Source organism: Chiloscyllium plagiosum, unplaced genomic scaffold, assembly GCF_037043375.1.
Source record: "Chiloscyllium plagiosum isolate Xiang-an unplaced genomic scaffold, Cpla_swu_hap1 HiC_scaffold_28, whole genome shotgun sequence".
NCBI classification, from domain to species: domain Eukaryota; kingdom Metazoa; phylum Chordata; class Chondrichthyes; order Orectolobiformes; family Hemiscylliidae; genus Chiloscyllium; species Chiloscyllium plagiosum.
This window is the reverse complement of record NW_028270166.1, coordinates 7562574-7684469: the sequence shown is the minus strand read 5'-3', so window position 1 is coordinate 7684469 and position 121896 is coordinate 7562574. Positions and strand designations below refer to the sequence as shown.

The 121896-nt window shown below is 48.1% G+C and overlaps 1 protein-coding gene across 4 annotated transcripts; it reads left to right on the top strand.

The window, feature by feature from the left end:
• Positions 1 to 5606: 5606 nt before the first annotated feature.
• slc5a5 (solute carrier family 5 member 5) lies at positions 5607 to 103070 on the top strand. 4 transcript variants are annotated; one of them, XM_043721428.2, is made up of 15 exons: positions 5607 to 6272; positions 19160 to 19225; positions 25458 to 25509; positions 27405 to 27472; positions 28524 to 28678; positions 33966 to 34106; positions 36246 to 36375; positions 82720 to 82808; positions 84222 to 84334; positions 89908 to 89978; positions 90772 to 90858; positions 97413 to 97618; positions 98209 to 98312; positions 98910 to 99010; positions 100688 to 103070. In XM_043721428.2, exons 1-15 carry the CDS (start codon positions 5910 to 5912, stop codon positions 100889 to 100891), a joined length of 1950 nt encoding a protein of 649 aa, XP_043577363.2. In that variant the 5' UTR covers positions 5607 to 5909; the 3' UTR covers positions 100892 to 103070. The 4 variants fall into 4 exon arrangements, with proteins under 4 accessions (XP_043577363.2, XP_087832084.1, XP_087832085.1 ...); XM_087975958.1 differs by lacking the exon at positions 5607 to 6272 and adding an exon at positions 9848 to 10260; XM_087975959.1 differs by lacking the exon at positions 5607 to 6272 and adding an exon at positions 13556 to 14247.
• Positions 103071 to 121896: the final 18826 nt, after the last annotated feature.

The window sequence follows — 121896 nt, the reverse complement described above, 5'->3', positions numbered from 1 at the left end:
GTTTCATGTCCATTTTTAGCTGTTACTTGCTTCTAGTCCAATGCCAGCACATGCCGGTTTTGGCTGGGTAATTTGGGAGCAGCCTTTGGCCATGTTGTGGTCAATAGGAATTCATATGACTCCTTGTCTCAATGGATCAAATCCATCCTGCTTTTGGCTACACAGTTTATTTTGAATTTGTGACGCACATTTCTTCGTGCAAAACATTGTTGGATTGTGTTTCTATCATACTCTTCATTACTACAAACATTTGTGCCATAACATTTCTGCTCTTCAAATAGTGTTTTTGACTAAATGCAAAATGTTCTTGTCACTAATTTCACCGACCTGTCATCCAGATTGGTGACTTTGTTTAGCCTCGCTTGGCACCAGTCTGAACGAGGGGTCAGTGAAATTAATGACAAGCATATTTTGCATTTAGTCAAAAACTGGATCCTCTGTCCAGGATACATCCACACTGAGGCTATGTAATTGCCTTCACTCAAGAGTAGTGTTACCCAAGCTTGGTTAGCCTGGCGAGGATATCCACTTTAATCAGAATAGCCTGCAACTCATAAACCCCACTTGTTGCATTTTGTAATGACAAGATAGACAGGCAGGAGGCTGGAAGAACACAGCAGGCCAGGCAGCATCAGGAGGTGGAGAAGTCCACGTTTCAGGTGTAACCCTTCTTCAGGGCTCCTCCACCTCCTGATGCTGCCTGGCTTGCTGGGTTCTTCTAGCATCCTGCCTGTCTACCTTGGATTCCAGCACCTGAAGTTTTTTTGGCTCTTTTCTAATGACAGCTGTAGCACCTGTCCCAGGTCCTGTTGGGCTTCCGCTAGTAGGCACTTTTGCATGGTCACATCATTAGTTCCACATACCAAATGGTCTCTCAGCATCTCAGTTACATTCCTCTACCAGTCATCTTAACGTTGTCAAAAATCCTAATAGGCATTCCCCTGGTTCTTGAATTACCAAGTAAAACTAACAGTGTCTCAAAATCAGAGGAGGCTTTGGGTCATAATATTCCTTAGCTAAATCTGTCAACATTTGAAAGGTTTTAGTATCTGGTGCCTCCGGGAATGTTAGGCTCCTAATAACTGAAAAAGCTGCAGGCCCACAAACTGTCAGGGGAATTACTCGTTTTTTTTTGTCTCCCCCCAGTGTCATGTGTCCAGTAAAAGTAATGCATTCTTTCCACATACTGGACCCAGTCTTTGGGATTGAATGGATCAAACCTCTTAAATAACACCGTGATGCCAGAAATGCTTACCCCAACTCAAAGATGGCTTCTGCAAGCAAATTTCTTCAGGGAAATGTTTTTCCCTCCACCACTGAAAAGACTCCATGAAAGCCACTTCACCTTTTATTTACACATGCTAAGTACATGACACTGACCCAGTTCCCTCAGAGCTGACTCTTAGAGTGAGTAGAATACCTGATACTCCTATTAAATCTATCAGTCAGGGCTCCCTGATTGGACCAGATTAACAGCCCCAATCAGGGAACTGAGATTCTATGAGGTCCACCTGGCAGACCATATTACAGTCACTATAGTGATGTTATTGGGTCAGGTGATGTCATGAGGGAGGTGATGTCATGGGGCTTCATGTGAACTTTCCAATGACTACTCTCCTCCGGCCCAAAGCAAAAATATGAACAAAAAGAACAGCAGGAAGTACATAAATCAGGGAGAGCACTCAAGCTTAGCAACAGTAACGATTGCAGGCAAACAGAAACATCACCTACATTATACAAAGCATCGGGAAACATTGCTGATTGTGAAGGAGAATAAAGGGAAGCAGATTGTCTGATTGAGGGATGGTGAAAGGACAGTGACACTCTGATACTTTTGGTTTGGAGCGAAATCCTGAAACTTTATGCTGAGTGTATTTCTAAACAACAATGAAAGAAAGATTGTTCTTCTTTTGAATTAAGAGAATAATTACTCATCAATCTGAGCTGAAAAATATTCGCTTCTTCATTTAAAATAGTGCACTGGGCCAAAATACTCCCAGATCTAACCCAAAAGATCAACATGATGTTCTTACTTTTAATCAAAGAAGAAATATTCCGGCAGCTTGAACTCATCCAAGAAATCCCTTTCATCAAAATTCCAATAACCCTTCCTTTATCTCAGTTTCTTATAACAACAGTCCTTTTTAGACTTGTTCAACATGATTGCCAACTTCATGGTATTCCGTGCCAAGTGTCTAATCAGGTTGGTGTTGGCACAGAGTTGTTTGCAGCTGCCTTAAACCCAATTTACTTCAGATCCTGATGTCGAGAGAGGAGAATCAGATTGTAAGTTCTAACAAAAAAAACCTAAAATTCTTTAAAGTGCAATTTTCCATCAATTGTCATGTTTGGGGGAAACATGATAAAAGTGGAAGGTTGGAGTGAGACCATTATTGGAGGGTGTGCAAAAAAACTATTTTTGATGGGGCTATGGAAAATGTTGGTCTTTCCTGAAATTCAAAGTGTTTTTGTGATTAAACATTTGAAATGTCATGTTTTATTGAATATTAAAAACAGAGCACTAAAAGGGACGTCATCAAGGAGCTGTGTTGTCATTAATGGTGGTGGTGGTGGCGGTAATATCATTGGAGTCATAATCCAAGAATTGAGGTTAATGCTCTAGCATTGGAATTAGAATTAGAATTGGGTTTTATTATCACATGCACTCAAATACAGGGAACACAGTGAAAAGTGTGAAATGTTGACATTCACAGTGCTACCTCAGGTACAAAGTACTTGTGTACAAAGTCTGAGGTAAAGAGTACAAAGATAAAGAAATAAAATGTCAACATTACAGTTCCTCTCAGTACAAAGTAGTAAATAAGAAAGAACATTAAAAATTCCAAATTGCAGGCCTTCTTTAGCCATGGACCTGCAGTGGATCCACGCTGGGCTTTTCCCACGAGGGCTCGATCTCTTCCTCGCACTGGGCTGTTAAATCTCACAGCAGGAGATGGTGACGTTTGAGTTCAACAGGGGAAAAGAAACCTGGCCATTTAAAAACAAAATGGCGATTACTGTCAATTTTTGTATCTGCATTCGGCCACCTTTGTAATATTGTGTGCAGTTCTTGTTGCCACACTGCAGAGGGGCTGGGGAGGCTTTGGAGAGCGTGCAAAAGAGGTATACCAGCATGTTGTTTGATTTGGAGTGTCTTAGCTACAAAGAGATGTTGAATAAACCAGGGTTATTTTTGCAAGAGCACTGGAGGCTGAGGGGTGAATTGAAAGATGTAGATAAAATTATGAGAGCAATGGATATTTGGAGTCTTTTTCTAAAGGCGTAAATGTCAAATACTAGGGGACACAGGTTTCAAGTGAGAGAGGGAAAATTGATTCGACTTGATTTATTATTATCACATGTGTTTAAGTACAGTGAAAAGTATTGTTTTGTGTGCAGTACGGGTAGATCATACCATTCAAAGATCATAGGGTGATAGAACAGAGCGAGGAATACAATGTTACAGCAACAGAGAAGGTGAGCAAAGAGCAAAATTAACATTAAATTAAAGATTTCAGAGATCCATTCAGATATGGAGGGCGGCACAGTGGCTCAGTGGTTAGCACTGCTGCCTCACAGCACCAGAAACCCGGGTTCAACCCCTGCCTTGGGTGACTGTGTGGAGTTTGCACATTCTCCCAGTGTCTGCGTGGGTTTCCTCCGGGTGCTCCGGTTTCCCCCCACAGTCCAAAGATGTGCAGGTCAGGTGAATTGGCCATGCTAAATTGCCTGCAGTGTGAGGTGGATTAGTCAGGGGTAAATATAGGGGGATGGGTTTTTCTTTGGAGGGTCGCTGTGGACTTGTTGGGCTGAAGGGCCTGTTTCTACACAGTCGGTAATCTATTCTAATCTAAATATAATAACAGTGGGGAAGAAACTGTTCTTGAATCTGTTGGTCCGTGTTTTTAAGCTTTTGTATCTTCTGCCTGATGGAAAAGGTTAGAAGAGATTATAACCGGGGTGGGAAGCGTCTTTGATGACATTGGGGCTGCCTTCCCGAGGTAGCGAGGAGTGTAGACAGAGTCAACGGATGGAAGGTTGGTTTGTGTGATGGACGGGACTTGTGTTCAAAACTCTCTGTAGTTTCTTACGGGCCTGGGCAGAGCAGTTGCTGTACTAAGCTGTGATACATCCGGATGGGATACTTTCAGTGGTGCACCTGCAAAGATTGGTAAGAGTCATTGCAGACATACTGAATTTCCTTAGGCTCCTAAGGAAGTGGAGGTGTTGTTGTGCTTTCTTGATCATAGCATCAGTGTCGGTGGATCGGAACAGATTGTTGGTGATCAACACTCATGGGGACTTGATGCTCTTGACCATCTCCACGCCTGCCCCAGTCTATCTTCACTGATTGCGGTCTGTTGGTCAGGAGGTTGGGGATCAAGTTGCAGAGAGTGGAGCAGAGAACTAGGTCACAGAGTTTGGAGATTATAGTGTTGAAGGTGGAGCTGTAGTCAATCGGCAGGAGCCTGGCGTAGGTATCCTTGTTATGCAGGTGTTGTAGGGATGAGTGTAGGGCCAGGGAGATGGCATCTGCCGTGGACATGTTGCGATTGTGGGTGAGTTCCAAGGGATTGAGGCAGGATGGGAGGCTGGAGTTGATGTGAGCCATGACCAACCACTCGAAGCACTTCATATTGACGGAGATCAGAGACACTGGGCGGTGGTCATTGAGGCACACTGCCTGGGTTTTCTTTGGTACCGGGGTAATGGTGGTCTTCTTGAAAGGAGATGTGTGAGGCAGGCTTTTTACACAGAGGCTGGTTGTAGCCTGGAACCTGCCCTGCCAAGGGAGGTGGTAGAAGCAATAGCAAAGTTTAGGAGGCATTTAGAGAGATACACAGACAGGCCAGGAATGGAGGGATACAGAGCATGTGCGAGCAGATGGGATCAGTTCAAAATGGTTATGGTCAGCACGCACATGGTGGACCGAAGGGCCTGTTCCAGTGCTGTCCTGTCCGATATCCTATGTCATTGGCATAGAGACTACAACAGTCAGCATTTCAACTGGATGCTGAAAAATGGATCCTGAGCCAGCATCTGTGGAATGAGAATCAAAGTCAGTGTTTCACATCAATGACCTCGCGTCAGAACCATGAAGGTGAACGATCAGAGGCTTATCAATGAGGAGCACCAACGTCTATTTCTCAAGACAGGTTCCTGCTGGAATTTACTCAGAATCAGCTCCAGGAAAAATCCAGCTGCAAACCTCTGAGGGAAAAGTGGCGTAAATGTTAAGCGCTCTGTGAGCCAGCACCCACTCCGGGAAATTCCCAGCTTCCTTTTCAAACAAACTCATCAGAAACGTCCAGGTGAAGTTTTTACTGTGGAGCAAAAGTAGGGGTTAAGGGTTTGATTAAGAAGCAATGCTGTTGCTGTATTTCTGTACCATGACAAGGGAAAGCATCTCCTTGTTGCTTTCAACAGGTTAAAAGTCCAACAAGGTGAGTCCTACTTAAGATACGCCCACTGACAGCCCAACAAGCTTAGTTTCATAAACACGCCTACTTCTTAATGCTACTTTGCATTCACTGCGTTCCCTCCAACGCTTCCAAATTAAAGGAAGCAAAAACTGAAATATATTTATCCGCGATAGCACTGTGACAGGTTGGAGTGAAGCACTGTTTCATCTTACAACAAGAAGCACTTTCATAGGAAGCTTGATGAAGGCTGTTGCTTTCCCTCAAGGTTTTGTGTTTCATTAACATTGTATTTGTCTCTGATTTGGACACGCAATTTCTTGGTTACTTCCAAAGAGGAAAGAAATGACCAGCTCGTGTCAGGCTGAACTGGCCTCAATGTCTTTGGACCCTTTGGACGTTTCACTCCTGAATCGCCGCCATCGTTATTAACTTGCATTTGACATTTCATTCTCCTGAAATCCACATGCCCTCGTTGGAGAGTGGATCATGGATGCAGCAGCAATGAAGCCAACAAGGATTACCTTTTCAGCCTGGGACTATGTCCTCTTCGCTGGGATGCTCCTGATTTCCACAGGGATTGGGATATTTTGTGTCACTCGGCGTAGTGGCCAGCAGAAGAAAGCAGATGACTTTTTCACTGGAGGGCGACAGATGTCGGCACTGCCTGTGGGTCTGTCCCTGTCAGCCAGCTTCATGTCCGCTGTGCAGGTACTGGGAGTCCCAGTTGAAGCATATAGCTACGGGGCTAAATTTATTCAGATGTGCCTGGGCCAGACCCTGAACGCTGTCCTGACTGCCTACCTCTTCCTTCCTGTTTTCTATCGGTTGAGACTGACCAGCACCTACGAGGTAAGCCTGTTTGAAACTGCCTGGTGGATGGAGGAATGGTTTGTGTCCTGTCCCTGAGGAGAGGTTGAGTAGGTTGGGCCTGTAACCCTTGGAGCTGGGAAGAATAAGAGGAGAGCTTATTGAAACTTTTAAGATTATTCCAGAACTTGACAGGGTGAGAGGGGAAAGTCTTAAAAGGGACTTAAGGGGCAACCTTTTTACACAAAGGGTGATGTGTGTATGGACTGAGCTGCCAGAGGATGTGGTGGAGGCTGGTACAGTTATAACATTTAAAAGGCACCGAGATGGGTATATGAATAGGAAGGATTTACAGGTTAGGGGACAAGTGCTGGCAAATGGGACTAGATTATCTAATCTGGTCGGCATGGACAAGTTGGTCCGAAAAATCTGTTTCCGTGCTGTATGTGTCTATGACTCTATGACTATGGTGCAGAGAGTTTGTTTCCCATTCCCTCCAACCCGATGGCATCAACGTGGATTTCACCAGTTCCCTCATTTCTCCTCTCTCACCTTACCCCAGTTCCAACCTTACAGCTCAGCACTGCCCTCATGACCTGTCCTACCTGTCCATCTTCCTTCCAACCTATCCACTCCACCCACCTCTCCGACCTATCACCTTTACCCCCACCTCCATCCACCTATTGCACTTCTCCCCAACCCCAAACCCCTCCTTCTTAGCTCCCCACCCCTGAGGCTCCCAGCCTCATTCCTGATGAAGGGCTTATGTCCAAAATTTCGAATCTCCTGCACCTCAGATTTTGCCTGACCTACTGTGCTTTTCCAGCAACACAATGTGGACTCTGATCTCCAACATCTGCACTCCTCACGGTCTCCTGCTCCATCGAACAGCAGCACCAATGGGAGGGCGATGGCTGCTGCTGGTACTGCACCCACCCAAGCTCAATTTGTCCCTCACTGAACCCGCAAGCACCAGATACTTGATCACACTCAGAGACGGCTTCCTGTGTTTGTGGTCTGGTGTGGGTCGGTGTGGACATGGACAATGTTAAAAAGCACACAACGCCAGGTTATAGTCCATCAGGTTTATTCGGAAACACAAGCTTTCGGAGTGCTGCTCCTTCATCAGGTGGTTGTGGAATAACCTGTTGGACTAAAACCTGGTGGTGTATGATTTTCAACTTTGCACACCCTAGTCCATCACCGGCATGGACCGTGTTGGGATTTTCAGGAAGGGAAGTCTGCAGAGAAGGTGAAGAGCAACACTAAGTGTCGTTGAATATGTTGGTGTCCACCCCGATTATCTTACCCATCTCTCTCAACTCCATTTACCACCCACACCTTCCCACACACAGACCTATCACACCCCCATATCACCTATCCCATCCTACTGGTTCACAACCCACACCGTCCCACCCATCGCCACCTCCCCCCACACACAAACCCCCCCAACACCTCCTCATCCCTAACCCCTACTCAGACCCCTCTCATCCCCATGCCCTCCACCTACTCACCCTTCCTCCCCACTTCCCACTGTGTGTAGCTTCTTACGGGCCTGGGCAGAGCAGTTGCCGTCCTCAGCTGAGTTACATCCAGATAGAATACTTTTAATGGTGCATCTGTAAAGATTGGTAAGAGTCATTACAGATATACTGAATTTCCGTTGCCTCCTGAGGAAGTAGAGGTGTTGTTGAGCTTCCTTGAACACAGCGTCAGGGTGGGTAGACAAGGACAGATTGTTGGTGACCATCTCTCTTGTGGACTTCATGCACTTGACCATCTCCACCTCAGTCCCATTGAAACAGACGGGGTGTACCCTCCACTCCACCTCCTGAAGTCAATGACCAGCTCTTTTGTTTTGCTGGCATTGAGGAAGAGATTGTTATCTTTACACAGCACCACCAAGCATTCTATCGCTCTCCTGTACTCAGTGTTGAGATTGTTTGATCTCCAGTCTACAATGCTGGTCTCATCAGCCAACTGTAGTTGGAGTTAGGATGAAATATGGCCACATGGTCATGTGTATAGTAAGGGGTGAGATTGCAGCCTTGTTGGGCCCCGAGTTGGGGATTGTCGTGGAGGAGGTGCTGTTGTCTATCCTCACTGATTGTGGTCTGTTGGTCAGGAAGCTGAGGATCCAGTTGCAGAGGGCGGAGCAGACACCGAGGCCACGGAGTTTGGAGATTATAGTGTTGAAGGTGGAGCTGTAGTCAATAGGCAGGAGCCTGGCGTAGGTATCCTTGTTATTGCAGGTGTTCCAGGGCTGGGTGTAGGGCCAGGGAGATGGCATCTGCCGTGGACATGCTGCAATTGTGGGTGAATTCCAAGGGATTGAGGCAGGATGGGAGGCTGGAGTTGATGTGAGCCATGACCAACCACTCGAAGCACTTCATATTGACGGAGATCAGAGACACTGGGCGGCGGTCATTGAGGCACACTGCCTGGGTTTTCTTTGGTACCGGGGTAATGGTGGTCTTCTTGAAAGGAGATGTGTGAGGCAGGTTTTTTACACAGAGGCTGGTTGTAGCCTGGAACCTGCCCTGCCAAGGGAGGTGGTAGAAGCAATAGCAAAGTTTAGGAGGCATTTAGAGAGATACACAGACAGGCCAGGAATGGAGGGATACAGAGCATGTGCGAGCAGATGGGATCAGTTCAAAATGGTTATGGTCAGCACGCACATGGTGGACCGAAGGGCCTGTTCCAGTGCTGTCCTGTCCGATATCCTATGTCATTGGCATAGAGACTACAACAGTCAGCATTTCAACTGGATGCTGAAAAATGGATCCTGAGCCAGCATCTGTGGAATGAGAATCAAAGTCAGTGTTTCACATCAATGACCTCGCGTCAGAACCATGAAGGTGAACGATCAGAGGCTTATCAATGAGGAGCACCAACGTCTATTTCTCAAGACAGGTTCCTGCTGGAATTTACTCAGAATCAGCTCCAGGAAAAATCCAGCTGCAAACCTCTGAGGGAAAAGTGGCGTAAATGTTAAGCGCTCTGTGAGCCAGCACCCACTCCGGGAAATTCCCAGCTTCCTTTTCAAACAAACTCATCAGAAACGTCCAGGTGAAGTTTTTACTGTGGAGCTAAAGTAGGGGTTAAGGGTTTGATTAAGAAGCAATGCTGTTGCTGTATTTCTGTACCATGACAAGGGAAAGCATCTCCTTGTTGCTTTCAACAGGTTAAAAGTCCAACAAGGTGAGTCCTACTTAAGATACACACCACTGACAGCCCAACAAGCTTAGTTTCATAAACACGCCTACTTCTTAATGCTACTTTGCATTCACTGCGTTCCCTCCAACGCTTCCAAATTAAAGGAAGCAAAAACTGAAATATATTTATCCGCGATAGCACTGTGACAGGTTGGAGTGAAGCACTGTTTCATCTTACAACAAGAAGCACTTTCATAGGAAGCTTGATGAAGGCTGTTGCTTTCCCTCAAGGTTTTGTGTTTCATTAACATTGAATTTATCTCTGATTTGGACACGCAATTTCTTGGTTACTTCCAAAGAGGAAAGAAATGACCAGCTCGTGTCAGGCTGAACTGGCCTCAATGTCTTTGGACCCTTTGGACGTTTCACTCCTGAATCGCCGCCATCGTTATTAACTTGCATTTGACATTTCATTCTCCTGAAATCCACATGCCCTCGTTGGAGAGTGGATCATGGATGCAGCTGCAATGAAGCCAACAAGGATTACCTTTTCAGCCTGGGACTATGTCCTCTTCGCTGGGATGCTCCTGATTTCCACAGGGATTGGGATATTTTGTGTCACTCGGCGTAGCGGCCAGCAGAAGAAAGCAGATGACTTTTTCACGGGAGGGCGACAGATGTCGGCACTGCCTGTGGGTCTGTCCCTGTCAGCCAGCTTCATGTCCGCTGTGCAGGTACTGGGAGTCCCAGTTGAAGCATATAGCTACGGGGCTAAATTTATTCAGATGTGCCTGGGCCAGACCCTGAACGCTGTCCTGACTGCCTACCTCTTCCTTCCTGTTTTCTATCGGTTGAGACTGACCAGCACCTATGAGGTAAGCCTGTTTGAAACCGCCTGATGGATGGAGGAATGGTTTGAGTCCTGTCCCTGAGGAGAGGTTGAGTAGGTTGGGCCTGTAACCCTTGGAGCTGGGAAGAATAAGAGGAGAGCTTATTGAAACATGTAAGATTATTCCAGAACTTGACAGGGTGAGAGGGGAAAGTCTTAAAAGGGACTTACGGGGCAACCTTTTTGCACAAAGGGTGATGTGTGTATGGACTGAGCTGCCAGAGGATGTGGTGGAGGCTGGTACAGTTATAACATTTAAAAGGCACCGAGATGGGTATATGAATAGGAAGGATTTACAGGTTAGGGGACAAGTGCTGGCAAATGGGACTAGATTATCTAATCTGGTCGGCATGGACAAGTTGGTCCGAAAAATCTGTTTCCGTGCTGTATGTGTCTATGACTCTATGACTATGGTGCAGAGAGGTTGTTTCCCATTCCCTCCAACCCGATGGCATCAACGTGGATTTCACCAGTTCCCTCATTTCTCCTCTCTCACCTTACCCCAGTTCCAACCTTACAGCTCAGCACTGCCCTCATGTCCTGTCCTACCTGTCCATCTTCCTTCCAACCTATCCACTCCACCCACCTCTCCGACCTATCACCTTTACCCCCACCTCCATCCACCTATTGCACTTCTCCCCAACCCCAAACCCCTCCTTCTTAGCTCCCCACCCCTGAGGCTCCCAGCCTCATTCCTGATGAAGGGCTTATGTCCAAAATTTCGAATCTCCTGCACCTCAGATTTTGCCTGACCTACTGTGCTTTTCCAGCAATACAATGTGGACTCTGATCTCCAACATCTGCACTCCTCACGGTCTCCTGCTCCATCGAACAGCAGCACCAATGGGAGGGCAATGGCTGCTGCTGGTACTGCACCCACCCAAGCTCGATTTGTCCCTCACTGAACCCGCAAGCACCAGATACTTGATCACACTCAGAGACGGCTTCCTGTGTTTGTGGTCTGGTGTGGGTCGGTGTGGACATGGACAATGTTAAAAAGCACACAACGCCAGGTTATAGTCCATCAGGTTTATTCGGAAACACAAGCTTTCGGAGTGCTGCTCCTTCATCAGGTGGTTGTGGAATAACCTGTTGGACTAAAACCTGGTGGTGTATGATTTTCAACTTTGCACACCCTAGTCCATCACCGGCATGGACCGTGTTGGGATTTTCAGGAAGGGAAGTCTGCAGAGAAGGTGAAGAGCAACACTAAGTGTCTTTGAATATGTTGGTGTCCACCCCGATTATCTTACCCATCTCTCTCAACTCCATTTACCACCCACACCTCCCCACACACAGACCTACCGCACCCCCATATCACCTATCCCATCCTACTGGTTCACAACCCACACCGTCCCACCCCTCGCCACCTCCCTCACACACACAAACCCCCCCAACACCTCCTCATCCCTAACCCCTACTCAGACCCCTCTCCTCCCCATGCCCTCCACCTACTCACCCTTCCTCCCCACTTCCCACTGTGTGTAGCTTCTTACGGGCCTGGGCAGAGCAGTTGCCGTCCTCAGCTGAGTTACATCCAGATAGAATACTTTTAATGGTACATCTGTAAAGATTGGTAAGAGTCATTACAGACATACTGAATTTCCGTTGCCTCCTGAGGAAGTAGAGGTGTTGTTGAGCTTCCTTGAACACAGCGTCAGGGTGGGTGGACAAGGACAGATTGTTGGTGACCATCTCTCTTGGAGACTTCATGCACTTGACCATCTCCACCTCAGCCCCATTGATACAGACGGGGTGTACCCTCCACTCCACCTCCTGAAGTCAATGACCAGCTCTTTTGTTTTGCTGGCATTGAGGAAGAGATTGTTATCTTTACACAGCACCACTAAGCATTCTATCGCTCTCCTGTACTCAGTGTTGAGATTGTTTGATCTCCAGTCTACAATGCTGGTCTCATCAGCCAACTGTAGTTGGAGTTAGGATGAAATTTGGCCACATGGTCATGTGTATAGTAAGGGGTGAGAACGCAGCCTTGTTGGGCCCCGAGTTGGGGATTGTCGTGGAGGAGGTGCTGTTGTCTATCCTCACTGATTGTGGTCTGTGGGTCAGGAAGCTGAGGATCCAGTTGCAGAGGGCGGAGCAGACACCGAGGCCACGGAGTTTGGAGATTATAGTGTTGAAGGTGGAGCTGTAGTCAATAGGCAGGAGCCTGGCGTAGGTATCCTTGTTATTGCAGGTGTTCCAGGGTAGGTGTAGGGCCAGGGAGATGGCATCTGCCGTGGACATGTTGCGATTGTGGGTGAGTTCCAAGGGATTGAGGCAGGATGGGAGGCTGGAGTTGATGTGAGCCATGACCAACCACTCGAAGCACTTCATATTGACGGAGATCAGAGACACTGGGCGGTGGTCATTGAGGCACACTGCCTGGGTTTTCTTTGGTACCGGGATAATGGTGGTCTTCTTGAAAGGAGATGTGTGAGGCAGGTTTTTTACACAGAGGCTGGTTGTAGCCTGGAACCTGCCCTGCCAAGGGAGGTAGTAGAAGCAATAGCAAATTTTAGGAGGCATTTAGAGAGATACACAGACAGGCCAGGAATGGAGGGATACAGAGCATGTGCGAGCAGATGGGATCAGTTCAAAATGGTTATGGTCAGCACGCACATGGTGGACCGAAGGGCCTGTTCCAGTGCTGTCCTGTCCGATATCCTATGTCATTGGCATAGAGACTACAACAGTCAGCATTTCAACTGGATGCTGAAAAATGTATCCTGAGCCAGCATCTGTGGAATGAGAATCAAAGTCAGTGTTTCACATCAATGACCTCGCGTCAGAACCATGATGGTGAACGATCAGAGGCTTATCAATGAGGAGCACCAACGTCTATTTCTCAAGACAGGTTCCTGCTGGAATTTACTCAGAATCAGCTCCAGGAAAAATCCAGCTGCAAACCTCTGAGGGAAAAGTGGCTTAAATGTTAAGCGCTCTGTGAGCCAGCACCCACTCCGGGAAATTCCCAGCTTCCTTTTCAAACAAACTCATCAGAAACGTCCAGGTGAAGTTTTTACTGTGGAGCAAAAGTAGGAGTTAAGGGTTTGATTAAGAAGCAATGCTGTTGCTGTATTTCTGTACCATGACAAGGGAAAGCATCTCCTTGTTGCTTTCAAAGGGTTAAAAGTCCAACAAGGTGAGTCCTACTTAAGATACACACCACTGACAGCCCAACAAGCTTAGTTTCATAAACACGCCTACTTCTTAATCTACTTTGCATTCACTGCGTTCCCTCCAACGCTTCCAAATTAAAGGAAGCAAAAACTGAAATATATTTATCCGCGATAGCACTGTGACAGGTTGGAGTGAAGCACTGTTTCATCTTACAACAAGAAGCACTTTCATAGGAAGCTTGATGAAGGCTGTTGCTTTCCCTCAAGGTTTTGTGTTTCATTAACATTGTATTTGTCTCTGATTTGGACACGCAATTTCTTGGTTACTTCCAAAGAGGAAAGAAATGACCAGCTCGTGTCAGGCTGAACTGGCCTCAATGTCTTTGGACCCTTTGGACGTTTCACTCCTGAATCGCCGCCATCGTTATTAACTTGGATTTGACATTTCATTCTCCTGAAATCCACATGCCCTCGTTGGAGAGTGGATCATGGATGCAGCAGCAATGAAGCCAACAAGGATTACCTTTTCAGCCTGGGACTATGTCCTCTTCGCTGGGATGCTCCTGATTTCCACAGGGATTGGGATATTTTGTGTCACACGGCGTAGTGGCCAGCAGAAGAAAGCAGATGACTTTTTCACTGGAGGGCGACAGATGTCGGCACTGCCTGTGGGTCTGTCCCTGTCAGCCAGCTTCATGTCCGCTGTGCAGGTACTGGGAGTCCCAGTTGAAGCATATAGCTACGGGGCTAAATTTATTCAGATGTGCCTGGGTCAGACCCTGAACGCTGTCCTGACTGCCTACCTCTTCCTTCCTGTTTTCTATCGGCTGAGACTGACCAGCACCTACGAGGTAAGCCTGTTTGAAACTGCCTGGTGGATGGAGGAATGGTTTGTGTCCTGTCCCTGAGGAGAGGTTGAGTAGGTTGGGCCTGTAACCCTTGGAGCTGGGAAGAATAAGAGGAGAGCTTATTGAAACTTTTAAGATTATTCCAGAACTTGACAGGGTGAGAGGGGAAAATCTTAAAAGGGACTTAAGGGGCAACCTTTTTACACAAAGGGTGATGTGTGTATGGACTGAGCTGCCAGAGGATGTGGTGGAGGCTGGTACAGTTATAACATTTAAAAGGCACCGAGATGGGTATATGAATAGGAAGGATTTACAGGTTAGGGGACAAGTGCTGGCAAATGGGACTAGATTATCTAATCTGGTCGGCATGGACAAGTTGGTCCGAAAAATCTGTTTCCGTGCTGTATGTGTCTATGACTCTATGACTATGGTGCAGAGAGGTTGTTTCCCATTCCCTCCAACCCGATGGCATCAACGTGGATTTCACCAGTTCCCTCATTTCTCCTCTCTCACGTTACCCCAGTTCCAACCTTACAGCTCAGCACTGCCCTCATGACCTGTCCTACCTGTCCATCTTCCTTCCAACCTATCCACTCCACCACCTCTCCGACCTATCACCTTTACCCCCACCTCCATCCACCTACTGCACTTCTCCCCAACCCCAAACCCCTCCTTCTTAGCTCCCCACCCCTGAGGCTCCCAGCCTCATTCCTGATGAAGGGCTTATGTCCAAAATTTCGAATCTCCTGCACCTCGGATTTTGCCTGACCTACTGTGCTTTTCCAGCAATACAATGTGGACTCTGATCTCCAACATCTGCACTCCTCACGGTCTCCTGCTCCATCGAACAGCAGCACCAATGGGAGGGCGATGGCTGCTGCTGGTACTGCACCCACCCAAGCTCAATTTGTCCCTCACTGAACCCCCAAGCACCAGATACTTGATCACACTCAGAGACGGCTTCCTGTGTTTGTGGTCTGGTGTGGGTCGGTGTGGACATGGACAATGTTAAAAAGCACACAACGCCAGGTTATAGTCCATCAGGTTTATTCGGAAACACAAGCTTTCGGAGTGCTGCTCCTTCATCAGGTGGTTGTGGAATAACCTGTTGGACTAAAACCTGGTGGTGTATGATTTTCAACTTTGCACACCCTAGTCCATCACCGGCATGGACCGTGTTGGGATTTTCAGGAAGGGAAGTCTGCAGAGAAGGTGAAGAGCAACACTAAGTGTCGTTGAATATGTTGGTGTCCACCCCGATTATCTTACCCATCTCTCTCAACTCCATTTACCACCCACACCTCCCCACACACAGACCTACCGCTCCCCCATATCACCTATCCCATCCTACTGGTTCACAACCCACACCGTCCCACCCATCGCCACCTCCCTCACACACACAAACCCCCCCAACACCTCCTCATCCCTAACCCCTACTCAGACCCCTCTCCTCCCCATGCCCTCCACCTACTCACCCTTCCTCCCCACTTCCCACTGTGTGTAGCTTCTTACGGGCCTGGGCAGAGCAGTTGCCGTCCTCAGCTGAGTTACATCCAGATAGAATACTTTTAATGGTACATCTGTAAAGATTGGTAAGAGTCATTACAGACATACTGAATTTCCGTTGCCTCCTGAGGAAGTGGAGGTGTTGTTGAGCTTCCTTGAACACAGCGTCTGGGTGGGTGGACAAGGACAGATTGTTGGTGACCATCTCTCTTGTGGACTTCATGCACTTGACCATCTCCCCCTCAGCCCCATTGATACAGACGGGGTGTACCCTCCACTCCACCTCCTGAAGTCAATGACCAGCTCTTTTGTTTTGCTGGCATTGAGGAAGAGATTGTTATCTTTACACAGCACCACCAAGCATTCTATCGCTCTCCTGTACTCAGTGTTGAGATTGTTTGATCTCCAGTCTACAATGCTGGTCTCATCAGCCAACTGTAGTTGGAGTTAGGATGAAATTTGGCCACATGGTCATGTGTACAGTAAGGGGTGAGGACGCAGCCTTGTTGGGCCCCGAGTTGGGGATTGTCGTGGAGGAGGTGCTGTTGTCTATCCTCACTGAGTGTGGTCTGTGGGTCAGGAAGCTGAGGATCCAGTTGCAGAGGGGGGAGCAGACACCAAGGCCACGGAGTTTGGAGATTATAGTGTTGAAGGTGGAGCTGTAGTCAATAGGCAGGAGCCTGGCGTAGGTATCCTTGTTATTGCAGGTGTTCCAGGGCTGGGTGTAGGGCCAGGGAGATGGCATCTGTCGTGGACATGTTGCGATTGTGGGTGAGTTCCAAGGGATTGAGGCAGGATGGGAGGCTGGAGTTGATGTGAGCCATGACCAACCACTCAAAGCACTTCATATTGACGGAGATTAGAGGCACTGGGCGGCGGTCATTGAGGCACACTGCCTGGGTTTTCTTTGGTACCGGGGTAATGGTGGTCTTCTTGAAAGGAGATGTGTGAGGCAGGTTTTTTACACAGAGGCTGGTTGTAGCCTGGAACCTGCCCTGCCAAGGGAGGTGGTAGAAGCAATAGCAAAGTTTAGGAGGCATTTAGAGAGATACACAGACAGGCCAGGAATGGAGGGATACAGAGCATGTGCGAGCAGATGACCCCGCATCAGAACTGTGAAGGTGAACAGTCAGCAGCTCATCAATGCAGAGCTTCTATCCCTCAAGACAGGTTCCTGCTGGAATTTACTGGGCATCAGGTGCCACCAGCTGCAGACCTCTGAGGGAAAAGTGGCTTAAATGTTAAACGCACTGTGAGCCAGCATCCACTCTGGCAAATTCCCAGCTTCCTTTTCAAACAAACTCATCGAAACGTCCAGGTGAAGTTTTTACTGTGGAGCTAAACAAAGGGTTAAAGGTCTGATTAAGAAGCAATGCTGTTGCTGTATTTCTGTACCATGACAAGGGAAAGCATCTCCTTGTTGCTTTCAAAGGGTTAAAAGTCCAACAAGGTGAGTCCTACTTAAGATACACACCACTGACAGCCCAACAAGCTTAGTTTCATAAACACTCCTACCTCGTGATGACAAGCTATTCTTCATTTACTGCATTCCTTACAAAGCTTCCAAATTAAAGGAAATAAGAACTGAAATATATTCATCTGTGCTAGCACTGTGACAGGTTGGAGTGAAGCACTGTTTCATCTTACAACAAGAAGCACTTTCATAGGAAGCTTGATGAAGGCTGTTGCTTTCCCTCAAGGTTTTGTGTTTCATTAACATTGTATTTGTCTCTGATTTGGACACGCAATTTCTTGGTTACTTCCAAAGAGGAAAGAAATGACCAGCTCGTGTCAGGCTGAACTGGCCTCAATGTCTTTGGACCCTTTGGACGTTTCACTCCTGAATCGCCGCCATCGTTATTAACTTGGATTTGATATTTCATTCTCCTGAAATCCACATGCCCTCGTTGGAGAGTGGATCATGGATGCAGCTGCAATGAAGCCAACAAGGGTTACCTTTTCAGCCTGGGACTATGTCCTCTTCGCTGGGATGCTCCTGATTTCCACAGGGATTGGGATATTTTGTGTCACTCGGCGTAGCGGCCAGCAGAAGAAAGCAGATGACTTTTTCACGGGAGGGCGACAGATGTCGGCACTGCCTGTGGGTCTGTCCCTGTCAGCCAGCTTCATGTCCGCTGTGCAGGTACTGGGAGTCCCAGTTGAAGCATATAGCTACGGGGCTAAGATTATTCAGATGTGCCTGGGCCAGACCCTGAACGCTGTCCTGACTGCCTACCTCTTCCTTCCTGTTTTCTATCGGCTGAGACTGACCAGCACCTACGAGGTAAGCCTGTTTGAAACTGCCTGGTGGATGGAGGAATGGTTTGTGTCCTGTCCCTGAGGAGAGGTTGAGTAGGTTGGGCCTGTAACCCTTGGAGCTGGGAAGAATAAGAGGAGAGCTTATTGAACTATGAAAGATTCTTACAGAACTTGACAGGGTGAGAGGGGAAAGATTTAAACAGGACCTAAGGAGCAACCTTTTTCATGTAGAGGGTGGTGTGTGTCTGGACTGAGCTGCCAGAGGAAGGTGTGGATGCTGGTCCAATTTCAGCATTTAAAAGGCTTCTGGATGAGTATGTGAATAGGAAGGGTTTAGAGTTATATGGGCCAAGTGCTGGCAAAATGCGACTAGATGTACAGACTTCACTGTGCCCACAACCCCTCCACCACATCCACAGTCCCTGTGCCCACACCCCCACCATGCCCACTCCCCGTACCATATCCACGCCGTGTCTAAATACCTTCATGCCCACACCCCCACCATGACTGTACACCCCCACTGTGCCCACAAACCACACCTTCCAACTATATCCGCTGACATAACGCCAAACCCCTTCACCACTCTCCTCAGCAGGTGCTCCACTCTCCTCAGCAGCCACCTCATCACGCGCCCCACTCTGTCCCAGTCCTCCCCTCACCACCACTGCAGTCCCCTCACCCTTCTGCCCACCTACTACCAACAGCACCAGTACCCTATGGCCCTGTAAGTGACCCAACGTGAGCTTTTTTGTCAAGTTTCCCAGGTGGACAACCAGCACACCCATCCTACCCATCAATGTGGGATGAGGTCCAGAGACACCATTTCAAACCTCTGAATGAATGTTTTTTCAGGATGAGGCTCTTTGGTGAGGGCTAATTGGAGCCGCATGGACTTCACCTGTTGGGCAGGCCCAGGGCCTTTCTCCATCCAACCCCCCCTTCCCCCTCCCTCTCCCCCCAGCCTTGCAGGGGAGATGGGAATTGTGGGGTCTTGAATTGCCCCTCTTCCCCCACCTGCCACAATGGTACACTCCACCCCCTCAGCCACCAAACACAGGAGGGAGGGAGGGAGGGAGGGCTCAAGATTCCACCCATATAGTATAAGAAAAAGCTTATGACTGTTTCTGGACATCATGGTTTACTTTTACAGTACCTGGAACTGCGTTTCAGTAAAAGCCTTCGACTGTGTGGAACCATCCAGTTCACAGCAGCCACGGTAAGAATTTCAACATGTTTTCTAATTAAAATGGCAGCTGTCTTTCACCCCCACCGGGAATTACAGCTGAGGTGTAGAAAGTTCTGGACTCAGTCCGACCCATCGCATCATGCTTTCTTTGAATTAAGTCAAGCTTTGAATCTTAGAATAGAATCATAGAATCCCTACAGTGTCTAAGTTGGCCATTCAGTCCATCGAGTTCACATCAACCCTCCGACGAGGAGCCCACTCAGACTCACAGCTCACAACCCAACCTATCCCTGTAACCCTGCATTTCCCATGGCCAATCCAGCTAACCGGCACATCTTTGAACTGTGGGAGGAAACCGGAGCACTCGGAGGAAACCCATTCAGACACAGGAAGAATGTGCAAACTCCAAACAGACAGTCGCCCGAGGCTGGAATCGAACCCGGGTCCCTGGTGCTGTGAGGCAGCAATGCTAACCAGAGCCACCAGGCTGGTGAAGAGGGTATATGCGAGACAGAAGGAGATAATGTAGTACAACTGATCCTCTGCCTTTCTATAACTAGTCCTCTTCCTGTTTTAACCTATTTGATCCAATTCAGCTGCTCCTCGCACCCAACCACAGGAATCATACAGCCTCAGGCCCTCCCATTCTCACCACCACACAATGTACCTAAACTGGGGTGGCGGGTGGGGGTACATGGGGGTTAAGCCAACGGATAAGCCTCCAGCTGCTAGCTCTCTGAAAACAAATGGGGTCAGTATGAATGTCAATTAGGAACAATCTGAATAAAACTCCATGGAATCACAAACAGAGGGTAGTCCTTCCCTGGGAGTAACTCTGTTGAATGGTTCTGTGTCCGTCCCCCACAGCTTCCCTCACAGACTGATTGGTCTCCCATTCAGCTGACTGACTTGCTGCATTTGGCTCCCAGGCTGACAAGGTAAAAACAATGACTGCAGATGCTGGAAACCACATTCTAGATTAGAGCAGTGCTGGAAAAGCACAGCAGGTCAGGCAGCATTCGAGGAGCAGTAAAATCGACGTTTCGGGCAAAAGCCCTTCATCAGGAATACAGCTGACAAGGTTTGCTTGGATATGATCAACAGAAAGGGCACAGTTATCACCAGAGAGGGCATTGTGATTTGTGAAGAGCATTTTAACCGATCGTATAAATTTAACCCATGCTCACCTTGACCTGGGAGTGATTGGTGCTGATTCTGGGACTGGGGTCCCCTCTTCCTGAGCTGTGCCATGAAAGTGGTGCAAAAGGCAAATGATCAGCCACTGGAGATAGCTCCCCTCTCCCCATCACCTCAGGACTTAGGCTCTGGGCCCATGGTCAGACAATCTGCACATGCCACCAGTTAAGGATTGTAAGTGCTTAAATAACACCCACTGAACAATCCCAACCTGCCATTTCCCTAATTAAATTTGGGGGGGGGGGGGCTGGTGTGCAGCACTCTTGCTCTCCATGGCTGTGGGCCTCTGATTGGCTGGCAGCTTTGACGGTGGAGGCGAGTGAGGACATCACCGTCCCAGGAATCGATGGGCTGAGGAACCCTCAGGGTGTCCTGACCCGCAAGGAGTTCTCATCATGGGATGGGTCCTATTTGTTAAATGGAGAAAGTGAGGACTGCAGATGCTGGAGATCAGAGCTGAGAGTGGGGTGCTGGAAAAGCACAGCAGGTCAGGCAGCGTCCGAGGAGCAGGAGGAGAATTGACATTCCTGATGGAGGGATCTTGCCTGAAACGTCGATTCTCCTGCTCCTCTGTTGCTGCCTGACCTGCTGTGCTTTTCCAGCACCGCACTCTCGGCCCTGTTTGTTAATGTGCCTGTCCCTACACTTCACCCCCACATTGGAAATCCCAGGCTCAGTTTCTGTACAGCAGCATTAAACAGGGAGTGGCAAAGAAGTTATGAAGGTGAAACTGCACTGGAATGTCTTAGTAACAATCCAATCTCACAAAAAAATCACTCTTTTTCAAGTGAGTGCAGGTCATTTTCGAAATAGTCAGCAGGTCTGGCAGGTCTTTCCAGACTCGCTGTTTTTATTTCAGATTACCAGTGACAGCAATATATTTTATATTTCTTCGAGAGACTTGACACAAGGCCATTATTTATTGCCCATCCCTAATTACCCCTTTGGAAAGGTGTTGTGAGTTGCCCTGGGAAATGCTTCAGACTCAAGTGCTCCTTATGAAATAGCCCAAGGATTTTTACCACTGACAACAGAGGAATGGCAATAGTTCTAAGACAGGAGGCTATGTAGTTTGCAAGGGTCCGTGCTCCCATCTATCTGCTGCCCTCGTCCTTGATAGTTAGAAGTTGTGGATTTGGAATGTGCTGTCAGAGGAGCCTCGCTGAGTTTCTGCAATAAATATTGTAGATAGTACAGACTGCTGCCGCTGTGTGTCAGCGGCGAAGGGAGTAATTCATGAGGATAGCAGCTGGGGTCCCAGTTTGTATTTGTTTCATTAATGAGATGTGCTTGGCACTATCTGGACCATCGTTTATTACCCATCCTTAATTACCCAGAGGGCAGTTAAGAGTCAGCCACATTGTTGTGGATCTGGAGTCAAGAGTATGGAGCTGAAAAAGCACAGCAGATCAGGCAGCCTCCGAGGAACAGCAAATCGACGTTTCAGGTATAAGTCCTTCATCAGGAATCAGGGTCTGGAGTCCCATTAGGCCAGACCAGGGAAGGATGACAGTTTCCTAAAATTAAAAATCACACAACACCAGGTTATAGTCCAATAGGTTTACTTGGAAGCACTAACTTTCGAAGTGTTGCTCCTTCATCAGGTCGCATTTCAGTTGCATGACACTGAGGTCTTTTGCTATGAATTCTATGTCTTATGATCCTGTGCCATAGCTACCTGATGGAGGATCAGCGGTCTGAAAGCTTGTATGTCCAAATAAAGCTGTTGGAATATAAACTGGTGTGGTGTCATTTTCAACTTTGTCCATCCCTGTCCAACTAGCTGCTCTGCATCATAGTGTTATGAAGATGTGGGTGTACTGTACCTTTAAGAGAGTTAAAAGCTAGTAGTGACAGCACCAAGTGTTCTCAATAAGCTACAATGTAACAGGCACTCCAGCTACTGGGATAGCTCGGGTAGCTGGTTGCCTGGAAATGACAAGACTGATTTGAATTAGGCCAATCAGTTTAAATTATACCCCAAAAAATACCAAACTCCAATCAAGTTTGAATTTAGTATACTGACAATCTTAAAAGCCAATGACATAATCCAATGCTTTGGGGTTTTAAAACCAGGGAAAATTGAACAGTTGAGAGGAGAACTGCCAAGCCACCTGCATGTAAAAAGACTGCCTGAAAAATGACTCTCTTAAATGTACCTTTATTGATCGGTAACCTGTGAAGCAGAATACCTGAGATGTAGAAAAGAAGGCAGGAATACAGAGAAAGCGGAAAGCTGCCTGGTTTTGAGAGAAGAGGTTTTGTTTTATACATGTTAATCCGGAGTTTTATTGGACTAGTATTGTAGAGGTAAAAGATAGATTAGGGGAAGGAGTTGTAAATAGTTGTTAAGTTAATTATTCTCTGTTATGCTTTCAGAAATAAAAAAGTTGTTAATTTTTACTTTAAATAGTTCTTGACCTCTCGAATTTTCACAGATTACTGCACGGGATAGATCTTTTCTGTGTCGCTGGTTTTAAATAAGCAGGAGGGTTTACCCCATATCATAACAGTTTGGGGGCTCATCTGGGATTTGAACCAGGGACCTCTTGCACCCCAGCGAGAATCATACCACTAGACTGCCCAATACTCGTCCAATAAAACCCCCAATTAAGATTTACAAAACAAAACTTCTTATCTCAAAACCAGGCAACTTTCCATTTTCTCTGTATTCCTGCCTTCTTTTCTTCTTCTCAGAGATTCTGCTTCACAAGTTACTGATTGATAAAGGTACCTTTAAGAGAGCCATTTGTCGGGCAGTCTTTTTATATGCAGGTGGCTTGGCAATTCTCTCAACTGTTCAATTTTCCCCGGTCTTATATCGCCAAAGCATTGGATTGTGTCATATTTAAGATTGTCAATATACTGAATTCAAACTGGATTAGAGTTTAGTAAACTCATTGGCCTAATTCAAATCTGTTTTGTCATTTCCAGGCAACCAGCTACCCGAGCTATCCTAGTAGCTGGAGTGCCTGTTACATTATAGCTTACTGAGAACACTTGGTGCTGTCACTGCTAGCTTTTAATTCTCTTAAAGGTACTGTACACCCACATCTTCACCACAATAGTTCCCATAATGGCATTAATGAACCAGATGGGCTTTTTTTTTTAAAATACAAATGACATTAGCTACATGGTTACCATTAGGCTGGCTTTTTAATTCAGATTGGATCCAAATTTCAACATTTGCCATGGTGGCATTCCATGCCTTCAGACATTATTTGGTGTCTGGATTACTAGGCCAGTGACATTCCCACTGCATTACCACCTCCATCCATCCTCCTAGCAACCCCCCCACATCCTTTTTTCATATTGAACTTAAATGTCATTGTCGCTGTTAAGAGGATTGTTTTGCCCTCCATTCTGATGAGCCTCTTGCCTCAGTCAAACTGCACTTATTGAAATTAATGCAGAATGTCCATCATACTACTGCCTTGTGGATGGTGGGCAGGCTTTGGGAGGTGAGCAGGTGGAGATGTAAAAGAATGAGTTACTTGCTGCAGTCTTGAACTTTTCTTCTGGTTACAGTATTCAGTCAAGAGTATCCTCCAGGATGTTGACTGTGGGGAGGTTCAGTGATGGCGATGCCACTCAATGTCCAGGAGAGATGGTTAAATTCTCAAAGTGCAAACTCTTGGCACTTGCTTGAATGTTATCCAGGTCCTGCTGCAAATGGACAGGGAGAAGGGTGGAACCACAGAGTTTTGCAATGCACAGTGTCACAGAATAGTTCCTATCTCCGCTTCCTTCCCAAATCCTTCCCAGTCTTATCTTCTCCCCTGGGATGTTGGACCAGAAGTGAACATCTTCCTCCTGCCTGTCAATGGAAAAGTGGAAGTTTGAAGATTGAAGTTTTAGAAGAATGTCCTTGACCCTGTCCACTGAGAGAGGTACATTTTGCAAAGACCACAGATTGCCTACAGTGTGGAAATAGGCCATTTGGCCCATCGAGTCCACATCAACCCGCGGAAGAGCATCCCACCCAGACCCACCCCCAACCTATCCCTGTAACCCTGCATTTCCATGGCTAACCCATCTAGCCTGCCAATCCCTAGACACAATGGCCAATCCACCTTAACCTGCACATCTTTGGACTGTGGGAGGAAACTGGAGCAACCGGAGGAAACCCATGCATACATTGTCCACACAAAGTCACCCAAAGGTGGAATCGAACCTGGGTGCTGTGAGGCAGTACCACACTACAGAGAGGGATCAACTTCAATAGTTCACAAGGACAGTTTCTCAGCTCTGAGGCCATGGGTTTGAATCTGTCCCCAGGCAGATTGTGAAATTCATTGACAGGCCAGGGGTGCCACTGACAACTCCATCCCAAAGTGCCCTTGAGCAAGGCACAGTGAGGCAGCTTCTCGAGTGGATTTCAGGGGGCAGTCTTTGTTGAGGGTCTGGAAATACATTCAGGTTGGGTTGACTTTCTTCCCAAAAGGATTTTAATGATCCAGATAGATTTTTGAAAGACAGTCTGGTAGTTGCACAATAATCACTGACTAATAGTTTATTCCAGCTTTATTTATTTGAATGGAATGTCCACTAGACGCCATTACATCCACTGAAACATTAACCTGATTCACTGGGTCCAATCATTTTGTCATTATGCCACCACATGGTGGCTCAGCAGTTAGCACTGCTGCCTCACAACACCAGGGTCCCAGGTTCGATTCCAGCCTCGGATGACTGCCTGTGTGGAGTTTGCGCATTCTCCCCGTGTCTGTGCGGGTTTCCTCAGGGTGCTCCGGTTTCCTCCCACAGTCAGGTGGATTGGCCAGGCTACATTGCCCATAGTGTTATGTGCATTAGTCAGAGGGAAATGGGTCTGGGTGGGTTACACTTCGGTGGGTCGGTGTGGAGTTGTTGGGCCGAAGGGCCTGTTTCCACACTGTAGGGAATCTAAAAAAAATCTAATCACATCCCATCTTCTGTCCTTGCCAGTTCTGAAAGCAAGTTCTTACCATCTGGCCTTCACAGCAGTGAGTCTGTTGAAACGCCAATACCATCCTGACCTTGTGACTCTATGAACTAACATTTGATGTTCTTTCTAACACTGCAGGTCCTGTACACTGGGGTAGTCATTTATGCACCTGCACTGATATTAAACCAAGGCAAGTAGTCTCCATTTCATTTCTCTTTTGTAGAATTTGCAAGCGTGTGAGAACTGTAGTGCGCCGTTCAAACCCTTTTGAAAATCAAATTGAACTCTTGGGGGTTACTTACCCTCGACCAAATCCCTCCAACTCTCACCACCCTTTCCTCTGTATGTCCCTCGCACTCTCGGCTTCATTTTTCTGGGCACAGCTTTTTGATTACTTTTCCTCCTTGGTCTTACGTCTGAAGCGATTGTAACGGAGTCAGCCAGCTCGACAGCAGAGAATCTGAGTTACCTTCTCGGGTCCTGTTCATCTGCTCCAGTCTGGGAACCCTGGTTGATATAAAAGAGTGAATGTTGGCTATATCGGGACCCTCAGTTCCTGACTCAGTGAGAGGCCATGCTAATGATCACAGGCTATGCATTTTGTGAGTAAAACATGATTGCTGATGGGTTGCCAGCCTCTGAAGAGTTATTTCAACACCCACTTTTCTCCTCCTGATTACACCACTGCAATGCATCTTGGGTGGATGGTGTACATTAAAGGTGCTATGCAAATGGAAGTTGTTGTTGAAACAAACTCCACGTCCGCCAAACATGATGACCAGACGCTGAGATCGGAAACATGGAAATATGGAGGTCCAGAAGAAGGGTTACGCCAAAAACATTGATTTGTCCACCTCCTGATATCCTCCAGCCTCCTGCTTGTCAACCCCTAGATTCCAGCATCTGCAGTTTGTTTGTCTCTATAAATATGAAAGCATTATCTAAAATTCATCTGGGCATCAGAAAAGAAACTCTGAATGATTTCTGCGGATATGGGATTGCTGATATTCATTCCCCATCACTAGTTGCTCTTGAGAAGTTACTGCCCAGCCTGCCTCTAGAGTTGCTTTAGTCCACGTCAGTGTTGGGAAGATCACAGTGGCATTATCTGGCAAGGTCCAGGATTCTGGAGCAGGGACATGAAGGATATATGGAAAATAACCACGATCGAACCCTGAAGATGATCATCAAGTCACAGGCTTACTTTCAACTGCCAAACGTCATTAGTGTACAATGAGACTCACCCACTGAATTTCAACTCTTAAGTAATCAATGGACCAAGGTTAAAACCAATAAATTCCAGCAGAAGTCACAAACATATGAGCAATTTGTGAAAACGGTAACCATTCGCTCATTCTCTCTTTTGCAGGTTTTTGTCTTGTGAATTTTACATTTGAAATATGCAATCTCTGTAATTTCAACATCCTAAACATCTCCTGGATTTATACTTTGATGCTGAAATGTTTGGCTTTGATCCCTCAGAAACAAAGTGACTCTTAACATGAGGCAAACTAAAAAAAAATTAAGGCAAAACGATGATGGTCAATTTTTACATGAGATGGACTTAGACATGGAATGATTGATGAGCCAAAGGGCCTTTTTCTGTGCTGTCAATCTCTATGAATACAAGACATGGACTTTTAGATTAGAATCCCTACAGGGTGGAAACAGGCCCTTTGGCCCAACAAGTCCACACTGACCCTTCGAAGATTAACCCACCCAGACCCATTCCCCTACATTTAACCCTGACTAATGCACCTATCACTATGGGCAAATTTAGCATGGCCACTTCACCTAACCTTCACATCTTTGTACTGTGGGAGGAAACCGTAGCACCCGGAGTCACCCAAAGCTGGGATCGAACCGGGGTCCCTAACGCTGTGAGGCAGCAGTATTAACTACTGAGCCACATGCCGCCCCTTATATGATTGTTTACTGTTTTAAGTAAAGAGAACTCTACTGACCAGTTCTAGCAAAGGAAGACCATTATGTGAAAGGTTCTCAGCACGATACTGCTCAGCGTGTTGGTGGGACAGTGTTGGTGTGTGGTATAGTTTCATCTTGATGTGACTTATTGTCTTTCAGTTACTGGTCTTAATATCTGGGCGTCTCTGCTATCCACTGGAATCATCTGCACATTCTACACAACCGTGGTTAGTACAGAACACTTACTCCCAAATCCAGAGTATTACATTAAAAATCCTGACCTTCAACCATCTCTACACTTTTCAATTTTAACTTAACCTGGCACCTTGATGGTTGATTGTGTAAACGACAGAGAGCCTTGAGATAGTCAGTAAAGTGACCTGCATTACTTTTGCTCAGCCCATGATAGAATACTTTCAAAACTAGAACCTTTCTCTGTGATAAAAGGTGACAAAGTGACAGTTTCTCTCTCTCTCTCCAGCCACACAATCTTCTGTTTTATATATTTCTCCAATTCCCTCATGAAAATTATAGTTGAATCTGTTTCAGGAGAAGTGCTGTCCAGATTTTTGAAAATCCTTTATAAAATATATTTTCCTTTCATTCCTCTCCAGCTGTTTATCCCGTGGTTTTAAGTCTATGTCCTCTGATCTTCGATTCTCCTGTCAGTGGAAAGACTGGTAAATAACAGGAGGAAAGCCTTAGACTATGGGACAATGGTCCCATAAATTGAACAGTAGCAAATGGAATTTAATCCTGACAAGTGTGAAGGTGGGAGGCACTAACAAGGCAAAGGGGGAAATGGTGGGACCTGAGGAAGTATACAGCATCAGAGGCACCTTGGGAGACATATCCACACATCCTTGAAGGCCATGGGACAGATAGATAAACTAGTTACGAAGGGTAAGGAGCAGGGGAATTCAAAGGGGATCTGAGGTAAGATTTTTCTATTCAGAAAGTGATACTTTTCTGGAACTCACTTCCCCAAAGGGTGGGCGAGGCAGTAACACTCAAGTAACTTAAGCATTTAGATGAGCACTTGAAACCTCTTTGCATCCATGGTTACAGGTTAAGTGCTGGGATTGTGATTGGAATAGATAGATGTTTGATGACCAGCGCAGATACGATGGGTCAAAGGGCCTTAATCCGTACTGCATAAACTCTCAGCCTCTCACTTCAGTAACTTCTCTTGATGCTAAATGACCACAGGTTTTGGCGGGGGGGACTTACTCTTCCTCATGTTCCTGGGTTTAACACCTTCCACTCTTGTGCTTCCAGGGAGGGTTGAAAGCTGTCATCTGGACTGACGTCTTCCAAATCATCACCATGATGTCTGGCTTCATTGCCATTATGATTCGTGGCACCTATTTGGCTGGAGGAGCCCATGGTGTTCTGGCAACTGCATACAATGGGTCCAGGATCAACTTTGGAGAGTAAGAAATTGTCTTTGAAGTTCATCACTGGGGCACCAACAGATCCCAAATCTCCATAGTAACTGAACCTGGCTGAGTCAATTCCCTTGCACCTTGAGTGGCCCAGAGCTCAAACCTGAGAAGTAGGTGCAGCAGTCAAGGTCCACTCCTGAATATCTTTCTTTGATGAATCTATCTGTTCTTTTCTCTGCTTGAAGGCAACCTCGCTAGAAAGTCTCCAGCTCCTCAACCAAGTGGTGAAATATCACATGACAGGCTTGTGATCGAAGATTAGAGCTGGGTGTGGTCATAGAAGCTCTTATTAATCCTTACAGTGTGAAAGCAGGCTATTCAGCCCATCAAGTCCACACCAATCCTCCAAAGTGCATCCAACACAGATGTAACTCTGTAACCCTAATCCTACATTTCCCATGGCCAACCCACCTAACCTGCATATCTTTAGACTGTGGGAGGAAACCGGAGCACCCACAGGAAACCAGGCAGACACGGGGAAAATGTGCAAACTCCACACAGACAGTCGCCTGAGGCTGGAATCACTGGCATTCTGAGGCAGCAGTGCTAACCACTGAGCCACCGTTCCAACCACAGGACATGGGCACAAGTAAAGAATATGTAGTGAATTGGCTAAAAATTGGATCTTACAATGGTTACAGCAGAGATGGAGGCCATTCAGCCTGTTGTGACGACGCCAACTCTTTGCAAAATTTGCTAGGTCCAATCCTCCACCTCTCCCCAAAGCCCTGCAATTGGCAAATCAAGAAGTAGAGTTATACAGAAGGACACGAGAAAGCAACATCCCACAGGGAATAGCGCTGGGCTCATTATTAGGGAAAAGTAACAGAATGTCACAAGTTGCAGGTGATGCTGAACTGAGTGCTATGGTGAATACAATATAAGAATACAACAGAATAGCAGAAAGCACGAGAGAACGTGAATATTGGGCATTGGGCGACAAATGAAGTTTGTCGTGGATAGAAGTGAGGTGATGACCTTTGGCCAAGAAAATGGAAACATCACCTCCACCCTCAGAAATAAGAAATTAAATGGGGTGGAGGAGCAAAGGGTCTTGGGGGTACAAGTAAACACATCGTTAAAAAAAATCATTACTGGTCAGCAAAATAATTAAAAATGCTAATAAAACACTAGAATTCCTGTGAAAGCTGTATCAAACCTTGGTCAGACTGCAATGGGGATTACGAGCACAGATCGGGTTTCTACACTGAAAGTGCTGAAGGGAATGAAAAGAGGAATTTTGTTTTGGACAGCATCAAAATTGAGAGTCTTTAGCAAACGGTTAAATCGACCAGCTTGAAGCTTATCTTCTTGTGGAAGTAGAAAGTTCAAAGCTGAGGGGAAAGATGTTTTAAAATTATGAATGGGTTGGAGGGAGAGGATCAGGAGAGATTGTTTCCAATTCTGGAAGAATCCAAAACTAGAGATGATTAATGCAGAATAATAATGGAACATCGAACATAGAACATTCCAGCGCAGTACAGGCCCTTTGGCCCTCGATGATGTGCCGACTTGTGGAACCAATCTGAAGCCCATCTAAACTACACTATTCAATTCTCATCCATAATCTTATCCAATAACCATTTAAATGCCCTTAAAATTGGCGAGTCTACTCCTCATGCAGGCAGGTCTTTCCACATCCTTATTACTCTCTGAATAAAAAAAAACTACCTCTGAGATCTGTCCTATATCTAGCACCCCTCAATTTAAAGCTATGTCCCCTCGTGCTGGCCATCACCATCTGAGGAAAAAGGCTCTCACTGTCCACCCTATCTAACCCTCTGATTATCTTATACATCTCAATTAGGTCGCCTCTCAACCTTCTTCTCTCTAACGAAAACTGCCTCAAGTCCCTCAGCCTTTCCTCCTAAGATTTCCCTCCAGACCAGGCAACATCCTGGTAAATTTCCTCTGCACCCTTTCCAATGCTTCCACATTCCTCCTATAATGCAGTGACCAGAACCGTATGCAATACTCCAAATGTGGCCGCACCAGAGTTTTGTACAGCTGCAGCATGACCTCATGGCTCCGAAACTCAGTCCCTCTACCAATAAAAGCTAATATATCGTATACTTTCTTAACAACCTGGTGACAACATTCAGTGATCTATGTACATGGACACAGAGATCTCTCTGCTCATCTACACTACCAAGAATCTCACCATTAGCCCAGTACTCTGCATTCCTGTTACTCATTACAAAGTGAATCACCTCATACTTTTCCACATTATACTCCATTTGTCACCTCTCAGCCCAGCTCTGCAGCTTATCTACGTCTCTCTGTAACCTACAACAGTCTTCGTCACTATCCACAACTCTCCCGACCTTAGTGTCATCTGCAAATTTACTAACCCATCCTTCTACGCCCTCATCCAGGTCATTTATAAAAATGACAAACAGATCCTTGCGGCACACCACTAATAACTGAACTCCAGGATAAATATTTCCTATCAAACAACACCCTCTGTCTTCTTTCACCTAACCAATTTCTGATCCAAACCACTAAATCGCCCTTAATCCCATGCCTCCATATTTTGTGCAATAGCCTACCCATGGGGAACCTTATCAAATGTCTTACTGAAGACCATATACACCACGTCAACTGCTTTACCCTCATCCATCTGTTTGGTCACCTTCTCTAGAACTCAATAAGGTTTGTGAGGCGCGACCTACCCATCACAAATCTGTGTTGACTATCCCTAATTAACTTATTCCTTTCTAGATGATTATAAACTCTATCTCTTATAACCTTTTCCAATACTTTACTCACAACCGAAGTAAGGCTCACTGGTCTATAATCACCAGGGTTGTCTCTACTCCCCTTCTCGAACAGGGGGCCAACATTTGCTATCTTCCAGTCTTCTGGCACTATCCCTGTAGACAATGACGACATAAAAATCAAAGCCAAAGTCTCTGCGATCTCCTCCCTGGCTTCCCAGAGAATTCTAGGATAAATCCTATCTAGCCCAGGGGACTTATCTATTTTTACACTTTCCAGAATTGCGATCACCTCCTCCTATTGCACCACAATCCCATCTAGTCTGGTAACCTGTACCTCAGTATTCTCCTCGACCAAGTTGTCTTTTTGTAGTATGAATACTGATAAAAAGTATTCATTTAGCATTTCCCCTATTTCCTCGGACTCCATGCACAATTTCCCACTACTATCTTTGATTGGCCCTAATCTTACTCTGTAGATCTTAATCTTACTGTAATGAATAATTTCAATGTGCAAAGACAATATGGAGAAATGACGTTGCTCAGAGAGCTGGTGAGATGTGGATCTTGCAATCACACGATGTGATTGAGAGGAAGATCATGGTGCTTCTGAATGGGAGCTAGATGAGAAAAAGAAAAGAGAAGAAAGAAAGAGGCTGAAAGGCTGAGATGTTGCTGATGGAACAGGAGGTATGTCATGTCACCTACCACCTGTCAGCACGGCCTCTTCGGGCAGAATGGCCTCATTTTTGTGTTGGGTTTTCCATGTAATTCAGGTTATCATTAATCGTCTTGGCAGAATGTTTCTCATTTGAGGCTTGATATTTGAATTCAATTCCATACTGGCCTGATACCCAATTTACTCTACATCATGCTTCCTGATTTTTCTTTTTCATGAGATGTGGGTATCGCTGGAAAGGCCAAGATTTGTTGTCCATTTTCTAATGCCCTTTAATTGAATAGCTTGCTAAGGGAGAGCAATTAAGAGTCAAAACATTACTGTGGGTCAGGAGTCACATGTAGGTCAGACCAGGTAAGTAAGGATGGCAGATCTTCTTCCCTCAAGGACATGAATGAACCAGATGAGTTTTTGTGACAATTGATGATAATTTCATGGTCACCATCACTGAGACTAGAATCCCTTCAGTGTGGAACCAGGCTACTTGGCACATTAAGTCCACACTAACCATCCAAACAGCATCCCACCCAGACTCACCCTCCCCTTACATTTCCCATGGCTCATCCACTGAGCCTGAAATTTCCTGGATGCTGTGGGCAATTTAGCATGGCCAATCCACCTTACCCTCTCATCTGTGGACTATGGGAGGAAACCAAAACACCTGGAGGAAACTCACACAGACACAGAGAGAACATACAACCTCCACACAGACAGTGGCCCAAGGGTGGAATTGAATCTGGCTCCCTGATGTTGTAAGACAGCAATGTTAACCACTGAATCATTGTGTCACTCTAGTGTTCAATTAGATTGAATTTCAGGAATTGGTTGGATTTGAATGTAGGTTCCCAGAGAATTCGGCTGGGTCTATGGGTTATTAATATCTCTGACTCTACCACTCCTCAGAGTCTGAAGAGTTGAAGCCCTGGCCAATATTATTTTCCTCCAATGCGCTGTGCTAATTGATGCTATTAGCCCAGGACAGATGAGGAATCAAAATTCAGGTGCTTTAGTCTGTGTGGCTTGTAACACATTAATATTCTTTATTTATTCCTTGACTATCAGCATCACTGGCAAGGCTGGTATTTATTGCCCATTCCTCATTTTATTTGGATCAGAGTTTAACTCACTACACCCTTCCTAAGGGCAATTAGGGATGGGCAATAAATCCTGACCTTCTCAGAGTTGGCCACATTGTGAGAATGATTATAATCGACCCGAGAGAGGCCTTGTCCTGATAAAATCTGCCCTTTGCTCAAAAAACTGAAGGAACATAACACCCAGTGCAATTGTCCAGGTAGATGTTGTTGGTGTAGAGCCCTGGTCATAGAGTCATAGAGGTTTACAGTCTGGAAACAGGCCATTCGGGCCAACATGTCTGTGCTGCCCAGTTTTCACAATTACTCTAGCTCCATTTACCTGTGTTTGGCCCATATCCCTCCATACGTATCCCATCTGTGTCCCTGTCTAAATGTTTCTTCAATGACAAAATTGTATTTGCCTCCACCACCACCTCTGGCAATCTGTTCCAGACACTCACTACCTTCTGTGTGAAAAATTACCCCTCTGGACCCTTTTGTATCTCTCCCCTCTCACCGTAAACCTATACCCTCTAGTTTCAGGCTCCCCTACCGTGGGAAAACACTGTTGGTTAGCTACTTTATCTATGCCTCTCATGATTTTATAAACCTCTATAAGTTCACCCATCGGCCTCCTACGCTCCTGGGGAAAAAAAGTCCCAGCCTCTTCAGCCTCTCCTTATAACCCAAACTTTCCAGTCTGGGTAGCATCCAAATAATCCTTTTCTGCACGTTTTCTAGTTTAATAACATCCTCTGTAGATTGACCTTCTTACTGTCCACTGATGAATGTTCTCTGTTTAGTTTTGACCCAGATCCCAGGAGACGCTACACATTCTGGACTTTTGTTATTGGCGGAACTGTACTGTGGTTATCCATGTATGGAGTCAATCAAGCTCAAGTCCAACGTTACATCGCCTGCAAGACAGAGTCTCAGGCCCGACTGTAAGTTTGGGTGAAATGAGCTGAGGGGATCTGTAAACAGTGTGAGAGAGGATTAGATTCCCTACAGTGTGGAAACAGGCCCTTCGGCCCAACCAGTCCACACCGACCCTCCGAAGAGTAACCCACCCAGACCCATTTCCCTCTGAGTAATGCACCTAACACTGTGGGCAATTTAGCATGGCCAATTCACCTGACCTGCACGTCTTTGAACTGTGGGAGGAAGCTGGAGCACCCGGAGGAAACCCACGCAGACACGGGGAGAATGTGCAAATGCTACACAGACAGTCACCCAAGGCAGGAATCGAGCCTGGGTCCCTGGTGCTGTGAGGCAGCAGTGCTAACCACTGAGCCACCGTGCCGCCCCGAGGAAAGTGCAAAATGATATCAAAGGGAAGGCCAACATGATTCTGCTCACAGTAATTAGATAGTTCGTGAGGGATTGCCTGGGAAACTGGTGCCAAACTCATTCATCTTCAGCAGATCTTGTTTTGAAGGGAAGAGGCAGAGTATCTTTGGCTACTAATTGGTGTTTAAAATCCTGCTGGTGAAAACATCCTAAAAGATATCCTGTGGGTTGAAAGAAGGTTCTAGAAATGCCTCTCAGAGAACTGACTCAAGTTCAGGACAATCCGTGCAATGAGAAGTCAGTATCTGACATTGTGGTGAGAGTCTGGATGTTGGGATTTAGCTGCAGTGCGATGATGGTCTATTATGATCAGGTGATGCAGAGCATGGGAGCTGATCAGTCATTTCGATCATTCTTCTACATTAATGACCTTACAAATAAATTATATGCCCCACAAGAATAGGGGAACAACTCAGTGTGGGAGAGAGTGATAAGGAACCAGCCCTGCAATGTCACATTCTGCTGTCAGGTCATTCTGAGACCATGAAAGGCGCTACGTAAATGCAAGTCCTTGCTTCTTTTGTTAACTCTCCTGACATTGAGGATTTGGAGAGGTTCCCACGGCACTGTAGACAGGTTTGTTCTGGCTTGTGTAGATGGTGGGTCGAAAATTATGGTGCTGGAAAAGCACAGCCGGTCAGGCAGCATCCGAGGAGCAGGAGAATCGACGTTTCAGGTATAACATAAGCTCTTCATTAGGAATGAAACTAGAGCTTGTACAGCACAGATAAAGGCACTTTGGCCCATCATATCTGACCTGCTGCGCTTTTCTAGCATCCCACTTTTCAACTCTGATCTCCAGCATCTGCAGTCCTCACTTCCTCCCTGTGTAGATGCCTTCTACACACAATTTTCCTCCCCGTTTCTCTGATTGACTTTCCTGGAAGTCCACCACAGTCCATTGGGAAGGTCCCGGTGGGAACTCCTCACTGACAGGTACCAATCTGTGGGTGAAGGATAGTTGCCGGATCTGAGTAAAGGAGATGTAGCTGCTGTTCCGTTCTGGGTCAGTTGAAGGTGACAGACAGACAGGTCCACACGCTGATGGCACCAGGCCATTCTGCCCCTCTTCTACCACTCTTTAATTGGATCATGATTGATCCGTCCCTTGACTGTACCAGCTGATGTCGATCAGATAGCTGCCCACACCCTTACCCAACAAAAATCTATCAAAAAACGAATTGAAGATTTCATGAGGCATGCAGCCTCACCATCTCCACAAGTTGTGTTCAAAGAAGCTTTGCATCACAAGTTAGGTTTCTTTACTATTCTGTCGGCTTCAAACTCTAAGATATAGCAGCAGACCAGGCCAAGATTAGAGCGGTGCTGGAAAAGCACAGCCAGTCAGGCAGCACCACTCTAATCTCCAGCGAGCAGACTAGGCCAGCTTGGACTGTCAGTAATGGACACTTTCTCATTATGGAGGCATCCTTGTAAGAAACTCGAAAGACGGCTCTCCGTTTCTGCTCCAGGAACCATTCCAAGAAGCGGGGAGCACTTGGCTGACTCGGTTGCCTCTCTCCAGTTCTCTCTCAGAGAGAGCTCGCTGCTCTTTCAACCATTTCCACAGTTTCAGGGTGAAAAGGCGTGCAGAGAGTGGGTACACACTCTGTCTCTCCCACACAGTGCGGTGTTTGGTTTCCATTTGTCACCTCGTGCTTGAGAGGGAAGTGGAGAGCATCTGAAATGGGAAACACAGTGAAACTACTGAACCTGCTTTGTGTTTGTTTCAGTGCTATCTTTGTGAACCAAGTCGGGCTGTGGATGATAGTGACGAGTGCAGTAGCCTGTGGGATCATTCTGTTCGCCTTGTACAGGACATGTGACCCTGTTAAAGCTGGACACGTTACTGCACCTGACCAGGTGAGTCCAACCAACAGTGACAAGGCTGAAGGAGGATACACAGGGAAGAGGATTGCTGTCATATTTACATCAGAGAGGGCCTTGTATTTATCCATCAGCCCGTCCGCATTCAGCACAAACCTCCTTCACCCCAGAAACAAGAACGGAAATTGCTGGAAAAGCTCAGCAGGTCTGGCATCATCTGTGGAAAGAAATCCGAGTTAGCGTTTCGGGTCCAGTGACCCTTCCTCTGAACAGTTCTGAGGGAGGGTCACTGGACCTGAGAAGTTAACTCCGATTTCTCTCCACAGATGCTGCCAGACCTGCTGAGCTTTTTCAACAATTTCTGTTTTTGTTTCCGATTTGCAGCAGCCACAAAGAATCTTTTGGGCTCTCCCTCAACCCAGCCCTGGTAATGGGTCAAGGAGTGAAATGGGAAGATGATGGAAGGGCCCCATTCCATCGATTCCTTCTTATGAGGGCTGGCAGTAGCATGATGGGTTGAACGGATTCTGTGCTGCTCCACCCCAGAAATACAAGCCAATGGAGGAGGAATATTATTATATTCCTGTAATAAATAAGGAACTTTATTACAGTCTACACATTACATATACGTACACGTACGCATTCTATACAGTACATACGTATGTATTATGAGCGCATTTAATATAGATACACATATACCATATGTACATATGTGACACATACACACACACATAATACAGGCATGTTTATTCTCTCCAGGAATTATAGGCCAGCCAGCCGAATGCCATCTATGTGGAAAATACTAAAGCCGATGATAAACAGGCAAGCAGGAGGCTGGAAGAACACAGCCAGCCAGGCAGCATCGGGAGGTGGAGAAGCTGATGTTTTGGGTATAGGATTATACCTGAAACATCAATGTTGCCACCTCCTGATGCTGCCTGGCTTGCTGTGTACTTCCAGCCTCCTGCCTGTCTATTTTGAATTCCAGCATCTGCTGGGTTTTTTTTGTCCCCACCCAATAGTCCATGACAAAACATTTAGTAGCTGAGCATTTGGGAAAGACTCACCATGGATTTACAAAAGGGTTGTCATGGTTGAGAAATTTACTGGAATTCTTCAAGGATGTAGCTCAAAGAATTAATCAGGTAGACCCAGTGGATGTGGTACAAAAGGTTTTAGACAAAGTATCACAAAAGAGATTAGTGTGTAAAATTCAAGCACATAGTGCATTGAGATGGTTGGAAACTGGTTGGCAGTAAAGGAACGAAGAGGGGCTTTTTCTGGTGGGTAGGGAGTGAACAGAGCTAATTCACAATATATGTTGATGATTTAGATGACAGGAATAAATGTAATATCTTCAGATTTGCAGCCGGTGGGAGGGTGAACTGTGAGAAGGATGCAGTGAAGTTTCAGCGTCTTTCGGTCAGGCTGATGGAGAGGGTAAATGCATGGACAGGTGAAGTATACCGAGGGAGAGGGTAAATACATGGACAGGTGAAGTATACCAAGGGAGAGGGTAAATACATGGACAGGTGCAGTATACCGAGGGAGAGGGTACATGCACGGGCAGGTGCAGTATACTGAGGGAGTGGGTAAATGCATGGACAGGTGCAGTATACTGAGGGAGCGGGTAAATGCATGGACAGGTGCAGTATACCGAGGGAGAGGGTAAATGCACGGGCAGGTGCAGTATACTGAGGGAGTGGGTAAATGCATGGACAGGTGCAGTATACTGAGGGAGTGGGTAAATGCATGGACAGGTGCAGTATACTGAGGGAGTGGGTAAATGCATGGGCAGGTGCAGTATACCGAGGGAGAGGGTAAATGCACAGGCAGGTGCAGTATACCGAGGGAGTGGGTAAATGCACAGGCAGGTGCAGTATACTGAGGGAGAGGGTAAATGCACGGGCAGGTGCAGTATACCGAGGGAGAGGGTAAATGCACAGGCAGGTGCAGTATACCGAGGGAGTGGGTAAATGCACAGGCAGGTGCAGTATACTGAGGGAGAGGGTAAATGCACGGGCAGGTGCAGTATACTGAGGGAGAGGGTAAAGGCAGGGGCAGGTGCAGTATACCGAGGGAGAGGGTAAATGCACGGGCAGGTGCAGTATACTGAGGGAGGGGGTAAATGCATGGGCAGGTGCAGTATACTGAGGGAGTGGGTAAATGCATGGGCAGGTGCAGTATACTGAGGGAGGGGGTAAATGCATGGGCAGGTGCAGTATACTGAGGGAGTGGGTAAATGCATGGGCAGGTGCAGTATACCGAGGGAGAGGGTAAATGCACAGGCAGGTGCAGTATACTGAGGGAGAGGGTAAATGCACAGGCAGGTGCAGTATACCGAGGGAGTGGGTAAATGCACAGGCAGGTGCAGTATACTGAGGGAGAGGGTAAATGCACGGGCAGGTGCAGTATACCGAGGGAGAGGGTAAATGCACAGGCAGGTGCAGTATACCGAGGGAGTGGGTAAATGCACAGGCAGGTGCAGTATACTGAGGGAGAGGGTAAATGCACGGGCAGGTGCAGTATACTGAGGGAGAGGGTAAAGGCATGGGCAGGTGCAGTATACCGAGGGAGTGGGTAAATGCACGGGCAGGTGCAGTATACTGAGGGAGGGGGTAAATGCATGGGCAGGTGCAGTATACCGAGGGAGAGGGTAAATGCACAGGCAGGTGCAGTATACCGAGGGAGTGGGGAAATGCACAGGCAGGTGCAGTATACTGAGGGAGTGGGTAAATGCACGGGCAGGTGCAGTATACTGAGGGAGAGGGTAAATGCACGGGTAGGTGCAGTATACTGAGGGAGTGGGTACATGCACGGGCAGGTGCAGTATACTGAGGGAGTGGGTAAATGCATGGACAGGTGCAGTATACTGAGGGAGTGGGTAAATGCACGGGCAGGTGCAGTATACGGGGGGAGTGGGTAAATGCACGGGCAGGTGCAGTATACTGAGGGAGTGGGTAAATGCACGGGCAGGTGCAGTATACCGAGGGAGAGGGTAAATGCATGGGCAGGTGCAGTATACTGAGGGAGTGGGTAAATGCACGGGCAGGTGCAGTATACTGAGGGAGAAGATAAATGCATGGACAGGTGCAGTATACTGAGGGAGTGGGTAAATGCACGGGTAGGTGCAGGATACTGAGGGAGTGGGTAAATGCACGGGTAGGTGCAGTATACTGAGGGTGTGGGTAAATGCATGGGCAGGTGCAGTATAGTGAGGGAGTGGGTAAATGCATGGGCAGGTGCAGTATACTGAGGGAGTGGGTAAATGCACGGGCAGGTGCAGGATACTGAGGGAGTGGGTAAATGCATGGGCAGGTGCAGTATACTGAGGGTGTGGGTAAATGCATGGGCAGGTGCAGTATAGTGAGGGAGTGGGTAAATGCATGGGCAGGTGCAGTATACTGAGGGAGTGGGTAAATGCACGGGCAGGTGCAGGATACTGAGGGAGTGGGTAAATGCATGGACAGGTGCAGTATACTGAGGGAGTGGGTAAATGCATGGGCAGGTGCAGGATACTGAGGGAGTGGGTAAATGCATGGGCAGGTGCAGGATACTGAGGGAGTGGGTACATGCACGGGCAGGTGCAGTATACTGAGGGAGTGGGTAAATGCATGGACAGGTGCAGTATACTGAGGGAGTGGGTAAATGCACGGGCAGGTGCAGTATACTGAGGGAGTGGGTACATGCACGGGCAGGTGCAGTATACTGAGGGAGTGGGTAAATGCATGGGCAGGTGCAGTATACTGAGGGAGTGGGTACATGCACGGGCAGGTGCAGTATACTGAGGGAGTGGGTAAATGCATGGACAGGTGCAGTATACTGAGGGAGTGGGTAAATGCACGGGCAGGTGCAGTATACTGAGGGAGTGGGTACATGCACGGGCAGGTGCAGTATACTGAGGGAGTGGGTACATGCATGGGCAGGTGCAGTATACTGAGGGAGAAGATAAATGCACGGGCAGGTGCAGTATACTGAGGGAGTGGGTAAATGCACGGGCAGGTGCAGTATACTGAGGGAGTGGGTACATGCACGGGCAGGTGCAGTATACTGAGGGAGTGGGTAAATGCATGGACAGGTGCAGTATACTGAGGGAGTGGGAAAATGCATGGGCAGGTGCAGTATACTGAGGGAGTGGGTAAATGCACGGGCAGGTGCAGTATACCGAGGGACTGGGTAAATGCATGGACAGGTGCAGTATACTGAGGGAGTGGGTAAATGCATGGACAGGTGCAGTATACTGAGGGAGAGGGTAAATGCATGGACAGGTGCAGTATACTGAGGGAGTGGGTAAATGCATGGACAGGTGCAGTATACTGAGGGAGTGGGTAAATGCATGGGCAGGTGCAGTATACTGAGGGAGTGGGTAAATGCATGGACAGGTGCAGTATACTGAGGGAGTGGGTAAATGCACGGGCAGGTGCAGTATACTGAGGGAGTGGGTAAATGCACGGGCAGGTGCAGTATACTGAGGGAGTGGGTAAATGCACGGGCAGGTGCAGTATACTGAGGGAGTGGGTAAATGCATGGACAGGTGCAGTATACTGAGGGAGTGGGTAAATGCATGGACAGGTGCAGTATACTGAGGGAGTGGGTAAATGCATGGACAGGTGCAGTATACTGAGGGAGTGGGTAAATGCATGGACAGGTGCAGTATACTGAGGGAGTGGGTAAATGCACGGGCAGGTGCAGTATACTGAGGGAGTGGGTAAATGCACGGGCAGCTGCAGTATACTGAGGGAGTGGGTAAATGCATGGACAGGTGCAGTATACTGAGGGAGTGGGTAAATGCACGGGCAGGTGCAGTATACTGAGGGAGTGGGTAAATGCATGGACAGGTGCAGTATACTGAGGGAGTGGGTAAATGCATGGGCAGGTGCAGTATACTTTGGGAGTGGGTACATGCATGGACAGGTGCAGTATACTGAGGGAGTGGGTAAATGCATGGGCAGGTGCAGTATACTGAGGGAGTGGGTAAATGCAAGGGCAGGTGCAGTATACTGAGGGAGTGGGTAAATGCATGGACAGGTGCAGTATACTGAGGGAGTGGGTAAATGCACGGGCAGGTGCAGTATACTGAGAGAGTGGGTAAATGCATGGGCAGGTGCAGTATACTGAGGGAGTGGGTAAATGCATGGGCAGGTGCAGTATACTGAGGGAGTGGGTAAATGCATGGGCAGGTGCAGTATACTTTGGGAGTGGGTACATGCATGGACAGGTGCAGTATACTGAGGGAGTGGGTAAATGCATGGACAGGTGCAGTATACTGAGGGAGTGGGTAAATGCACGGGCAGGTGCAGTATACTGAGGGAGTGGGTAAATGCAAGGGCAGGTGCAGTATACTGAGGGAGTGGGTAAATGCATGGACAGGTGCAGTATACTGAGGGAGTGGGTAAATGCACGGGCAGGTGCAGTATACTGAGGGAGTGGGTAAATGCAAGGGCAGGTGCAGTATACTGAGGGAGTGGGTAAATGCATGGACAGGTGCAGTATACTGAGGGAGTGGGTAAATGCACGGGCAGGTGCAGTATACTGAGGGAGTGGGGAAATGCAAGGGCAGGTGCAGTATACTGAGGGAGTGGGTAAATGCATGGACAGGTGCAGTATACTGAGGGAGTGGGTAAATGCACGGGCAGGTGCAGTATACTGAGGGAGTGGGTAAATGCAAGGGCAGGTGCAGTATACTGAGGGAGTGGGTAAATGCAAGGGCAGGTGCAGTATACTGAGGGAGTGGGTAAATGCATGGACAGGTGCAGTATACTGAGGGAGTGGGTAAATGCATGGACAGGTGCAGTATACTGAGGGAGTGGGTAAATGCAAGGGCAGGTGCAGTATACTGAGGGAGTGGGTAAATGCATGGACAGGTGCAGTATACTGAGGGAGTGGGTAAATGCACGGGCAGGTGCAGTATACTGAGGGAGTGGGTACATGCATGGACAGGTGCAGTATACTGAGGGAGTGGGTAAATGCATGGGCAGGTGCAGTATACCGAGGGAGTGGGTAAATGCATGGACAGGTGCAGTATACTGAGGGAGTGGGTACATGCACGGGCAGGTGCAGTATACTGAGGGAGAGGGTAAATGCACGGGCAGGTGCAGTATACTGAGGGAGTGGGTAAATGCATGGACAGGTGCAGTCTACTGAGGGAGTGGGTAAATGCACGGGCAGGTGCAGTATACTGAGGGAGAGGGTAAATGCACGGGCAGGTGCAGTATACTGAGGGAGTGGGCAAATGCACGGGCAGGTGCAGTATACTGAGGGAGAGGGTAAATGCACGGGCAGGTGCAGTATACTGAGGGAGTGGGTAAATGCATGGACAGGTGCAGTATACTTAGGGAGTGGGTGCATGCAAGGGCAGGTGCAGTATACCGAGTGATAGGCTAAATGCACGGACAGGTGCAGTCTACTGAGGGAGTGGGTAAATGCATGGACAGGTGCAGTATACTGAGGGAGTGGGTAAATCCACGGGCAGGTGCAGTATACTGAGGGAGTGGGTAAATGCATGGGCAGGTGCAGTATACTGAGGGAGTGGGTAAATGCATGGGCAGGTGCAGTATACTTTGGGAGTGGGTACATGCATGGACAGGTGCAGTATACTGAGGTAGTGGGTAAATCCACGGGCAGGTGCAGTATACTGAGGGAGTGGGTAAATGCACGGGCAGGTGCAGTATACTGAGGGAGTGGGTAAATGCACGGGCAGGTGCAGTATACTGAGGGAGTGGGTAAATGCACGGGCAGGTGCAGTATACTGAGGGAGTGGGTAAATGCATGGACAGGTGCAGTATACTGAGGGAGTGGGTAAATCCACGGGCAGGTGCAGTATACTTTGGGAGTGGGTACATGCATGGACAGGTGCAGTATACTGAGGGAGTGGGTAAATCCACGGGCAGGTGCAGTATACTGAGGGAGTGGGTAAATGCACGGGCAGGTGCTGTATACTGAGGGAGTGGGTAAATGCACGGGCAGGTGCAGTATACCGAGTGATAGGCTAAATGCATGGACAGGTGCAGTATACCGAGGGAGAGGGTAAATGCACGGGCAGGTGCAGTATACCGAGGGAGAGGGTAAATGCACGGGCAGGTGCAGTATACTGAGGGAGAGGGTAAATGCACGGGCAGGTGCAGTATACCGAGGGAGAGGGTAAATGCACGGGCAGGTGCAGTATACCGAGGGAGAGGGTAAATGCACGGGCAGGTGCAGTATACCGAGGGAGAGGGTAAATGCATGGACAGGTGCAGTATACTGAGGGAGTGGGTAAATGCACGGGCAGGTGCAGTATACTGAGGGAGTGGGTAAATGCATGGACAGGTGCAGTATACTGAGGGAGTGGGTAAATGCATGGACAGGTGCAGTATACTGAGGGAGTGGGTAAATGCATGGACAGGTGCAGTATACTGAGGGAGTGGGTAAATGCATGGACAGGTGCAGTATACTGAGGGAGTGGGTAAATGCACGGGCAGGTGCAGTATACTGAGGGAGTGGGTAAATGCATGGACAGGTGCAGTATACTGAGGGAGTGGGTAAATGCACCGGCAGGTGCAGTATACTGAGGGAGTGGGTAAATGCATGGACAGGTGCAGTATACTGAGGGAGTGGGTACATGCAAGGGCAGGTGCAGTATACCGAGTGATAGGCTAAATGCACGGACAGGTGCAATCTACTGAGGGAGTGGGTAAATGCATGGGCAGGTGCAGTATACTGAGGGAGTGGGTACATGCATGGACAGGTGCAGTATACTGAGGGAGTGGGTAAATGCATGTACAGGTGCAGTATACTGAGGGAGTGGTTAAATGCATGGGCAGGTGCAGTATACCGAGGGAGTGGGTAAATGCATGGACAGGTGCAGTATAGTGAGGGAGTGGGTAAATGCACGGGCAGGTGCTGTATACTGAGGGAGTGGGTAAATGCATGGACAGGTGCAGTATACTGAGAGAGTGGGTACATGCACGGGCAGGTGCAGTATACCGAGGGAGAGGGTAAATGCACGGGCAGGTGCAGTATACTGAGGGAGTGGGTACATGCATGGACAGGTGCAGTATACCGACGGAGAGGGTAAATGCACCGGCAGGTGCAGTATACTGAGGGAGTGGGTAAACGCACGGGCAGGTGCAGTATAATGAGGGAGTGGGTAAATGCATGGACAGGTGCAGTATACTGAGGGAGTGGGTAAATGGATGGGCAGGTGCAGTATACTGAGGGAGTGGGTAAATGCATGGACAGGTGCAGTATACTGAGGGAGTGAGTAAATGCATGGACAGGTGCAGTATACTGAGGGAGTGGGTACATGCACGGGCAGGTGCAGTATACCGAGGGAGAGGGTAAATGCACGGGCAGGTGCAGTATACTGAGGGAGTGGGTACATGCATGGACAGTTGCAGTATACCGACGGAGAGGGTAAATGCACCGGCAGGTGCAGTATACTGAGGGAGTGGGTAAACGCACGGGCAGGTGCAGTATAATGAGGGAGTGGGTAAATGCATGGACAGGTGCAGTGTACTGAGGGAGTGAATACATGCATGGACAGGTGCAGTATACTGAGGGAGTGGGTAAATGGATGGGCAGGTGCAGTATACTGAGGGAGTGGGTAAATGCATGGACAGGTGCAGTATACTGAGGGAGTGAGTAAATGCATGGACAGGTGCAGTATACTGAGGGAGTGGGTACATGCACGGGCAGGTGCAGTATACCGAGGGAGAGGGTAAATGCACGGGCAGGTGCAGTATACTGAGGGAGTGGGTACATGCATGGACAGGTGCAGTATACCGACGGAGAGGGTAAATGCACCGGCAGGTGCAGTATACTGAGGGAGTGGGTAAACGCACGGGCAGGTGCAGTTAAATGAGGAAGTGGGTAAATGCATGGACAGGTGCAGTATACTGAGGGAGTGGGTAAATGCACGGGCAGGTGCAGTATACTGAGGGAGTGGGTAAATGCATGGACAGGTGCAGTATACTGAGGGAGTGGGTAAATGCACGGGCAGGTGCAGTATACTGAGGGTGTGGGTAAATGCATGGACAGGTGCAGTATACTGAGGGAGTGGGTAAATGCATGGACAGGTGCAGTATACTGAGGGAGTGGGTAAATGCATGGACAGGTGCAGTATACTGAGGGAGTGGGTAAATGCATGGACAGGTGCAGTATACTGAGGGAGTGGGTAAATGCATGGACAGGTGCAGTATACTGAGGGAGTGGGTAAATGCATGGACAGGTGCAGTATACTGAGGGAGTGGGTAAATGCATGGGCAGGTGCAGTATACTGAGGGTGTGGGTAAATGCACGGGCAGTTGCTGTATACTGAGGGAGTGGGTAAATGCATGGACAGGTGCAGTGTACTGAGGGAGTGGGTAAATGCACGGGCAGGTGCTGTATACTGAGGGAGTGGGTAAATGCATGGGCAGGTGCAGTATACTGAGGGTGTGGGTAAATGCATGGACAGGTGCAGTATACTGAGGGAGTGGGTAAATGCATGGACAGGTGCAGTATACTGAGGGAGTGGGTAAATGCATGGACAGGTGCAGTATACTGAGGGAGTGGGTAAATGCATGGACAGGTGCAGTATACTGAGGGAGTGGGTAAATGCACGGACACGTGCAGTATACTGAGGGAGTGGGTAAATGCATGGACAGGTGCAGTATACCGAGGGAGTGAGTAAATGCACGGGCAGGTGCAGTATACTGAGAGAGTGGGTAAATGCATGGACAGGTGCAGTATACTGAGGGAGAGGGTAAATGCACGGACAGGTGCAGTATACTGAGGGAGTGGGTAAACGCACGGGCAGGTGCAGTATACTGAGGGAGTGGGTAAATGCATGGACAGGTGCAGTATACTGAGGGAGTGGGTAAATGCACGGGCAGGTGCAGTATACTGAGGGAGTGGGTAAATGCATGGGCAGGTGCAGTATACTGAGGGTGTGGGTAAATGCATGGACAGGTGCAGTATACTGAGGGAGTGGGTAAATGCATGGACAGGTGCAGTATACTGAGGGAGTGGGTAAATGCATGGACAGGTGCAGTATACTGAGGGAGTGGGTAAATGCATGGACAGGTGCAGTATACTGAGGGAGTGGGTAAATGCATGGACAGGTGCAGTATACTGAGGGTGTGGTTAAATGCACGGGCAGGTGCAGTATACTGAGGGAGTGGGTAAATGCATGGACAGGTGCAGTATACTGAGGGAGTGGGTAAATGCATGGACAGGTGCAGTATACTGAGGGAGTGGGTAAATGCATGGACAGGTGCAGTATACTGAGGGTGTGGGTAAATGCACGGGCAGGTGCAGTATACTGAGGGAGTGGGTAAATGCATGGACAGGTGCAGTATACTGAGGGAGTGGGTAAATGCATGGGCAGGTGCAGTATACTGAGGGAGTGGGTAAATGCATGGGCAGGTGCAGTATACTGAGGGAGTGGGTAAATGCATGGGCAGGTGCAGTATACTGAGGGTGTGGGTAAATGCATGGACAGGTGCAGTATACTGAGGGAGTGGGTAAATGCATGGACAGGTGCAGTATACTGAGGGAGTGGGTAAATGCATGGACAGGTGCAGTATACTGAGGGAGTGGGTAAATGCATGGACAGGTGCAGTCTACTGAGGGAGTGGGTAAATGCACGGGCAGGTGCAGTATACTGAGGGAGTGGGTAAATGAACGGGCAGGTGCAGTATACTGAGGGAGAGGGTAAATGCACGGGCAGGTGCAGTATACTGAGGGAGTGGGTACATGCAAGGGCAGGTGCAGTATACTGAGGGAGAGGGTAAATGCACGGGCAGGTGCAGTATACTGAGGGAGTGGGTAAATGCATGGACAGGTGCAGTCTACTGAGGGAGTGGGTAAATCTACGGGCAGGTGCAGTATACTGAGGGAGTGGGTAAATGCATGGGCAGGTGCAGTATACTGAGGGAGTGGGTAAATGCATGGGCAGGTGCAGTATACTTTGGGAGTGGGTACATGCATGGACAGGTGCAGTATACTGAGGGAGTGGGTAAATCCACGGGCAGGTGCAGTATACTGAGGGAGTGGGTAAATGCACGGGCAGGTGCAGTATACTGAGGCAGTGGGTAAATGCACGGGCAGGTGCAGTATACTGAGGGAGTGGGTAAATGCACGGGCAGGTGCAGTATACTGAGGGAGTGGGTAAATGCATGGACAGGTGCAGTATACTGAGGGAGTGGGTAAATCCACGGGCAGGTGCAGTATACTTTGGGAGTGGGTACATGCATGGACAGGTGCAGTATACTGAGGGAGTGGGTAAATCCACGGGCAGGTGCAGTATACTGAGGGAGTGGGTAAATGCACGGGCAGGTGCAGTATACTGAGGGAGTGGGTAAATGCACGGGCAGGTGCAGTACACTGAGGGAGTGGGTAAATGCACGGGCAGGTGCAGTATACTGAGGGAGTGGGTAAATGCATGGACAGGTGCAGTATACTGAGGGAGTGGGTAAATGCACGGGCAGGTGCAGTATACTGAGGGAGTGGGTAAATGCATGGGCAGGTGCAGTATACCGAGGGAGTGGGTAAATGCATGGACAGGTGCAGTATAGTGAGGGAGTGGGTAAATGCATGGACAGGTGCAGGATACTGAGGGAGTGGGTGCATGCAAGGGCAGGTGCAGTATACCGAGTGATAGGCTAAATGCATGGACAGGTGCAGTATACCGAGGGAGAGGGTAAATGCACGGGCAGGTGCAGTATACTGAGGGAGAGGGTAAATGCACGGGCAGGTGCAGTATACTGAGGGAGTGGGTAAATGCATGGACAGGTGCAGTATACTGAGGGAGTGGGTAAATGCACGGGCAGGTGCAGTATACTGAGGGAGTGGGTAAATGCATGGACAGGTGCAGTATACTGAGGGAGTGGGTAAATGCATGGACAGGTGCAGTATACTGAGGGAGTGGGTAAATGCATGGACAGGTGCAGTATACTGAGGGAGTGGGTAAATGCACGGGCAGGTGCAGTATACTGAGGGAGTGGGTAAATGCATGGACAGGTGCAGTATACTGAGGGAGTGGGTAAATGCATGGACAGGTGCAGTATACTGAGGGAGTGGGTAAATGCATGGACAGGTGCAGTATACTGAGGGAGTGGGTAAATGCACGGGCAGGTGCAGTATACTGAGGGAGTGGGTAAATGCATGGACAGGTGCAGTATACTGAGGGAGTGGGTAAATGCACCGGCAGGTGCAGTATACTGAGGGAGTGGGTAAATGCATGGACAGGTGCAGTATACTGAGGGAGTGGGTACATGCATGGACAGGTGCAGTATACCGAGTGATAGGCTAAATGCACGGACAGGTGCAATCTACTGAGGGAGTGGGTAAATGCATGGGCAGGTGCAGTATACTGAGGGAGTGGGTACATGCATGGACAGGTGCAGTATACTGAGGGAGTGGGTAAATGCATGTACAGGTGCAGTATACTGAGGGAGTGGTTAAATGCATGGGCAGGTGCAGTATACCGAGGGAGTGGGTAAATGCATGGACAGGTGCAGTATAGTGAGGGAGTGGGTAAATGCACGGGCAGGTGCTGTATACTGAGGGAGTGGGTAAATGCATGGACAGGTGCAGTATACTGAGAGAGTGGGTACATGCACGGGCAGGTGCAGTATACCGAGGGAGAGGGTAAATGCACGGGCAGGTGCAGTATACTGAGGGAGTGGGTACATGCATGGACAGGTGCAGTATACCGACGGAGAGGGTAAATGCACCGGCAGGTGCAGTATACTGAGGGAGTGGGTAAACGCACGGGCAGGTGCAGTATAATGAGGGAGTGGGTAAATGCATGGACAGGTGCAGTGTACTGAGGGAGTGAATACATGCATGGACAGGTGCAGTATACTGAGGGAGTGGGTAAATGGATGGGCAGGTGCAGTATACTGAGGGAGTGGGTAAATGCATGGACAGGTGCAGTATACTGAGGGAGTGAGTAAATGCATGGACAGGTGCAGTATACTGAGGGAGTGGGTACATGCACGGGCAGGTGCAGTATACCGAGGGAGAGGGTAAATGCACGGGCAGGTGCAGTATACTGAGGGAGTGGGTACATGCATGGACAGGTGCAGTATACCGACGGAGAGGGTAAATGCACCGGCAGGTGCAGTATACTGAGGGAGTGGGTAAACGCACGGGCAGGTGCAGTATAATGAGGGAGTGGGTAAATGCATGGACAGGTGCAGTATACTGAGGGAGTGGGTAAATGCACGGGCAGGTGCAGTATACTGAGGGAGTGGGTAAATGCATGGACAGGTGCAGTATACTGAGGGAGTGGGTAAATGCACGGGCAGGTGCAGTTAAATGAGGAAGTGGGTAAACGCACGGGCAGGTGCAGTATACTGAGGGAGTGGGTAAATGCATGGACAGGTGCAGTATACTGAGGGAGTGGGTAAATGCATGGACAGGTGCAGTATACTGAGGGAGTGGGTAAATGCATGGACAGGTGCAGTATACTGAGGGAGTGGGTAAATGCATGGACAGGTGCAGTATGCTGAGGGAGTGGGTAAATGCATGGACAGGTGCAGTATACTGAGGGAGTGGGTAAATGCATGGACAGGTGCTGTATACTGAGGGAGTGGGTAAATGCATGGGCAGGTGCAGTATACTGAGGGTGTGGGTAAATGCACGGGCAGGTGCAGTATACTGAGGGAGTGGGTAAATGCATGGACAGGTGCTGTATACTGAGGGAGTGGGTAAATGCATGGGCAGGTGCAGTATACTGAGGGTGTGGGTAAATGCATGGACAGGTGCAGTATACCGAGGGAGTGAGTAAATGCATGGACAGGTGCAGTATACTGAGGGAGTGGGTAAATGCATGGACAGGTGCAGTATACCGAGGGAGTGAGTAAATGCACGGGCAGGTGCAGTATACTGAGAGAGTGGGTAAATGCATGGACAGGTGCAGTATACTGAGGGAGAGGGTAAATGCACGGACAGGTGCAGTATACTGAGGGAGTGGGTAAACGCACGGGCAGGTGCAGTATACTGAGGGAGTGGGTAAATGCATGGACAGGTGCAGTATACTGAGGGAGTGGGTAAATGCACGGGCAGGTGCAGTATACTGAGGGAGTGGGTAAATGCATGGGCAGGTGCAGTATACTGAGGGTGTGGGTAAATGCATGGACAGGTGCAGTATACTGAGGGAGTGGGTAAATGCATGGACAGGTGCAGTATACTGAGGGAGTGGGTAAATGCATGGACAGGTGCAGTATACTGAGGGAGTGGGTAAATGCATGGACAGGTGCAGTATACTGAGGGAGTGGGTAAATGCATGGACAGGTGCAGTATACTGAGGGTGTGGTTAAATGCACGGGCAGGTGCAGTATACTGAGGGAGTGGGTAAATGCATGGACAGGTGCAGTATACTGAGGGAGTGGGTAAATGCATGGACAGGTGCAGTATACTGAGGGAGTGGGTAAATGCATGGACAGGTGCAGTATACTGAGGGTGTGGGTAAATGCACGGGCAGGTGCAGTATACTGAGGGAGTGGGTAAATGCATGGACAGGTGCAGTATACTGAGGGAGTGGGTAAATGCATGGACAGGTGCAGTATACTGAGGGAGTGGGTAAATGCACGGGCAGGTGCAGTATACTGAGGGAGTGGGTAAATGCATGGGCAGGTGCAGTATACTGAGGGTGTGGGTAAATGCATGGACAGGTGCAGTATACTGAGGGAGTGGGTAAATGCATGGACAGGTGCAGTATACTGAGGGAGTGGGTAAATGCATGGACAGGTGCAGTATACTGAGGGAGTGGGTAAATGCATGGACAGGTGCAGTATACTGAGGGAGTGGGTAAATGCATGGACAGGTGCAGTATACTGAGGGTGTGGGTAAATGCATGGACAGGTGCAGTATACTGAGGGAGTGGGTAAATGCACGGACAGGTGCAGTCTACTGAGGGTGTGGGTAAATGCATGGACAGGTGCAGTATACTGAGGGAGTGGGTAAATGCACGGACAGGTGCAGTCTACTGAGGGAGTGGGTAAATGCACGGACAGGTGCAGTATACTGAGGGAGTGGGTAAATGCACGGACAGGTGCAGTCTACTGAGGGAGTGGGTAAATGCACGGACAGGTGCAGTATACTGAGGGAGTGGGTAAATGCACGGACAGGTGCAGTATACTGAGGGAGTGGGTAAATGCACGGGCAGGTGCAGTATACGGAGGGAGTGAGTAAATGCACGGGCAGGTGCAGTATACTGAGGGAGTGGGTAAATGCATGGACAGGTGCAGTATACTGAGGGAGTGGGTAAATGCACGGACAGGTGCAGTCTACTGAGGGAGTGGGTAAATGCACGGGCAGGTGCAGTATACTGAGGGAGTGGGTACATGCATGGACAGGTGCAGTATACTGAGGGAGTGGGTAAATGCATGGACAGGTGCAGTATACTGAGGGAGTGGTTAAATCCACGGGCAGGTGCAGTATACTGAGGGAGTGGGTACATGCACGGGCAGGTGCAGTATACTGAGGGAATGGTTAAATCCACGGGCAGGTGCAGTATACTGAGGGAGTGGGTAAATCCACGGGCAGGTGCAGTATACTGAGGGAGTGGGTAAATCCATGGGCAGGTGCAGTATACTGAGGGAGTGGGTAAATGCATGGACAGGTGCAGTATACTGAGGGAGTGGGTAAATGCATGGACAGGTGCAGTATACTGAGGGAGTGGGGAAATGCATGGGCAGGTGCAGTATACTGAGGGAATGGTTAAATCCACGGGCAGGTGCAGTATACTGAGGGAGTGGGTAAATCCACGGGCAGGTGCAGTATACTGAGGGAGTGGGTAAATCCATGGGCAGGTGCAGTATACTGAGGGAGTGGGTAAATGCACGGGCAGGTGCAGTATACCGAGGGAGAGGGTAAATGCATGGACAGGTGCAGTATACTGAGGGAGAGGGTAAATGCATGGGCAGGTGCAGTATACCGAGGGAGTGGGTAAATGCATGGGCAGGTGCAGTATACCGAGGGAGTGGGTAAATGCACGGGCAGGTGCAGTATACTGAGGGAGTGGGTAAATGCATGGGCAGGTGCAGTATACTGAGGGAGTGGGTAAATGCACGGGCAGGTGCAGTATACTGAGGGAGTGGGCAAATGCATGGACAGGTGCAGTGTACTGAGGGAGTGAATAAATGCATGGACAGGTGCAGTATACTGACGGAGAGGGTAAATGCACCGGCAGGTGCAGTATACTGAGGGAGTGGGTAAACGCACGGGCAGGTGCAGTATACTGAGGGAGTGGGTAAACGCACGGGCAGGTGCAGTATACTGAGGGAGTGGGTAAATGCATGGACAGGTGCAGTATACTGAGGGAGTGGGAAAATGCATGGACAGGTGCAGTATACTGAGGGAGTGAGTAAATGCATGGACAGGTGCAGTATACTGAGGGAGTGGGTAAATGCATGGGCAGGTGCAGTATACCGAGGGAGTGGGTAAATGCATGGGCAGGTGCAGTATACCGAGGGAGTGGGTAAATGCACGGGCAGGTGCAGTATACCGAGGGAGTGGGTAAATGCACGGGCAGGTGCAGTATACTGAGGGAGTGAGTAAATGCATGGACAGGTGCAGTATACCGAGGGAGTGGGAAAATGCATGGACAGGTGCAGTATACTGAGGGAGTGAGTAGATGCATGGACAGGTGCAGTATACCGAGGGAGTGGGTAAATGCATGGGCAGGTGCAGTATACCGAGGGAGTGGGTAAATGCACGGGCAGGTGCAGTATACTGAGGGAGTGGGTAAATGCATGGGCAGGTGCAGTATACTGAGGGAGTGGGTAAATGCATGGGCAGGTGCAGTATACCGAGGGAGTGGGTAAATGCACGGGCAGGTGCAGTATACTGAGGGAGTGGGCAAATGCATGGACAGGTGCAGTGTACTGAGGGAGTGAATAAATGCATGGACAGGTGCAGTATACTGACGGAGAGGGTAAATGCACCGGCAGGGGCAGTATACTGAGGGAGTGGGTAAACGCACGGGCAGGTGCAGTATACTGAGGGACTGGGTAAATGCATGGACAGGTGCAGTATACTGAGGGAGTGAGTAAATGCACGGGCAGGTGCAGTATACTGAGGGAGTGGGTAAATGCATGGACAGGTGCAGTATACTGAGGGAGTGAGTAAATGCACGGGCAGGTGCAGTATACTGAGGGACTGGGTAAATGCATGGACAGGTGCAGTGTACTGAGGGAGTGGGTAAATGCATGGACAGGTGCAGTATACTGAGGGAGTGGGTAAATGCACGGGCAGGTGCTTTATACTGAGGGAGTGGGTAAATGCATGGACAGATGCAGTATACTGAGGGAGTGGGTACATGCACGGGCAGGTGCAGTATACTGAGTGAGTGGGTACATGCATGGACAGGTGCAGGATACCGACGGAGAGGGTAAATGCACCGGCAGGTGCAGTATACTGAGGGAGTGGGTAAACGCACGGGCAGGTGCAGTATACTGAGGGAGTGGGTAAACGCACGGACAGGTGCAGTATACTGAGGGAGTGGGTAAATGCATGGACAGATGCAGTCTACTGAGGGAGTGGGTAAATGCCCGGGCAGGTGCAGTATACTGAGGGAGTGGGTAAATGCACGGGCAGGTGCAGTATACCGAGGGAGAGGGTAAATGCATGGACAGGTGCAGTATAGTGAGGGAGTGGGTAAATGCATGGACAGGTGCAGTATACTGAGGGAGTGGGTAAATGCATGGGCAGGTGCAGTATACCGAGGGAGTGGGTAAATGCATGGACAGGTGCAGTATACTGAGGGAGTGGGTAAATGCATGGACAGGTGCAGTATACTGAGGGAGTGGGTAAATGCATGGACAGGTGCAGTATACTGAGGGAGTGGGTAAATGCATGGACAGGTGCAGTATACTGAGGGAGTGGGTAAATGCATGGACAGGTGCAGTATACTGAGAGAGTGGGTAAATGCATGGACAGGTGCAGTATACTGAGGGAGTGGGTAAATGCACGGGCAGGTGCAGTATACTGAGGGAGTGGGTACATGCAAGGGCAGGTGCAGTATACTTAGGGAGTGGGTACATGCAAGGGCAGGTGCAGTATACTGAGTGATAGGCTAAATGCATGGACAGGTGCAGTATACTGAGGGAGTGGGTACATGCACGGACAGGTGCAGTATACTGAGGGAGTGGGTAAATGCACGGGCAGGTGCGGTATACTGAGGGAGTGGGTAAATGCATGGACAGGTGCAGTATACTTAGGGAGTGGGTACATGCAAGGGCAGGTGCAGTATACCGAGTGATAGGCTAAATGCACGGACAGGTGCAGTCTACTGAGGGAGTGGGTAAATGCACAGGCAGGTGCAGTATACTGAGGGAGTGGGTAAATGCATGGACAGGTGCAGTATACTGAGGGAGTGGGTAAATCCACGGGCAGGTGCAGTATTCTGAGGGAGTGGGTAAATGCATGGACAGGTGCAGTATACTGAGGGAGTGGGTAAATGCGTGGACAGGTGCAGTATACTGAGGGAGTGGGTAAATGCATGGACAGGTGCAGTATACTGAGGGAGTAGGTAAATGCATGGACAGGTGCAGTATACTGAGGGAGTGGGTAAATGCACGGGCAGGTGCAGTATACTGAGGGAGTGGGTAAATGCACGGGCAGGTGCAGTATACTGAGGGAGTGGGTAAATGCACGGGCAGGTGCAGTATACTGAGGGCGTGGGTAAATGCATGGACAGGTGCAGTATACTGAGGGAGTGGGTAAATGCACGGGCAGGTGCAGTATACTGAGGGAGTGGGTAAATGCACGGGCAGGTGCAGTATACTGAGGGAGTGGGTAAATGCACGGGCAGGTGCAGTATACTGAGGGAGTGGGTAAATGCACGGGCAGGTGCAGTATACTGAGGGAGTGGGTAAATGCATGGACAGGTGCAGTATACTGAGGGAGTGGGTAAATGCATGGACAGGTGCAGTATACTTAGGGAGTGGGTACATGCAAGGGCAGGTGCAGTATACCGAGTGATAGGCTAAAAGCACGGACAGGTGCAGTCTACTGAGGGAGTGGGTAAATGCACGGGCAGGTGCAGTATACTGAGGGAGAGGGTAAATCCACGGGCAGGTGCAGTATACTGAGGGAGTGGTTAAATCCACGGGCAGGTGCAGTATAGTGAGGGAGTGGGTAAATGCATGGGCAGGTGCAGTATACTGAGGGAGAGGGTAAATGCATGGACAGGTGCAGTATACTGAGGGAGAGGGTAAATGCATGGACAGGTGCAGTATACTGAGTGAGTGGGTAAATGCATGGGCAGGTGCAGTATAGTGAGGGAGTGGGTAAATGCATGGGCAGGTGCAGTATACTGAGGGAGAGGGTAAATGCATGGACAGGTGCAGTATAGTGAGGGAGTGGGTAAATGCATGGGCAGGTGCAGTATACTGAGGGAGAGGGTAAATGCATGGACAGGTGCAGTATAGTGAGGGAGTGGGTAAATGCATGGACAGGTGCAGTATAATGAGGGAGTGGGTAAATGCATGGGCAGGTGCAGTATACTGAGGGAGTGGGTAAATGCATGGACAGGTGCAGTATACTGAGGGAGTGGGTAAATGCACGGGCAGGTGCTGTATACTGAGGGAGTGGGTAAATGCATGGACAGGTGCAGAATACTGAGGGAGTGGGTAAATGCACGGGCAGGTGCAGTATACTGAGGGAGTGGGTAAATGCACGGGCAGGTGCTGTATACTGAGGGAGTGGGTAAATGCATGGACAGGTGCAGTATACTGAGGGAGAGGGTAAATGCATGGGCAGGTGCTGTATACTGAGGGAGTGGGTAAATGCATGGGCAGGTGCAGTATACTGAGGGTGTGGGTAAATGCATGGACAGGTGCAGTATACTGAGGGAGTGAGTAAATGCATGGACAGGTGCAGTATACTGAGAGAGTGGGTACATGCACGGGCAGGTGCAGTATACCGAGGGAGAGGGTAAATGCACGGGCAGCTGCAGTATACTGAGGGAGTGGGTACATGCATGGACAGGTGCAGTATACCGACGGAGAGGGTAAATGCACAGGCAGGTGCAGTATACTGAGGGAGTGGGTAAACGCACGGGCAGGTGCAGTATAATGAGGGAGTGGGTAAATGCATGGGCAGGTGCAGTATACTGAGGGAGTGAATAAATGCATGGACAGGTGCAGTATACTGAGGGAGTGGGTAAATGCATGGGCAGGTGCAGTATACTGAGGGAGTGAGTAAATGCATGGACAGGTGCAGTATACTGAGGGAGTGGGTACATGCACGGGCAGGTGCAGTATACTGAGGGAGTGGGTACATGCACGGGCAGGTGCAGTCTACCGAGGGAGAGGGTAAATGCACGGGCAGGTGCAGTATACTGAGGGCGCGGGTACATGCATGGACAGGTGCAGTATACCGACGGAGAGGGTAAATGCACGGGCAGGTGCAGTATACTGAGGGCGCGGGTACATGCATGGACAGGTGCAGTATACTGAGGGAGTGGGTACATGCACGGGCAGGTGCAGTATACTGAGGGAGTGGGTACATGCACGGGCAGGTGCAGTCTACCGAGGGAGAGGGTAAATGCACGGGCAGGTGCAGTATACTGAGGGAGTGGGTAAATCCACGGGCAGGTGCAGTATACTGAGGGAGTGAATAAATGCATGGACAGGTGCAGTATACTGAGGGAGTGGGTAAACGCACGGGCAGGTGCAGTATAATGAGGGAGTGGGTAAATGCATGGACAGGTGCAGTATAGTGAGGGAGTGGGTAAATGCATGGACAGGTGCAGTGTACTGAGGGAGTGAATAAATGCATGGACAGGTGCAGTATACTGAGGGAGTGGGTAAATGCATGGGCAGGTGCAGTATACTGAGGGTGTGGGTAAATGCATGGGCAGGTGCAGTATACTGAGGGAGTGGGTAAATGCATGGGCAGGTGCAGTATACTGAGGGTGTGGGTAAATGCACGGGCAGGTGCAGTATACTGAGGGAGTGAGTAAATGCATGGACAGGTGCAGTATACTGAGGGAGTGGGTAAATGCACGGGCAGGTGCAGTATACTGAGGGAGTGGGTACATGCACGGGCAGGTGCAGTATAATGAGGGAGTGGGTAAATGCACGGGCAGGTGCAGTGTACTGAGGGAGTGAATAAATGCATGGACAGGTGCAGTATACTGAGGGAGTGGGTAAATGCATGGGCAGGTGCAGTGTACTGAGGGAGTGAATAAATGCATGGACAGGTGCAGTATACTGAGGGAGTGGGTAAATGCATGGGCAGGTGCAGTATACTGAGGGTGTGGGTAAATGCACGGGCAGGTGCAGTATACTGAGGGAGTGAGTAAATGCATGGACAGGTGCAGTATACTGAGGGAGTGGGTAAATGCACGGGCAGGTGCAGTATACTGAGGGAGTGGGTACATGCACGGGCAGGTGCAGTATACCGATGGAGTGGGTAAATGCACGGGCAGGTGCAGTATACTGAGGGAGTGGGTACATGCATGGACAGGTGCAGTATACCGACGGAGAGGGTAAATGCACCGGCAGGTGCAGTATACTGAGGGAGAGGGTAAATGCATGGACAGGTGCAGTATAATGAGGGAGTGGGTAAATGCATGGACAGGTGCAGTATAGTGAGGGAGTGGGTAAATGCATGGACAGGTGCAGTATACTGAGGGAGTGGGTAAATGCATGGACAGGTGCAGTATACTGAGGGAGTGGGTAAATGCACGGGCAGGTGCAGTATACTGAGGGAGTGAGTAAATGCATGGACAGGTGCAGTATACTGAGGGAGTGGGTACATGCACGGGCAGGTGCAGTATACTGAGGGAGTGAGTAAATGCATGGACAGGTGCAGTATACTGAGGGAGTGGGTACATGCGCGGGCAGGTGCAGTATACCGAGGGAGATGGTAAATGCACGGGCAGGTGCAGTATACTGAGGGAGTGGGTACATGCATGGACAGGTGCAGTATACCGACGGAGAGGGTAAATGCACGGGCAGGTGCAGTATAATGAGGGAGTGAGTAAATGCATGGACAGGTGCAGTATACTGAGGGTGTGGGTAAATGCATGGGCAGTTGCAGTATACTGAGGGTGTGGGTAAATGCATGGGCAGTTGCAGTATACTGAGGGAGTGGGTAAATGCACGGGCAGGTGCAGTATACTGAGGGAGTGAGTAAATGCATGGACAGGTGCAGGAAACTGAGGGAGTGGGTAAATTCACGGGCAGGTGCAGTATACTGAGGGAGTGGGTACATGCACGGGCAGGTGCAGTATACCGAGGGAGTGGGTAAATGCATGGGCAGGTGCAGTATAATGAGGGAGTGGGTAAATGCATGGACAGGTGCAGGAAACTGAGGGAGTGGGTAAATGCACGGGCAGGTGCAGTATACTGAGGGAGTGGGTACATGCACGGGCAGGTGCAGTATACCGAGGGAGTGGGTAAATGCATGGGCAGGTGCAGTATACTGAGGGAGAGGGTAAATGCACGGGCAGGTGCTGTATACTGAGGGAGTGGGTACATTCACGGGCAGGTGCAGTATACCGAGGGACTGGGTAAATGCACGGGCAGGTGCAGTATACCGAGGGAGTGGGAAAACGCACGGGCAGGTGCAGTATACCGAGGGTGTGGGAAAACGCACGGGCAGGTGCAGTATACCGAGGGAGAGGGTAAATGCACGGGCAGGTGCTGTATACTGAGGGAGTGCGTACATGCACGGGCAGGTGCAGTATACCGAGGGAGTGGGTAAATGCACGGGCAGGTGCAGTATACCGAGGGAGTGGGTAAATGCACGGGCAGGTGCAATATACTGAGGGAGTGGGTAAATGCATGGACAGGTGCAGTATACGTAGGGAGTGGGTACATGCAAGGGCAGGTGCAGTATACCGAGTGATCGGCTAAATGCACGGACAGGTGCAGTCTACTGAGGGAGTGGGTAAATGCACGGGCAGGTGCAGTATACTGAGGGAGTGGGTAAATGCACGGGCAGGTGCAGTATACTGAGGGAGTGGGTAAATGCATGGACAGGTGCAGTATACTTAGGGAGTGGGTACATGCAAGGGCAGGTGCAGTATACTGAGGGAGTGGGTACATGCATGGACAGGTGCAGTATACCGAGGGAGTGGGTAAATGCACCGGCAGGTGCAGTATACTGAGGGAGTGGGTGAATGCATGGACAGGTGCAGTATACTGAGGGAGTGGGTAAATGCATGGACAGGTGCAGTATACCGACGGAGAGGGTAAATGCACCGGCAGGTGCAGTATACTGAGGGAGTGGGTAAATGCATGGACAGGTGCAGTATACCGAGGGTGTGGGTAAAAGCACGGGCAGGTGCAATATACCGAGGGAGAGGGTAAATGCACGGGCAGGTGCAGTATACCGAGGGAGTGGGTAAATGCATGGACAGGTGCAGTATACTGAGGGAGTGGGTAAATGCATGGACAGGTGCAGTATACCGAGGGAGTGGGTAAAAGCACGGGCAGGTGCAATATACCGAGGGAGAGGGTAAATGCACGGGCAGGTGCAGTATACCGAGGGAGTGGGTAAATGCATGGACAGGTGCAGTATACTAAGGGAGTGGGTAAATGCACGGGCAGGTGCAATATACTGAGGGAGTGGGTAAATGCATGGACAGGTGCAGTATACTTAGGGAGTGGGTACATGCAAGGGCAGGTGCAGTATACTGAGGGAGTGGGTAATTGCACGGGCAGGTGCAGTATACTGAGGGAGTGGGTAAATGCATGGACAGGTGCAGTATACTTAGGGAGTGGGTACATGCAAGGGCAGGTGCAGTATACCGAGTGATAGGCTAAATGCACGGACAGGTGCAGTCTACTGAGGGAGTGGGTAAATGCACGGGCAGGTGCAGTATACTGAGGGAGTGGGTAAATGCATGGACAGGTGCAGTATACCGACGGAGAGGGTAAATGCACCGGCAGGTGCAGTATACTGAGGGAGTGGGTAAATGCATGGACAGGTGCAGTGTACTGAGGGAGTGAATAAATGCATGGACAGGTGCAGTATACTGAGGGAGTGGGTAAATGCATGGGCAGGTGCAGTATACTGACGGAGTGGGTAAATGCATGGGCAGGTGCAGTATACTGACGGAGTGGGTAAATGCACGGGCAGGTGCAGAATACTGAGGGAGTGAGTAAATGCATGGACAGGTGCAGTATACTGAGGGAGTGGGTACATGCACGGGCAGGTGCAGTATCCCGAGGGAGAGGGTAAATGCACGGGCATGTGCAGTATACTGAGGGAGTGGGTACATGCATGGACAGGTGCAGTATACCGACGGAGAGGGTAAATGCACCGGCAGGTGCAGTATACTGGTGGAGTGGGTAAATGCATGGACAGGTGCAGTATAGTGAGGGAGTGGGTAAATGCATGGACAGGTGCAGTGTACTGAGGGAGTGAATAAATGCATGGACAGGTGCAGTATACTGAGGGAGTGGGTAAATGCATGGGCAGGTGCAGTATACTGATGGTGTGGGTAAATGCATGGGCAGGTGCAGTATACTGAGGGAGTGGGTAAATGCACGGGCAGGTGCAGTATACTGAGGGAGTGAGTAAATGCATGGACAGGTGCAGTATACTGAGGGAGTGGGTAAATGCACGGGCAGGTGCAGTATACTGAGGGAGTGGGTACATGCACGGGCAGGTGCAGTATACCGAGGGAGTGGGTAAATGCACGGGCAGGTGCAGTATACTGAGGGAGTGGGTAAATGCATGGACAGGTGCAGTATACTGAGGGAGTGGGTAAATGCATGGACAGGTGCTGTATACTGAGGGAGTGGGTACATTCACGGGCAGGTGCAGTATACCGAGGGTGTGGGTAAACGCACGGGCAGGTGCAGTATACCGAGGGTGTGGGTAAACGCACGGGCAGGTGCAGTATACCGAGGGAGAGGGTAAATGCACCGGCAGGTGCAGTATACTGAGGGAGTGGGTAAATGCATGGACAGGTGCAGTATAGTGAGGGAGTGGGTAAATGCATGGACAGGTGCAGTATACTGAGGGAGTGGGTAAATGCATGGACAGGTGCAGTATAGTGAGGGAGTGGGTAAATGCATGGACAGGTGCAGTATACCGAGGGAGTGGGTAAATGCATGGACAGGTGCAGTATACCGAGGGAGTTGGTAAACGCACCGGCAGGTGCAGTATACTGAGGGAGTGGGTAAACGCACGGGCAGGTGCAGTATAATGAGGGAGTGGGTAAATGCATGGACAGGTGCAGTGTACTGAGGGAGTGAATAAATGCATGGACAGGTGCAGTATACTGAGGGAGTGGGTAAATGCATGGGCAGGTGCAGTATACTGACGGAGTGGGTAAATGCATGGGCAGGTGCAGTATACTGAGGGAGTGGGTAAATGCATGGGCAGGTGCAGTATACTGAGGGAGTGGGTAAATGCATGGACAGGTGCTGTATACTGAGGGAGTGGGTAAATGCATGGACAGGTGCAGTATACTGACGGAGTGGGTAAATGCACGGGCAGGTGCAGAATACTGACGGAGTGAGTAAATGCATGGACAGGTGCAGTATACTGAGGGAGTGGGTAAATGCACGGGCAGGTGCAGTATACTGAGGGAGTGGGTACATGCACGGGCAGGTGCAGTATACCGAGGGAGTGGGTAAATGCACGGGCAGGTGCAGTATACTGAGGGTGTGGGTAAATGCACGGGCAGGTGCAGTATACTGAGGGAGTGGGTACATTCACGGGCAGGTGCAGTATACCGAGGGACTGGGTAAATGCACGGGCAGGTGCAGTATATCGAGGGTGTCGGTAAACGCACGGGCAGGTGCAGTATACTGAGGGAGTGGGTAAATGCATGGACAGGTGCAGTGTACTGAGAGAGTGACTAAATGCATGGACAGGTGCAGTATACTGAGGGAGTGGGTAAATGCATGGGCAGGTGCAGTATACCGAGGGAGAGGGTAAATGCACGGGCAGGTGCAGTATACTGAGGGAGTGGGTACATGCATGGACTGGTGCAGTATACCGACGGAGAGGGTAAATGCACCGACAGGTGCAGTATACTGGTGGAGTGGGTAAACGCACGGGCAGGTGCTGTATACTGAGGGAGTGAATAAATGCATGGACAGGTGCAGTGTACTGAGGGAGTGAATAAATGCATGGACAGGTGCAGTATACTGAGGGAGTGGGTAAATGCATGGGCAGGTGCAGTATACTGAGGGAGTGAGTAAATGCATGGACAGGTGCAGTATACTGAGGGAGTGGGTAAATGCACGGGCAGGTGCAGTATACTGAGGGAGTGGGTACATGCACGGGCAGGTGCAGTATACCGAGGGACTGGGTAAATGCACGGGCAGGTGCAGTATACCGAGGTTGTGGGTAAACGCATGGGCAGGTGCAGTATACCGAGGGAGAGGGTAAATGCACGGGCAGGTGCTGTATACTGAGGGAGTGCGTACATGCACGGGCAGGTGCAGTGTACCGAGGGAGTGGGTAAAAGCACGGGCAGGTGCAATATACCGAGGGAGAGGGTAAATGCACGGGCAGGTGCAGTATACCGAGGGAGTGGGTAAATGCATGGACAGGTGCAGTATACTAAGGGAGTGGGTAAATGCACGGGCAGGTGCAGTATACTGAGGGAGTGGGTAAATGCATGGACAGGTGCAGTATAATGAGGGAGTGGGTAAATGCACGGGCAGGTGCAGTCTACTGAGGGAGTGGGTAAATGCATGGACAGGTGCAGTATACTTAGGGAGTGGGTACATGCAAGGGCAGGTGCAGTATACTAAGGGAGTGGGTAAATGCACGGGCAGGTGCAGTATACTGAGGGTGTGGGTAAATGCATGGACAGGTGCAGTATACGTAGGGAATGGGTACATGCAAGGGCAGGTGCAGTATACCGAGTGATAGGCTAAATGCACGGACAGGTGCAGTCTACTGAGGGAGTGGGTAAATGCATGGACAGGTGCAGTATACTTAGGGAGTGGGCACATGCAAGGGCAGGTGCAGTATACCGAGTGATAGGCTAAATGCACGGACAGGTGCAGTCTACTGAGGGAGTGGGTAAATGCACGGACAGGTGCAGTCTACTGAGGGAGTGGGCAAATGCATGGGCAGGTGCAGTATACTGAGGGAGTGGGTAAATGCATGGACAGGTACAGTATACTGAGGGAGTGGTTAAATCCACGGGCAGGTGCAGTATACTGAGGGATTGGGTAAATGCATGGGCAGGTGCAGTATACTGAGGGAGTGGGTAAATGCATGGACAGGTGCAGTATAGTGAGGGAGTGGGTAAATGCATGGACAGGTGCAGTATACCGAGGGAGTGGGTAAATGCATGGACAGGTGCAGTATAGTGAGGGAGTGGGTAAATGCATGGACAGGTGCAGTATACTGAGGGAGTGGGTAAATGCACGGGCAGGTGCAGTATACTGAGGGAGTGGGTAAATGCATGGGCAGGTGCAGTATACTGAGGGTGTGGGTAAATGCATGGACAGGTGCAGTATACTGAGGGAGTGGGTAAATGCACGGGCAGGTGCAGTATACCGAGGGAGTGGGTAAATGCACGGGCAGGTGCAGTATACTGAGGGAGTGGGTAAATGCATGGACAGGTGCAGTATACTGAGGGTGTGGGTAAATGCCTGGGCAGGTGCAGTATACTGAGGGAGTGAGTAAATGCATGGGCAGGTGCAGTATACTGAGGGAGTGGGTACATGCACGGGCAGGTGCAGTATACCGAGGGAGTGGGTAAATGCACGGGCAGGTGCAGTATACTGAGGGAGTGGGTAAATGCATGGACAGGTGCAGTATACTGAGGGAGTGGGTAAATGCACGGGCAGGTGATGTATACTGAGGGAGTGGGTACATTCACGGGCAGGTGCAGTGTACCGAGGGAGTGGGTAAAAGCACGGGCAGGTGCAGTATACTGAGGGAGAGGGTAAATGCATGGGCAGGTGTTGTATACTGAGGGAGTGCGTACATGCACGGGCAGGTGCAGTGTACCGAGGGAGTGGGTAAAAGCACGGGCAGGTGCAATATACCGAGGGAGAGGGTAAATGCACGGGCAGGTGCAGTATACTGAGGGAGTGGGTAAATGCATGGACAGGTGCAATATACTGAGGGAGTGGGTAAATCCACGGGCAGGTGCAGTATTCTGAGGGAGTGGGTAAATGCATGGACAGGTGCAATATACTGAGGGAGTGGGTAAATCCACGGGCAGGTGCAGTATACTGAGGGAGTGGGTAAATCCACGGGCAGGTGCAGTATACTGAGGGAGTGGGTAAATGCATGGACAGGTGCAATATACTGAGGGAGTGGGTAAATCCACGGGCAGGTGCAGTATTCTGAGGGAGTGGGTAAATGCATGGACAGGTGCAGTATACTGAGGGAGTGGGTAAATGCGTGGACAGGTGCAGTATGCGTAGGGAGTGGGTACATGCAAGGGCAGGTGCAGTAAACCGAGTGATAGGCTAAATGCACGGACAGGTGCAGTCTACTGAGGGAGTGGGTAAATGCACGGACAGGTGCAGTATACTGAGGGAGTGGGTAAATGCATGGGCAGGTGCAGTATACTGAGGGAGTGGGTAAATGCACGGGCAGGTGCAGTCTACTGAGGGAGTGGGTAAATGCATGGGCAGGTGCAGTATACTGAGGGTGTGGGTAAATGCATGGACAGGTGCAGTATACTGAGGGAGTGGGTAAACGCACGGGCAGGTGCAGTCTACTGAGGGAGTGGGTAAATGCATGGACAAGTGCAGTATACTGAGGGAGTGGGTAAATGCATGGACAGGTGCAGTATACTGAGGGAGTGGGTAAACGCACGGGCAGGTGCAGTCTACTGAGGGAGTGGGTAAATGCATGGGCAGGTGCAGTATACTGAGGGAGTGGGTAAATGCATGGACAGGTGCAGTATACTGAGGGAGTGGGTAAATCCACGGGCAGGTGCAGTATTCTGAGGGAGTGGGTAAATGCATGGACAGGTGCAGTATACTGAGGGAGTGGGTAAATGCGTGGACAGGTGCAGTATACTGAGGGAGAGGGTAAATGCATGGACAGATGCAGTATACTGAGGGAGTGGGTAAATGCATGGACAGGTGCACTATAGTGAGGGAGTGGGTAAATGCATGGACAGGTGCAGTATAGTGAGGGAGTGGGTAAATGCATGGGCAGGTGCTGTATACTGAGGGAGTGGGTAAATGCATGGGCAGGTGCAGTATACTGAGGGTGTGGGTAAATGCATGGACAGGTGCAGTATACTGAGGGAGTGGGTAAATGCATGGACAGGTGCAGTATACTGAGGGAGTGGGTAAATGCATGGACAGGTGCAGTGTACTGAGAGAGTGGGTACATGCACGGGCAGGTGCAGTATACCGAGGGAGAGGGTAAATGCACGGGCAGATGCAGTATACTGAGGGAGTGGGTACATGCATGGACAGGTGCAGTATACCGACGGAGAGGGTAAATGCACCGGCAGGTGCAGTATACTGAGGGAGTGGGTAAACGCACGGACAGGTGCAGTATACTGAGGGAGTGGGTAAATGCATGGGCAGGTGCAGTATACTGAGGGAGTGAATAAATGCATGGACAGGTGCAGTATACTGAGGGAGTGGGTAAATGCATGGGCAGGTGCAGTATACTGAGGGAGTGAATAAATGCATGGACAGGTGCAGTATACAGAGGGAGTGGGTAAATGCATGGACAGGTGCAGTGTACTGAGGGAGTGAATAAATGCATGGACAGGTGCAGTATACTGAGGGAGTGGGTAAATGCATGGGCAGGTGCAGTATACTGAGGGAGTGGGTAAATGCACGGGCAGGTGCAGTATACTGAGGGAGTGAGTAAATGCATGGACAGGTGCAGTATACTGAGGGAGTGGGTAAATGCACGGGCAGGTGCAGTATACTGAGGGAGTGGGTAAATGCACGGGCAGGTGCAGTATACTGAGGGAGTGGTTACATGCACGGGCAGGTGCAGTATACCGAGGGAGAGGGTAAATGCACGGGCAGGTGCAGTATACTGAGGGAGTGGGTACATGCATGGACAGGTGCAGTATACCGACGGAGAGGGTAAATGCACCGGCAGGTGCAGTATACTGAGGGAGTGGGTAAACGCACGGGCAGGTGCAGTATAATGAGGGAGTGGGTTAATGCATGGACAGTTGCAGTATACTGAGGGAGTGGGTACATGCATGGGCAGGTGCAGTATACTGAGGGTGTGGGTAAATGCATGAGCAGGTGCAGTATACTGAGGGAGTGGGAAAATGCATGGGCAGGTGCAGTATACTGAGGGAGTGAGTAAATGCATGGGCAGGTGCAGTATACTGAGGGAGTGGGTAAATGCACGGGCAGGTGCAGTATACTGAGGGAGTGGGTACATGCACGGGCAGGTGCAGTATACCGAGGGAGTGGGTAAATGCACGGGCAGGTGCAGTATACTGAGGGAGTGGTTACATGCACGGGCAGGTGCAGTATACCGAGGGAGTGAGTAAATGCATGGACAGGTGCAGTATACTGAGCGAGTGGGTAAATGCACGGGCAGGTGCAGTATACTGAGGGAGTGGGTACATGCACGGGCAGGTGCAGTATACCGAGGGAGTGGGTAAATGCATGGGCAGGTGCAGTATACTGAGGGAGTGGGTAAATGCATGGACAGGTGCAGTATACTGAGGGAGAGGGTAAATGCACGGGCAGGTGCAGTATACTGAGGGAGTGGGTACATGCAAGGGCAGGTGCAGTATACCGAGGGAGTGGGTAAATGCACGGGCAGGTGCAGTATACTGAGGGAGTGGGTAAATGCACGGGCAGGTGCAATATACTGAGGGAGTGGGTAAATGCATGGACAGGTGCAGTATACTTAGGGAGTGGGTACATTCACGGGCAGGTGCAGTATACCGAGTGATAGGCTAAATGCACGGACAGGTGCAGTCTCCTGAGGGAGTGGGTAAATGCATGGACAGGTGCAGTATACTGATGGAGTGGGTAAATCCACGGGCAGGTGCAGTATTCTGAGGGAGTGGGTAAATGCATGGACAGGTGCAGTATACTGAGGGAGTGGGTAAATGCGTGGACAGGTGCAGTATACTGAGGGAGTGGGTAAATGCATGGACAGGTGCAGTATACTGAGGGAGTGGGTAAATGCGTGGACAGGTGCAGTATACTGAGGGAGTGGGTAAATGCATGGACAGATGCAGTATACTGAGGGAGTGGGTAAATGCATGGACAGGTGCAGTATACTGAGGGAGTGGGTAAATGCACGGACAGGTGCTGTATACTGAGGGAGTGGGTAAATGCATGGGCAGGTGCAGTATACTGAGGGAGTGGGTAAATGCACGGGCAGGTGCAGTATACTGAGGGTGTGGGTAAATGCATGGACAGGTGCAGTATACTGAGGGAGTGGGTAAATGCACGGGCAGGTGCAGTATACTGAGGGAGTGAGTAAATGCATGGACAGGTGCAGTATACTGAGAGAGTGGGTACATGCACGGGCAGGTGCAGTATACCGAGGGAGAGGGTAAATGCACGGGCAGATGCAGTATACTGAGGGAGTGGGTACATGCATGGACAGGTGCAGTATACCGACGGAGAGGGTAAATGCACCGGCAGGTGCAGTATACTGAGGGAGTGGGTAAACGCACGGGCAGGTGCAGTATAATGAGGGAGTGGGTAAATGCATGGACAGGTGCAGTATACCGACGGAGAGGGTAAATGCACCGGCAGGTGCAGTATACTGAGGGAGTGGGTAAACGCACGGGCAGGTGCAGTATAATGAGGGAGTGGGTAAATGCATGGGCAGGTGCAGTATACTGAGGGAGTGAATAAATGCATGGACAGGTGCAGTATACTGAGGGAGTGAATAAATGCATGGACAGGTGCAGTATACTGAGGGAGTGGGTAAATGCGTGGACAGGTGCAGTATACCGACGGAGAGGGTAAATGCACCGGCAGGTGCAGTATACTGAGGGAGTGGGTAAACGCACGGGCAGGTGCAGTATAATGAGGGAGTGGGTAAATGCACGGGCAGGTGCAGTATACTGAGGGAGTGGGGACATGCACGGGCAGGTGCAGTATACTGAGGGAGTGGGTAAATGCATGGACAGGTGCAGTGTACTGAGGGAGTGAATAAATGCATGGACAGGTGCAGTATACTGAGGGAGTGGGTACATGCATGGGCAGGTGCAGTATACTGAGGGTGTGGGTAAATGCATGGACAGGTGCAGTATACTGAGGGAGTGGGTAAATGCACGGGCAGGTGCAGTATACTCAGGGAGTGGGTACATGCACGGGCAGGTGCAGTATACCGAGGGAGTGGGTAAATGCACGGGCAGGTGCAGTATACTGAGGGAGTGGGTAAATGCATGGACAGGTGCAGTATACTGAGGGAGAGGGTAAATGCACGGGCAGGTGCTGTATACTGAGGGTGTGGGTACATTCACGGGCAGGTGCAGTATACCGAGGGACTGGGTAAATGCACGGGCAGGTGCAGTATACCGAGGGTGTGGGTAAACGCACGGGCAGGTGCAGTATACCGAGGGAGAGGGTAAATGCACGGGCAGGTGCAGTATACCGAGGGAGTGGGTAAATGCACGGGCAGGTGCTGTATACTGAGGGAGTGCGTACATGCACGGGCAGGTGCAGTATACCGAGGGAGTGGGTAAAAGCACGGGCAGGTGCAATATACCGAGGGAGAGGGTAAATGCACGGGCAGGTGCAGTATACCGAGGGAGTGGGTAAATGCATGGACAGGTGCAGTATACTTAGGGAGTGGGTACATGCAAGGGCAGGTGCAGTATACCGAGTGATAGGCTAAATGCACGGACAGGTGCAGTCTACTGAGGGAGTGGGTAAATTCATGGGCAGGTGCAGTATACTGAGGGAGTGGGTAAATGCATGGACAGGTGCAGTATACTGATGGAGTGGGTAAAACCACGGGCAGGTGCAGTATTCTGAGGGAGTGGGTAAATGCATGGACAGGTGCAGTATACTGAGGGAGTGGGTAAATGCGTGGACAGGTGCAGTATACTGAGGGAGTGGGTAAATGCATGGACAGGTGCAGTATACTGATGGAGTGGGTAAAACCACGGGCAGGTGCAGTATTCTGAGGGAGTGGGTAAATGCATGGACAGGTGCAGTATACTGAGGGAGTGGGTAAATGCGTGGACAGGTGCAGTATACTGAGGGAGTGGGTAAATGCATGGACAGGTGCAGTATACTGAGGGAGTGGGTAAATGCACGGGCAGGTGCAGTATACTGAGGGAGTGGGTAAATGCATGTGCAGCTGCAGTATACTGAGGGCGTGGGTAAATGCATGGACAGGTGCAGTATACTGAGGGAGTGGGTAAATGCACGGGCAGGTGCAGTATACTGAGGGAGTGGGTAAATGCATGGACAGGTGCAGTCTACTGAGGGAGTCGGTAAATGCACGGGCAGGTGCAGGATACTGAGGGAGTGGGTAAATGCATGGACAGGTGCAGTATACTGAGGGAGTGGGTAAATGCATGGGCAGGTGCAGTATACTGAGGGAGTGGGTAAATGCATGGACAGGTGCAGTATACTTAGGGAGTGGGTACATGCAAGGGCAGGTGCAGTATACCGAGTGATAGGCTAATTGCACGGACAGGTGCAGTCTACTGAGGGAGTGGGTACATGCATGGACAGGTGCAGTATACTGAGGGAGTGGGTAAATGCATGGACAGGTGCAGTATACTGAGGGAGTGGGTAAATGCATGGGCAGGTGCAGTCTACTGAGGGAGTGGATACATGCATGGACAGGTGCAGTATACTGAGGGAGTGGGTAAATGCATGGACATGTGCAGTATACTGAGGGAGTGGTTAAATCCACGGGCAGGTGCAGTATACTGAGGGTGTGGGTAAATGCATGGGCAGGTGCAGTATACTGAGGGAGTGGGTAAATGCATGTGCAGGTGCAGTATACTGAGGGAGTGGGTAAATGCATGGACAGGTGCAGTATAGTGAGGGAGTGGGTAAATGCATGGACTGGTGCAGTATATTGAAGGAGTGGGTAAATGCATGGGCAGGTGCAGTATACCGAGGGAGTGGATAAATGCACGGGCAGGTGCTGTATACTGAGGGAGTGGGTAAATGCATGGGCAGGTGCAGTATACTGAGGGAGTGGGTAAATGCACAGGCAGGTGCAGTATACTGAGGGAGTGGGTAAATGCACGGGCAGGTGCAGTATACTGAGGGAGTGGGTAAATGCACGGACAGGTGCAGTATACTTAGGGAGTGGGTACATGCAAGGGCAGGTGCAGTATACCGAGTGATAGGCTAAATGCACGGACAGGTGCAGTCTACTGAGGGAGTGGGTAAATGCACGGGCAGGTGCAGTTTACTGAGGGAGTGGGTACATGCATGGACAGGTGCAGTATACTGAGGGAGTGGGTAAATGCATGGGCAGTTGCAGTCTACTGAGGGAGTGGGAACATGCATGGACAGTTGCAGTATACTGAGGGAGTGGGTAAATGCATGGACAGGTGCAGTATACTGAAGGAGTGGTTAAATCCACGGGCAGGTGCAGTATACTGAGGGAGTGGGTAAATGCATGGGCAGGTGCAGTATACTGAGGGATTGGGCAAATGCATGTGCAGGTGCAGTATACTGAGGGAGTGGGTAAATGCATGGACAGGTGCAGTATAGTGAGGGAGTGGGTAAATGCATGTGCAGGTGCAGTATACTGACGGAGTGGGTAAATGCATGGGCAGGTGCAGTATACTGAGGGAGTGGGTAAATGCTTGGACAGGTGCAGTATACTGAGGGAGTGGGTAAATGCATGGGCAGGTGCAGTATACTGAGGGAGTGGGCAAATGCATGTGCAGGTGCAGTATACTGAGGGAGTGGGTAAATGCATGGACAGGTGCAGTATATTGAGGGAGTGGGTAAATGCACGGGCAGGTGCAGTATACTGAGGGAGTGGGTAAATGCATGGACAGGTGCAGTATACTGAGGGAGTGGGTACATGCACGGGCATGTGCAGTATACCGAGGGAGAGGGTAAAAACACGGGCAGGTGCAGTATACTGAGGGAGTGGGTAAATGCATGGACAGGTGCAGTATACCGACGGAGAGGGCAAATGCACCGGCAGGTGCAGGATACCAAGGGAGTGGGTAAATGCACGGGCAGGTGCAGTATACCGAGGGTGTGGGTAAATGCACGGGCAGGTGCAGTATATTGAGGGAGAGGGTAAATGCACGGGCAGGTGCAGTATACCGAGGGAGTGGGTAAATGCACGGGCAGGTGCAGTATACTGAGGGAGTGTGTAAATGCACGGGCAGGTGCAGTATACCGAGGGAGAGCGTAAATGCACGGGCAGGTGCTGTATACTGAGGGAGTGGGTACATTCACGGGCAGGTGCAGTATACCGAGGGAGTGGGTAAATGCACGGGCAGGTGCAGTATACCGAGGGAGAGGGTAAATGCACGGGCAGGTGCTGTATACTGAGGGAGTGGGTACATTCACGGGCAGGTGCAGTATACCGAGGGTGTGGGTAAACGCACGGGCAGGTGCAGTATACCGAGGGAGAGGGTAAATGCATGGACAGGTGCTGTATACTGAGGGAGTGGGTACATGCACGGGCAGGTGCAGTATACTGAGGGAGTGGGTACATGCACGGGCAGGTGCAGTATACCGAGGGAGTGGGTAAACGCACGGGCAGGTGCAGTATACCGAGGGAGAGGGTACATGCACGGGCAAGTGCAGTATACTGAGGTAGTGGGTAAATGCACGGGCAGGTGCAGTATACCGAGGGAGTGGGTAAATGCACGGGCCGATGCAGTATAGTGAGGGAGTGGTTAAATGCATGGACAGGTGCATTATACCGAGGGAGAGGGTAAATGCATGGGCAGGGGCTGTATACTGAGGGAGTGGGTACATGCATGGACAGGTGCAGTACACCGAGGGAGAGGGTAAATGCACAGGCAGGTGCAGTATACCGAGGGAGTGGGTAAATGCATGGACAGGTGCAGTATACCCGAGGGAGTGGGTAAATGCATGGGCAGGTGCAGTATACTGAGGGAGTGGGTAAATGCATGGACAGGTGCAGTATACCGAGGGAGAGGGTAAATGCATGGACAGGTGCAGTATACTGAGGGAGAGGGTAAATGCACGGGCAGGTGCAGTATACTGAGGGAGTGGGTAAATGCACGGGCAGGTGCAGTATACTGAGGGAGTGGGTAAATGCATGGACAGGTGCAGTATACTGAGGGAGTGGGTAAATGCATGGACAGGTGCAGTATACTGCGGGAGTGGGTAAATGCATGGACAGGTGCAGTATACTGAGGGAGTGTTAAATCCACGGGCAGGTGCAGTATACTGAGGGAGTGGGTAAATGCATGGGCAGGTGCAGTATACTGAGGGAGTGGGTAAATGCATGGGCAGGTGCAGTATACTGAGGGAGTGGGTAAATGCATGGGCAGGTGCAGTATACTGAGGGAGTGGGTAAATGCATGGGCAGGTGCAGTATACTGAGGGAGTGGGTACATGCACGGGCAGGTGCAGTATACTGAGAGTGAATAAATGCATGGACAGGTGCAGTATACTGAGGGAGTGGGTACATGCACGGGCAGGTGCAGTATACCGAGGGAGAGGGTAAATGCACGGGCAGGTGCAGTATACTGAGGGAGTGGGTACATGCATGGACAGGTGCAGTATACCGACGGAGAGGGTAAATGCACCGGCAGGTGCAGTATACTGAGGGAGTGGGTAAACGCACGGGCAGGTGCAGTATAATGAGGGAGTGAATAAATGCATGGACAGGTGCAGTATACTGAGGGTGCGGGTAAATGCATGGACAGGTGCAGTATACTGAGGGAGTGAGTAAATGCATGGGCAGGTGCAGTATACCGAGGGAGTGGGTAAATGCACGGGCAGGTGCAGTATACTGAGGGAGTGGGTACATTCACGGGCAGGTGCAGTATACCGAGGGACAGGGTAAATGCACGGGCAGGTGCAGTATACCGAGGGTGTGGGTAAACGCACGGGCAGGTGCAGTATACCGAGGGAGTGGGTAAAAGCACGGGCAGGTGCTATATACCAAGGGAGAGGGTAAATGCACGGGCAGGTGCAGTATACCGAGGGAGTGGGTAAATGCATGGACAGGTGCAGTATACGTAGGGAGTGGGTACATGCAAGGGCAGGTGCAGTATACCGAGTGATAGGCTAAATGCACGGACAGGTGCAGTCTACTGAGGGAGTGGGTAAATCCATGGGCCGGTGCAGTATTGTGAGGGAGTGGGTAAATGCATGGACAGGTGCAGTATTCTGAGGGAGTGGGTAAATGCGTGGACAGGTGCAGTATACTGAGGGAGTGGGTAAATGCATGGACCGGTGCAGTATACTGAGGGAGTGGGTAAATGCGTGGACAGGTGCTGTATACTGAGGGAGTGGTTAAATGCATGGACAGATGCAGTATACTGAGGGAGTGGGTAAATGCATGGACAGGTGCAGTATACTGAGGGAGTGGGTAAATGCATGGACAGGTGCAGTATACTGAGGGAGAGGGTAAATGCACGGGCAGGTGCTGTATACTGAGGGAGTGGGTAAATGCATGGACAAGTGCAGTATACTGAGGGAGAGGGTAAATGCACGGGCAGGTGCAGTCTACTGAGGGAGTGGGTAAATGCACGGGCAGGTGCAGTATACCGAGGGAGTGGGTAAATGCATGGACAGGTGCAGTATACGTAGGGAGTGGGTAAACGCACGGGCAGGTGCAGTATACCGAGGGAGAGGGTAAATGCACGGGCAGGTGCTGTATACTGAGGGAGTGGGTACATGCACGGGCAGGTGCAGTACACCGAGGGAGAGGGTAAATGCACAGGCAGGTGCAGTATACCGAGGGAGTGGGTAAATGCATGGACAGGTGCATTATACCGAGGGAGAGGGTAAATGCATGGGCAGGGGCTGTATACTGAGGGAGTGGGTACATGCATGGACAGGTGCAGTACACCGAGGGAGAGGGTAAATGCACAGGCAGGTGCAGTATACCGAGGGAGTGGGTAAATGCATGGACAGGTGCCGTATACCGAGGGAGTGGGTAAATGCATGGACAGGTGCAGTATACTGAGGGAGTGGGTAAATGCACGGGCAGGTGCAGTATACTGAGGGAGTGGGTAAATGCACGGGCAGGTGCAGTATACCGAGGGAGTGGGTAAATGCACGGACAGGTGCAGTATACTGAGGGAGTGGGTAAATGCACGGGCAGGTGCAGTATACCGAGGGAGTGGGTAAATGCACGGGCAGGTGCAGTATACTGAGGGAGTGGGTAAATGCATGGACAGGTGCAGTATACTGAGGGAGTGGGTAAATGCATGGACAGGTGCAGTATACTGAGGGAGTGGGTAAATGCATGCACAGGTGCAGTATACTGAGGGAGTGGGTAAATGCACGGGCAGGTGCAGTATACTGAGGGAGTGGGTAAATGCATGGACAGGTGCAGTATACTGAGGGAGTGGGTAAATGCACGGGCAGGTGCAGTATACTGAGGGAGTGGGTAAATGCATGCACAGGTGCAGTATACTGAGGGAGTGGGTAAATGCACGGGCAGGTGCAGTATACTAAGGGAGTGGGTAAATGCACGGGCAGGTGCAGTATACCGAGGGAGTGGGTAAATGCATGGACAGGTGCAGTACACCGAGGGAGAGGGTAAATGCACAGGCAGGTGCAGTATACCGAGGGAGTGGGTAAATGCATGGACAGGTGCCGTATACCGAGGGAGAGGGTAAATGCACGGGCAGGTGCAGTATACCGAGGGAGTGGGTAAATGCACGGGCAGGTGCAGTATACCGAGGGAGTGGGTAAATGCACGGACAGGTGCAGTATACTGAGGGAGTGGGTAAATGCACGGGCAGGTGCAGTATACCGAGGGAGTGGGTAAATGCACGGGCAGGTGCAGTATACTGAGGGAGTGGGTAAATGCATGGACAGGTGCAGTATACTGAGGGAGTGGGTAAATGCACGGGCAGGTGCAGTATACTGAGGGAGTGGGTAAATCCACGGGCAGGTGCAGTATACTGAGGGAGTGGGTAAATGCACGGGCAGGTGCAGTATACTGAGGGAGTGGGTAAATGCATGGGCAGGTGCAGTATACTGAGGGAGTGGGTAAATGCACGGGCAGGTGCAGTATACTAAGGGAGTGGGTAAATGCACGGGCAGGTGCAGTCTACTGAGGGAGTGGGTAAATGCACGGGCAGGTGCAGTATACTGAGGGAGTGGGTAAATGCACGGGTAGGTGCAGTATACTGAGGGAGTGGGTAAATGCATGCACAGGTGCAGTATACTGAGGGAGTGGGTAAATGCACGGGCAGGTGCAGTATACTGAGGGAGTGGGTAAATCCACGGGCAGGTGCAGTATACTGAGGGAGTGGGTAAATGCACGGGCAGGTGCAGTATACTGAGGGAGTGGGTAAATGCACGGGCAGGTGCAGTATACTGAGGGAGTGGGTAAATCCACGGGCAGGTGCAGTATACTGAGGGAGTGGGTAAATGCACGGGCAGGTGCAGTATACTGAGGGAGTGGGTAAATGCACGGGCAGGTGCAGTATACTGAGGGAGAGGGTAAATGCACGGACAGGTGCAGTATACTGAGGGAGTGGGTAAATGCACGGGCAGGTGCAGTATACTGAGGGAGTGGGTACATGCAAGGGCAGGTGCAGTATACCGAGTGATAGGCTAAATGCACGGACAGGTGCAGTCTACTGAGGGAGTGGGTAAATGCATGGACAGGTGCAGTATACTGAGGGAGTGGGTAAATGCACGGACAGGTGCAGTATACTGAGGGAGTGGGTACATGCAAGGGCAGGTGCAGTATACCGAGTGATAGGCTAAATGCACGGACAGGTGCAGTCTACTGAGGGAGTGGGTAAATGCATGGGCAGGTGCAGTATACTGAGGGAGTGGGTAAATGCATGGACAGGTGCAGTATACTGAGGGAGTGGGTAAATGCATGGACAGGTGCAGTATACTGAGGGAGTGGGTAAATGCATGGGCAGGTGCAGTATACTGAGGGAGTGGGTAAATGCATGGACAGGTGCAGTATACTGCGGGAGTGGGTAAATGCATGGACAGGTGCAGTATACTTGAGGGAGTGGGTAAATGCATGGGCAGGTGCAGTATACTGAGGGAGTGGGTAAATGCATGGGCAGGTGCAGTATACTGAGGGAGTGGGTAAATGCATGGGCAGGTGCAGTATACTGAGGGAGTGGGTAAATGCATGGGCAGGTGCAGTATACTGAGGGAGTGGGTAAATGCATGGGCAGGTGCAGTATACTGAGGGAGTGGGTAAATGCATGGACAGGTGCAGTATAGTGAGGGAGTGGGTAAATGCATGGACAGGTGCAGTATACTGAGGGAGTGGGTAAATGCATGGGCAGGTGCAGTATACTGAGGGAGTGGGTAAATGCATGGGCAGGTGCAGTATACTGAGGGAGTGGGTAAATGCATGGGCAGGTGCAGTATACTGAGGGAGTGAGTAAATGCATGGACAGGTGCAGTATACTGAGGGAGTGGGTACATGCACGGGCAGGTGCAGTATACTGAGGGAGAGGGTAAATGCACGGGCAGGTGCAGTATACTGAGGGAGTGGGTACATGCATGGACAGGTGCAGTATACCGACGGAGAGGGTAAATGCACCGGCAGGTGCAGTATACTGAGGGAGTGGGTAAACGCACGGGCAGGTGCAGTATACTGAGGGAGTGGGTAAATGCATGGGCAGGTGCAGTATACTGAGGGAGTGGGTAAATGCATGGACAGGTGCAGTATAGTGAGGGAGTGGGTAAATGCATGGACAGGTGCAGTATACTGAGGGAGTGGGTAAATGCATGGGCAGGTGCAGTATACTGAGGGAGTGGGTAAATGCATGGGCAGGTGCAGTATACTGAGGGAGTGGGTAAATGCATGGGCAGGTGCAGTATACTGAGGGAGTGGGTAAATGCACGGGCAGGTGCAGTATACTGAGGGAGTGAGTAAATGCATGGACAGGTGCAGTATACTGAGGGAGTGGGTACATGCACGGGCAGGTGCAGTATACCGAGGGAGAGGGTAAATGCACGGGCAGGTGCAGTATACCGAGGGAGAGGGTAAATGCACGGGCAGGTGCAGTATACTGAGGGAGTGGGTACATGCATGGACAGGTGCAGTATACCGACGGAGAGGGTAAATGCACGGGCAGGTGCAGTATACTGAGGGAGTGGGTAAATGCACCGGCAGGTGCAGTATACTGAGGGAGTGGGTAAATGCATGGACAGGTGCAGTATACTGAGGGAGTGGGTAAACGCACGGGCAGGTGCAGTATACTGAGGGAGTGAATAAATGCATGGACAGGTGCAGTATACTGAGGGTGTGGGTAAATGCATGGGCAGGTGCAGTATACTGAGGGAGTGGGTAAATGCACGGGCAGGTGCAGTATACTGAGGGAGTGAGTAAATGCATGGACAGGTGCAGTATACTGAGGGAGTGGGTAAATGCACGGGCAGGTGCAGTATACTGAGGGAGTGGGTGCATACACGGGCAGGTGCAGTATACCGAGGGAGTGGGTAAATGCACGGGCAGGTGCAGTATACTGAGGGAGTGGGTAAATGCATGAACAGGTGCAGTATACTGAGGGAGAGGGTAAATGCACGGGCAGGTGCTGTATACTGAGGGAGTGGGTACATTCACGGGCAGGTGCAGTATACCGAGGGACAGGGTAAATGCACGGGCAGGTGCAGTATACCGAGGGTGTGGGTAAACGCACGGGCAGGTGCAGTATACCGAGGGAGAGGGTAAATGCACGGGCAGGTGCTGTATACTGAGGGAGTGCGTACATGTACGGGCAGGTGCAGTATACCGAGGGAGTGGGTAAAAGCACGGGCAGGTGCAATATACCAAGGGAGAGGGTAAATGCACGGGCAGGTGCAGTATACCGAGGGAGTGGGTAAATGCATGGACAGGTGCAGTATACTGAGGGAGTGGGTAAATGCACGGGCAGGTGCAGTATACGTAGGGAGTGGGTACATGCAAGGGCAGGTGCAGTATACCGAGTGATAGGCTAAATGCATGGACAGGTGCAATATACCAAGGGAGAGGGTAAATGCATGGACAGGTGCCGTATACCGAGGGAGTGGGTAAATGCATGGGCAGGTGCAGTATACTGAGGGAGTGGGTAAATGCACTGACAGGTGCAGTATACTGAGGGAGTGGGTAAATGCATGGGCAGGTGCAGTATACTGAGGGAGTGGGTAAATGCATGGGCAGGTGCAGTATACTGAGGGAGTGGGTCAATGCATGGACAGGTGCAGTATACTGAGGGAGTGGGTAAATGCATGGGCAGGTGCAGTATACTGAGGGAGTGGGTCAATGCATGGACAGGTGCAGTATACTGAGAGAGTGGGTCAATGCATGGACAGGTGCAGTATACTGAGAGAGTGGGTAAATGCATGGACAGGTGCGGTATACTGAGGGAGTGCGTCAATGCATGGACAGGTGCAGTATGCTGAGGGAGTGGGTCAATGCATGGACAGTTGCAGTATACTGAGGGAGTGGGTAAATGCATCGACAGTTGCAGTATACTAGGTAAAAACAATGACTGCAGATGCTTGAAATCAGAGTCTAGATTAGAATGGTGCTGGAAAATCACAGCGTGGAGAGATAAGTAAGAAGAGGGTGGGCGTGGGGAGAAATCAGTGTAGAGTACGATAGATGAGTGGGGGAGGGGATTTAGGTGATAGGTCAGGGAGGAGGGTGGAGTGGATAGGTGGAAAAGAAGATAGGCGGGTAGGACAAGTCATGGGGACAGTGCTGAGCTGGAAGTTTGGGACTGGGGTGAGGTGGGGGAAGGGGAAATGAGGAAACTGTTGAAGTCCACATTGATGCCCTGGGGTTGACGTGTTCCGAGGCAGAAGATGAGGCGTTCTTCCTCCAGGCGTCTGGTGGTGCGGGAGCAGCGGTGAAGGAGGCCCAGCACCTCCATGTCCTCAGCAGAGTGGGAGGGGGAGTTCAAATGTTGGGCCACAGGGCGGTGTGGTTGATTGGTGCGGGTGTCCCGGAGATGTTCCCTAAAGCGCTCTGCTAGGAGGCGTCCAGTCTCCCCAATGTAGAGGAGACCGCATCGGGAGCAACGGATACAATAAATGATATTGGTGGATGTGCAGGTAAAACTTTGATGGATGTGGAAGGCTCCTTTAGGGTCTTGGATGGAGGTGAGGGAGGAGGTGTGGGCACAGGATTTGCAATTCCTGCAGTGGCAGGGAAAGATGCCAGGATGGGAGGGTGGGTTGTAGGGGGGGCGTGGACCTGACCAGGTAGTCACGGAGGGAACGGTCTTTGCGGAAGCAGAAAGGGGTGGGGAGGGAAATATATCCCTGGTGGTGGGGTCTGTTTGGAGGTGGCGGAAATGTCGGAGGATGATTTGGTTTATGCGAAGGTTGGGAGGGTGGAAGGTGAGCACCAGGGGCGTTCTGTTCTTGTTACGGTTGGAGGGGTGGGGTCTGAGGGCGGAGATGCGGGATGTGGACGAGATGCGTTGGTGGGCATCTTTAACCACGTGGGAAGGGAAATTGCGGTCTCTAAAGAAGGATGCCATCTGGTGTGTTCTGTGGTGGGATTGCTCCTCCTGGGAGCAGATGTGGCGGAGGCAGAGAAATTGGGAATACGGGATGGCATTTTTGCAGGAGGTTGGGTGGGAAGAGGTGTAATCCAGGTAGCTGCGGGAGTCGGTGGGTTTGTAAAAAATGTCAGTGTCAAGTCGGTCGTCATTAATGGAGATGGAGAGGTCCAGGATGGGGAGGGAGGTGTCAGAGATGGTCCAGGTAAATTTAAGGTCAGGGTGGAATGTGTTGGTGAAGTTGATGAATTGCTCAACCTCCTCGCGGGAGCACGAGGTGGCCCCAATGTGGTCATCAATGTAGCGGAGGAAGAGGTGGGGAGTGGTGCCGGTATAATTACGGAAGATAGACTGTTCTACGTAGCCAACAAAGAGACAGGCATAGCTGGGGCCCATACAGGTGCCCGTGGCTATCCCTTTGGTCTGGAGGAAGTGTGAGGATTCGAAGGAGAAATTGTTAAGGGTGAGGACCAGCTCGGCCAAACGAATGAGAGTGTCGGTGGAGGGGTACTGTTGGGAACGTCTGGAGAGGAAAAAACGGAGGGCTTGGAGGCCCTGGTCATGGCGGATGGAGGTGTAGAGGGATTGGATATCCATGGTGAAGATGAGGCGTTGGGGGCCGGGGAAACGGACGTCTTGGAGAAGGGGGAGGGCGTGGGTGGTGTCTCGAACGTATGTGGGGAATTCCTGGACTAGGGGGGATAGGACAGTGTCGAGGTAGGTAGAGATGAGTTCATTGGAGCAGGAGCATGCTGAGACAATGGGTCGGCCAGGGTGGTCAGGCTTGTGGATCTTGGGAAGGAGGTAGAATCGGGCAGTGTGGGGTTCCTGGATTTTGAGGTTGGAAGCTGTGGGTGGGAGATCTTCTGAGGTGATGAGGTTCTGTATGGTCTGGGAGATGATGGTTTGGTGATGGGGGGTGGGGTCATGGCCGAAGGGGCGGTAGGAAGAGGTGTCTTCGAGTTGGCGTTTGGCTTCAGCGGTGAAGAGGTCAGTGCGCCAGACTACCACTGCGCCCCCTTTATCCGCTGGCTTGATGGTGAGGTCGGGATTGGAGCAGAGGGATTGGAGGGCTGTGCGTTGTGAGGGTGAGAGGTTGGAGGGGTGCAGTATACTGAGGGAGTGGGTAAGTGCATGGACAGGTGCAGTATACTGAGGGAGTGGGTAAATGCACGGGCAGGTGCAGTATACTGAGGGAGTGGGTACATGCACGGGCAGGTGCAGTGTACTGAGGGAGTGGGTAAATGCACGGGCAGGTGCAGTATACTGAGGGAGTGGGTACATGCACGGGCAGGTGCAGTATACTGAGGGAGTGGGTACATGCACGGACAGGTGCAGTATACTGAGGGAGTGGGTAAATGCACGGGCATGGGCAGTATACTGAGGGTGTTGGTTAAAGCACAGGCAGTTGCTGTATTATTTGAGTGCATCCAGTTTGGGAGCAAATGCAGGGAGGTTGGATATTACCTGAGTGGCTGTAAGTTGAGAGAGGTGTGCAGGAGTATGTGCAGAGGGACTCACTAAAGCTTTGGGCAGCTGCTGCCAGGGCATAGTGGGGAATGGCCACTGTTTGCGTTTTTCCTGTTGAAGGTAAATGGGGGTCTGTACAGTTATTGGACCCTCCCCCGCGCCTCAAATATATGTAAACATAATCCTGTACAAGTTAGAAATGCAGTGTTAAAACCGTCAGAATAATCAACCTGTGATAGTGAATTTTGAGAAGATTTATAGCTCAGGTTGAGGTTCTGGTTGTAGGTTTGCTCACTGAGCTGGAAGGTTCATTTCCAGATGTTTCGTCACCCAATTAGTTAACATATTCAGTGGGCCTCATGCGAAGCCCTGTACATGATTCCTGCTTTCTATTTATATTTTTGGGCTTCTTTGGGTTGGTGTTGTAATTTCTTGTGGTGATGTCATTTCCTATGGTGATGTCATTTACTGTTCTTTTTCCCAGGGGATGGTAGATGGGGTCTACCTCGATGTGTTTGTTGATAGAGTTCCAGTTGGGATGCCATGCTTCTAGAAATTCTTGTGCTTGTCTCTGATTTTGTTTTGTGGCTAGTTGGTGTTCGTGTATCCTGGTGGCTACTCTGCATAGTTCCTCTGTGCTGCAGTGTGTGGTGGCTCGTTGAAATAATGTTCTGATGCAGCTTCGTTTGTGGGTGTTGGGATGATTGCTTCTGTAGTTCAATATTTGGTCTACAGCTATGAACTCGAAAGACCCTATACAGACACCAAGCAAAACTAACATCATTTACAAAATACCGTGCAAGAACTGTACAAACACTACATTGGATAAACAAGCAGAAAACTAGCCACCAGGATACATGAACACAACTAGCCACAAAAAGACATGACCCACTCTCACTAGTATCTTTACATACGGATGAGGAAGGACACACTTCGACTGGGACAACACATCCATCTTAGGACAAGCCAAACAGAGACACACGCGAGAATTCCTAGAAGCATGACATTCCAACCAGAACTCTATCAACAAACACATCGAGTTAGACCTCATCTACCACCCCTGGGAAAAAGAACAGGAAATGACATCACCGCAGGAAATGACAACACCAACCCAAAGAAACCCAAACGTATAAATAGAAAGCAGGGATCATGTACAGTGCTTCGCCTGAGGCCCACTGAAAATGTGACCTAGTATGGTGACAAAACGTCTGGAAATGAACCTTCCAGCTCAGTGAGCAAACTCTGATGTTTGCTTGTTTCTATATTTAAAGAACTCCTCTAGTGGCTATGTATGGATATAAAAATATTTTTTATGAATAAAGTATATTTTAACATAAAGAGAAAAGGAATGTGTAGTGGGACCTGGGTGTCCTTGATTGGTTTATCTGAGCTGCTCTTTCTACTCACAGATGATGCCGTTCATGGTGCTGGATATCTTTCAGAACTACCCTGGAGTTCCCGGATTGTTCCTTTCTGCTGCATTCAGTGGGACATTGAGGTACTGCAAGAATTTATGTTAAGCATCACAAGAGTTGGCTCTCCTGAACTTCATTGTGGGTGAAGTTGGCAGAGTGGGTACCTTTTGGCCAAAGCTATGAGAGGGTGATGGTGGACCTCCATCCTTACCTCTGCAGTTTTTTGTGGCGTTAGTGATCTGACGACAATCCAGACAATTCCTGGATATTCATTCCCGCTTTTTCAAGATTAGCTCAGGATTATTGTCCCTGTGATCTTGCTGTATTTGTCCATGTGAATAAAATCTGTGAGGGAATTAGCAACTCTCCCATCAATGGGTTAGAAAGATATCACCGCACTCAAATCCCACCCCAGGATTTGAGCTCGTAAGTGAAGCCACTGACCTTCCTGAGCTGGAAATTTGTTTCTCCTCCTTCAGTGTCATCGAGTCAATGTTCTGGCACTCCATCCTGAATATCATTGCAGTTCAAGTAGGCAGCTCACTACTGCCACCTCATGGGCATTTACCGATGGGCAATAAATTCTTGCCTAGCCGACGATAACCACATCCTCAGAATGAATAAAATTAAAATCAAGGAGGTTCACATTCAATGATGTGCCGAGGGAGCACAACGTGACAGGAGATCAATAATATCTGTGGTTCCCTGGCCATTCAGGTGTACGTTAAAGATTCTGTGACAGTCTTTCAACAGGAAAACTGGGAGGACTCTCTGCATCCAGAGCAACACTTTCTTCCTCAAACTACCTTATTAATGTCAGATCAACGGATTGGCCTTTGCATTGTTTTCTATGGGATCTTGTTGTGTAGATATTGGCTGCTGTATTTACCTAAAAGAGTATCTACCTTTCACTAACTCAGGATTTGAGTTACCAAGCAGTTATTCAGAAAATGTTCAGTATTATTGAATGTTCAGAGATTGGGAAAGCTGTGCTAAAACTGTCAGGCTTTGTTCTTCTTGTGATATAATATTTCAACTGAAGCTCAGAAGCTGTTGTGTTAGGCAGTAAAAGGTAAAGTCCCCAAGGTCCCAGAGGAGCATAGGGCAGCCCTCTCATTATAGAGGGTGGGCTAGTGGTGGTTTAACCTGAGGGTCACCACACCTTCTGCGAGAGGAGGAGTTGAGAAGCAGAGTCCTCTGTGGTCACCTCAGCAGGAATTAGGCAGTAACACCCTGAGATGAAGGATGGTTTTGTCATTGTAGATTGAGGAATGCATGTTGACCAGGATGTCTTCTTGAACTTCTACTTGTGAATCTGAGGTTTAGTGTCCATCTGACAAGCAGTCAGGATCTCAGTTTAACATCTCAGCTGAATGGAATATCAGTGTGTTCTACTCTCGAAGCACATAGTTTCTGATGCCAGGGTCAGAGTGTTAGCAGTTATTTCACGTCAATGTGATTTGAGACCAGACCTTATAAAGCTATTTATCTTACAGCACAGTTTCAACCAGTATCAATGCTATGGCTGCATGCACTGTGGAGGACATCATCAAACCCAGGCTGAAAACATTGACTGAAAAGAAGCTGATTCTAATATCGAAAGGATTGTGTAAGTGTCTAGTCTGTACATTAATGACGTATCCAATCTGCAGGAGCCAAGATTGCACCAATCATTATTAGCAAAGACTAATTCTCCACCTTCCTTTACTGTGTCACAGTCTGTTGCTGAAGAACGCAAGAAGCCAGAGAAGGAACAGGCCAAGTTAACTCTTGACTGCACTTCGCTATTTAATATAATTATGTTGAATCTGCTGCCTCAACTCCACTTGCCTGCATTCTCTCTGTATCACTTCACTCTCTCGATTAATTTTTTCAAATTTGTTCATGGGAGATGGGTGCCACAGGCTGGGCCAGAACTTATTGGCCATCTGTAATTGCCCTTCAGAGGTGGGGCATTGCTGCAGGTAGACCCACAGGGCGGGTTAGCAGGGAGTTCCAGAACTTTGACCCAGCCACAATGAAGGAAGCTGATTTGTTCCATATCAGGATCACTCATGGTGCTGAGGAGAACTTACAGCTTGCACTGTTCCCATGTAACTGCTGCCCTTGTCCTTCGAGATGGTAGGAGTGGCAGGATTGGAAGGTTTGCTCGAAGGTGATGAGGGCTGCAGCTGCTATTGGGCATCAGTGTTGGGCTTGGCCTCACTACCCTGAGGAGCTCCTGCAGAGATGTCCTGGAGCTGAGGTGGCTGACTTCCAACAACTATAACCGTCTTCCAATATATCAAGTAACTAATGGAGAGCTTTCGCCCCCGATGCCCCTTGACTTCAGTTGTACTCGGGTTCCTTGCTACTGTAATCAGACAATCTGCTGTCTTGATGTAAAAGCTGCCACCTTGACCTTCCCCTCTGGAATCCAGCTCTTTATCCATGTTTGAACCAAGGCTGCAATGAGGCAGGAACTCAGTGGCCCTGGCAGAACCCAAACTGGGCGTTGGTCAACGGGTTAGATCAGGGAACAGTGTACATGGGTTTTACTCTACCTTAAATTCCATACTGTACCCGTCCTAGAGTGTTTAAGGAGGACAATGTATCTAACCCCATGCTGTCCCTGCCCTAGGAGTTTTGATGGAGAGAGCTTTACTTTCAGTTTAAATGAGTAGAGAAAGCTGTACTCTATATCTATTCATTTTAAAAGAGTAAAGGAAGCTTTACTTTCATAATAAAAGTGTAGAAGTAGCTATACTCTGTATCTAACCTCGTGCTGTCCTTGCCCTGAGAGTGTTCAATGGGGACAGTGTAGAGAGAGCTCCACTCTGTTTGTAACCCTGTGCTGTCCCTGCCCTGGGAGTGTTTGATGGGGGGGGGGGGGGGGGGGACAGTGTAGAGGGAATTTCACTCTGTATCTAACCCTGTGCTGTCCCTGCCCTGGGAGTGTTTGATGGGGACAGTGTAGAGGGAATTTCACTCTGTATCTAACCCTGTGCTGTCCCTGCCCTGGGAGTGTTTGATGGGGACAGTGTAGAGGGAATTTCACTCTGTATCTAACCCTGTGCTGTCCCTGCCCTGGGAGTGTTTGATGGGGACAGTGTAGAGGGAATTTCACTCTGTATCTAACCCTGTGCTGTCCCTGCCCTGGGAGTGTTTGATGGGGACAGTGTAGAGGGAATTTCACTCTGTATCTAACCCTGTGCTGTCCTTGTCCTGGGAGTGTTTGATGGGGACAGTGTAGAGGGAGTTTCACTCTGTATCTAACCCTGTGCTGTCCCTGCCCTGGGAGTGTTTGATGGGGACAGTGTAGAGGGAATTTCACTCTGTATCTAACCCTGTGCTGTCCTTGTCGTGGGAGTGTTTGATGGGGGTCAGTGTAGAGGGAGCTTTACTCTGTATCTAACCCCGTGCTGTCTCTTTGATGGGGAATATTTGATGGGGACAATACCCGATGGAGTGGAAACATGTCTTATATTGCAGTACAACTGCTTTCGTACTTTCAAGAGGGTCCAAAAGTATTCATAAATACTCACAACACACCGTTCCCTGGTAATTCGAGTTTCAGCTTCATACCCAGTAGAATGCAAGGCCACAAAATAAAACAAAGCCCTGAGGCTCTGTTCCAACCGAGTGCTACATTTCCACAGAGCAGTGAAAGTATTGACCAAAAGAGGTTGTACAGGATTTTGGTGAGGCCTCTTCTGGCGTACTGAGTTCAGCTCCGGTCGTCCAGTTGTAGGAAGGATATTATTAAACTGGAGAGGGTTCAGAAGAGATTTACCAGGATGTTGCCAGGAATAGAAGGTTTGAGTTATAAGGAGAGGCTGGGAGTTTTTTCACTGGAGCATAAGTAACTGAGGGGTGACCTTATGGAGGTTTATAAAATCATGAGGGATACAGACAAGGTGAATAGCTGGGGTATTTTCCCTAGGGTGGGGGAGTGCCAAAGTAGAGGGTATGTTTTTAAGATGAGAGGAGAAAGATTTAAAAAGGGCTTGAGGGGTAACTTTTTTATGTAGAGAGTGTTTCGCATGTAGCATGAACTGCCAGAGGCAGTGGTAGATGTGAGTACAGTTACACCCTTTAAAAGACATTTGGATAAGTATATGAATAGGAAAGGTTTGGAGGATTATGGGCCAAACACAGGCAGGTGAGATTAGATTAGATTCCCTAAAGTGTGGAAACAGGCCCTTCAGCCCAACAATTCCACATCAACCCTCCGAAGAGTAACCCACCCAGACCATTCCCCTACCTTATATTTACCCCTGACTATAGGCAACTTAGCATGGCCAATTCACCTGACCTGCACACCTTTGGACTGTGGGAGGAAACCGGAGCACCTGGAGGAAACCCACGCAGACACGGGGAGAACGTGCAAACTCCACACAGACAGTTGCCCAAGGCTGGAATCAAACCTGTGTCCCTGGCACTGTGAGGCAGCAGTGCTAACCACTGAACCACCTTGCTACCCCCAAAAGAAAAGGTGGGATAGGTTTAGTTGGGGATTTTTGTTGGCATGGACTAGTTGGAGTGAAGGGTCTGTTTCTGTGCTGCACGGCTCCATGACTGTAGAGCTGTGAGGAAGTCGAGGCACTGGAGAGGATGCAAAAATATTGAGAAAGATGAGACAGAAATGAGTGTCAGGAAGAGAGGCTTGTCTTCTTTTCTCTAGAAAAGAGAAGGCCAATGGGTAACCTAATAGAGACCATTAAAATTAGGAAGGGGTTTGATTGAGTAGAAATAGACAAGATGTCAACATTTATGGAAGACCAGCACCACATGCCAAAAATATAAAACAGTCACAAGTCATTTGAAAGAGGAACTTAGTAGAAATGGCTTCACCCAGAGGATTTCGAGAATACAGAATTTGTAACCGCAATGAGTGGTTTGGGGAAAGAAGAATATCATTGGCAGGCAGGTTTGTGGTGAGTGTAAACACTCATTTGGGCCAGTTGTGCTGTTAATCCTGCCCAGTGAGAGCTGGAGATTTAATTGGTTAATGCCAGGAGTACAGGCCATCAGCACAAGTGAAACAGATGATCAAGAGCTTCTTTGGATCCAAGAAATGTTATCTGAGGAATGTGGCTGGCCACGGTGAATAATACAATGTCATGTTGACATCCTTGAGGTTTTTTCAATGTTTATCCTGAAGGTAAGGGAGGGTCTTATCTCATTGGACATCTTCCCTCAGCTCATTCATCTCTCTGTGAATATGATGTTTGTTCAGTAAAGTCTATGATGAATGACGGGATGCCAGCACGGAGTTGGCTTCAATTTCAAATGACCTTCTCCACGACGGCAGTGCCCAGCATGTGAGTGCAAAGGTCAAGGTTCAATCATTTGCAGCCCAGGAGTGTTACCTGGCCTCCTTCTGAGACTGCAGATCATAGACATCAGTGACCAATGGATTCGATTCCCAACAAATAGGAAAATTTCCTTGATATATCCTGTCTATAAAAGTTAGGACGACTCCAATCCGAAACAAGGAGCATGTTCCCAGCCATCCACAGAGCGGGAATCGTCCATGTTATCAAGTGACCTGTACTCACTGCTAATCCAGCCATCAACACACTTTAAGACGAGTCAGTTAGAAGCCTCACCAAATTTTGATGCAAGCATGAACTAGTACTCAGTTTTGGAGATGAGGTGAGTACGTCATGAAGGACTTTGAGAAAACATGAGAGTCCTGACCTTGGTTAGGCCACTTATGGAATACACCATTCAATTCTGGTCTCCCTGTTATTGGAAAGATGCTGTTAAAGTTGAAAGGATGTGGAAAAAATTTACAAGGATGTTACCAGGGTTGGAGGGTTTGAGCTATAGAGAGATATTGAATAGGCTGGGGCTATTTTCCTTGGAGCATCAGAGGCTGAGGGGTGACCTTATAGAGGTTTATAAAATCATGAGAGGCATGGATAGGATAAATAGACAAGGTCTTTCTCAGGGGTGGGGGAATCCAGAACTGGAGGGGAATACATTTAGGGTGAGAGGGGAAAGATTTAAGAGGGACCTAAGGGGCAACGTTTTCACACAGAATGTGATATGTGTATGGAATGAGCTGTCAGAAGATGTGGTGGAGGCTGGTATAATTGCAACATTTAAAAGGCATCTGGATGGGTATATGAATAGGAAGGGTTTAGAGAGATAGGGGCCAAATGCTGCTAAATGGAACTAGATTAATTTAGGATATCTGGTCAGCATGGACGAGTTGGACCGAAGGGTCTGTTTCCACACTGTACATCTCTATGACTATGATTCTATAACTGGCCAGAAGTACTGACACCACACAGGCAAAGGCTACCTGCAACAATGGAGAGTGAACATCTCCTCTTCCCATTCAACTGTATTGCCATCATCAAATCACCCACCATCAACATTATGAAGGTTACCATTTCTGCAAACCTTAAGTAGACCAATTAATTGAATACTGTGTTACTCAGTCGGTCAGAGACACAGGATTGTATCGCAAATAACTCACATACTGTCCTTATAAAGCTGTCCACAAGACATGAGCCAGCAATGATAGAAAACTCTCAGAATTACCTGGATAGGTGCAGCTCCAACAATACTCAACACATACAACATCTGGGACAAAGCAGCTGCTTGACTGACATGAGTCCATCACTCTCAACATTCACTCTGTCCACGACCAATGCACAGCAAAATCTCTCTCTCTCTCTTCTCTTTCCTGCTCCTGTTTAAAACTCATACTTTGACCAAGCTTTTCTTGATCCTGAGGTGGCTGAAGCTCAAGGTTTGGTCTGGCATTGCTCCTCTAAAGGATCTTGGGACTTGTTAGAACATGAAGGGCACTACATCAAGTAGGACAGTGTGGTGGCTCAGTGGTTAGCACTGCTGCCTCACAGTGTCAGGGACCTGGGTTTGATTCCACCCTCAGGTGACTGTCTGTGTGGAGTTTGCACATTCTTCTTGTGTCTGTGTGGGTTTCCTCCCACAGTCCAAAGATGTGCAGGTTAGGTGGATTGGCCATGCTAAATTGCCCATAGTGTCCAGGGGTGTGCGGGCTAGGTGGGTTAGCCATGAGAAATGCAGGACTGGGTTAGGGAAGGATGCTCTTCAGAGGGTTGGTATAGACTCAATGGGCAGAATGGCCTGCTTCAACACTGCAGGGATGCTTAAGCACAAGTTGTTGTTATTTGTGTTGTAATTGTTGTTCTTTGTTTTATACAGCCCTGTTGTATGGCTCTGCCTGCATTATTTTTGCCGCATTATCCTCCCTGCTTGGAGGAGGGGTCTTGCAGGTATGTTGACATCCGGGTGGGTCATGGCTTTGCTGCTGTTATCCAAGATGGGACAGTTTCGGATTTGGATGAAATAGGGAGTGCGCATTGTCAAGGACTGAATGGTTCTGCAGTCAGTGTAACCTCAGTTGCTGCAGTCTGTCCTGCTCAGGGAACTGGTGAATCAAGGGGCATTGTAATGGCTGGGTATTGAACTCATTCTTGAAGCATTTACAAGATCACCGGCATTTCTGGGTAATCCCTCAGTTTATGAGTGGGCAGACTGACGTAGCAGGGGTTATCAGTTTGGCCACATTTTTATCTACTTTCTTTTGATCCCATGGAAACAAACATCAAGCGAAATCTTTACCACGAATCCAATTTCATACCAAAATATCAGCATTCAAATTCAAAATGATCTGTCGGAGCAAATTCCTGCAGATGCTGGAATCTGTACTGAAAACAGCAAACGCTGGAGATCACAGCGGGTCGGGCAGCATCCGTAGAGAGAGAGCGAGCTAACGTTTCCAATCTAGATGGCTCTTCATCAGAGCTGAGGGGAAATATGGAGGGGGCAGCATTTATGCTATCATTGTAGGGGGTGGGGGCCGGACTGCTGGGGGGGTGAAAGGGTTTTGATAGTGCAACTTACATGATTAGACTGTGAGAATGGCAGAATGGTGTATCTAACTGCCAGACTGGAAAGGACAGATGGTCCCACTGGGGCTGGGGTGGGAGGAAGGGAGAGAAATTCAGAATGATCTACCTGGTCTCTGGATGTAGTTTAATGTAAACTATTTAAATGTTACTCTAGGGTTCCTTCACAGTGATGAGTGTCATCAGTAATCCTTTGTTGGGAGCCTTCATCCTTGGCATATTTGTACCTCCTGCTAACACTGTGGTAAGTCCAGGCTGAGGGTATTTGACAAGGTGCCTTTCCTACATGCTCATACACCCAGTACAATCAACGTATGGCCCTTGAGTCACTCACGGTCAGGGAACTTGAAGCAAGTCTAGATGGGATTCTGCCCCATTTTGTTCCTCCCTGCTTACCTTGCACATTACCAGAAACCTGAGCTTATTCAGAACTCTGTTGCCTCTAACCTACTCCATGCCACATTGTCTTCACCCATCACCCAGGTGCACACTGACCTACATTTCAACCTGCAATCTTACAATTCTCATCCTTATTGCCAAATCTCGCTATGGCCTTACCCCTCCTATGCTTGTGATCTCCTGCAGCCTGATAAAACTCTGAGATCTCCACACCTCCTTAATTCCTTTTGAACATCCACAATTTTCATTGGTGCGCCATTGGCTTTCAACTATCTCAATCTTTAACTCTGGAATGCCATGTCTATGCCTCTCAGTCTCCCAATTCCAGTCACTTCACTCACAGAGTGCTTCTTAAAACCTGCCTCTTTGAGGAATATTTTGTTCACCTGGCCTAGTATCTCTGTTTGTGGCTCAGTGTCAAGGTTTGTTTCATAAGGTGCAGAACATTAGGGTGATTCATGGCAACAGAAGAAAGAGTTCCCCTCTATCTCCCTTAATTATCTCAAATACATCAACTAGATCACCCTCTTATTGGATTGGCATCCACCCTGAGTTCGAACCCCTGCCACTACTCACCATGCCATATTGTGCAGCTAGATTGTTGAGGTAGAGTGCTGTTACCAATCCAGTTTTCTACAAATGTAACATCCATTATCTGGTGCAGCCAATACTCTTTTCTGCGTTGACTCTCAGCTCCTATCTAATTTTATTGGTCAGGAATGAGAGGGTGAATCTTAACAAGAAGAGACACTTGTTTGAAATAACCAGGTGGAGTTTTTTGTATGACAGCAATTTGGTACAAGTTGCATTAACCAGTTCGACATTATTCCTCAAGATCATCAGTTACCAGAAGTGATGAATCTGCCTCCATCAGGATATCAGACACAACAAATCTGTTTTAGATTAGATTAGTTTCCCTACAATGTGGAAGCAGGCCTCTCGGCCCAACAAGTCCACACCGACCCTCCAAAGAGTGACCCATCCAGACCCATTTCACTCTGACTAATGCACCTAATATTATGGACAATTTAGCATGGCCAATTCACCTGACCTGCACATCTTTGGATTGAGGGAGGAAACTGGAGCACCCGGTGGAAACCCACGCAAACACGGGGAGAATGTGCAAACTCCACACAGATAGTTGCCTGAGGCTGGAATCGAACCTGGGACCCTGGTGCTGTGAGGCAGCAATGCTAACCACTGAGCCACCGTGCCACTCTGTTCTGCAAGTAATGACCATGTGACATCATCAGGTTGGGTGGAGCTTAACACAACTTCATCATTAACTCTTTCAGAACCCTTATACAACAGCCATATTAAGCTCGTGTGGAGGAATTGTTTTGAAAGTACATAGAACATAGAACATTACAGCGCAGTACAGGCTCTCGATGTTGCGCCGCCCTGTCGTACTAATTGAAGCCCATCCCACCTACACTATTCCATGTACTTCCATATGCCTGTCCAATGACAACTTAAACACACTTAAACTTGGTGAATCTACTCAGGTTGCAGGCAAAGCATTCCATACCCTTATTACTCTCTGAGTAAAGAAACTACCTCTGACAACTGTCTTATACCTATCTCCCCTCACTTTAAAGTTGTGTCCCCTCATGTTTGCCATCCCCATACTTGGAAAAAGGCTCTCCCTATCCACCCTATCTAACCCTCTGATTATCTTGTATGTCTCTATTAAGTCACCTCTCAACCTTCTTCTCTCTAATGAGAACAGCCTCAAGGCCCTCAGCCTTTCCTCGTAAGACATTCCTTCCATACCAGACAACATCCTAGTAAATCTCCTCTGCACCTTTTCAAAGCTTCCACATCCTTCTTATAATGTGGTGACCAGAACTGTACACAATACTCAAAGTGTGGCCGTACTAGAGCTTTGTACAGCTGCAGCATACCCTCCTGGTTCCTAACTCAATCCCTCTATTAATAAAGGCCAAAACACTGTATGCCTTCTTAACAACCCTGTCAATCTGGGTGGCAGCTTTCAAGGATCTGTGTACATGGACACTGAGATCTCTCTGCTCATCTACACTCCCAAGAATCTTACCATTAGCCCAGTACTTTGTATTCTGGTTACTCCATCCAAAGTGAATCACCTCACACTTGTCCACATTAAACTCCATTTGCCACCTCTCAGCCCAGCTCTGCAGCTTATCTATGTCTCTCTGTAACCTACAACATCCTTCGTCACTATCCACAACTCCACCGACCTTAGTGTCGTCTGCAAATTTACTAACTCACCCTTCTAAGCCCTCATCCAGGTCATTTATAAAAATGACGAACAGCAGTGGACCCAACACCAACCCTTGTGGTACGCCTCTAGTAACTGGACACTAAGATGAACATGTCCCATCAACTACAACCCTCTGTTTTCTTTCAGCAAGCCAGTTACTGATCCAAACTGCAATGTCTCCCACAATCCCATTCCTCCGCATTTTGTATAATAGCCTACTGTGGGGAACCTTGTCGAATGCCTTGCTGAAATCCGTATACACCACATCAACCGGTTTACTCTCATCTACCTGTTTGGTCACTTTGTCAAAAAAGTCAATAAGATTCGTTAGGCACGACCTCCCCTTCACAAAACCGTGCTGACTGTCCCTGATCAGATTATTCTTTTCGAGATGATTATAAATCCTATCTCTTATCACCTTTTCCAATACTTTGCCAACAACTGAAGTGAGACTCACTGGTCTGTAATTACCAGTGTTGTCTCTAGATTAGATTAGATTACTTACAGTGTGGAAACAGGCCCTTCGGCCCAACAAGTCCCCACCGATCCGCCGAAGCGCACCCACCCAGACCCATTCACCCACATTTACCCCTGCACCTTTTGTGGGCGGCACGGTGGCACAGTGGTTAGCACTGCTGCCTCGCAGCGCCAGAGACCCGGGTTCAATTCCCGCCTCAGGCGACTGACTGTGTGGAGTTTGCACGTTCTCCCCGTGTCTGCGTGGGTTTCCTCCGGGTGCTCCGGTTTCCTCCCACAGTCCAAAGATGTGCAGGTCAGGTGAATTGGCCATGCTAAATTGCCCGTAGTGTTAGGTAAGGGGTAAATGTAGGGGTATGGGTGGGTTGCGCTTCGGCGGGGCGGTGTGGAGTTGTTGGGCCGATGGGCCTGTTTCCACACTGTAATCTAATCTAATCTAATCTAAAAAAACCTAACACTACGGGCAATTTAGCATGGCCAATTCACCTAACCTGCACATTTTTGGACTGTGGGAGGAAACCGGAGCACCCGGAGGAAACCCACGCAGACACGGGGAGAATGTGCAAATTCCACACAGTCAGTCGCCTGAGGCGGGAATTGAACCTGGGTCTCTGGCGCTGTGAGGCAGCAGTGCTAACCACTGTGCCACCGTGCCACCGTGCCGCCCACTACCCTTTTTGAACAAGGGAGCCACATTTGCTATCCTCCAGTCCTCAGGCACTATTCCTGTAGACAATGATGATTTGAAGATCAATGCTAAAGACTCGGCAATCTCTTCCCTTGCTTCCCAGAGGATCCTAGGATAGATCCCATCCGGTCCAGGGGACTTGTCTATTTTCACACTCTGCAGTATTTCTAACACCTCTTCCTTATGAACCTCAATCTCTTCTAGTCTAGATGCAAGTATCGCTGTATCTTCCTCACCAACATTTTCATTTTCTATAGTGAAAACTGTCGAAAAATATTTATTTAGTGCTTCCCCTATCTCCTCTGACTTCACACACAGCTTCCCACTATTATCCTTGATTGGCCCTAATTTAACTCTCGTCATTCTTTTATTCCTGACATACCTATGGAAAGCCTTAGGGTTAACCCTGATCCTATCCACCAACAACTTCTCATGTCTCCTCCTGGCTCTTCTGAGCTCTCTTTTTAGGTCTTTCCTGACTTCCTTGTAACCCTCAAGCGCCCTAACTGAGTTTTCACATTTTGTCTTAACATAAGCCTTCGTCTTCTTCTTGACCAGGGATTCCACTTCCTTAGTAAACCACGGCTCACGCGTTCTATATCTTCCTCCCTGCCTGAAAGGTGCATACTTATCTAGGACACACAGGAGCTTTTCCTTGAATAAGCTCCACATTTTTAATGTGCTCATCCCCTGCAGTTTCCTTCCCCATTCTACGCTTCCTCAATCTTTCCTAATTGCATCGTAATTTCCCTTCTCCCAGCTGTAATTCTTGCTCAGTGGAGTACACCTATCCCTTCCCATCACTAAAGTAAACCTGACAGAATTGTGATCGCTGTCTCCAAAGTGCTTACCTACTTCCAAATCTAACACCTGGCCAGGCTCGTTACCCAGTACTAAATCTAAAATGGCTTCGCCCCTTGTAGACCTGTCTACATACTGTTTCAGGAAGCCCTCCTGCACATACTGGACAAAAACTGACCCATCTATAGTACTCGTACTGTAGTGATCCCAGTCAATATTTGGATATTTGAAGTTCCCCATGACAACTACCCTGCCCCTCTCACTCCTATCGAGAATCATCTTTGCTATCCTTTCCTCTACATCACTGGACTATTCGGAGGCCTAAAGAAAACTCCCAGTATGGTGACTTCTCCTTTCCGGTTTCTAACCTCAGCCCATACTATCTCAGTTAACAAGTCCCCAAACATCCTTTCTACAACTGTAATATTGTTCCTGATCAACAATGTCACAGCTCCCCCTCTTTTACCATCTTCTCTGTAGGTCATAGTTTAATGTGTTAATGAGTAGATTGCCTGTTGTGGAAAATTTGGTCAGGCTCGGGCAGTATTCTCTCGACTTTAAAAGTGACTTAATTGAAACAGATAAGATCCTGAGAGGATTTAACCGGGTTGAAATGGAAAAGATGTTTCTTCTTGTGGGAGAATCTAGAATTAAGGTGCAAAGTTCAGAAATAAGGGATCTCCCATGCGAGACATTGATGAGAAAACATAATTTCTTTCAGAGAGTTGTCAGTCTTTGGTATTCTCTTCCTCAAAAGGCAGTGGATCCCAAACTTTCACATAATTTGACGCAATTATAAGTGGGAACACAAGTGGTGAGGATAATACAAGGGTTTTAAGAAGGATATAAACAGGTTTAGCGAGTGGGTGAAAATTTGGTCAATGGAATATAATTTGGGGAAATGTGAGGTCATGCAGCTTGACAGGAAAAAATAGCAGAATTGAATTTTATTTAAATGGAGAAATACTGCAGAGGGCTACAGAACTGAGGAGGACTTGTCCATGAATCACACAACATTAGTGGATGATAGGGAAGGCAAATAGAGTATTGGTTTTATTTCAAAGAGAATTTGGTGTAAAAACAGGGAGGTTTTGCTGAAACTATACAAGGCACCTAGTCAGACCATGGCTGGAATAGTGTGAACAGTTTTGGGCCCGTTATCTAATTGATTCTCATTGATCATTGTAACAACCAATCCAGTTCACCAATCACTAAGTATATTCAAGGCTGAGTCAGACAGTAAGGGGAATCAAGGGTTATGGGGAAAAGCCAGCATGTGGAGTTGAGGATCATCTCACTGAATATCAGAACAGACTCGATGGGCTGAATGGCCTACTTCTGTTCCTAAAGTTTACGATCTTTAAACCTTTTTAAGACGGAAGTGAATAGATCCCTGACTACCAAGGGGATGAAATACTGTCAGGGATTCGCAGGAATGTAGAGTTAAGATTAAAATCAAATCAGCCACAGTCTTATTACATGGGGGAGCAGGCACGAAGGGCCAAATGGCCTGGTTTTGTTCTTTGTTTGTGTCTGTTCAGTGAACTCTTTCTTTAGGTTTTAATCTGAGGTTAAATCCTGTCAACGCAAAGGCAGCAGTAGCTTCAGTTCATGTTTTGCTCAAATCGATGTTAGTATGTGTTAAGTGGACAATACTTAAAGACATGATCATGAATGAGATTGAAGGAGATGCTAGGTGGTTGAGCTTTATGGCCTGTTTTTGCACTGTACAGTTTAATTTTACATTAAAGGCTCCATGTAAATGAAAGATCGGTCTTCATGATGATGATATTCTGGCTTCTTCAAAGTGGGTAGACGAACAAACCACAGGGAGGTACAGGGCACTCTGGCTAATGTCAAAGCTGCAAAACAGTAGCCAAGATGGGCAAACAACTTAGTGCAGGGTACAGTCTGACACTTCCTTTAATAGCCAGTGACTTGGTCCATCTGTGTCTGAGGGAGATCGGAATAGAGGATTGTTTGAGATGACGTACTGTGGGAATATGGACTAGATGGACTGAATGGCCTGTTTCTATGCGATGTGTTACATTGTAGCATTCATTCAAATTAATCTGTCAGTCCTTAGGCTCTCCTAATATAAGTTGCTGGTCTCCATCTTTTTTTCAGTGGTTTCCCAAATACAATAAGTTCATTTGGATTAAATATTCCACTGTGTTTTCTTTACTTTCAGGGTGTATTTTCAGGCTTAGCAGCTGGATTTGCCATTTGTCTCTGGGTGTCCATCGGGGGCATTCTGTACCCACCCTCCCCTGAGATAATGGGGGTCCTGCCATTCAACACAGGCAGCTGTCATCCTGTGTACAGTGCCAACGCTACAGTCAATGGCAGTGCTTGGTTTGTTGACAAGGTGACGCCGCTGTCTGGACTGAAGAAGAGGTGAGAGTGAACCCTGTTCTATCACAGAGTCAAAGAATGTCTCCATAACGCCCACATCTTCGGGACGTGTTCCCAGCCATGCGCTGACAGCTTCGGATCTTACTCTCCTTCCTGGTTCTCTCACTACCTCAGAGCTAATTCAGAATTGGGCCTTCGTTTTCATTCAGGTCCAGAATCGGAAGCCGTGGCAGAGATATAGGAACAGAAGGAGGCCATTCAGCCCCTCGAGCCTTCTCCACCATTCAACCAGATGGTGGCCTTACTCCATATGCTCGCATTTGGCCCATGTCCCTTCATGCTTTTGCTTAACAAAACTTTTCCAGCTCAGATACAAAATTAGCAGCTGATTCAGCATCTACTGACATTTATGGAAGAGAGTCCCAAGCCTCTCCCATCCTTTGTGTGCGGAGGTGCTTCCTAACACCTCACCTGAACGGTCTGGCCTTAATTCTCAGACTATGCCCCTAGTTCAAGGATCCCTAACCAGTGGAAATGTTCCTTTTTATCTGTCAATAAAGTCCCTGCTCAGGCAGGAGGCAGGAGACCGCAGTTCACTGTCAAGTTATTGACATCTCCAATTGTGTTTGCAGGTCCAACATTGTGGATCAGTTCTATGCCTTATCTTATCTTTACTATGGTCTCCTGGGAACATTAATAACGGTGATCGTTGGTATTGGAGTCAGCTATTTATCAGGTAAAGAAATGTCCTGAACATCAGGCTGAATCCTGGCCAGAAAGGTGTGTGGCAGATGGTCATAAGGCAATTGTATCATTTTACCAAATCTTTACTAGACGTTAAAACAAAATTGGAAAAAGGACAGTTCAGAAGTGAGTGGGGTAGTCTTCAATGGGAGTTCACCTTCTCAGGAAAAGGAACTAATGGAGATTGTGTGACTTTTTTTTGTTTATTCATTTATGGGATGAGGGCGTGGCTGGCCAGGCCGCATTTATTGCCCATCCCTAATTGCCCAGAGTCTATCACATTGCCTTGAGTCTGGAGTCACATGTAGGCCAGACCAAGTGAAGGCAGCAGTTTCCTTCCCTGAAGGACATGAGTGAACTCTATGGGGAATTTCCCGACAATGGTCTCACGGTCACCATGAGATACTTAATTCCAGATTTTTATTCAGTTCAAATTCTGCCATCTGCTGTGGCAGGCTTCAGACCCATATCTTCAGAACATTACTTGGGTCTCGGAATTAATAGGTTGGTGTTAACGCCACAAGCCATCAACTTCCTTTCACCGAGAGGGTGTGGCCACTAGACTGTCTTTCCTTCTCTCTTTTCTTAGGGCCAACTAAAAGAGAAGATATTGCCAATGGTTTACTCTGGTGGGATCTTTCAAAAAAGAAACCAGTTTCTGAAGAAACAGAACAATTGAACAAGAAGGAGGTAAATTTAACAAATACCACGTTGATGTGATACAGTGCAATATTGGCCCTGTGTATCTGCCCTGTTCTCTTGGGCATCTCATCTAATATCCCCTTATATCACTTAGCATCATTTTATAAAAACCCTCGATGTGCCTTTGGAAATATTAAGTATTTATTTAAGTATTTATTGTTGCTGTTGATGTGTTTCACTCACCCCGTCTCCCCCACAGCCCATCTAAACCATACTCCATTCAACCCTCAGCAGAGAAAGGTTGGAGACATGGAGCAGTTTATCAACAGTGATGTTTGAGGGGTAAAGAAGTGGACATGTGAGGTTGACATATAGAGAGGAGGGAGAAGGAGTGGAGGTGGGGCAATCGTGAGGCAGTGGGCCTGGGGTGGGGGAGGGGGACGGTATGTCAACCTGAGAGCCGTGGGGTGTGGGAGGTTGGGGTGAAGGTACAGGAGCCAGCTGTAGAAGTGGGGAGCTGTGGGGGTGAGGATGGACGGTTGTGGTGTCTATTGGCGATGGATATAGGGAAGGGATCTGGGTACAGGGGATAGGGTGGGATGCTCTTTGGAGGATCAGTGCAGACTCAATGGGCTGAATGGCCTCTATCTGATTTGTAGGGATTCTGAGATAGCGACTGGTCATTGGCTGTGGGATATACATTGTGCACAAAACATTTGTGGGATTTTCTTGTGCACAAAATGGCTGCCGTGTTTCCTACAACAGGAGTGGAAGGGCATTAGGGTAGTGGGTATGTATAGAGGGGGGTTTTGAGGAGGGGGCAGGTCTGAGGGAAGGGTGTATGGAGGTGGGGCTTACAACGGGATGGGGATGGGTGTGCAGGATTGGTGTGGGGAGTGGGAGCTCAGCTGTAACAGAGTGTGGGGGCAGGGGTGGGGGGGTGGAGGTACAGAGTATAAAGGTAGGGCCCGGGGGAGTTATAGGAGGGTGTAGGACCATCAATGTGTGGGTGGAGGGTGTGGGGTGAGGGGTTTTGGGCACAAAGCATTGTAGGGGGGGAGGAGTGTGGAAATAGGAGTGTGGTGGCTGGAGGCATTAGGAGGTATACAGGCAACGTGGAGCAGAGAGTATTGGAGACAGGGCTGTAGAGGGTGTCGGGGCTTGCTGAGAATGGATGTGCAGGGGCAGGGAGTGAGGACAGCTGTGCACGGTTATGGCGACCACCTCACTACCAGTCCTGTGGTAGTCTTCTTCACTGAACAAAAAAGACAACTTGCATTCCTGGATCATTGGATGCCTTCAAGGCAGTAAAGTACCTGTAGTGGTCAGGTCTCCAGACTGAATCGAACCCAGGTCCCTGGTACTGAGAGGCAGCAGTATTAGCCACTGTGCTGTTATCACTGTGCTGTTAGTGGGATCTTGTTGTACACAGATTGTTGTTGCCTGTCCTTGTGTTCCAGCAGTGACTAGCCTTCAGTAATTGGTGGGCTGGCCAGGGATGTGCAGAGATCATGAAAGGTGCCATAAAAATGCAAGGCATTCTGGCTTTGCCCCCTTATCTTACATCCTTAATTGTGGAAGTGATATCATGACGTCAGATATGGGTCAATCACAGGCAAATGGGGCTAGTTCAGTTTAGGGAACCTGGTCAGCATGGACGTGTTGGGCCGAAGGGTCTGTTTCCGTGCTGTTTGACTCTGTGACCTCTTGTTTCCGTTTCCACAGCTTCCTGATTTGGAAAGCAGCAAGGCTGCTCTGAAAGAGACAAACTCAATGGCATCGACTGTTCCAGCCCGAGACAAACCAGACCTCGAGCAATCACCAGTCCAGGACGTGGACCCCACTCAATGGAATGTCAGGCTAGATCAAAGCAGCTCCTCGATCGTGGTTGAAAGTTATTTACCTCCTCTGAGAGAAAGCTATGTTTGAGACTGCGTTCCTCTGAACTGGGGATCAACGCAACTCATGGCTATCAGTGAACTTCACAGCGCCTGCTGATTGTAGACTTATAACACATACTTCCACTTTGTAAATCTGGTCTCCATTCTGTTCTGGCTTGTGATTGGACCACCAAACAAAACTACCTCTAACTCTCCAGGCAGGTGAGAAATGGACAGAGGTTCATCAAGTTGTATTACCAATGGGTTATAGAAGGAAGTTGTTGCGGGTGGCACATGAATTACCAGTCAGAGGTCATTTGGGACTAAGGAAAGGCCAATCCAAAATACAAAAACACTTTGATTGGCCTGGATTGCATAAAGATGTGGTTGAATTTTGCCCGACCTGTCATACATGAGAGATATTTGGAAACCCTCAGGCAGCAGTAAAGCCAGCACCTTTAATACCCATTCTTGCATTTGAGGAACCTTTTACAAGAAACTTAATTGATTTCATAGGACCCCTAGCTAAACCAAAAAGTGGGAATCGTCTTTGTTAATGATAATGGATGTGTCTATGAGATTTCCAGAGGTCATTCCATTATACAATATCACAGTTGAAATGATTATAGAGGAGTTACTCCAATGTTTTTACGAGACATGGACTACCCCACAGAAGTACAATTGGATCAAAGGTCAGAATTTACATCAAAATTGTTCAAGCGAATTATTGATAGTTTAGGAACAAAACAATTCCAGTCCACTGCATGCCATCCAAAATTGCAGGAAGCATTAGAATGGTGGCATCAAATTTTAAAGACCAAATTTAAAGGCTTATGGTCATGAGGACTGGGATAAAGGAATTCCAATTGTACTTTTGAAATTAGGGATGCACCTAATGAATCTACAAATTTGAGTCTATTTTAATTAGGTTTTGGACATGATGTGAGAGAATCACTACAATTAATCAAGGAAACCTTGGTAAGTCAGAGTTCAGAGACTACATATTTGGATGACGTGTCAAATTTTACAGTTACTACATAGGGTGAAGAACCAATTTCAGATGATACTGAATTGGAGATTTCTCAAATTAAATTGGACAGTGAAGGAGTTTTTTTAACAATGGGATAAGTTATTGAATGGTATGACTTTAATTTGGTAACATCTATTTGGTGTCACAACAGTTGAAACTTCCTTCGCTCTCTCAGATGAAGGTACCTGCTGGTATCCTCTGAGTAAGACCAGCTTCGAAACATAAGTTGCTTGTCCCACCTTCTCAATACAGTCTTCCAGCTTTGGAATAGCATATGAATTATTTTTTTGTAATTGCATTGATTTTGCAATAGTCCACCCACAATCATTGGGACCATCTGGCTTTGGCAATCAAAATAACCTGCAAGTTCTAGTATAAACATATTGGGAATAAGCTCGGAAGTACTAATATGATTATGAATGATGGAGATGTAGGAAATGCTGTTCCAATTGAGCCATATCCTTATAGACTTAGCCCTCTGTTATGTCCATGATTTTCAGGGAGAGGTGGGCACCGCGAGGTGTGGAGTGTTTTATTTCCCCCTCTGACTCTATTTTGATTTAATCCCTGCCCACCCCCTTCACTGTTTGATCACACAGCATTGCCTTTTGTGTAGGGCACTGCTTGTCACTGGCCACTCGGGTGTTTCCTTTCTTCCTGGTAGTGGAAATTTGAATAAAGATTTATGCACTTATTGTTTTTCAGTGTCTCACACCTGCACACACACAACATGGGTGCTTGGGGAAAGGAAATAAGCACTACCGCTGTTAGGTAATCATGCGGGGAATAAAAAAAAACAAAATGGAAAAATAAATGTTAGGTTAGAATCTCCTCTCTGAGGACTGACTCCGAGCTGGCTGACTGTACAGGGGTGGTACGGTGGCTCAGTGGTTAGCACTGCTGCCTCACAGCACCAGAGACCCAGGTTCGATCCCACACTTGGGCGACTGTGTGGAGTTTGCACATTCTCTCCGTGTTTGTGTGGGTTTCCTCTGGGTGCTTTGGTTTCTTCCCATTCCTGAGGAAGGGCTCATGCCCGAAACGTCAATTCTCCTGCTCCTTGGATGCTGCCTGACGTGCTGCACTTTCCCAGTAACATATTTTCAGCTTTCTTCCCAAAGTCCAAAGATATGCAAGTTAGATGGATTGGCCATGCTAATGTTAAGGCATGTGTAGGTTAGGTGCATTACTGTAGGCAAATGTAGCATAGTCAGGTAGGGGGATGGGTTTGGGTGGGTTTCTCTTCGGAGGGTCAGTGTGGAGTTGTTGGGCAGAAGGGCCTGTTTCCACACTGTAGGAATTCTATGATACAGCCAGTGTGTACTGATATTGTTGTTTTCTGTTGAGGAGGTGAGTTTTTTTCCTTCCGGTTGTCTGGGAAGACATTTGATGTTTGGTTTTCTTTATTGTTTTTTGTGCTTGTTTTCCTGGGTGAAAAAAAAGAAAAGAAAAGAAGTTTTAAAAACATACAAAAAAGACAGCCCTCTAAAGTTGGCACAGGTTCAAAAGGATATTGCACACATGCTCAAATATGATATAATCAGAGAGTTGCAGTGACAGGAGCTGACCCATAGCAATGGTGCCAAAGCCAGATGGTCCCAATGACTGTGGGTGGACTATTGCAAAATCAATGCAATTACAAAAAATGATTCATATGCTATTCCAAAGCTGGAAGACTGTATTGAGAAGGTGGGACAAGCAACTTATGTTTCGATGCTGGTCTTACTCAGAGGATACCAGCAGGCACCTTCATCTGAGAGAGCGAAGGAAGTTTCAACTGTTGTGACACCAAATAGATGTTACCAAATTAAAGTCATAGCATTTAATATGAAAAGAATGATATGAAGGTGTTGGTGTGTACTGTATCTTTAAGAGAGAGAGGAAGATAACAAGGACTGACTGAAAGCAAAGAGTGTCCTGAACAAGATAACAATGTAACACTTGATCAAAACAAATAGCTGGAGTTGTGTTGCCATGATACAAACACAAATTCAAATTCAGCCAGTCAGTTTAAATTATGCCCCAGATACCAAACTCCAATAAACTTTGAATTGAGTATTTTGATAATCTCAAAACCAATGAAATGATCCAATGTTTTGGGCAAAACACCAGACATTTTGAATAGTTATTAGGAGAACTGCTAAGGACACCAACAAAATATACGCTGCTAGCTAAAGAGCTCTCTGAAAGATATCTGTCTATAAGAAGTTTGTGCAGCAGAACATCGAGGCTGACCCGGAGGGAATCTACCGAGGAAAAGCTACAAAGGACAATCAACAAAGCTGAATGGTTTTGAAACGTAATTTTTTTTGTAAATCTTAATCGGGTTTTTTTCAATCAGACCATTATTGTAGAGTGGGTGGTAAAAGATAGATTTAAGAAAAGGAGTTGTAAATAGCTGTTTGCTTTAATATTCTCTGTTGAACTTAAAGAATAAAATTGTTAATTGTTACTTTAAATAGTGACCTCTTGGATAGTTCTTTGCCTATTGAAGTTTAACAGATTATGGCGCGAGGTGATCTTCTCTGTGCGTCGGGTTTAGATTAGCAAAGGGGTTTACCCCATGTCATAATAAATGTATCAGCTACATTTCAAAGACTAACAAATAAAGTTATTTCAGGATTACCCAATTATATACCGTACATAGATGATCTGATGATTTTTAGTCGTACATGGGAGGAACATTTGGAGCATTTACCGGAGTTGTTTGATCACTTTGGGAGGTGAGCTTGGTGATAAACCTGGCTAAGAGTGAGTTCACACACAGCTAAGACACAATCCTGGACCATGTTATTGGACATGGACCGATGGCCCGATGAGAAGTTTCCAGATCATCAACAAAGAGAGAAGTACTACCATTCCTGGGACTGTGTGGTTTTTATCGGAAGTTTGTACCGAATATTGACAATGTGGTTGCCCCACTGGGTGACTAGTTGAAGAAGTGCTGAAAGTTTCAGTGGATGGAGGAATATCAGAAGGCATTTGAGAGGCTGAAAACTATGTTAACCACTGTCCCAGTGTTAGCCACACCTAATTACGCAAAGCCATTCACAGTGGTTATCAATGTGAGTGATGCAGGTGTCAGTGCTGTACTCTTACAAGAAGATGACAAGAAGATAGAAAGACCTATCAGGTATTTCTCCAGGAAATTGAATAATCATCAACAGAAGTATTCCACAACTGAGAAGGAGATCTTGAGTTTGCGTTGATGTTGCAATATTTCAACATTTATTTTGCCAGTAATGTGTCTGAGGCAATTACATAAACTGATCATAAATTCTTAAAGTTTTTGGAAAATTTTAAGGATAGAAATACCAGACTGTTTAGGTGGAGCTTATTATCGCAGCAATTCAATTTGAAAATTATTTCCGAGGCAGGATGAGAGAATATAATTGCCAATGCATTGTCATGACTTTGATGAAGGAAGACAAAGGTGTTTAGCGCTGGGAAGAAATAGACTAAATGGACTGTAGTAGTGAGAGTCAATGTCATGTGTATGCATTGTAACATGCTAATAACTGAAGGCTAAAGGTTTTTAAAAATGAAACCATCTTTGTATATTGATGGTTCATATTTTTTTTAAGGTGTGGTGATATTATGGCTTTATGAGGTGTATTTTGTCCTGGGTTTTTTTTTGTGAAGAAAGGTTGAGACAGAGGTAGAGAATGGTCTGCTCAAAACCAGCTAGGTAAACAGATTGGGTCTTTTCTTTAGTTGGAACAATGGAAGCAGCCTGAGTGGATGGGGTCACACTCCCTCAGAGCCAGGATTTTTAGTTTTAGCTTTCTGTAGTTACTGGGGTCATGAAACTGGATGTGGAAGCTTCCTACCCCTCTCTCTGTAACAGCTAAAAGTTCTCTTCCTGCTGCTAGAATTACAATCTATTTTACTGAATTTGCCTTTGCCAAGGGTGTGTTCATGGGATATACTACATTGGAGCGATATTTGTTAAGATATATTGTATTTGTTTAGATTTTGATAGAGTTACAGTTAAGCCAATTCTTTTCTTTTCTTTTTATTTTATTTGTATTTTAACTGCAGTGTAAAAATAAAGGGTGTTTTGCTTAACGTCGAGTAGTTTGATTAATTGAATTACATCTGTAACACAGGACCTTACATTTGCCTTTAAATAAGATACTAGTTAGGGTCTAGGTTACCTTCTTGATGTAGTTGCAGGGGGTTTGGTCTGTTCCACAACACAACAGGAAATTTGATGATGGAGAAATTGACAGTGTCAATTTGACATTGCCTGTACAATAATATGAGGTTTACACATCCAAAAACTCTGCAGAGACTTTTTTTGTATGTACTGTAATCTTTTAACTTAATTGATTTCATAATAAAAATGTTTGACTGTTTCATTGGCATTTAATGCCACAGCCATACAGTTTGAGAAACATTCACCTGGCTGGAAGAGGCCATTATGTTTTATCAAGAGCAAATATGGAGGAAAATAAATGTATATGATCAACATGGACTTGAGTAAAATATGATTGTTATGTAATTCCTTGGGAGTTTAAGATAAATATATTATTAGTACCACAGTAAAATACAAATAACAAGAGGGAGTTTTTGAAAAGAAAATGGAAAAAGTTCTGAAAGGTACCTTTGAATGTTTTTTCTAGTGGAAGTATTTATTGTTTGGGAATTTGTGTTTTGAGTTGAAGGAAACAGCTTTTTAGTTTTCAGTTCCTGTCTTACGTCAGGCTCAGAAACTCACTCATTTTTTAGTAACATCAAAGTAAAGTTTCTAAGAAGTCAAATGAAGTTAAATGATCAGACAAGCCACTTGGTGAGATTATTGCTGGCTTGGTTATTAATTTGAGCTTTTGCAACCCAAAGAAAGAGATACCAGAGATCAGAGGCCAGAAGCAGATGTTGCAGAAGGGAAATTCTTGCAACATGATCAGTTCAGTAAGATATTAAAGTGTAAAGATAGGATTGGTACTTCACTGGGTTGAGTATCAGTAAAGGCTGTTTCTTGGAGAAAGGGTACAACTTTTCTTTTTGGTACTATTTATAAGATCCTCCCAGATAGCTTTTGTTCTTTTCTTTTGTCTACTATACTTATGTTATTTTGTTAAAAGTACATGGGCAGCCTCAGTTGAACATGTTCAGTGACTGACCATCTCAGTAACCAAATTGCAAATGTGAAATGTATTAGGCCATATTTCACTCAGGGATGAGTGACACATAATTACTTTTTTCACTAAGTTGTTGACAAGACCAACACATTATAACCATCCCTAATTGACCTTGAACTGCTTGGCTTAATATAACACCTCAAGGGGCAGTTAAGAGTTAATCACATGGCTGTGGACCCAGTCAGCTTCCTCAAACTTCTTGCTCTTTTCCAGCTTTGACTATCTTTCTCTGAGACCACAGCCAGGCTTAAGCAATCAAGCACAGTGAATGTGGATACGTCAACAGACACATATAATCACACATAGAATAAATGAACACTCCATACTACAGCAGGAGAGTTTAAGGAAGTGACTGAAGAGAGAGTTAGGAGGTTTTCCGAGATGGCAGACTCAGTAGTGTTATATGGGTACACTTCCTTTAAAGCAATCCATCAAGGAGGGCATGGATAGGGTAAATAGACAAAGTCGTTTCCCTGGGGTCGGGGAGTCCAGAACTAGAGGGCATCGGTTTAGGGGTGAGAGGGGAAAAATATAAAAGAGACCTAAGGGGCAACTTTTTCACGCAGAGGGTGGTACGTGAATGGAATGAGCTGCCAGAGGAAGTGGTAGAGGCTGGTACAATGGCAACATTTAAGAGGCATTTGGATGGGTATATGAATAGGAAGGGTTTGGAGGGATATGGGCTGGGTGCTGGCAGGTGGGACTAGATTGGGTTGGGATATCTAGTTGGCATGGACGGGTTGGACTGAAGGGTCTGTTTCCATGCTGTACATCTCTATGACTCTATGTGTGCTGTGTGTATATAGTGTTGCAACTCTGCCTGGCTGAAGGTCTGTCTTGAGTTTCCTATCTGCACACACAGAAATCAATTGGATTGTTGGAAGATCTGCTTGATAATTTATAATGTGTTTTACTGTCTTAAAGAAACTAGATGCAGAGTTAAACGATCCTGATGGGTAATCGATTACAAGGTTGCTATCATTAACAGGAGAGGTAGGACAGTGTGTTCTATGGTATGAGTGACAGACCCAAAACCTCACAGATTCCCATGAGTCACATATTCTAAACTGGATTATGTGGAGTCATGGGAAGGCTCAGATTGGGTGAAGTTACTTTCCCTGAAAGACCCATTGAGTCTCTGTAAGAAGATGGAAGTTGCCAAGCTTACATTGCACGTGCCAGCTGGACAATAAATCTTGACTGAATGATTTATTTATTGTCACGGATATGTTGACGATACAGTGAAAAGTGTTGAAAAAATCGTGAATTCAATCCACAATCTGCCAGGGAAGGCATAGGCCTTGTAGTAAACACTTTACATTACTGTACCCATTGATGTTGTGGGGTATTGTTCAAGGCAGATGTGATGCATAGAAAGCTGTCTACATTTAACCATGATTTGGAGGTGCCGGTGTTGGATAGGGTTGGACAAAGTCACATGAAACCAGGTTACAGTCCAACAGGTTTATTTGAAATCACAAGCTTTCGGAGCACTGCTCCTTTTTCAGGTGAAGTGGACGGGAGCACATAGGCACAAAATTTACATGCAGAATGATAACGGCAAGATAATTCCAGGCAGAGTGTCAAAAGATAAATACAAATGGTGTGAGTGGAGTGTTGACAGGTTGAATAACAAGGCAAAAGTGAGGACTGCAGATGCTGGAAACCAGAGTTTAGATCAAAGTGGTGCTGGAAAAGCACAGCAGGTCAGGCAGTATCCGAGGAGCAGGAAAATTGACATTTTGGGCAAAAGCCCTTCATCAGGAAAGAATAACAAGTCTCTGCAGGTGATCAAAACTGTCAGATGGTGTGAGTAAAGTGTCAACAGCTGAATAGCAAGTGAAGGGATGACCTATGATCTGATTAATTAAGCGATAATTACAAAACCTCAAAAGTAAGATGGTGCTAGAGACAAACCAAATGGTGGAATAACCTGATAGGTATAAGAGTCTTACGCCGAGAGTCTGACCAAAGTAACAAGTTATCCCAAACTATACAAACTAATTAATGAGAGAGAGATCAAATCAAGTTATCAAGGTGATAGTGTCAAAACAGAACAGTAAATAAGATTTTACAGATACAGGACAGTATGTTGGGGTGATCTGAAGTGTGATGTGAACCCAAGACCACAGTTGAGGCCGTCTTCATGGGGGTATGGAAGTTGGTAATCAGTTTCTGCTCGGTGACTCTGCGCTGTTGTGTAGGCCTCCTTGGAGGAAGCTTACCTAAAGATCGGAGACTGAATGTCCTTGGCTGCTGAAGTGTTCCCCGACTGGGAGGGGACCTTCCTGACTGGCGATTGTAGCGCGGTGTCCATTCATCCATTGCTGTAATGTCTGCATGGTCTCGGGGTGTCCTTTCCCGCAGCGTATGAGGTAGACAACGTTGTCTACATGAGTAGCTGCCATGTGCGTGGTGGGTGGTGTTCCCATGTGTGATGGTACATTTAACCATCTCAACCTGGAGATTCTATTTCCACATTCTCCAAGCCTTTCCCGATTCCATTGCACTATCCTATATGTACACTTTGTTCTTATTTTGGAGAGGGGAGTCTCCTCTACTCTTTATTTTTATTTGCTTCCAGTCATTGTTGGTTTTAGTTTGCTCAAGATTTCAGAGTTAAATTACAATGCCTGAGGGGGAAAAGTTTATTTTTGTTATGAGTTAATTAACTTTCAAAAGCTTTCTGAATGTATTATGTACGACCTGTGAAGTGATATTTAAAAGCAGTTATCACGTTTAATGTCAATGCAATTAATTATCAATGTACTGTGAAGTGATTATAATTATCAAGAGGACAAAACATGGATTTTAAGAAAGTACATGGAATGAGTTTTGCTAGTCTCAATCTAGATTTGTTTCGAATATATTCTCAGGATCAGGGCATTGCTAGAAATGTTGGCATTTACTGCCCACCTCAACTCAGTGGAATCTGGAACTCAATGCGTGTGGGAGAGACAGAAACCCTCACAACATTTATTTAATATTTAGATGTACACTGGTAATGCCAAGGCTACAGGCCAAGGGCTCAGCAATGGGACAAGAACAGTTAGGTGGTTGTTTTTGACTGGTGTGGACACGATGGGCCGAAGGGCCTTTCGTGTGCTGTAGACCTTTCTGAGTCAATGTGAAGGTGTTGATGGCTCATCATTCAGAATGTTAGTAACCAAAGCTAGTATGGTCAAGTTAGTGAGCAACATGTTGGCATGGAGATGGAATCACATGTTGTCCCAGATTGGGTATGGATAGCATGTTTCCTTCCCTAAAGGAATATGAGTGTGAACGAGTTGAGTTGATGTGAAAATCCAACTACTACACGGTTACTTTTGCTCTGAGTGAATGGAAGGGCAGGACTTTCAGCTGAAGGCAGACTGGTGTTCCCAGTGGCTGGTGTGCCTGCTCATAGAAATATCAAGAAAAGGAAAAGGAGGAGGCCATTTAGCCCTTTAAGCCTGCTGTGCTAATCAATACAATCATGGCTGAGCATCCCCTGTTCCCTCTCTCCCCACCATACCCTTTAATCCCTTTAGCCCTAAGAATTATATCAACCTCTTTCCTGGAAACTATAATTCCCTGGCATCATGCCGACCTAAGACTACTCCAGGACTGCCAGGATTCAGCAAGACCTGCGCAATGGCAAGAAGACAATGAAGCTAACTAAAGGCTGCCTGAGGCCAAGTGAAGGGAGCTATTGGACTTCTTCTGAAGCTCCACAGGTTGCAGGAGAAGGTGGGGGCTTGGATTGTCTGCATTGAGGTATCCTCCCAGCAGCAGGCCAGAAGCTTGAGATGAAGAGTGGCTCAGAAGAGGCCCATTAACCACACGCCTCACTGTAATGGCTCTCCCTCACGTTGTTCCCTCCTCTCAAAATGGTTGGGAAAGCCACTGTTAGTATAAAGTTTAGACGGTGGTAGACACAATGCCACCATGCTGAAGCCTCCTCTCTCTCAATTATCCTCGATTGCAGCCTCTCCAACTGTCCCAGCACCCTGATGTTGTCCCAGTTGACTCAGTGTCCTTCATTGTCAGTGTGTACTGATATGAGGGAGGAATGGTCTTGTAGTTTTGTTGCAAGCTGATGCTCGTGTGTTCTGCTGGCGAGTTTCCTGCCTGTCTGTCCCATGTAATGTTTCTCGAGGTTGCTGGGGCAATTCAGTGGGACATCGTGATGCTGGGACAAGCGAAATAAAGACAAGCTCGGAAATTCCTGGTGGCCTGGGATTCATCCATTGGTTCTATAAACGAACAGGTTAAAATAGACCCCATCTGCAGAACACTACAGCACAAAGACAGAAATACAACCATCCACCATGAGAGACAGATAAATTCTGGACGACCACAACAACAGCTCTTCATCCGAATGCTACACACTTCTGAAGCTGTCACCCAGGAGGGGGACAAAACATTTGCAGAAAGATCAACCAACACAGTGAACTGACCAATAGTTCCAACCACCATCCTCGCTACAGAGTCTTCACTAAAACCTTAAACTAGGAGGCCTTTGATTGGCTCTCCATTCACCATCCTTTATTGGTTAGTGAAATGGCCTCTGTCTTTATTTTGGCACCATGAGGGGAATTTCCAATGGATGGACTGTTTCCCCAGTCAGTGTCGACTTCTGACCCCCATTTGACCCCTGACTGTGCAATTCAGAATCCATCATCAAGCCACTCAGTGAACAGCTACAAGTCAAAACATAAGATACTTCCGAGAAGGAGATACATATAGTTTTTAGGGTTAAAGGTAATAAAAAGGTATGAGGAGAAATCAGGACCAATGCACTGATAATGGATGATCAGCCATGATCATACTGAATGGGGGAACCAAGAATGACGGGCTGAATGGTCTACCCCTGTTCCCCTTTCCTAGGCCTTTCCATTTCTAATGTATGGAATTCAGCCCCATGTTTGGATTATCAACAATACAGGACTGGCCTCGAAAAACTGGAAAGCAATTTCCAGGAAACTGCTGTGTACAACCCCAGAGATAAGTCAACAGAAAGGAAAAGAAAGTCTTTATGTGTCTTTATCTATCGAAAAAGATAGTCTTCATCTTACACTGTTCCTCATTATCTGATATAGACATGTTGAAAACAGGAAAGGAAACACTGTTTAACCAAGTCACACACCATCCATTTCAGTAACGAATCTTATTGCTGTATGATTAGAAGGTATGTATCACTGAGGTATTTACGTGAGAATGCTCCTGTGAATTCCCCTCTGCAACCTTTTACTCTATTTAGGGATGTTTTATAGGGATCTTGATCAGATGGACCGATGGGCTGAGGAGTGGCAGATGGAGTTTAATTTAGATAAACGCGAGGTGCTGCATTTCGGAAAAGCAAATCTTAGCAGGACTTAGACATTTAATGGTAAGGTCCTGGGGAGTGTTGCAAACAAAGAGACCTTGGAGTGCAGGTTCACAGCTTCTTGAAAGTGGAGTCGCAGATAGATAGGATAGTGAAGAAGGCGTTTGGTTCACTTTCCTTTATTGGTCAGAGTATTGAATATAAGAGTCGGGAGGTCATGTTGTAGCTGTACAGGACATTGGTTAGGCCACTTTGGAATATTGCATGCAATTCTGATCTCCCTCCTTTTGGAAAGATGTTGTAAAACTTGAAAGGGTTCAGAAAAGATTTACAAAAATGTTGCCAGGGTTGGAGGGTTTGAGCTATAGGGAGAGGCTGAATAAGCTGGGGCTGTTTTCCCTGGAGCGTCAGAGGCTGAGGGGTGACCTTAGAGAGGTTTATAAAATCATGAGGGGCATGGATAGGATAAATAGACAAGGTCTTTTCCCTGGGGTTGGGGAGTCCAGAACTAGAGGGCATAGGTTTCGGGTGAGAGGGGAAAGATATAAAAGGGTCCGAAGGAGCAACTTTTTCACGCAGAGGGTGGTGCGTGTGTGGAATGAGCTGCCAGAGGAATTGGTGGAGGCTGGTACAGTTACAGGATTTAAAAGGCATCTGATGGGTGTATGAATAGGAAGGGTTTAGAGGGATATGAGCCACGTGCTGGCAGGTGGGAGTAGATTAGGTTCGGATATCTAATTGGCATGGTCAAGTTGGACCGAAGGGTCTGTTTCTGTGATGTACATCTCTAAGACTGTGACTCTATAAATGCAATTTGCTCGGATTGCTATTGTTGTGGTTTGGTTATTATTGACATGTCACAGAGTTATTCAGCATGAAAACAGGCCCTTCGGCCCAACTTGCCCATGCTGACCAAACTAAACTAGCCCCATTTGCCTGCATTTAACCCATATCCCTCCAAACCTTTCCTATTCATGTATCTGTCCAAATGTCTTTTAAATGTTATAACTGTAGCCACCCATACTACTTCCATTGGCAGCTCGTTCCATACACACACCACCCTCTGTGTAAAAATGTTGCTCCATAGGACCCTTTAAATCTTGCCCCTCCCACCTTAAATCTCTCCTTTTGGACTCTCCTATCCTGGGAAAAGGACCTTGGCTATTCACCCTGTCCCCTCATGATTTTATGAACGTCTTCAGCCCACTGATGTATCTAACATTTTTTGACAACACCGATGACAGACATTGTAGAGCGGTCGGACTGGTTCAGGTTTAATTTGCCTCAGGCGGTGATTTCTCGAAGGGCACAAAGAATTGACAAAAGTTTCCTTGAGAGATCCAGACATTGTGGTTGTAACACTGCCACCATGTGGAAAACACAAGAAAGTACAATGGAATTCACATGAAAGAGACCCTGCCATACAGCTAATGAGGGGAAGGACTTCAATTGCTAATCCATGTATTTTATTTCTCAGATTAACAGTTGATAGTTAGCTAAAGAGCTGCACAACTTACACCCTGAGTTTATTGATTTGGGTTTGATTAAATTTAAGATAACTGCACCCTTTCATTAAAGATTGTTGATCTTTAGCCAGTATGTTCCAACTTGTTAAACCAGTTGCAGAAGCTGAAAGGAAGTTTGTGTCCACGGGGCAGTGACAGGACTGAATCAACAATGGCATAGCAATGCACGGCAGTTTTTCACCTCACTATTTGCGAAAGAGATCCCCATTAATCACTCTTTCACTTTTTTCATTCTTTTCCACCCATTGTCCCCTCTCAGTTCTCAGACAGCACCTTCCAAACCCACCACCACTACCACCGAGAGGGACAAAGGCAGCAGATACATGGGAACACCACCCCCTGCAAGTTCCCCTCCAAGCCACTCACCGTCCTGACTTGGAAATATATCACGGTTCCTTCAATGTTGCTGGGTCAAAATCCTAAAATTACCTCCCTTAGGTCTACAGCACGTGGACTGCAGTGATTCAAGAAGGCAGCTCACCCCCAAAGTCAGTTCCACCCATTTCCCCTTGTACTGATTGTAACAAAGTCAGCCAGATGGACCTCATAGAATATGAGTTCTCTGATTGGGGCTGTTAACATGGTCCAATCAGGGAGACCTGACTGACAGCTCGCAGGTTCGAGTGGCTGTCAGAGGGGAGGGCTGTGGCGGCGAGGGTGACCAGGGTCGGGGACGTGCTGGGTGCCGGGAGCATGGGCTGGACGCTGCCGCAGGACATAGCGAGCAGGGCAGCGGTAGACGTCCGGTATGTGGCCACCGCCATCCGACACCTTAAAACGGCGGTGCTCGGACCCGACGTAGTGCACCAGTTGGAGGACGCTCAGGTGTGCGGTGGGATCCCGTCCGCGCTCACCCCAGCCCGGACGGAATTTCACATTGGCCCCAAGGTCCCGTACTTCCCGCGGGAGCCTGTGCCCCACAACCTGAGCCGCCTCCAGAATTTTAATTTTGTCCCTTTTAAGGACGTAAAAAGGCAGGCCCTGTATCGACTGCTGCTGCACACCGTCCACCTCTTCTCCCTCATCCACCGTCCGGACACGCCTTGGCGTGCCCATTTGCCACCGGGCGGTGAGGATCCCCAGTGGGGGGCTCTCTACGCAGGAGTCCTCCCCCTTTCTCTCGGGGATCTGGGGTGGAGGGTGCTGCATGCAGCAGTCCCCTGCAACCGCAGATTGCAGTGGTTCACGGACTCCCAGCCCAACTGCTTGTTCTGTGGTGCTGTGGAGTCCGTGGACCATGTATATATTGGGTGTGGGCGTTTGAACTCCCTATTTGATTTTCTTAAAAACCTCCTCCTCTGCTTTTGGTTGCACTTCAGTCCCACGCTCCTGATCTTTGGGCACCCGGTACGGAGGAAGGAGGGCAGGTCTGAAGACCTCCTCGTGGGTCTGCTCCTGGGCCTCGCCAAACTGGCCATCAACAGGTCGAGGCAGCGGGCCGTGGAGGGGGTCGTTAGGGCCGACTGCCTGCCCCTCTTCCGCGGTTACGTTAGGGCCCGGGTGTCCTTGGAGAAGGAGCACCCGGTGTCCACCAACACCCTGGAGTTGTTCAGGGAGAGGTGGGCGCCGCAGGGAGTGGAGTGCATTATTTCTCCCTCCAATTCTATTTTGATTTAGTCCCTACCCTCCCCTTCACTGTTTGATCACACAGCACTGCCCTTTGATGTGAAGGGCAGTGTTTGTCACTGGCCACCCGGTTGTTTCCTTTCTTCCTGGTAAAAAAAATAAACAGGAGTGTCAGGGGTTCTGTCACCCTGAGAGCTGCCTCTGAGGGAGCTGGATCCCTGGTGATGGGATAGTGGCCTCTGTAGAGTTATTTCAGTGGCACCAAGAATAAAGCACATTCCCCAAGCTTAACTCTGTTACAACACAGGGTAAACCCCTCTACTAATTTAAACCTGCAACACAGACATGATTTAACCCGTGCTGTAACCTGTTAAAATTCGAGAGGCAAAGAACTATTCCAAAAATCACTATTTAAAGTAAAAATTAACAACTTTAATTTTTTAAAAGTCTAACAGGGAATAATTAACTGACAACTATTTACAACTAATTTATCTAAACCTGTCTTTTACCTTCCCCTCTACTATACTAGTCCAATAAAATGCCTGATTAAGATTTACAGAAATATTCACATTTCAAAATCCAGCCAGCTGTTGAATCTTCTCTTTGTATCTTCATCTGCCTTTTCTTCTTCTTAGGGATTTCTGTTTTACAGGTCACTGATCGATAAAGGTACCTTTAAGAGAGCTATTTTCCCAGGCAGTCTGCAGATGCTGGTGCCTTGGCAGTTTCCTCCAACTGTTCAATTTATTTAATATTGATACTCCAAAGCATCAGATCATTTCATTGGTTTTAATAATGTCAAAATACCAAATTCAAACTTGGTTGGAGTTTAGTCTCTTGGTGCATACTTTGATTGGCTGAATTTGAATTTGTTTTTTGACTCATAGCAACCCAGCCAGTGCTAGCTGCTGGAGCAAATGTTATATTGTAAATTCTCCAGCACTCTGTGTGTTTGCTAAGTCCTTCGGCTCTCTTAAAGGTACAGTACACCTCTACACCTTCATAATAACTCATTCAATCCTGCTGTTGAAAACTGGGCCCAATATGTGGAAAGAATGTGTTTTTTTTCTGGGTAAATGGCACTGAAGAGTAATGAGTAAGTCTCCTGACAGTTTGTAGACCCTGAGCTTTTACAGTTATTAGCAACCTAACTTTCCCTGAGGCACCAGATACTGAACCTTTCAAGAGTTGATAGATTTAGTTAAAGGATATTATGACCCCATGCCTCCTCGGATCCTGAGACGCTATGGTTTTTACTCAGTGAATCAGGAACCAAGGAAATCCGTGTGTGGATTTTTGACGAGGTGATTGGCAGAGGCATGTGACTTTGGTTTAACCCTTAATGAGATGCTGAAAGACTGTTGGCGTGTGGGATTGATGATGTAATCATGCAAAACCACCAACTGGACTTCAAACAGACACAACAACTGGCTTTATCATTGGAAAATGCAGGATGTGGAGCATAAGAGTTACAGGGTTTTCTGATGGAAGTGGACATCCTCGTCAGCCCAGCTGATCTTGGGGAACAGCACTTAATTGAAGACAATTGCATAGCCTCACTCAGGGCATATCCTGACCAGAGAGTCTCTTGGTCAACCCACAGCAAAACCCAAAACACAGCTAAGTCTTAGCCAAATTGTTAAATTTTTCTTCAAGATCTGGGCCAGCAAGCCATTGTAGGTGCTGCCAGTGCGTGAACTAGAAACAGGAAAGAAGTCTTACTAGACCTAAATGGAGTAAGAGAATTCATAGGCCAGTGTCTAGGAAAGTGCACACCCTGGAAGGTCCACCTACATCTGGTTTGGAACAGTTCAATTGCTTAGCAACATCCAAATCAGAACTAGTCAAAATAAACATCTAGTTAACTGGTCAGCCGGTTCTAATGGAGGTCAGTATCAGTGATTGCAGAATTATTGGGCCAGCTGTGAGCTAATGTTACCCCAATGCTGTACGGGGAGGTATCACATGTCAATACCAGACCTCACCTGGAATCAGAGTGTGCTAACACCTTAGAGGATGATCGCTGTTTCTTCACTTCCCTGAAAGCTATACCTTGCTATGCAACTGTTTCCATGGCTGACCCTTCTTTAGGATTGGATGTAAAAGTGCCAGAATGGAGGCCAGGTTATGTGTGCGAATGCTCTATAATAATTCACCAGCCCATGGAAAGCCCGAAACTTGGGTACAAACATGGGAGCTGGGGCACCTTGATCACCCTCACTTTATATTCCAACAGGTGTAAACCGGTCTTGTCGACACTTGCGGTACTTGGAACACACGCTTTTCCTTCTAAGAGTTAAGCTCACCTGGGAGAAATGTCTAGTGACTATGTCTAAGTTCTCTAAATGCTCCTTACTGGACTTACTAGCATGCCGTCTAGATAAATGGTGACCTGGGGTAGAATTGTAAATGTTCTCCATCATCCGCTGAAAATTTGCACAGGCTGATGACATCCAAAATGGCAGTCTTGTGTATTGGTACAAACCCTTATGGGTATTAATCGTAGCACATGTCTGGGAATCCTCATCCAATCGAAATTGCAGCTACACATGGTCCATGTGCCTGAGCTTTGTCCTAAAGTCAGTGGTAACAGAACCAGCTGCTTCTCATAAGAGACCGGAACCCATGTTGAACCCTTAATCTGTAAAGATACCCAGTGTAGGCTCTCAGTCTAGCCAAGGGCTTGTGCAAACTTAAGGGTGGAGTCCAGAACGAATTTTGTTAAAGACAAAAAACTTTCGGTTCTGGAAATTGCTGCCCTACCTGGAAGTCTACACAGCCAGTAAGAACGTTAGAGGGGAGGCTAGTCATGTCTCTGGCCAAGTCCTTGGAGAGAGAGCACACAATATCTACCAGTGCGCCTGGAACCTTCCGAGGGATACGTACCAACACTACAGCCCACAAGGTTCCCTTCACTCACCATCCTGACTTGGAAATATATCACCATTCCTATTGTGTCAAAATCCTGGAATTCACTCCCCAGCACCGTTGTGGGGTGCCTACAGCACATGGACTTCAGTAGTTCAAGAAAGCAGCTCACCACCACCTTCTCCGGGGCAACTAGGGATGGGTAGTAAATGTTGGCCCAGCCAGCGACACCCACATTGGGGCAGTGATGGTGGTGGGTTGGGGTATTAGATCAAAACTGATTTAAAATCTACAAGTTCCCTTTGCCCTTTTAGTTTGAGTTAGAGTGGCCTTCTGGGACTGTCAATCCTTATTTGTGCTTGATTGGTTTTATATCGAACACTGGCAAGGAGGATTGGTGGCAGCTGCTAATGGGTAGGGTGACTACAACTTCACAAATGGAATCAATTTGTCACATGACGATTTTGTATCTGAAAAGATTATCTTTATGTCTTCATTATATTAACAGGGAAAGACAGGTGATAAAGATAAACTATTCCCACTGATCACTGATTCTAGAACTAGGGGCATAGTCTGAGAATGTGGGCCAGAACGTTCAGGAGAGATGTTAGGAAGCACTTCAAAACACAAAGGATGATAGATGTTTGAAATTCTTGTTGATGCAAGATCAGTCATTGATTTTAAATCTGAGATAGATACATTTTTGTTTAGCAAGAGTATTAAGAAATATGGAGCAAAGGCAGGTGTATGGAGTTAGGTCACGGGTCAACCATGATCTCATTGAATGGCAGAACAGGCTCAAGGGGCTGAATGGTCTCCTCCAGTTCCTATATACCATCAGACAAACTCTGCTCAGCTCTCCCTGGGAGGAATGAACCAATGTTTCGTGTATCGGAAAAGATCTGTGTTCATTCTCCAGAGAATACAAAGTGCCTCTGTGATTGTTCTGAGTGTAAACAGTGTGGCTAAAGTTGGATTGTGCACTTAAACTTATCCTGATTATCTCACAAGAGATAATCAGGTATCTTCTGCTATAATGAAACTAACTACTTAGCAATATGTAATAAACATTTATTGTTCATCATGATTAAGGCTGTTTTCTGTTGAAGAGTTTGTGTTGGCATCCATCCCCAAATGCTATCAATAGTTTTGACTGACACCAGCAAGAAAGAAATATGGCAGTGGATCTCCCAGTGAGGTCAAAGTTGGTTCCAGCAGCAACTAACCTATAAACAACACCTATCTGGCTGAAAGACACTTTGAGACATCTCAAGGTTACAAGCTTGTCTTTTTATTTAGCTGACTTTTAAACCAGACAGATTTATACTGACTGAGGCAGCATCAAAGTCAATTTCAACCACAGGCTCAAGTAAATATGGAGGAGCCAACAGCTTACTGGTATTATCACTGGCCTGTTAATCCAGACATCCAGGTTATATTCTGGGGACCTGCGTTCAAATCCCACCGTGGCAGATTGTGGAATTTGAATTCAATAAAAATCTGGAATTAAGAGTCTCATGATAACTATGAGTCAATTACCGGGAAAAATCCATCTGATTCACTAATGTCCTTCAGGGAAGGAAACAGCCATCCTTACCTGGTCTGGTCTACATGTGACTCCAGGCCCACCGCAATGTGGTTGACTCTTAGCTACCCTCTGGGTAATTAGGGTTGGACAATAAATACTGGCCCAGCCAGTGATACCCTCATCCTGTGAATGAAAAAACAAAAAAAACCTCAGTCACAGGTATTAATACAAGTTAAGTCTCACAAATAATGAATTCATCTCAATTTGCGAGGATGAATAGAAGAATTGGAAAACAATTGTTAAGTAATACCTCATGATTATTTAGGATGCATATTGATCCTGACTGATCACATTACCAAACAGACATCTGGGTTTTTGTGAAATTGAAAGGAGCTCCCATTTTTCATCTGGAAGACAATAGGACACAGGGTCAAAGGTGAATTAGGCCTCAAAATATGAGGTGGTCCCAAAAATCTCCAAATTCATTAAATGGCTAGACTGCCTACAATTCATTTTGCAAACGTCAAATGGCTGCTCTTGAGCTCTGAGAGGTCAAGTGTCAGAGCTCAAATGTCAAAGAGCAGGTAACCAAGGTCATCCTCCTGTAACGTCTCAATTATGAAGCTCAGGTGGCCAGACATAATGGCGTCTGCTCTGGCAGTTATTACTTTGCGATTACCGAATGTTTGCAGATACCCGAGTGAGTCCAACATAAGCTGAGAGAAAGACAAAATCAAACGATGTTTATAAAGATGGCTCCACTCACAGCAGCAAAGCAGGAGGCCATTTGGCCCATCAGGTCTATGTTGGCCCTTTGAAAGATCTTTCCAATAAGTCTCACTCTGCCATGTTGCTCCCTGCAAAACTTCCCCCTTCAATTCCTCTTTGTAAGTCAATGATTTGCAGAAGGTGTAGACAGAGGCCATTCAGCCCACTACATCACTGTTGAATCTGCCACCACTAGCTTTTCAAGGCAGAGAGTTATGAACACAGCCCAGACCATCCCGAAAGCCAATCTTCCATCCATTGACTCCATCTACACAACTTGTTGCTGCGGAAAGCAGCCAACATCATCAAAGACCCCTCCCACCCCGGTTAGAATCTCTTTCAACCTCTTCCATCGGGCAGAAGATACAAAAGCTTAAACACGTGCTAACAGATTTGAGAACAACTTCTTCCTTGTTGTTAATAGACTTCTGAATGGACCTATCAAATTTCAAATCTAATGTTAATCTCGCTTTTGCACACCTCCTGTGCAGCTGTTACCCTGTATTCCTCGCTCTGTCTAAGTGCCCTATGATCTGCATGTCCTTGTGTGGTATGAGCTGCCTGTATCACTCACAAAACAAAGCTTTTCACTGTACTTAGGTACATGTGACTACAATAAACCAAAGTCGAGAGTGTGGCATTGGAAAAACACAGCAGGTCAGGCAGCATCCGAGGAACAGGAAAACCAATGTTTCGGGCATAAGACCTTCATCTCCAGCATCTGCAGTCCTCACTTTCTCTGCAAAATATCAAATCAAATCAAATCAAATCAGAGCACTCCAGATGATCATAACCTGATCAGTTAAAAACATCTGTTCATCACATTGCCATTGGTTCTTTGGCCAATCACCTCAAAACTTTATTCAAAGTTTCATTAAACAGTCCAACAATAACACATTCCCCTATTCCTCATCAGACCCTTGGAGACACGGACTGTGTGCCACTGCCCCCTCCTGGTTGTTGCTAATATTGTTCGAGGAAAGAGAGTTCAGTGTGTGAGTACAATCCCCCAAAGGGACGAGAATGAGTGGGCTGAGGAAGGGACGATAGATTTCAATAAGTCCTGGGTAATAGACAGATAGCAGCAGATATTTATACATTAGGTCTCTCAGTGACAGAGGCACAGGTGGGATTCCTTTCTGATGTTGACGGGATGTGAATGGCATTGGCAAGTTCAGAGTTTCTTGCCCTGTCCTAATTACCCATGAACAGTTGGGGGTGAGCTTCCTGCTTGAAGTGCTGCAGTCCGTCTCCATATAAAGACTCCCACATTGCAAGGGAACACCAGGGTTTTGACCCTGTGACAGTGAGAGTAG

Coding starts and splice junctions, on each gene's coding strand:
- slc5a5 (XM_043721428.2), top strand. CDS start 5,910: ATGGATGCAGCAGCAATGAAGCCAACAAGGATTACCTTTTCAGCCTGG. Junction 34,107..36,245: donor ACAGAGTCTCAGGCCCGACT/GTAAGTTTGGGT, acceptor TGTTTGTTTCAG/TGCTATCTTTGTGAACCAAG. Junction 84,335..89,907: donor TCTAATATCGAAAGGATTGT/GTAAGTGTCTAG, acceptor TGTTTTATACAG/CCCTGTTGTATGGCTCTGCC.